Raw genomic sequence first — 143,241 nt, forward strand, 5'->3', positions numbered from 1 at the left:
TCCGGAGGTCGAGCAGGCGGGGCGCGGCAAAGACGGTGTGTTTCCGGAGGTCGAGCTGGAGGGCGGTGACTAAGATACGGTCTCCACGGAGGTCGAGCAGGTGGGCCGCGGCAAAGACGGGTGTTTCCGGAGCTCGAGCTGGAGGGCGGTGGCGAAGATGGGGGCTCTCCGGAGGTCGAGCAGGCGGGCCGCGGCAAAGACGGTGTCTCTCCGGAGGTCGAACCTGAGGACGGAGGCGAAGATGGGGTTTCTCCGGAGGTCGAGCTGGAATATAATCACATTTCACAGGGTATGAATCAGACCAGGACGATACGTCGCAAAAGTTTCAACGAGTAAATGAAGTAGTGAGTAAATGAAAAGGTAGAAAACCCGATTGCTCACATTACATATCTCATTGAATACAACAGGTTTGGGGTAACATCAGTGGCCAACGGACGGCGAAGACGGGGTCTCGCCGGAGGATAGCGTCGCCCGTTTGGAGGGCAAGCAGGAGGGCAACGGCAAAGACGGTGTCTTTCCGGAGGTCGAGCCGGAGGGCGGTGGCGAAGATGGGGTCTCTCCGGAGGTGGAGCTGGAATATAATTACATTTCACAGGGTATGAATCAGACCTGGATGATACGTCGCAAAAGTTGCAACAAAGTGAGTAAATGAAAAGGTAGAACATGTATGAACCCACATGTATTTACATATCTCACTGAATACATCAGGTTTGGGGTAACATCAGGGGCCAACGGACGGCAAAGGTGGGGTCTCTCCGGAGGTCGAGCAGGAGGGCCGCGGCAAAGACGGTGTCTTTCCGGAGTTCGAGTTCGGAGGATCGAGGCTGAGGCTCGGGCTGGAAGTTCTGGGGCTGAAGCTGCTTGGGGAACCGGCGTCTCCGTTCTTCCCAGGAGCTCCCTCCGAGAGGCCGATACCCCGAGAGACAGGGAAGGCTAGCCGGGTTCCCCAAAAAGGAGACGGGTCAGGGTCCTCCAGATACCGGTCAGATATGGGATCAGCCAGCGTGCAAAGAGGCCTGACGATCGACGGGTGTGCTGGCTGAGAGGATTGAGGCAACCTAAAAATTTTTTTTAAAAGCCATGAAACTGGAGTATGCTGCTGGGTCCATATAATGGTCGGTTCGTTCTATCACGGTGCGGGTAAGGCTGGATCAAAACACACGGGGATGAAGTGCAAAAATGTTTATAAACGGAAGAACTTACAAAACTGGTGAACCACAGGGGATCACAGGAACTAGAAGCAGGAGGAAGACAAGGACCTAACGGGTAGGCCTAACTCTTGGGAAAGATAACAGCCGACATGAACAGGCAACATGAACAGACCGAGGACAAACTAGACATGAAAAGACCAACCGACACAGACAAAGGGGAGCACAGAGGCTATAGACACAAGGGAGGCAAGGGTGATTAAACACGGGTGAAACACATTAGGGCGGGGCAGGCAATCACCAAACAGAGAAACAGGACCAAGACAGGAAGTAAAAACATTGAGACACACAAGGAAATCAACTACTACCATAAACTCAAACAAAAAGTGTCTGCCATGGCAAACCATGACAACATCTTATTTTTTTCATCTGTACAAAGAACATTTGTGGTTTTACAGGAAATAACATGTTGGAACTGCTTCTTATAGAAACACCTTTATGGATTTATATAACTACTTTATTGCCTAAAGTAAGAGAAACACATTGAAAAACATATAATAAATATTTTGTTTCTTTTTCTAAATGAATAATATATTTCTGAACCCCCGAATCAGGTGCAACACAAAACCAACAAAATGTCCTTATTATGTTCATATTAGTTAATATATTGTGATCTCCCAGTTGAGGTGGTGCATACTGCTCCTCTCTTGGGCAGATCTCTCTTTTAGATTTTAGAAATTTTAGATTTTAACTTTAACTTTTTACCTGGTTAAATAAAGGATATAATAACAAAATTAATATACTATCTGTAACCAACTGACAACTAGTTTACCTGCAGGGTTATTGTTTATTTTAAGATTAAATTGAAAATTTTTTTAGACCTCTCTTTTCCTTGATGTGAAACATATTCAAGAACAGAGGCACAATTTCATGATTTCATGATGATTTCTTCCTCCAAACCATATGGGAGCTTCAGAGCTTCGTTTGTTGCATAAAATGTTATTTCTATTATGGATAGGACCATTGACCATTGTCCCCTGTGCAGTATCCCTTCTGTTCCCATGACTGACCTCTTCTGTTTTATTCTTGTTATGGGAACACACAAGCTCTGAGAGGGACACCAGTGGCTCTTTCATACAGGAAATAATGAAATGATACCAAATCCTTTTAAATCCAATACTTTTGTGGATTTCCTCTGTTCTAGGTTTATTGCTTGCTAGCATCGCCAGCACTTATCACTTATCATAAAACTTAACTGTTGGATTGATAAAAACAAAACGATTTAAAAAAAAAAAAAAAAAAAAAAAAGAGACAACTTTGGTATTCTAGGTCATATCAGTTGATGTGACATGTTTAAACTAAACAGTTTTATTTAATAAAAATGTGATCTTTGTTAGCTGGGATTGTGTTTATTGCTGTGCTGTTCCAGAATGTTACATATTATTTGTAATCTTTAGCTACAGTAGATGTTGCTCTATAACAGACATTCCCATTTTTAGCATTTACCATAATCACGTAATTGTTGCTTATAGTCGCTGTGGCTACTTTTCAACAAAAGCTACATAGTCTTGCTTTAAAGCATATTTATATTAATGTGTATTGAGCCCACCTTGTTCTACTTCATCCAACAGTGAATCAGTATTTTACATAAACTGCCATCAGCAGGCGTGAAGAGGAGGTAGTGTAATGCTGAAGTGTTTAACAAACATATTCACACCACCACACTTGATCTGCGGTTGTAGATTAAGCGATTACTCAAGGGCACTTTGGTAGATGGTGGAAAAGCAATAACATTTTATTTTGTATGAAAAATCTTAGACTTTCTTTTTGATTAAAGTTTTCCTAGAAAAGATTTATGGATAAATAATATTTTATAGACCTTAAGATCTTTAACTGACTGCTTCAAATTCTTATCCTTGGTCAGATCAGCTGATTCCTCTCAGAGAGATCTCCATTGCAAAAGGAAAATCCTCCTCTTTTTTTTTTTTTTAACACTCATCGCCTGTGGATTTCTTTAAGAATTCATATTCAGTCCCCATCTTGCTTTCATTTTACATGCTCCCAGTGCAATCTGTAAACACAATATCTTCTTTCGATGATACAATAACAGATATGACTGAAACCAAGTCAGCTGCCAAGAATTATCTCAGTGATATACACTGCTCAGTGTGGCAAGTCTGACAAAGCGTGCTGCAGCTAAACTAAATAAATCAGGTTTGAGTTATTTTAGAATGAAATGTGCTCAATGTGAAGCCAGATGACAGAGGTTTTGTTATACAACAAAATCTGTTGGTCTTTTGATGCGCAGTACAATTCTGTGTTCTTAGTTATACAAGAAATGCAAGCAAATGTAATGAGCCTAATCAATATAATGAAATCAACCCATGCCAACAAAATTTGCTTTATATCTTTTATGATTTAAAGAAATACAAATATTAAATATAGCAATACACACAACGTTGACAACAGCAACTAACATGGTAATTTGCTTAGACAAAATAGGACGCAAAGAAGAAAATCTATAACCAATACAAATTCATTTTTATTTGACCCCATGACAAAACAAAAACAGTCCTACTGCATCATATAGTAATAGACATGGGCTGATCGAATACATTACTGGGAGCATTACCAGTTTGTCCCACAACTAGCTTATATAAATATGTACTTTAATATAAATCCAATAATAGAAATATATTTCATTAAGGTTTATCTCAAAATAAATCAATAAATCAATAAAAGTAAAAAGCTATCACAAGCAAATATAACATAACCCGATTGTTTTTGTCAGTAAAAGTAGTCATACCTTGAAAGACCTTTCTTCAGCATTCTTCCAGAATTTAAAAACAATGCGTAACATTTTCAATTCAAGCGGTTTCAGTTTTATTTGGAGATTCATCACATTGCAGGCTTACAGTTGCAGTTTTTGGTATTCGCTCCCCAAGGCCATGCTCCACACACTGTAAAACCTTTCCCCATATCGGTTGTATAATAGGACATTCCCACATTTCGTGGCAGAGGGTACAGCCCCATCTGGTATAATTTAATGGGTCGACTTCAAGCAAAGGATACCTTTCCCTTTCCTCTTTACTTGAATTGATCTTATTGTTTTGTAAATACGCAACCACATTTCAATATCTATCATAATTCATATTATTTTGTCATAGACCTATTATATAGTTCTAAATATGAGCTTTTCTGCTCCTGAGTAGATCTAAATGTCAAGAGGAAGGCTTTTCCCACATATTTTACTAAAGTATAACTTTAGTTGTCTAAATTGCACTGAGAACAAGGCAGTTTGCACCTTAACAAATTCAATTCACATTTTCTCTTTCTTTTTTGTGAATCCCCGGCTGACTGTGATTCTACTGTAATTCTACTGTAATTTATCCTCTCTAACTACTGTATGATGTGATCCTACAGAGGCCATATGTCAACAGAGCTCTAAATGGATCACTTTTTATTGAGAACCTGAGTCTGACGCACTTTGCTAGAATGGATATTCCAGTAAGAGCTCCCGTATCAGAACACAAAATTTGAAGTGTTTTGTTACATGACCAAGCGCATGTTAAATTGGTCCTATTAAATACTGCTCATTGCCAGGGGAAACAAACAGTCTTATGCAAACTTATACGTGTAAAGTTGCAACGTTTGACTTTATCAAGGAAAAGATAGTCAATATCATTTTGGGTTAGCAATCTAAACTGAAATTATCTTTGTTCTTCTTTCCATTCAAGTATATGGACAAGTGCTTTACAACAATCCCCTATTCAATCTCCCTCCATCTCTCTTTGATGAGGCACAGCCTTGAAATGAATTTTCTCAGGAGTATAATCCCATGTCAAGCCAAATTGACCTGGAATAAACAAAGAGACGTGATTTGGAGCTACATTTGTGCTTCAGGGTAGACAGCACAGGAAACTATGATTTACAGTATTTTGTAAAGTATCCAAACATTTGAGAAACGTCTTCATGACCTGATGCTCTCATACACATTTTTTCCATCGGATTTTTGGTAAACGAATCATTGTAGCATAGAACTATTAGCTCACAGACAAGGCACACTTTTACAAAGGCACATCACCAAAAGGTAGCAGTGTGCATGCAAACCCTCTGCTCGCATGCATGTCATTGATTTTCCATTAATAGAGCTCAGCTGCAGATGTTACAGATGCTGCGAGTAGTGTGCTATCGTCTCAGAGTAATGCCAGAGGCTATAGTGCTATACAATACGCTGCTGTCTTATGGATTCTCTGTGGAGTTGGCTTTCATCCATGTTTCTTTAAATTGTGTCCACATGCTGATGTGGTCGTTGAAATTGTTGGCTCTAAAACCAAGTGATTATTATTTTCTCACTTAGCCAAAAATAGTTGAACGCTGTCAAAGATTCAACAGGAAAATTTTTTTTTTAGCTCTAAAGTCACAGAAGTGCAGAGAGAGTTACCTTTTGTTATACTTTGTAGCTCTGCAAAAGCTAAAATGTTATCAGTTTAGCAAGGGCCACACTGGGTCCCAACAGAACTTGTGTCCTTTCTATGGCTCTCATAAGTCACAGTTTCATTGATTCTATTTAAAACAAATGCTACAACGGGAAATTATTCAAGATAATTGTAACAGATAAACCAAACAAACTTCCCTGAAACCACTGCACTTCAAAGAGATACTGAACAAGATGAAACAAGGACATCCTTGGGAATAGTCATTTGGGTTTATTATATTCTGAATAAAGGATTCGTTTTTGAAAAGACAGACAAGACATGCTGAAAATGTGCAAAGTTAAAAGGCATTTTTCTCATTAGATTCTTTTAAATGTCATACCAGTCATTTTCACTGATTGTACCTGATTGATTGAGAGAAAACTCTCGTCTTTGCTTTGTTGCTTCCATTAGGATGGGACAACTTATACCTTTATCAATCTTATTGGAACATGTATCTAACACATCTATTTGGTAAATGTAAGTATACAAGTAAGTAAGTATACAAATACTTAATAAATGGTTTATAACAGACTAGTTATACACAGGTATAAGGACATTTTAAGTTAATTTGATTGTAAGATATTTATACAATGAGTATAACTTCTACTATGAAGACATATTTTATATAATTACAACTGTTTTATATTGTCGAGCATTATCTTGAGGGCTCCACAGGAGGAGTTCGCTGTTGTTAACAAACATGAATAGACACTTATATCTGCTTACCATTACATTATAATGTGTTACAAATAGTTTATTAAGTGTTTATATATTAATTATAAATACTACATTTCATTAGAAATTGAGATACTCCTACTTCTGTGGACTGAACTCTTAGTCTTACTAACAGAAAGGTAAAATCCCAGCATCGGATTTCACACTTGGATTTTGAGTGAATAATGTAAACTACCACAATAAAAAGAATTACTATGTGCATATGGCTGTGTGACAGTTCTTTTTCCATTCATTTCTTGATAACTTAAAAATATACTGCTCGAGATTTTCATCATAGTAGGCCCTAGTTCTTGATCATATTTGTGACAGGAAATTGTTTTAGCAATAGCCATTAAATGTACTCGCACTCAGTTATTGCCCTTCAGGGATTCACAGGAAATGGTGCTTGCACGTACTGGACATGATGCTGATGACAAAACCAGTGCTTGCACAAATTTCATGCGATGATAATACATAATAACACAACATTGTTGACTGCCTTCTTTATTAAAACAACATGACACATTGAATCAACTCAGCCTTTATCCCTAAACAGATACACAAGTTGCTGTTCTCCTGTTGCACTTCTGACAAAGTAGCTGCTCCAGTCAAGTTTGCTGCCTCCAGTGAAAAATGTAGGGGTCATTTTAAATGTAAGTCAGCATCCAATATAATAAAAAAGGCACCAGTAAACACAGGTGTGGTCAAATCTCTCAAGGACTTAAATCTTAATAATTGCAACCTTAAATACTCATTATATTGTGCTTACACCTTTTCTTGTCTCAGATCTTGTGGAAATCAGACAAGAAACTTTTATCAGTTTCAACAAAAGTGTTGTTTTTAATCTAAAATGTGAATATCAAGCACCAGGCGAGAAAAAAGTGGGCACATATTAAACAATCCTCATGTCATGTACACAACAGGCATATTTAAGTGAAAAAAAAAAAAAAAGACTGTCTGATAGAGACAGCGTTTGTTTTGGTTGGCAGTGTGCACACAAACCTTGCTTTAGTCACGCTAACATGTTTTAGTTTTGCATGTGATTTCTGACCCTTCCACCACCACACACATGCTTCAGGTTAGGAACAAGAGAGTGACTGCTGGTTTATACCTGTGTGAGTGCACGGAAACCACAGGGCAGCTGTACCAACACACGGGTTTGTTATCCCTGTATTACAGTGACCCTCATGTGCTCCGACGTTCCCACAGCGGGGAGGCCTCCACGCTTACATCACCGTGTCAAACAACTGTCACAACACGCCGCCTTGATTTTAAAATATAGTGATGAACTGATGATGCACATTGATGCTAAGTGAGCTGGAATCACTGTCACACAGAGTGTATGTGTGGTCAGTATTGCAACACTGGATCCTTTCTCTGTCTATTTACATGCCAGTCTCCATGCTGAAGAGCCTCCATCTGTTTCATGTCAACATATTTGTGTGGAACAAGATATTTTTACCATATATTATCCTGTTCTATATCATACAGTATTTGTACTTGCATACTAATGTAACTAACCTGTGCTGCTACTGATGGAGTTACAGTATGATAGCAATGAGTAAAAACATATGATTTTTTTTTTCAATTTTTCTAATGCAGCTGTGTCAAGTTTCTTGAATACAGAATAAAGAATGTGTACGTCGATATTTGGCTTCTCTGTAGTAGTAAACAACATCCATGCAGGGATTCATGAAATGATTATTCTATAGATTTCTGAGGTGGACTTCTGCTTTCTGATTGGCTTTCAGGTGGGGTCAGAGCCATTTTTTTGTGGTCCGTGTCAGTGTGTACCATGTGTTGCAATCAGGACAGACAGGGAGTGTAGCCTATGCATAGCATTAACCTGCCAAGCTAACAGCCAGTAACAGATTAAATTCAGTGATAATTTACATAAGGGGATGTCCTCAAAAATCCCTAATGGTTTGGTTAAAGGCGTCTTCATTGTGGGAACATTATGACCTTGTCTGATCTCTGATCATAGTTCTGTTCTGGTTCATTAACAATTTAAACTTATGTTCACATGGGAAATATGTTTACTGGCATCATTCATCTGGCCAATATTTTGGTAAAAGCCATAGTTGACCTTGATACCGACTAACAGATAAGATTATAGTCTATAGTATATACTATATTACCATGAAAAGCTAGTGTCATATGCTGATATTTGTGTAGTGTAATTGCCACTAAAAATTTTTTTTGCAGGTGGTCACTGCGTACTGTTTCACATGGACATTCTGCATGCTCAAAGTCCACATATGTGTCTCTTTGAAGAAGAATCAAGTAGAGTTGAACATGCAGTTGGTGACTTGGCTTGGGTCTTTAAATTTGTCACTACAAGTCTTTAGTCTTTGTTTTGGAGAATTTGGCTTCTATTTGAAAAAAAAGAAAAAATCTGTAAAGCTTCATTCTCACTAATTCACTTTCAAGGACAGTTCCATTATTATTCTTTATTTGTCTATATTTTTGCAAAGATGACAGAATTTATAAATATAGTCACTTCAAAACACCTTAACAATTGTCCCTTAATGGGATATTAATTAATTTCACAACAAACCATTGAATAACTGCAGATTGAAATTATTCCTGACAAATCTTCATTATTAGTATTCTCCGGTCTCTGCTATATTTTAAGATGCATTAGCTCCCATATCAAAATAAGTTCTTATTATTATACACTAATATTTACTGACGAGATCGTTATGTAGCGGATTTCTTTCAGAGCCAGTACTCTAGTTAATATCAAACCCTAAAGTAGGAAGAGTCAGTAGCCGAAACAGAGATAGTATGCTATTGTTGAGATTTCAGCTCCTCATAACAACATCTCATCGAGTCTCATGCTATGTGAATATTCATTACTGTTTCATAAAATTCCAAATGTTTTTCAGAAGTTTATGTTGCGGTTTCATAACCAAAACCTTCTTTGCAATAAGTTTACGTAACATCTCATAACCTGTTTATGACCTTATTGTTAAAGCATCTTCCAAATTACCTGTTGGGGAAAACCCCCCATTGCTCACCCAGCTGCTAATACTTACTACAATATGAGAGTGTTGTTGTGTACAGTATGTGTTGTTTGAAAAAGCAGTTAGTCAGGCGAGGTGCTTGGAAATATTCATTAAATGCATGACATAATGTCTGACACCCAATATTGTATGTTTAATCAGATTTATCATTGGTGTAGTTACACGTTTTTCAATGAATGATATAAAAACCAAAAAAAACTCTGTACAGACTTTTGGCTGATACACTCCGAGCGAGCCTGAGGCATAAACAAAAACTAAGTGACTGCATGGGGCCATGCAGTCATTATAGTTTAATATAACCAGCTACAGTCATTCCTCAATGACATAAAATCAGATTTCTTTTTTTTTTTTGCTTTTCCATGTTCCTTGCCTGTCCATGCTTCATACATTATGTGAGGATGTGTGCCTATTCTTTAAAACAGTTGAGATTATTTCACACAAGTGTTTTCTGTATTTGTGTTTTATCTGAGCTCAGTTAGGAAAAGTCAGTGTCACATACTGTACTCATCTGCACTAGTCAAGCTCTGGTAGCATTTGAATCAAAATATGATGGCAGTTGCTTGTTTATATTAACAGAAAACTGTCTATGATCAAATATGATCAAACCACACACACACACACACACACACACACACACACACACAGTCTTGATATGAGGCAAATTAGCTCAGATTTTTTGAGTGTAAACTCTAGATTGAAAAATAATAAGAATGTTATTTTTCCAAACTTAAAACACTCTTAGTCCATCTATTCTTCAGAGTACAACCCCAACATGTTTTATTTCTCATAACATAACTTTATTTATATATCATGTACAGACAACCTGAGGGAACCAATTGAAAGTGCAACATATTTTCTAAAAGAAATTTTTAAAACATTCATTTATTACAGTAATATCTTTTACAGATACCCACAGATTTTCAGTAAAAAAGTTGCAATGAAATTAGTTCACTTGAAAATTGTATTCAGCATTGTATTTTATGTCTTACATGTTTCAGATGTATTTTTGTGAAAAAAATACCACTTTTTGCACCTTGCACCGTTTTATAATAACATTCTTAATAACTATCACTAAAGACTTGTACATTTTTATAAGTGCCTTTGTTATCTTTCTTGTGTTTGGGTTCCTTGCTGCTTTAAACTTAGTAATATTATCAAAATGATAAATGATAAAAATGATAAAATGATAACAGAGAAACTCTCACTTACACCTGAGTTTGTGTCGAATGATCCCAGACAGTGAAAAAGGTGCAAAACAAAGACAGGAATGAATGCATAACCCGGACCCCATACTCCTGGCCATTTAAGAAATGATAAAAAAAAAAAAAAATCCTTAAGACCTTGATTGACACGTTTTAAATGCAACCTTCTCAACTCAATTTTATGAAATGTTGCAGAATGCATTGACCACAAATGTCTATTCTATCAAATGGAACTTGCGTATGACAGGTCTAGCAGTTCACACCCTTTATATTGACTGAGGAAAATAAAGCATGTCATCCATCTGGCATGTGTCCTAGAATATGCTCCCACGTGTCAGAAATTCTGCTTCTGCTCTTCTATTTACTGAAAAGGGGGTGGGGGGGGGGGGGGGTGGCGGGGTTGTGGAGGGGGGGGGGTACGTGTGGCTGCAAAGTCAGTGAAGTATGAGATGCTGTGCCATTACGTACGTTTCATTCTGTTCTCTGCAATTTCACTTGTGACAGTCTTTTCAGGAAGATGTCTGGATCAATGACACTACTGCAGAAGCCCTTTTTGATCTGTTTGATTTGTTTTGATCTCTTTTGTCCCAGACATACTGGGTTACTCAAACACATGGGAGACTTCCTTAACTTATAATCCTATGGGTGCCCAAGCCATCTCAGCTCATTCCTCCTGAAACATCTTGGCTCCAGCTGCAAACAGCAGGTTGCCATGGAAACCTAATTTCTAAATAAACAAATAAATACAATCATCTATAGGGAGCATACACTGATCAGGCACAGCATTAAGACCAGTTACCAGTTTTAATGTTGTGGCTGATCAGTGTATACACACACTTAATCATCATGTGCCACGTAATTGAAAATGGTAATAATTCCCCAGATTTGCATAGAAAGCACTTTTTAGAAATCATGTTTGTGTAACCAATCAAAGCTGATTTAATCAGGTATTAAAATTCGTTCTCCTGGGGAGGAGGTTCGCATGAGAAAAGTTAAACTATAAAAATTGATTCTAATTATTAATGATCATAGTAGTTTAAGTAGATTTATTCAATAACCAGGACTGAAAATATAAATTTGTTTGAGGATCATGTGAGTGTTTCAGATCACCTCTGTAGGTCAACTGTTGTTTGCCAAGAACAAAATCATGTATGTTAGTAGTACTCAGGGGGGAAAGAAGTGACCCATTTACTGTATGTGCCATTATGTGTGCTCAGGTTGTTTTCATTCAACAAGACAGGAGGGCTATTCAGCTGAACAATGGACTAACAACACAGCACCTGCAACAGCTCAACTGAATGTTAAATGAGGTATTTGTATATTTTGCTATTCACTTACTTTGTATTATTATTATTATTATTATTATTATTATTGTTACTGTTTATATAATCTGCCTGTGTGCTGTGCAAATGTAACCAAACCATTTCCCTGTAGGAATCATTAAAGTATTTTTTTTCTGATTTTGACTCTGAATGTGTCAAATGAATCAAAGGAACAAATGTTTTCACACTGAACATGTGATTTTCACAAGTTAATTTTCAGAGCAATAAATCACTCTGCATGAGGTGAAGCAAAACTGGATTTACTCCTCTTTGTGGCTGAAGAACATGATCACTAAAATAACTGATATCAGGTTAATGGATCCTTAAGAGGATCCAATGGATATTCTACCAAGCGATATTGAAAATGATTACTTTATATAGATGAGGTCATTTGAAAAATGTATCCAGTCAAGAAAAGGTTTTGTTTTTCTTTTCTTTTCTTTTTTTTCTTTTAGTGCAAATGAAATGAACAACATGACCAACTTTAAATTGGTTTGGTTCAAAAACAAGATATCTGTGACAGCCCCCCATTCTGACTGCTGCATAAAAATACCGAACATTTTGGATCATGGTTTAAAAATGAATACTTCTGATTATCTTTTGCTGTGACCTGAAAAGGGGAGATTATTTAGAGTTAGTATGTAGAAATCCCTCCTTCATGACTTCCGGGTAGCAATATTGAGAAAGAATATCACCCAAGGGAGTAAGTTATTTTTACAGCTGTTTGGTAAGATATGTTAAAATATTCCGATCACTCACATCAGCCCACTTTTTGTTTGTTTGATGTGAAACTGGATTGAATTGCTCATTGCCCTGTCACTCTTAATTTTCTTTTTTACTTCACCTGCAACCACCTCTGAGCATGAACATGAAGTACCAGTTTGCAGCACATCATCACAGTCTCAGAGGTAATCATATAGAACCAAAGCTCTTCCAGCTCCACATCTTTCTCCCATATTTGGTGGCTTTCTTTGAAACCAAGTGAGAGTCGAACAGAGTGGAGTTTTCTTCTTATTGCTTCAAAAGGATTGTAGGAATCCTTCCTTCATGCGCAATACAAGATAACATCACGTAAATGCTGTTAAGGGACATTTGATTTTTTTTTGAAAAGCGCAGAGCACTCCTCCAAGTCAAAAACTAAAATCAATGTACAGGGACAGAGAGAGAGAGAGAGAGAGAGAGAGAGAGAGAGAGGAAGAGACTGCTCATACGCAACAATTTCCTTCAAAGGAAAATAAGAAGAGGGGAGGGGGTTACTGACATTGGTAGGATACAGAGCTCCAGCAAACCAGACATCAATTTGGACGCAGTGATGAGGACTGCGGTGCGAAGACTCGCTTTAAAGGTAAGCTTCGTTTGGACAAAATGCCTTGATATGGTTATTAACGTTTTTTAAGATGTGTTTCAGATGTCTTTCCAGTCAGTAAAATAAAGCCGTGACCTTTGTTTCTTTACAGACTAGAGCGCCGACTTTCGGATTCTCCCCCTAATTTAGAATAAAAAGCCATTCATAAAACCAACTTTAACGGAGTGAGCTGGGTAAACAGATACAGACGTACATTTGATACACTGTGTCTGTAATGTGACCGCTGGCTGCGCCAAAGTGGCGCTTTTACGCACAATGGAGGAGCTTTTACGCGAGCATGACACTTGGGCGCAGAATGTTTCATGGAGCAACTCAAGTCTCGGAAATGAAAGCCATTTAGGGAACATCACGGTGAATCCTTTGAAACGAAATGAAGAAGTGGCCAAAGTGGAAGTCACCGTCCTGGTCCTGGTGCTGCTGCTCGCTCTGACCGGTAACCTGTGCGTCCTGTGGGCTATCCACACCACCAAGCACAGCCAGTCTCGGATGTATTACTTCATGAAGCACCTGAGTATCGCAGACCTTGTCGTCGCAGTCTTTCAGGTCTTACCGCAACTCATTTGGGATATCACGTTCCGCTTCTACGGGCCGGATTTGCTGTGCAGGTTGGTCAAATACCTCCAGGTCGTGGGTATGTTCGCATCCACCTACATGCTCGTCCTGATGTCCATCGACAGGTGCTTAGCAATCTGCAGACCACTTCGCTCCTTGCACAAGAGGAAGGATCGCGTCTGTGTGATCGCCTCTTGGATGCTCAGCCTGCTATTCAGCACTCCTCAAGCATACATATTTTCTTTGAGGGAGGTCGGGAACGGTGTGTATGACTGCTGGGGGGATTTCGTGCAGCCATGGGGCGCCAAAGCATACATTACATGGATGAGTCTCAGCATTTACATTTTCCCGGTGGCAATTTTAAGCATCTGCTATGGTTTGATATGTTTTAAAATATGGCAGAATTTCAATTTAAAAACCAGGAGGGATCACTTCCTGGCTCTCACTCCAAGGGCCTCCAAAGGCGCTCATCCGCTCTCTCGTGTGAGCAGCGTGAGGCTGATTTCAAAAGCAAAGATCCGCACAGTGAAAATGACATTTGTAGTGGTGCTTGCCTACATTGTATGTTGGACTCCCTTCTTCTTTGTCCAGATGTGGTCTGCGTGGGATCCAGCTGCACCGAGAGAAGGTAAAGACACATCCAGAGTTTTTTTTTCTTTACCACTGCACTATGCAGTTGACTTAGAATCCTAATATGAAGTTCATGTGCATTCACCAGAAACAGGGATTTACCTCATTAAAAGACATTGTTGATTAATAAGAATATGTAATTATTTATGAAGATATTCCCCTTCTTTTATAGGGTGCCACGTGCTCTGCGTCACAATCAGCAGAACATCACTTTTGTATGAGATTTATATTGGTGAATTTTTTGCCCATGATGTAAAACAAGATCGATTCTGTAACAGAAACTCAGCACTAAGTGTCTCATACGCACAAAGGCCATTCTCCCACCATACAATATGTCTGGGAATGCATAAGCAATCCACTTTACTTCCAAGACAACACAATGGTGTTTAACTCCAGACTTCCCCAGAGTGAACGCAGATGAATGGGAGTGTCATTTACAGTGGTTATCAGTTCAGAAAAAGGCCTCGGAGCCACTGGGAGAGTAAATGTACCAGGACATCAAAGAGTTTCTCTCTCTCTCTGCTCCCGGTGGTGGTTTGTGTAATTTCCATTTAAGTGCATAGTTTGTTCAGATTTACCCTTAGTATCTCTTGACATTAAAAGGGACAAGAGCAGCATGGCAAGATATGCTCCATAAACTTTAAAGTGGTGTTATATGGGTAAAATTGCATGAGTGTTCATTCAGAGCATTCAGCTGATAGGCCTATCTTAAAAAGGCCAGACTGAGCCGAGTTAATCATCTTCCTGTTTTGGGCCTCTTCCGAGCAGTTTTGCACAAAATGAGGAAAATAAACACATTAAAGGCAAGAATGCGTGAACACTAAACTACAGACAGTGTGTGTTGTAATAGGGGGCCCCATATAGTTTAGATGGATGGACTCCATCATTGCTATATTTTGTATTCCCATTTAGCAGACTAAACTATGAAATAGTGAACTCCCGATTGCTGTCCTTTAAAAACCAAGTATCTCCAAAATGTTAACTTTTCATGATCTGAAGAAGACCCACTTTCAGAGATAACGCAGTCGGCTTTTACTTGCTTATTCAACTTACGAGGTAGGAGGATTTTATCAACTGAGAAAAGCTCATAAAAGATTTCAGTTTATCTGACAATTTCAAAATCACCACATTTGAAGAGACGTGGTTTCCATTTGACAACAACACTATCAAACAACACAGATCTTTCATCATGTTAAACTATTGCTTTATTACTGACATTACTGACGTTATGAATTTGCACAGTACATTAATCAATGCACATTAAATACAAAATAAGGGGTAGATTGAATAAAAATTTGCTGTTATGGATGCTATCCATGTTAACGACCCCAAAATTTAAAAGAAACCTTTCAGAGAAGCATCTGTCCAAACCAAAAAGTAAAAATGATTCAGATTTCACTGACTCTCTGCTCAGGACTTATTGAATTCTTTTTGTTGTAATACCACAGTGTGAAAACCCTGAACTTCAGTTATATCATCACATTGTCCAACCTGCAGAGGATCCTCTGACAGTGAAGCAGAATGTGAACCAAGCAAAAACCTTGTGCACTTACACAATGTTTGTTTAACCTTTTAGCTTCAGTATTATCTTTGATATAGCGTTTGCTCTCGGCAAAGTAATTGATGGCAGTATTATCAAAGCCCTCCTTCTGATTGTCAACACCGCCTACTTTTCCCTTTTTCCAACCTCAATCTCAAAAGAGCAGCGCTGTACATCATAATATTACAGAGAAGGAGCCAAGCTTAATGTTTTTCTTTAATTTCTGGCAGCACAAAGGAAGTGGTGTGTGTGCACTGCAAGTCAAAGTGAAGTGTAGCAGAGTTAAAAAGAAAAGGTTTGAATGTCGTTACTTTGTGGTATTTCACTTTACGAGGACTGTGTTCCCTATGGACTAGACTCCCTGCACCAAATGATCTGGACGGGGCCGTTTGACTTATCTGTTGAACAGCTCTCATAACTTTGACAGGCCATTTGGTTGACACCTCCCAGAATAAAGCAAAGAACTATAGGGAGTCAGAACAGCATGAACAGACCAGGTCAGCACTCTGACTGGAGGATGGAAGAAGACAACGTGTTCTAAATCTCTCTCTCTCACCCCATTAAAAAAAAAAAAAACTTGGAAGTCTTTCACTTTCCACTGTTGAAATGGCGTGCTTCTTCAGTCTGCTCTGAAGCTGCAACAATTGGAAATTTAATCAGCTGAATTAATGAGAAAATAAGGTGTATTTTTCCACTCAGGACAGCATCTTCTAATTGAGGTCATTTATCATATTTGTGTCAAGCAACTTAAAATCCCATTAGTGTGGCATCCATCAAACTTCCATACATGTATATATATATTTTTTATATAATTCTAAATGTTTCTGGGGTTGTCTGAAATACCTCAGCATGTCAGCTATCCACTCATCCACTCCTTTTCTAAACTGCTTAGTCTATACTGAGTAGCAGGGGGTTGGAGCCTGTCCCAGCACACATTTTTAGAGATCCAGAGGCAGGGGACACCCTTGACAGGCTGCAGGTCACTAATAGCACCTCTTTAAAAGGATAGGGCTGGCTATATTCTATATATACAGTATATACTGTATATAATACTGTATATATTTTATCATTGCTGCAAATCTTCAAAAATGGCTCAAAATGTATAGTTTATTATCATATTTATTTTTATTTTTCAAAAAAGCTTTTAAAGAATTGTTACCCAAACAGGAGACAACTGTGTATTTGTTTGGGACTCTTTCCCTCGGAGAATTTGTTGCTGTAGCGGGTATTTTCAGCAGCAGGACAGCCTCCGTGCGGTCGACTCAAAATAAACTAATGAAAGAAGGAAATTGTCACCCATTGCAATGATATGGCTCACTGGGGTGTTTTAATAGTGTCAGAGAGAGAATGATGAAGATGCAATGTATTAGGATTTGGCTACACAGATAAACTTATTAAACTTTTCATGGGATTTGATAACAATAGAAAATTATAAAATTTTCCCATATATATATATATATATATATATATACACAGTTTCCTTTATTTAACACTGTTAGGATGTAGGTAGTGATATCACACCTATGTTCTTCTCTGTTTCTCTCCCTAGACATGGCCTTCATCATTGCCATGCTGTTGGCCAGCCTCAACAGCTGTTGCAACCCTTGGATCTACATGTTTTTTGCCGGTCACCTGTTCCACGACCTGATGCAGTGCTTCTTCTGCTGCTGTAGACAGTACCTGACACAATCCTCCTGCGGCTGTGATCGACAGTGCAGGCACAAGAGCAACTCGTCCACTTATGTCATCAAGGACACCAGCAGCCAGCGGAGCCTCACACACACATCCAGCACAGGAGGCCCAGGACACTGAAAAGCCAGCTGAAAGCCATCCAAGCTTCCTGTAGTCAAGTAATCTGGCAATCATGCAGTTCCCACTTTCAGCCATTTAATTATCTGCAGCGGCTCCGTGGCGGCCATTTCAACATGTTTGTTTTTAGATGTTTTAAACTGAACTAGACAATATAAACCTCCTTTCCAGACAATACACTGCACCCTGTGATTATGAGAGCAGAACAAAATGTCATTGTGTCAAAAACTGTGATGTAAAGTGAAACTTCTACACCAGTCACATCTGGCATCGGTTTAAATCCCGAAGGATGTGTGCCCTTGGCGTTCCCAAAACATCACTTTCCTTTTGGACCACAGTCCTGCATACACACTATTTCTCTTATATTGTCGTCTTCTCCATAATCAACCATGAGCATCTGGAAAGTTGTTCACATACTTCTCTCCTTCAGTCTTGAATCTTGTCCCAACAACTTGACCTTAAAAAACAAATAAGTATCACAATAATTGCATCAATATTGTTGAAGGACAGTCTTAAATGCTCATTTGCATTTTAAGATGTTGCTGCTCTGCACAAACGAGCACTTATTCAGTTTCTGCAACGATTGTTTGCCCTTTAAAGCAGCATTACTTTGTGTACAAGCATTTTACAATCGTGTTCTTCCAGCATGTGAGTGGTTGAATCAAAATGTTGATATGCATGAATAACATCAAGGTTATTGAAATAATATCCACTCTCAAGGTTTGGCTTAATGCAAATATCCCTGCTGTAACAACACAACAGAAATTCATCAACAAAGCAGATTCCACAAGGATGCATTTCACATCAAGGAGACTGGTTTCAATGTTTTCAGCAGACTTTCTTGTATTATAAATCAAACAGTGTTTGTCCTTATTGATGTAACATGAAATTCACTTTGTAAATAGTTTCCACTGCTCCTCATACGTGTTCACACATCATCATTTTTATCATTTCCATCTCTCTATTTTTTTTTTAGGTTCTTGGTAATCAGCGCACATGGACTTCAGATTTAAGGCACTTTACACCTAGTTGGGATAAAACTAGAATAATGGTTCCCTCTTGTGGCAACAACTGATTATCCCAACAAATAGTCTTATTTTCAGCTCGGTCTCTTTGGCCTTAGGATTCGAGGCGATCTGATAACTGATCGTATAAGGTGCATTCTCATCTTAAATGGTGTTTTCTTGAACTTTATAAAACCTGGTAAGTTGTCAAAGAAAACTTTATGGTTTACAGCCGCAGGGAGCAGCTTTAAGGTGAAGGAGGGGAACTCACATTCACGTCTCAATAAGTGCCACAAAATTGAATTTATCATGTATAATGATGATTTAATCTTTCTGTCATGACATGTGGGAGTGATTAGTATCATCCTAGTGGAATAAAACAATTAATTTTAAACATTATTTATTTAAAGTTTGGCAGACTTCAGCATAGGATTAGAAAAAGAGTGAAATTAATGGTTACACAGTTTTAAGATTGAAACAACAATGACAACTATTAAGTTTGCTTTTTTTTTTTTTGAAGAGAAATGTTCAGTACTTAGTCTTCATGCTGGAATAAAGCACTTATGTCTCCTTGCGAAGAACCACCTTCACGCCGCTGTACATCTTCCCCCATGCCTCAAAGAACGGGCCAATGAAGGTGTGTATGACCAGCGAGTAGATTCGACTCAGACACTGGGACTCGATCACACAGCTCTTAACGCAGGGCACAACAGCCCAGATGTGGCAGAATGACAGACAAGCGAACAGGAGGCCCCAGATCAGTGACAGAGGGATGCCCAAGATGGCCGTCAGGCAGCGATAACAACAGTACTTTGACACTGTGAAGGTGGTGTAGCTGGCTTTCCACACACCGTCCACGCTGTGCACGCCGACAGGCTCCGCGATCACATCTTCAAAGTTCACCTAAGGCACACAGAGACGGTTCATTTATTTACTGTGCTTGGTTTTGTAAGCTTAGAGCGTCACATACACAGACATTACCACAAGGCTTCAAGTAGAAAATGTGAGCACACCTGAATACAAAAGACTTTCTGGAAACAAATATAAATACTAAGGTTTATGAATGTATTTTTTTGTGTGTGTCCTTTACAATTAATGTCTGTTAATTTGTTTGTTTTAATTTATGTCTGTTGTTTAAGTGTGCTGGCAGAAGTGTCAGCAGCAGAGGGAGCAGCAGTCTTAAACCCGCTGCAGATAAAAACAAACCTGTATGTATATGTTGTTCTTTAATTTGGGTGAACTGACCCTTTAAGGGTTAAATGTTAGCTTAAACCTTAACTTTAAACTGACACCTTAAGCCTCAGAGTTAAAATCTCAACCAAGATAAAAATCCACGTGTGAAATACTGTGTAGATCTATAAACCAAAGCACTTGTTAATAATAAAGAAAAACACCTGCCTCTTCGTCTTTTCACGAAGCAAAACATTTAATATGTTGAAATTTTAATTTTAGTTTGTTGTACTTGTTGTATATGGCAGCAGTGTGTTGGGTCAGAATTATTTGGCGCCACTGCTTCAGCTATTGACAAAAAAGAAAACTAACTGTTGAAGCCTTTACTGTAACAATAAATAATCTCCACCCTGCCTCTCCCCAGATATCTCTTACAGAGAGTTAGGAAGCATTGTTTTAGACATACACACACTGTTAAGGCTTGATTAAACCTCAAACTATCTACTACTATGTTTCCATTCATGCATTTCTGTGATGATTAGGGAAAAATGGATCATCTGCACCTTGACCGCATCCTCATTGATTTGCTTGGGGTCCCTGTTGATGAGGTCGACCTCCCAGGTGAGGCTGTGCCTGCTGACATTCTCCTCCTGGCTGAAGTCACTGTTGGTCATGATCCCGTTCCTCTGACAGGCTGAGGCTGAAGCTGAGATAAAAACGCATAGGGGAGCCACGATGAGAGGCCGGATGTGTTGGCTGCAGTCAGAGCCTCGGGGGGCTGGGAGTGGCAGTGTATGAACTGAAACCCCACTCAGTGTTAACCAACCCTGGAATGCCAGCAAGCAGCTGCCAGTGACGACTACCTCAAACTGTCAGGAATATGGAAGGCACTGCCAGCATACCACATCAAGTATAGACACACACACACACACATGTATGCAGACGGGAATCATATACGCAGGGGCTAGACCGCAACAGGAATTATGCGGATTGAGGTGAAGTTGGCGTACACACACACACACACACACACCACACACAGACACACACACACACACACACACACACAACAACACACACACACTAGTGTTGATCATTCTTTTGTGCAATTGTGACAACTCACACAGTGACTTAAAGCATTTCATAAAGAGGGAAGTAAGCAGACTCATGTTGCATTTCACACCGTCCTGAGAAGGAGCCATACGGAAAAATAAAGTCAGTGTCCCATTTGTGAAGACATTTAATGTTTTCATTTTGTGTGTAGGATGACCATACATGTATAAAGCTTTATTTTATTATATTTCATGTTTGTGAGAAGTTTTATTTAAGATGTTTTATTAATTAAAGAAAAAGCAAGACTACAAGTGTTGCCCATATAAAACTATATAAAATACAAATTAAATACACAGCTTGGCAAAAAAATTTTTGTTTAAAGCTTAGAAATGATTGCACATATATATATATATATATATATATGAAGGTAATTATATTGCATAAAGATATTCCCTGTCCTGCTGACCTCCACATTATCAATGCAATAGCCCGTATACTGTAACAGACAATGGTTTAAATATCTCTTTCAGTCACAATAATGAGTTGAAAGAGATACCGAGGTGTCTTTTAATTCATATACATATACATGTCCGTAGGATGCTCTATTATTAAACCCCCGGCCTCCCGCTGGCCCTTCACTTCATTTAACAGAATAATGATGTTTTCTGTTTAGAGCTAATCCTATTTCAAACAGAAAAAAATGTAATTTGTGTCTTGTACCGCCATTTCCTCCCAGGAAAATCTAATATAACTAATATAACTGGATCTTTTCTAAAGAACTAAATATTCTCAGGTTTGGAACCAGTAACTTCTATAATTAGAATTAAATCCTAGTAGTTGTACATTTTTGCTTCTTGAGATAAAACTCTAAACAGCAGTTTAAAAATGTAAAAAAAAAAAAAAGTATAAAACCAAAATCAAACATTATGATATAGAGATTGTACAACATTCAATTTTCAAAACAAATTCTGCTGAAATTCTAAAAATCATCCAGAGCCGTAAACCTACTACAATATTAGTAAAAGTACTTCATGCTTTCATCATTCTCATTTTCTTGAAATCACTTACTGCAACATAAGCTATCGAGACTCTCTTAATCTAATTCTTAATCGCGCTGGTCTCAGTTGTTAAGAACTCTAATCCCCTTTTTTGTCTCACCAAAGTCATTTCACACTCTGAAGATGAAATTTTGAAATAGACTACATCAGCTTGTTTTATTGCAGGTCTAAACGATTTTATGAAAATGTCACATGCCTTGTGAAATCATTAAAAAGAATCAGCAAATACTGTTGAGCTATCTTGGAAAACACATATTAATAAACATCTTATTTTGAATTACATATTAAAGAATCAAAAACCAATGCCCACTTGGGCTCAGTCCACCAGTGCACTTGAGCACCTACAATCCCAGTCCGGATGAATTTCTCATGTGTGAGTCTCATTCTTTGGCCAGGTGAACGCTGAAGCCTCCGCAGCATCTCCCAGCACTCGTGAGGAAGGGGCCCACAATGATGCCCAGCACGACGCTCCATAGGCTCTGTAGCCAGCGGGTGCCCATAAGGATACACTGGACACAGGGAGAAACCATCCTGCCGTAGGAAGAAACACAAACATGAGAAAGATAATCACCACAATTGCACAAAGAAAGGTATATGCTCTGTCACAGTGTGAGCAACGCAGCTAGTTTTAGTCTAATTAAGTCTTTAGGAATCTGTCTTCTGATGCCGACATGAGGGACTTTATACTTTTATTGCTTTACTATTTCTTAACTTTGGGTCAAATGAGAACATTAGCCACTGTTTTTTATTTATAAGTATTTCCCAATTTCCCCCCACATAGTTCCTCTAAATCCACGGCACGGAATACACACGCATTCAACAGACTCTCATTTCAACATACTTCTTAATAGAAAAGAATCAGAATTATCAGAGATTATTATTTTACCATAACATTTTCACCCTTTTTTTTTTTCTATCGTTACCCCTCCTGTCACTGATGTGTCCTTCTGTTGCTATCATGTTTTCCATTAGCCAGATACTGAAAACCATTATTGCACTTCCATGAAGTTGGGGAACTCATAAGAGACGATCTTAAAGAATCATGGTAAGAATCGGTGCAGCTGAGGCCTGAGGCATCCTGACTTAGTCCCTAGTATGGGTCAAGATTTTCCATAATGCAACTGGTTAGCATCAACGTCATTACTGGCTCATTTCATTTCATTTAATGCTGACTAATAAATCCATGGCATTATGAAATAAAAGCACTTTTGAAAAAGGGCATTTGGAAATAGAAATATAAACAATGAGGAAAGGAAAAAGTATTTCGTAATGAGTTTAGTTTTCATAATATTGAAATAAGATTTTATGCAACTAAATTCTAAATATAAACTCTATATTTATCTATCATTTCTTTTTTTATTTTTAGTCATGTGATTATTCACTCACTCAGGTGAGAGTGTCAACATGTGGAAAGCAGCGGGATCTAAACCTACCAGATGTGGAAGCAACTGAGGATGGCAAAGAGGAGACCGGAGATAACTGACATGGGAATGGCCAGGAGCACTGTGACTATCCTGTAGATCCAAACCCGGGACACCTCGAACAGGGCATGGCTCCAGATCCACACTCTGTCCCCGCTGCGCACTGTTACTGGCTCGGCAATCACATCCTCAAACGTCACCTGGAGACACAAGGAGAAAAGTGGTGCTGATGCTACAGACGTGAACCGTTACGTCATGTTCCTGTTCGGATTGATTCACTTTCAACGTATGAGTGATATCCACTGGAGGGCAGTGCAATAAGCCGAGCAGCTTCTTGCTTCTACATGCCAAAGGCTGTGCGTGATTGTTTTTTTATCAGCTTTTTTTAATCAAATGGTCCATAAAACAAAGTCCATTAAAGTTACTGCATAAGAATGCAATACCTGGAGGCAGTCATTGATACCTCGGGGGTCTCTGACATTAATCAGAGGCTTGGTATCGCTGATTTCCACCAGGGTCGAAGTATGAATGTTCTCCTCTTCTTCCAGAGAAGGAGGGGCCCTCCACAGCGTCTGAGGTTCCTCTCCATTATCAAATTCTTCAGGGTCCCCGGAGTCCTCAAAGTCAATCTCTACTTCCTGTAAATCTTCCGCTTTCATCATGGTGTCCACCCAAACATGTGTAGAAAACACAACCCAAAAAGAAAAGAGTGGATGTCTGTCACTCTACTAACAGCTCAGACTGAGGCCGCTGAACGGACCCCCCTCAGCGGGCTGTGTGCAGTGGGGTTATATTGGGAACATTACAGTGCCCTCGATGGTATTTGCAGATGGTCTTTCAAGTGAAGATCATTTTCCTGTGCTGTGGGAGGACAGGAAGGATAGTGCGGGATATAAATACTGTGAGCATGGAGATTACTCTGAATACACTGATACACTCTACTGGGCATGCAATCAAACACATACACACACACACACACACACACACACAGACAACATGAGACAGTTCTGCAAACATGTGAGCAAAGCTAGAGTGAAACAGAGTCCAACTGGAATATTTAGTGACACAGGTATTTTTGGCTTTCATTTATTTCCAAGTCTCAGTCGACTTAAATGAGTCGTACAGCAACTTGTGTTTGTGTCAGAAAAGGGGTTGAGTTGCATGACAACACTGCCTCCCTCTGGCCTGTAATGGAAATTGAGTCTCCATTATAATCATTTATCTTCACTGGTGTAATGAAATGTGCATGACCTAATAATGTTAGTATGCATGTAAGATTTATTTCCTCAGGAACCAGAGGTAATGATTCTCATGCACAACCACGTATTTATCTATTTATTTACTTTTCAAATCTATTTTGGACCTTTCCCCTCTTGGATCCTCACAATTTCTCAAAATAACAGGACACTGTTGAATTGGTACGACTTGCTTTGCCATAAAGTAAAGCCAGAATGTTGTCCAGAGTCTTATGGAGGTTGTATGTAGTGATACTTACTCAAGCTCTACTCCCATATGTCACAAAGATTTATTTCCCACTGTTAGACACTTATTAGATGTTCTCAGAGGGCAGTTTGCAACACATTACAACAGAACTGTACTGTAAACTACTAAAATGCATCTGTATTTTTTGGTTGTTGTTGCTTTGGTCAGTAAAGTGATACATCAGTTGGAGTTGTTACTGAGTAGTTCCTGATTACTTTATAATTATATCACAATAAACTCCTTAAGCAGCGCCCAGGTGTGGGAAACTATGTCAAATAAAGGCTAAATAAATGTATTGTCCTCTGAGCTCTCAGTGTTTCGTGTCACTATGATTTTGCATTCATTTGTCTACTTATAGCCTGTGTTGTCTAATGAAGCTAATGTAGGCCCTCAGTAGCATCTTCTAACCATAGCATCTTTTGTATCTGATATGCCATTGTATTTGATTTCTTGGATTTCTTTCTCTTTTATGTTATAATAAAATCTAACACCATGATTTCTATATTGTCCCTTTGTGAAAGCATTTAATTTTCTGACGTGTAGGGATGAATTACTACTGTTTGCTCTTTACAGTACCAACAGCATCAAACAACGATGGGGAAGCAGCAGGAGATATACCGCATGTTATCACAATATCCTCCTCTATAGGCCCTGGATCCTGTGAGGGGTGTTCTCAGGTCTCTGCACTCTGTTTGGTGTAAAGCATGTTTCGCAACATGCTTTTAAGGAAAACTCTATCACCTCTGTCGACCTTTGGACCCATTAACCTGACGTCCTCACTGCTATTAATAGGTCAGCTACGAATCAACAGACTTAAGCCCTATCAAACCATTCTCAGCAACTCACCAGATCTTCATCACAATTTGCTTTTAATTTGTTTGTGTGCCGAGTGGAGCGAACACAATTAAATTGATTTTAAGAGCTGTGAATCAAATCCAAAGAGAAATGTAAATGCTTTCTGTTCAACTAAATCAGTCTCCATGGTAATGATCATTTCTGCCTGCTGGATGAAGACGGAGAGAGCACACAATATATTGATGACAGAGAGTTTCCTGTGTCAGTGCAGGAGACCGGGGTATGCTAATGGACTGCACAGCGCGGCAGATGGGGTTTGTTTGTGTCCGTGGCTGCACAGGTGAGGTCAGCGGCAGCGGGAGTGAGTGTGTGTGGAACAGAGGGAGCGAAAGACACATGTCCCAGCTAATTGCACCTCGGTGACGTCACATAAGGGTGAGGGTTGCAAGATCATTTATAGGACATTTTCCAGGGATGTCAGTAATCACTGGTGTTATTTCGTGAAATTCTGAATAGATTTCAGCCTCACGGTCTCCGCTTTGGAGAATCATTCTACAGCTATATGTCTGAAAAGACAAACAAGGATTAGGATAATGTTTGTTCTAAAATGTTCAGTTAACACTCTGTAAAAGTTTGTGTATCTTCCCTTTTGTTTGGCAATTCTAGCTCTTATATAGAGATTAGAGATTAATTTTTATATGATAAGCAAAAATCACATTTTGGAAATAAACATTCTCAGGTATAATTTAGTTTTATTCTATTTACTTTATCACTCAAAAACTCAGCTAATCTGCTCCATCAGGACTGTCATCTTATTCTGATTCAAATATGAATAAATCCTGACTGGTGCATGGAAGTATATGAAATCTACTTTTTCCAACTGAGGCCCATCCACTTCAGACTAGCATGAAACTCACGGACAGAAAATCTCTCAGGTGAAACAACTAAAATTACCTCTCATGACCTCAACATGATAATGCATAATGTGAGAATACATATATGTTTTAATTCAACTCCATCCACAGTTCGTCCCCTCTGTTGCCAGCAGCAGCAGCTTAAGTGGGGCATGAGGGATGTCAGACAGTGTTCCTGCTCAGCACCTGTCAGTCCAGCTGTTTTCAGTACAATAGGTCAGACTGAGTATTTGTCATGTAGTAAACAACGCAGTCACTAATCTTCATGGTTCCCATCTAACGCCACAACAGGAAAAAAAAATGGGATACATATATTTATTTTTTTATCAATCCATTGATTGATTTTACAGTTTCCCATGGACATAAAATTAGTATGAATGATATTAATATAAACATCTGAATCAGTTAACTTTACTCACATTGACATGAGATCTACTTGCCTCTGATAAACATTGTACCATCCAATATTTTAACAGGATTTTTTTTTACAATCTTCTCCTCCTGATCAGGATTATCTGACTGAATTTATATAATTTGACCCAAATTTCCCACTAATTTGCACTTAACACTTTTATGGTGAAGCTTTTTTGCTTGCTAATATAATATGATCCCATTTTTAATTGAAATGTTGTAAACAGTACACATTCAATAGAAATAGCGGCAAAAAAATACCCCAGCCAATGAAAATGACTTGAAAAATCTGCCGGTTGAAGATAATCGAGTCTAAAGTTTCATTCCAGCCAATATTTTCTTTTCTTTTGTTTTTATGTTATTGTTAAAAAAAAATATATATATATTCTCTGCAGATGAATGGTAAATGTGGATGCAATAAATTACATTTTGTTACTGTAGGTTTTCAAGTACTTGTAAGTAAGTTTGTTTGCCACACAATGACAAGAAAAAAAAATAGAAAAGCTTTACTTAGGGATGAATATGAGACACCGGCCTTCCACAAGAGAAATTCATATGTGAATGTTAAAAGGAACAGTTTGACATTTTGAGAAATATATTTGTTTGGTTTTGCGCTGAGAGTTAGATTGTCTGATGTCAGTACAGTAAGGCTGGCAGCCAGCTGGCCTGGCTCTGTCCAAAGGTAACAAAATCTCTCCGCGTGCAGCTCTAAAGTTGACCAATTCACAAGTTATATCTTGTTTGTTTAACACATGAAAAAAAAAAAAAAGAGTAAGTGTGAAAACAGAAAGTTGTGCTTTTGTGCTGGATCGTTTCTGAACCAGGAGTCTGTGATTTGCACACTTTTGCCTCATCTTGGCTTTGGGTCCTTGTAGCTCGTAGTGCTGTGTGAACTCTGTGAGGATAGTTGAGCAGCTCTCATGGTATATGTGTACATGCAGTTCTGAGGAAACTCGCACTGCTACTGGTTCGAGGGAGATAATGTGGTTCGCTGTCAGTCATGAAGCCATGAGTCACACCTTCTCTCCCTTTGCTTCTCTCATTATCACTGCGTGTGCAGCAGCGGAGAAGCTCATCAAGTTGAGAGTAAACAGACAGCTCCAGGTAGGGCCCGCTGGAGAACATTAGGTCTTTTCAGTGGAGTTGCCATTAAGTATAGACGAATAACAAAACACCCTCGACTGAGCTGAAGGCGTGAATTCTCATTTTCTTCAGAGAGTGGGCTTGTGTTTGATCTACGATGAATATGCTCTGCAAAAGAGATGGACAGTGACAGTGTGATTGTCTTGATATAATAAAAGCGACCACTGAGGTGGGAGGTTATCCTTTTATCCTTCTTCTTTTTTAAACATCCCAGTTAAACATCCTCTTTATCGTGGTGATGATGATGACATGTATGTGTCTCGTCTATTTGTGCACCACAAACTTCGACTCATTTGCACACTTTGTGCGCATCACTGCTTGTTCTTGGCTGTATTTTATTATGTTGATTTTGATAATACAAGCTGTGCCGTTATCAAAGTTGCAATGATACTCTGCAGCTGGTTCCTGAATGTGTGTATGGCCAGAGACCATAAAATGACACTGTCTTATCATGCTTTTAACATAATCTAGATGTCTATAAATCACTTCAATCGCTCATGTTTTTGGATGTCAGTTTGTGTGTTTGTGTGTGTGTGTGTGTGTAGGATGCCCTTTCTCCTGCCTGTCAGTACATATACATATACTTATACAGTTCTCACTCCTCCCACTGACATCCCAGTGACAAGCAGCGTCAGTAGACTAATAGACAGCAAGGCAGGGGGTTTTTTTATACATTTTCCATCTAATCTGATTATCCGTTTACTGATTTACTTCTCTTGATGGTGTTTACAGGTTTTATGTAAATTTAGCTGAGGATGTGCTCTTTTCATTTGTCACCAGTCATCAGCGAGTCCATCCGACGTTATCCCTTAAATCTAATCTGTGTGGGAGAGCTGCACATTCCCTCAAAATATCAACAGTCAATCATCATCAAACTGTCTCGATTGATTGATCTGTGTAGAATATACATGATTAACTTACTCTAATAAGAACAAACTGCACATACCATCATTTTGATGTCTATGGAATTTAGAAAGTAGGTCATATTCATAGATAAATGCATGGAAATATGAATTCTTTGTGGTTAATCTGTGTACCAGTGTACACATATTATGAGGGTATTACAGACCACCACTTCACCCATTATGAAATGGCATTTTCTCCTTATATAATCATGAGTTAACTGGGTTCAGTCTTAGTCATAGGGTTTTCACAAATGAACACAGGGTCAGGACCCAAAACCTAACAGAGACAAAATGTTAAACATATACAGATGCACATGCAGTTGCCATGTTACTGCTGCATTTGGCTCATTCTAGTGCTTTTTTTTTTAGTGCTCAGAGAGTGACAAGAATTTCACTCTTACATTTCTAAGAATTTGGCACACTTATTCAAAGAGACTTACAGTGATTGAGCTCAGGGATTCTTGGGCTGGACACGTGACAGACTTTTAATTTGGAGGCGGGCTGTTGATCTCATGGTTACAGGACAGCTTGATCACATTGTTGCCCCGTTATTTTCAGAGGCTGACCCTTTCAAATGAATGATTCCATCTGAACACCAATCATTCTCTGCTGTCAGAAAATACTAAATCAATGATATGAATAAAAAAGAAAGAAAAATCTCTGTATGTACTGCGATATGATTTACATAAATGATTAAGGTAACAAGTGTTTATTTGCACAATTCAAGCAATAAGAAATAACAAACTCTAGAACAGACAGTGATGTGTCTCTTCTTTGAGTACAATAAATAAAGTTTACAGAAATTCCTGCAACATGAATACAACATGACAACATTGAATTGTTGAATATTGACTCGTATAAAGAAGATTGCTGCTATATTTGTATATAAAAACAAGTAGTGTCCTGAATTTTTAGATATTGTAATAGTAAATTACTGCTCACTCTCTTCCTCAGTAGATTGTAAATCCCTTTGTCAGTTCTCTTAACTGGATATATTGTCATGACTTACTGTTCAAGTATGATGTGATAACTTTTATTAAAACAGATGTACGGATTGCAGATAAACAGTAACTTTGCTTTAGTAGCCAGTAAAAATCATTATATAACTGCTAGATCGACCACAAAAGCAGTAACAACAATTTAAAAACCTATCTCCATTAGCTTTATGTTCCAGTATTTCTGGAATTTTTAGATAAAGGAAAAGAGTCAAGTTTCAAACATAAAAGCTCAGAATTTCTTTCTTGATGCTGTATCTATCTTTTTCTCCAATAGTTCTGCAGATGATTAATCCCGTGGCACAACAGCGAGGTGTATGACTAACTGAACTCTTCTGGGATCTGCCCCGGTATCCTAAAGCCAGTCTGTCCGGTCTGATCCAGAGTGTTTCTAGGACTGGATGTGGCATAGCTTGCTTGTGTCTCTAATGTGCAGCTGGTCCTGTGGAGGAACTGCAGGAAGTTCTCGTGGCCTGAGCCCTCGTGGCTGGAGACAGCCAGCTCCACTGGCCGGGCCGAGTAGCAGCGCCTCAGCTTACAAAGCTCCTCCCGGATCTGCCGGTTGAGAAGCCCGTAGAAAAATGGGTTAATGGCAAAGGAGGAATATGCCAGCCAGGTGACTGCTTCCTCCAGGTCATCAGGAAGGTTGAGTGTTGCATCTATTGTCAGATGGAGGTGGAAGGCAAAGTAAGGCAGCCAGCAGATCAGAAACTGGCCAACAATGACCACCAGAGTGAGGGCAGCTTTACCACCACCAAAAGGCCGATCACGCATAGTCCTGCGTGGGGCGCTGCGGGTTGTGATGATGGTGGTCTGGCTGTTTATCGAGTCAGAGCGATGCTTCAGTTGACTGTTTGTCCACGAGGGCAGAGGTCCATGCTGGCGGGCGGCCACGCGGGCCACTTTATACACATTGCAGTAGACAGCAAAAATCACAACAGCAGGCAGGCAGAAACAGGTGACACTGAAGAGCACAGAGAAAACTCGCCTGTGATCACTGTGGCTCCAATGCAGCGAGCAGTGTGCAGCACTGATGGTGCTCAGGCTGCCGTAGGACGGCCACCCAAACACAGTGGACAACCCCAGTATGGCAGAGGCCACCCACACCATCACCATGACAGCAGCGGTCAGCTTCAGCGTCATCTTCACCTCGTAGCGCATAGGGTGGACGATGTAGTAGTAACGCTCCACACTGATGGCTGTGATGGTGAAGATAGAGGCAGCTATGAGGATTACATTGAGGAATACATAGACCTGACACTCCAGCACAGTGAACACCACATCAGCAAAGTACGGAGAGCTGGACACAATCCCAAGAGGCATGAGCAACATGGCACACAGCAGGTCCACTGCGCACAGGTGACAAACAAAGGCAAATTTCCTGAGGTGAGGGGCCTTCATGACAACAACCAGAACAGCGGTATTGGCCAGAAGTGCCAGAACATTCAGGGTCACCATGAAAAATATCCCCGCCAGGTCCTTGAAGCGTGTCTGGGGGTTGGGAAGGGTGCCCAGGTGCCTGCTGGGAGCCGAGGGCATCGGCGCCCAAGCGGAGGTGCTGTCATTGAAGTCAGGGGTCAGAAATGAACTGTTTTCCTCCATGATTCATAATAAAGGTTTCAAAGTACACATCTCTATTCCAGACTCTCCCATTGTTCAGTGATGAGGCTGAAGGATCCTACAGACGTCAAATTCACAGCTGTGAAGAGAAAATAAAGTCCATTAAAACAGGATATTTAACATTTATGTTCAATAAACACTTAATGAATTGCATTAACATTTTTTTTAATATATTATTTTACATGATATAAGCTGATATGGTTAACTTGTTTGCAAACAGCTACTTATTTACATATCCAGCAGATACAGAGTAACATTATCGTTAATGTAATGTTAATGTTTCGTTAAAATCGTTATCGTTATCGTTATCGTTATCGTTATCGTTATCGTTATCGTTATCTTCGTATTTGTGTCCACCTGATAGACAAAGGATGAATAAACACATTCCAGTCAGCTCTGTATTTGATCTCCTCAGACCCTTGAGGGATTTGGCTCTTTAGTTGCTAAATGCTCCACTGCGTTCACCAGTTAGTCGCTAACTGTGTCCGTCTGCTGTTTAGTGCCGGGCAGGTAGTGTACGCTCAGTGGAAACAGCTGCCTTCTGCAGAAGAAAACAATGCTGATGGAGAGAGTGGAACCAAAACAATACAAGCTGCAGGCCATGCAACCACAATGATGAGCTGAAAGTCACTGTAAAGCTCAGTGGAGCTGAGAGGAACTGCAGAGGGAGACGGTCGACAAACCTCTGAGGGTTCGTCATATGAGCGAGTCCAAATAGCTGCATGCTCCATTGTTGATATAAAAATCTTGATTATAGCCGCTTTAAAGACACAGTTGAATGTTATACTAATAAAACAGATGATATGACATATGCATGAAGTAACATTTAGCAGTCTTAAAGGTCTATTCTAGCAATTGAGTATTAGACTTCCATAAAGTTGGGGATTCTTTAGAGACAGATTTAACAAATAAATCGAAGCAGCGGTGACTGACATCTTGACTTACAGTTACTGGTAGGGGTCATGCTCAAAGAATCATAGATATCTGCATGGTAAGTATCTACATCTTTTAAACTCCATACGTGTAATTTGTAATGCAGGCTTTCTGTAATAAATGTGTCTATACAGACCTAAGCTGACATAACCCCGATGACATCACAATGACATCAACAGGATTGGCAAAGCTCCACCAGGGCCACAAAAGACGTCCGTGTACAGACGGCTGAATAGTACTAAACATGACAAGTAAACTTTATTCACTTTATTCATCATTTTTCCTCCCACCAATAGTGACTGATGTCAAGTGTCCACATATAAATATGCACAGATCCTCACTGCATTGTCATAACGTTAAAGAGAACACATACTGTACATGTACATGCCTTAAAAGGTAGTGGAAAGTTAATCAATAACTGTTCATATTATTTGTGGGAGTATTTTAGAGGCGATGCTCTCTCTTTCTCTCCCTCTCTCTTTAGTGAGGGAGAGACTTGATCAATAGGAATAATTCATGGAGGGCACCCTGTCTCTCCTCCATCCGTCCCCATCCTTTTGAAATGAAAGATAATGAGTGTGCTTGTTTTAGCCCAGCTGCAGGGAACTGGCTGGATTGATTAGTATGTGTTCAGTGTCACCCTGCACCGCACCATCAAAGAGGAAACCTCTCACCAGGACAGGTCTGACCCCCACGATCATTGTGGGGTTTTTCTCATGAAAAACAACCAGCAAGCACTGACTGAATATATATTATGTGTTTACTGTAGTTAAATTTTCATTGAACGGATTTAATTTGAAACATCCTTATGTTGTGGCCTTGAAATGCAGCTTCCCATGCATTTATCCACTCGTCTTGTGCTCATAAACATAATCGGGTTTTAAATGCATGATGGTGTCCTAAATACATGTGCTTGGTCACTGCCAGTGATCCACTGATGTGCTCCCCTGCTGTAATCTGCTGGTGGACAGCTATTGGCATGCCACGTTTCCACTGAGATTTATCCCCACGAGGGACTAGTACATGTACATTCTCGTGCACATTATGTAAGGGTGTCCTCATTTTCATATCCTTGAAGTCCACATTGTACTTTTGAAGAGGATGATCATTTTCAGCCACCAGTTTATTTAGTTCTTTGAAGCCTTTTGTATTTATTCATTCGATAGAAAAACATCCGGTGCATTTTTCCTCTGCTTTAATTCTGTTACTAAAAAGAGATCAGCATCAGCAAATTATTTTTATACATTATAATGAGGATGATGGGAAGTATGCAGGTCATTTAATCCCTCACAAATCTATGTTACTGTGCATTTTAGCCTACGCTGGGAAACCTGTTAATCCAACCCACTGTGGTGACCTTTTTAATTATACTAATAATTTTATTGCATTTAAGTTGATATATTACAAATATTATAATTACGTTTGATTTTATATCAAATAAAAAATAATGCCAAGCGAGAAATATTTGATGGATCAGTGATCTATTGTGATGAAAAAATATTAATAGAATTTGTTTGAATAGATGTGATCTAAGTTAAACATAAGAAATGTTACAATGTGAATTTCATTAATCCAGGATATAGTCACAGCATCTTTGAGGGAAAAAACAAGAAACACAAGGGATATTGGATGAATTGCAGCATGTTTCGACGGTTGTAAATATTCTGATATTGTAATAATAGGTTTCAGTTAGGAGATAAATCACATACCAATGAAAGACAATTAGCTCGAGCTGTCCACATAAAAGAGGAGTGGTTGCAAAAATCAGCGCCTCACTTCATATGTGATGGGTTGAAGAGTCGTTGTCGTATACATAACTTTTTGTCTGGTTTGTTATCCCTTATGCTGGAAACAGTCACAAATGAAACTCTTAATTATTGATACCATTGGTCAATAACATCAGCTCCCTCTCTTGGATGTTTTAAGGCCCTCGTGCTAACTCTCTGGAATATTTGTCTGCAAGTTCATCACTGGTCACAATTTCACCAGATTTATCCACTGTAGAAAATTAGGTTCATCTATCCACAAACACTGATTTAACTCTGTCCGATCAAGAAAAAACAAGTAGCGCTTACATGAAAATTGGCTGTAGTTCCACCAAAAAGTTTTTCTCAGAGTCTTGTAAAGTTGAGCACTTCAAAAGCTTTGTGATGGCTCATCCCTGAATCCTTGAAAAGCTCAGATGTTGTTTCCAGGTGTGTAGAAGTGCTGATCCACCTTACAGAGCCCTCTCAGGAACTGTGCTGCCATGTTGGAACTTCTGATGAAATATGTATTTTAGTCAAAGAAACAGAAGATCCTTGAAGAAAAAAAACAAACAAAAAAAAAAATTGTTCCCCAGGGAGCACTGATACTGACAGAGAGAGAGGTGATGTGTTGAGTCCAGTGAGACAGCACAGCTGGCTTGAAGGGAAAGGAGGGGGAGGAGCCAGCAGTGGGTGATTGTTCACATCACGTCTTTCAAGAGAAGACGACTCTATCAAACCGCCACCCCCAACCCCACACACACACACACACACACAAACTCACACTGTCTTTCATCAGTCAGTATGTGGCAGTGACTGTCACACACTGTCCACTATGCCTCTGCCTGTCACACATGCTCCTCTATTCTCCTCTCCAGAGATTCAGAGAGAATGAAGACACTGAAGTATTGCTCTCGGATTTGCTTTGTCCATTCACCATTTCACACACAAAAGACTTTCTTCTTCCAATGGACTTAATCCCATTTCTTGATTTTTTAATAGCACCTATCATCTCGCAACAGCTGTGCCCTTTGGGTGAGTGAATCAATGCTTGCAGAGGGGCATGAAATGGAGCTCAGCACTGACATCTGTTGGTTGCTGGCAAAACAAAACCATATTCCCATGAGAGCACAGCACAGCACTTTAATGTGGTGATGCAAGGAACGGATGAGAGTTAAGATAACACGAGGACATCAGCTCAAAAAGTTTATTGGCCCTTACGTAGTGAAGCACAACAAACAGAGATGTGGTGTAACTGATGTTGTGGATGCAGGAAGATTAATTATCTCTTCAGGCTTATTCTAAAATGGCAACAAAAAAAAAAAAAAAATGTTCTAGAAAGACAATATCACGTGATGTAATGCACGATTTGTTGGAACAACAAGGTACAGATGAGCGCTCTGTTATTTTAAACATCTCCTACTTTCAAATACACAAAGGCCAGCTGATTAAAATGCAGTAAGAATGATCAACTTCACAGACCTGTTATTTGGACACATCCACTTACTACCTCAGATTAAAAAAGAACTCTCAGTTCCTAGTTTCACCACTGACGATTATACGTGACATTTTATAGTGTTGCTCAACGGCTTGGTTGGGTCACCAGGTTAAACTTTACAGTTTTCGAACATAAAGTACAATAGACCAAAACAGTCAAGGTTAGAAAAAAGAAAAAAAGAAAAAAAAGAGTTGATTTCAATACTGAATAAACTAGATGTGGATTTTTTTTTTTTTTTTTTAAAAAGGTAACTTCTCACACATTTCTATCAGAAATTAATAACTGGTGATAAACAAATGATGGCAGACTTGAAATCCTATAATTGAGAGTCATTTCTCATTGCTTCATTTTCAGGCAGCAGTGAAGCATCTTGGCAAAAGCTTTGATCAATAATCGCTTTGTTTTCAGCTTTACCCAATCCCAGCCTCTTCTTTAATAGTTTGTCCTCATTATTCAACTTTGTCCGGATTGCAGTTTTTATTTGGCTGCTATCAACGCCGAACTTGGCTGCCACATGATCTGTAAAAAGAAACATCATCATCTTTTAGTTTTCAAGTTTTAATCTCCATTTTGCTTTATCAAATTCATGTATAATGAGCGGGACTGTGTGCTTATAATTCAATGTTACGCAAATGTTCTTTATCTTACCAATTATACTTCTCAAGATGTCAGGTGGGAGTTGAGGCTTGTGACAATCCTCTCCTGTGAAGGTGTTCCTCCGGCCCTGCAGAGAGTGTGTGGCCAACGTCTCTCTGTCAAAAAGTATCATCAGCAGCGCTGAAGTGTACTTCTTGTAGTCTGCAATCTCTGCAATGCGCTCATAAAGATTTTTTGGTACTCGAAGATTTTCAGCGAGAAACAGGAAGTTGAGGTCGTCCTGAGGGCAAAAAAAGAAAAAAATGTTAGTTCCAAGCACTAATGAGTTTAATCTTCACCAAAATTGTAGTTATTAGAAAACAAGGAATATTTGAGGGGCTGACCTCTGGGATATTATGGACCGCTCTCATCTCTGCCTCAGGCTCAGTCAGGAAAGAGAGGGTTTCATCTTGAGAGTTTTGTGGTGCAGCTGTTGCCTCTCCTCCCTGGAGAACGTGATCCAGGGTGACTCGTAGTTCATGTGCCGTGTGCCTCATCTGCATCATGAGAGTGTTCATCTCTGCAAAAAGTGTCAAATCAGGTTCGAAATGCTAACATCAGAGCGGGAATATTCAAGCTGGAGTGCAGGAATTTCACATATAAATGAACGTTGGTTAAATTCAAGCACTTGCTAAATGAGCTCCCAAAAAACTGATTATTGGTAGCAATGTAGCAATGTGCTTTACGTCAGCCAGCAATGATTGGTTTGCCAGAGCTGAAGAGGGGAGCAACTGTAGCAACGGAGACAGAGTAGGCTACAGCAACTAGGAGTATAATACAGCCTATGGCGGAAAAACCTAGGAAGCGTCCAAGAAATTTCTGATGCTCTAAAGAAACTCGCTGCTCAGAGGCGAAGGAGAGGACAAACACGGATTACCATTTATGTGGTGTTTCCTCATTGGAGAGCACTGTTTGTGTAATTACTCTCATTGCCAGAAGGGGGAGACAAAAGTTCCGCACTGCAGGTTGAAGATTACTGTATTGTAAGTGTACAGCCTAGCCTCAGAGCTGTAGTCTGGAGTTTTGGAATAACATCATAAATTCTAATTCCCCCTTCAGAACAACCAAAACTCTGTCAAAGAATATAGTTTCACAATTTGTTTTTCATGCAACTGATCAATTACATTTTTATCTTTACTTACATTATTATCCAAATGTTATTTCTAAGCCTTCTCTACACCTCTTTACTGGTATGTAATTGTGGTGGAGAATAATAAATCCCCTTTCTTTAATTTGGCCAGACATTTAAAGATTTTCAAATTTCCTAGGAAAATTTCTAGAGTGATCAATATAATTCAGTACTGATTATAAGTAAAACAGAAATGTCCCTGGAAGAAAAGCTCAATTTAAAGACATTCATTCATCAATTACTGGAGACTTGATTATCAAAGTATGTCACAGGGAATGCGCCACTGTAGAAAAAATTTCAGCTGACTCTCTGGGTTACACTACTGTTTAATTACAACTATTTAATTGTAAATCTTAAAAATGTCATTATAATTAGCATCAATTAACAAGTGTAATTTCCAGGAACCTTCTTGGAAATTATTCGGAAACTATGGACATGTAAAATACCTTTATTTTATTTTATTTCTTGTGCTTAAACTTTTAAGTTGTTTTAGTCAAAGAAAAAGCATCAACCTTAATGAGTCAGACATGTTTAATCATAGAATGTAACCTCCTATTCATGACATTAAATCCTCACATTTAACAAAAGTAAGAGAGAGAACATGACTTCAGTGTAGAGGGGGGCTATGATCAAAATTAATCACTTACAGTAATTTGACTGTGTGGCCTTGACAGATATATTTTAAGCATATTAATTAAATTAACAAATCATCTTTTTCCACCCACCTTTCAGCTCCCTCAGCTCTCTCTCTGCCAAAATTCTACACCTGCGTTCATACTTGAGTTGTGCCTGCAGTTGCTCTATTTTCATGAGGAGACTGATGGTGTCTGTTCTGATGCCTGGACTTGCAACATTTTCATCGTCAAATTCAATGGTTTCACTCTGTCAAATGAGAAGAAATTATATCAACGCTCCCATGCATGGTAAGGTAAACAGCTATTAGTTTAAAGCACAAATAAATAATCAAATCTCTCACCTCGTTGTTGGGAAAAGGTGAGTAGCTGGGCTCGTCAGCCAGCCTGTACTTATCCTCCACTGGATCACAGCCAAACTCCTGTGACTCTGTGCCGATCTTTATCATCTTCATTGGCGGGTGTGCTGAAGTCGTTCCAGCGTCTCTCTTGGGTGGCATGGGGATATAATAAATAAATAAAAAAAATCTGGAGAGAGCAGAGATGTGGTCAGTTGACTCATCAAGGGCTGCTTTCCTGCACAGGGTGAAGTCAAACTTTGAGTCAAACTTTTTCAGTTGTCTTGTTTATTTACGGTTTCTTTGAAACTCAGTCATGCGACACAATAATGAAAAGTTAGTTCCCATTGCACGCCCCCACCCCCTTCCTCCTCAACCCCACCTACTAGCGTCCGGATTGCCTCCACCTGGAGACAGTGAGTGACACAGCCTGTCTTTCAATACATTATCAGTACATGTGATGTTAAATGTTCAGAGGAGGCTCACCTGGCCGTTCAGCTCGACTTCAAGGATAAACTGTAACGACACTCACTGAGGACAAAGACAGCGCAGTAAATGGAAATACTGCGTAGTAGAGGAAGTAGTAGTACTACTGCAGTAGTACAGTACATAGATCCTCATACAACTACGGTTCATTTTGAACAGCCGCGCAAAACGTTTGCGGTTAAATATGTGTGAAATACTGCCTCTATATTTATCTTTTACTTTATATGGTTCACATATATATAAGATCGTTGTGTTGAGAAAATTATATTTTTACAATTATGTGCGGAACAATTGTGCGAAAACTTATTCCCCGAGGGAAGTATTTTCCCAAGTACAGTTTCCTGCTCATGTAAATTCTTAATTTAACCAATGGGAATTCACAATTTTAACAAAAGGCGGGACAAAGCAAAGCAACCGTTAATATCAACCAATCAGCGTCTGTGTTCAAACCTAACTTGAGTATTCTGTTCGGTTGGCGTGTACCCATGTGGGTTCAGTGTTGACTTGTGGAGTTAACTCGTATACTTTGAAACGCTACGTGTGGTGTTTCACCATGTCGTCGTCTTTTTTTGTAAAGACAAAAGAAAACCCCAAATTATCCAAAAAGGGGAAAAATACACTGGTGACTAAACGAAAGGTAAGTTAGCTGGAACCTTAGCAAGCAAGCTAAACCAGCAGGTTAACTCATGCGACTGACCTGATCTAATCTGCTGTTCAAACGTCTTTTTACACTGTTTCAGGAACGAATGTAACCTTTTTATTTATCGTTACAAACCCTCTGTTTTCTCCTGATGCAGGGTGATGGGGATTCTGCTGCCAAGAGCAAAGTGAGGGCGAACAAGCCCACCTCCAAATACAACGAAGAGATTTCCAGCGACTCTGAGACAGAGGGGTGAGTGTCTGGTGTGCTCACTTGAGGTTGTGCATCGATGACATGGTTTTCTAGTAGCTGTGAAGTTATTATTTTTCTTTGCTCAGTCCCATAGTGCCCAGGAAGAGGCAGTCCAATGAGGATAATGAATATGCGGAAACGCCACAGGAGAAGAAACTTAGGTTAGCCAAACTTTACCTTGAACAGCTAAAGGACGAAGGTAAGCCTGTTTTATCCATGCGGCATGCTGGTTTAAAATTACAGTCAGTGTGTATGTACTGTATTTATTGTGGGATATCTGTTCTCACCAGAGGAAAGAAAAGCAGAGGAAGACGACTTTGAAAGTGACCTGATTGCAGGAAGACTTGAAGAAGAAGTGGTAAGAATGACTTACATTGTGGAATTCATATGTAAGATCATTTACCATACATTGGTCTATGTTATTGATCTTGGTGTGTATGTGGTTCTCCCCAGCTTGAACAGAAAGGAAAACTCCAGCGACTTATTGCCAAAGATGTAAGTGTGGGAATTTTCATTTCTTAAGTTACTTTTACATGGTGGGGGAAAAGTGTTTATAAATAAACTTACTTTTATTTGATGATATGCATTTTAGCTCATACCACCAGATGCTTCAGAGATCCGAGTGTTAAGAGGACACAAACTTCCAATTACCTGTCTGGTCATCACCCCTGATGACAAGTGCATCTTTTCTGCTGCCAAAGACTGCTCCATCATTAAGTGTTAGTATACAGTGAAATACTGAGACGCCTTTATCTTATAGTTGCGAAAGCACATAATTTGATTTTGCAGACTGTGATCAGTTTTGTTTTTCTTACAACTTCAGGGGATGTTGAGAGTGGGAAGAAATTGCATACAATACACGGTGGAAGGAAAGGTACAGAGGATCGCCATGTTGGACATACAGCCCACATCCTGTGCATGGCCGTATCATCAGATGGAAAATACTTGGTGAGTAGTGTTCTCTCAGTATATTCTGCTTTTGTCCGTTTTTTGGGAAACCTGCATAACCTGAGTCAGTCTTGCCAAGAGCCTCATCATATGGTAACAGTGCCCACTTTCTCCACATCTTTTTAGGCCACCGGAGACATGAACAAACTGATTATGATTTGGGAGGCAGCAACGTGTAAACATCTTTATAAATTCACAGGACACAAAGGCCCTGTGTCGGTATGCTTTCCCTCTTTCTCTCTCCATTGCATACATCTATTTTATTTTTATTTTAACAGGTACATAGACTTTACCGTAGTTCTGAGATCTTCCTGTGAATTATATAAATGTCTTTTTCTTCTCAGGGTCTTTCATTCAGGAAGGGAACTCATGATCTCTACAGCGCATCTCATGACCGCTCAATCAAGGTCTGGAATGTGGACGAGAATGCATATGTGGAAACTCTGTGAGTAACTGAGAAGATCATTTGTGTCACTGCCAAACACTTGCATTTGTCTTGAATATGTGAATTTAACTGTGATTGTCAATCTCTGTAGCTTTGGGCATCAGGATTCTATCACAGGACTGGACAGTCTGAGCCGCGAGCGCTGTGTGACCGCGGGAGGACGGGATCGCACCGTGAGGGTGTGGAAGATAGCCGAGGAGTCTCAGCTCGTCTTCCACGGCCATGAGTGAGTCTCTTCCTGTCTGTTGGCCATATTTTTCTAGTAGCAACAGAATGTTCTACTGAAGCCTCCTGCTGCTGGTAGAATATAAAGTAAACTGTAGTGTGGTGTATGGTAATGTACCATAGTATACTGTTGTGAAGTGTAGAGTAGTATAGTACACTATTGTCTAGTGTGGAAGGCTGTAGTCTGGTATAGTTTACTGTAGTATACTATTGTGTAATACAGTATACTTTAGTGTAGAATACTTTAAGTTATTGTTGTATATTGTAATGTAGTGTAGTATACTATAATATCCTGACTGTAAAGGCAAATATCAGTAATTACAGAAACAGTGAAGTTGAGAAACAAGATTGAATTCTGAAGGCTTGTGACTTTTTGATTACTTACCATTATCCCTCTAGAAAGCATCAGTAGCAATAGTTACTGCACTCCAGAGAGCACTTGGAACGTGAAGTGTCTGCCTTTTTCTTCTTCAACTTTGTCCATTTGAAACAACTTAACAAGATATTTTAATTGATTAGATTTAATTAATTAAGTGATTTAAGCTCAATCACATCAAATCTAATGAAGTTCATTAGAGTGAGAGACTACAGTTAATGCACCTCTGCTAAGCTAGAGTAATTAGATTCCAGCAGGTCTAGTTTATCTGGTGTTGCTCCTGTTCTCCATTGTGATTAGCTTTAGCTATTGTTTTGCCATTGTTATTTTTGTGGTATGACAAACTCAGCTACCAAGATAATGGACCTCTGTTTTCTAAATCTTGCTACTTTTACATGCTTTTTTGGACCAAATATGTTGCTACCACATTTTGGTTTTGCAGCGCTGTAGAGTGGAGTGTAATATATTATAGCATAGCGTAGTATAGGTTTCCAGAACAAAAAGAAAAATCTCCTGAATTCTATTTAATTTTCATTGTCCAACATCTATAAAGAATCCCAGAACTTTGTGAAATCAGAATAGTTTTATTTGATTCTGCAGAATTGATTTTGGTAGAGAACAAGTGATTCTATTCCTAATATTCAAGTATATGTCATAACCTCCTATGATGCCTACAGAAAGACTGACATCATCCGCTACTTTATTATTCTGTCCTCCTACAGGGGTTCGATCGACTGTATCCAGCTCATAAACGAGGAGCACATGATAACAGGAGCTGATGATGGGTAAGACATCAGTTGCAGTTTAATTTTCTGGGATCTCATTGTGCTTACAGATCCACTCATGTGTCTCCTCCGTGCCCTCTCTCAATTTTCTGAACGACCTCAGCTCCGTGTCTCTTTGGAGCGTCAACAAGAAGAAGCCTCTCAGCACCGTGAAGAAGGCTCACGGTTGCCATGGTGATGCAGAGCTGCAGCAGCCTCATTGGGTCGCTTCAGTAGCAGCGCTTCACAACTCAGATACCGTCGCCTCAGGTGCCTTTGGCTGTGAGAGTCCTCCTTGCCGTCCTTTTACTAACACACGTTGATATGTGTAGGACGCATTAAATTAACCCTTTTTACTGTTTTGCAAATGTAATCAACATAATTAATGCATTGGTCCTGATCAAGTGTCCTACACACTTACAAATACAACAGTGGGTTCACTTGTATTTACATAAGCTGTACTTATGATGCTCTGCTGTCTATAGTTAACAAAGTAACAGTGGTTCTCCTGTACAGGTTCACACAACTCACAGGTGCAGCTCTGGAAGTGCGGCCAGAATTACCGTGGGCTGGAGCCTCTATTCAGCATCCCAGTGGTAAGCTCTTACCTGCTCCTCTCTTTTGTAAAAAGGTCACATCTGCATAAGATGTGTGTGTATATACATCATTTCCAATACTTTCCTGGCAGCTTCCTCATTTGCCATTTCAAAATATCTTATTTTGTCTCTCCATCTGCTTTCACTCTCAGCCCGGTTTTGTCAACAGTCTTAAGTTTTCGAGCGCCGGTCAGTTCCTGGTGGCAGGAGTTGGACAGGAGCACAGGTAACTGAACTAATGCTCATGTTTCCTGTAGAGTTGCCATTAACTAATTAATGTCTGTAGAGGTTCACTTTCAGTGAATTAAATGTCCACTAGATGGCAGTTTCAATCAATTTATCAGCCTCTGCCAAATGTGATGAAAATGCATTTTACTTATATTGTTTCAGAGTTTTCTGACACAGTGCAAAGACATCAGTTGACTGAATGACACTCAAGAATAGTTATTTACTTTGGGAAATGTATTGCTTGATAATGTATATGTTAGGTCTTTTTCATTTAGCCGAATACAAGAAAATGTCTTTTAAAGATGTTATGTTTTATTATTTACAACATAAAGTGGATAATTAGAAACCTGCCACATACCTGAAAATTAAACAGTAAAAAAACAGTATGTGACAGATTGTAAGGTTATAGATTCTAGCTCACTGGGATAAGATTAACTCTCTTCACTGAGCTCAGTGTAAACAAACATAATTTTCCAACTGTGAGATACAGACTAGATAAAGGTAGCCTGCATATGCCATAGTTGTGAAGTCATGTTGCAGAGCTCACCAGACAAGTAATTATACTATATATAGCCATATTTCATGCTACTCGCCCGGCCAGCTCACCGTTCTCTGAATGCGACATCAGTGGTTGTTAGTGACCTTTTAAAGAGAGTTTCACATCTGATTTGATGAATAAATTGAGACCCATCTGCACAAATCTGACCGTAATCTGATTTAAAACAACTCAAAAATGTGGTTTAAATTTGATTTTCAGATTGAATTCATTACAAGACCTTTTCTGCTGCCTGAAGTTAATAAAAGCACTGATCATAACCTGAAGGATAGTGACTCCAGTCATTTCCAGGAACTTGTGTAATACCCCAACCATCAGTTTCATCAGGTCAAACTGGGAGCTGCATCCAAACTTGACTTAGGTGGTATTTGCTCTGACGTCAGTGTCTGAAGGACATTGATTCACTCTTTTCAAACAGCTGGTATGGAGAAAGGTTTGAGGCGCCGCAGGGAAATGTTTAACCATTAATGTTTATATTCAGACATCTTCATCTTGAAACTTAACTAGAGTCTGAAACTGCAAAGCAGAGTGCATCATAAAACAGGATTTTATCCCTTTTCCTTTCTGTTTCACATTTTGCTTCTGATTCTCTGATCATGATGTGGTCTGTTTAACCTTTTACCTTTGACTCTCCATTTCTGTTTGCATTTCTTCAGGTTGGGCCGATGGTGGAGGCTAAAAGAGGCCAAGAATGGGATCTATGTTATTCCTCTCAAAAGGAAACCTCCTAATCCAGAGGAAGCAAAGATGACTGAGTAGTGGACTGTTAAGTTTCTATTCTTTTGTAAATTAAAGTTTTAAAAACTGCTTATGTATCACTGTTTATCCACCAGCTTATTTTGTATTTTTAAAAAACTCCTTTGTGGAGTGAGTTGTTAATACAGGTGTTGGCTGTGAAACTCAACCCAAGATTTGTGTCTTGTCATCTTGTGATCCATCTATTTTGACTTAATAATATATATATATATATATATATATATATAGCTGACAGTTTCTCTGTCCAAGTGTCTGGGAAAAGTTAACACATTTTTTTTTTTTTCCAACCTGTAGCTGCTTCTCTACAGGTTATTGTCGGCCTGTCTGAGCCAAACGTAAAATTGCCATTAACTGTACAGGAGAATCATTCATCTCTGTTGATAGAGCACCTGCAGGATCATTTAAATCTTACAAAAATTTAACTGACAAAAGAGGTTTAACAAGAATTAAGACATTAAACAGCTGGACTGAAACAGGGCATATCAGATATTGGGTAGCTTATATGATTTGACTGTAGCTATGAATAAATGGAATTTACAGTAGCATAAGTGTACTGAACTCTTTTAATTACATTCAATAGAGTGAACCATCAGGGTAACATACTGGGGAATATTAGCCATTATTGATGACAATGTTATATCAGAGGTGACAATTAATTAATTAATTAATTAATTAAAGCCTGTTTAATTTTGCATTTGCACTTGCTTCAGTTTTCCTGCAGGTGTCCTCTTGGGCTTTGGCAGAAGTGTAACTCCTTTTCACTGGTTCTTTTATTCATCATATATCACGTACATAACATAGATGTTAGGAGGGAAAAACAATATTTCTATTTGTTTACAGTCAAACATTGACAGTGACAGTCCATTGTGAAGTCTGAGTTGACTGCAAGTTCACTATATGTACATTTAACGCACAAAAACAGACCGGACAAACAGTGGGCAGGTTGTTTACAGATGGTTATTACAATTTAATATCAGGAAACTCCAATCAGTATAAAAGATGAAAAAGTCCAACTTGGGTGAATACTTTTTTTTTATAGGCACTGCACATGTATAATTTCACATACTCAACTAGTAGTTACATCAGTAGTTATAGCTTAGAGATCTGAGCACCAAATACAAGTCTTGGTATTAGAGGAGAATCAAAACTCATGCTGCACCTGTTGGAGGAAAAAAAAAAAAAAGTTAACGCAAACTTAACATCTTCAGCTTCACCTTCACTTTTGTTTTTTGTTTTTTTTTAACTCTGGTAAAATTAGAAGAGGCAATCCCATGAACTGATTCAACTAAAACAACAGACATTTTAAAGTAAGTTAATTTGGTTTTGAAGAGGACAAACTCAAACCCTGTGTGCAAAAAGCTCATTACTATTGTCTCTGAATAGCTGCATTTAGTTTGAATAGTGTCAAGAACTGCAAGTGTGGATCCAAACACTGCGATGTTTAATCTTTTAATATTAAAAAAACATTTTATTTACATAAATTACAAGAAAGCACACACTGTTACACCAGTCTACATTAACACATGTCCTTTATATTGTCTAGTTGCCTAGTTTTCATCACGTTCACTATTGTTAGTCACATATTTTGTTTAACAGAAATGGCTAAATTTATTTCATAGCATTTTTTTTTTTTTTTTTTGTCATTGTCTAAAACATTTGGATAGATTCACAGCACTCTAAGGACAAGATAAGAACAGCCTTTTGTTTTGTGTAACACTATTGCTTCACAACCACCCATTTGACAACAAGACTCTTTAGGACAAGGCACGGTGCATGTAATCACATCTATCTGTAAACCAAAGAGATCACAGCATATTAAATCTATACAAAAAGGCTTTACATTTGATACATACTGCTCGCTGTAGGAACGTCATTTAGCTTTCACAGTCAAAGTTACCCTAGCCACTGTCAGTCAGTCTACCCAGACAGAGTTATCTCTCCGCAGCAGCATGTTGGATGGCATAGGGAGGGAAGGGGGAGGGGAAGGGGGAGGGGAGGGGGGGCACTCCATCATACACAGGCCTGTTTGATGAAGGGGTGTCTGAGGGTGGGATGGTCTCTTGTGCTTAGTGAGGAACCTGTTTTCACAAAGAGGACGTTGTAGAGTCCACCACCTCGCGGCCGTTGCAAACTGCTGGCACGTAGTTAGAGGCTGATCCTGGGAGAATAAAAACCAGCGATGTTAGCCAGGCGAGAGTTTGTCACTGTTTGGAAACAGAACTGTGAACCAGAGATAAAGGCTGTCTGCAAAATTATAATAGTCAGTCCTGGCCTCTAAAAGTCTGTGCTGAGTAGAGTGGATCTCATGGTCGTAGACATGTGGCAAAATAACTCAGTAAATTTACTCAAATATACTTAAAGTACAATATGGAGGTACTTCTACCCCACAAAACTGAAGAGAGAGATATTGTACTTCTCACTCTTATACATTCATTTGGAAACTCCATTTTGCCAATTTACTTACAGAAACTAGTTTATAAAATATGACACACAGGGATTAAATCACTCAATAATGCAGTTATAATTAGCTCGAGCTTGACTAGCCATGAACGGTAAAAATCTTCTTACATATGAATAATTACTACATAATTAACAGCCTGTAAATTAAAGGGTGACCTAAGAATCCAGTATAAATATATAACAACAACAACAAGGAAAGTGTCTGCTTAATAATACTTCTGATACTTTAAGTAGCCTATATTTTGATGAAAATATTTCTGTACTTATATTTATGTAAGATTTCAAATACAGGACTTCTACTTGTCATGGAGTAGATTTTACTAATGTAAAAACTCGTGTTCTTTTCAGACAACAGAAATCTCAAGTGCAGGTGATGAGATAACAGGAAAATAAACATTTTTAAGCCTTTTAATGCACAGCTATAGTTTGAGTTCGCCTAGCTTGGAAAAAAAGAAATGGTACACTGAGTGCACTATGTAAACATTGTGTGTGTGTTTATTAATGAAGATTGCGCTGTGAAATATTCGTCAGTTCATTAATAAGCTTTAGATAAGACTTGCTCTTATCCAGTATGAAAAGAAACATAATGGTTGGATTTTAATTGCTTAGCCAGGCTGATGCAAAACCAGAGAAACAAGCAGAAAGAAACTTTCAATATGGTCCAGTTTTCATTCTCAGGTTTCTATGCTAATACTCATGTTTAATTAAGTAACATGAAAAAAAAAAAATCTTTCTATCATACAATCAAAATTCAAGATTAAATTTCCAGTCAGTAACATTCATCATACAGATGGTTTTATGCTGGAGTTTGTTTCTGGATACCTTTAGAGTAGCTGGAGCTGGGAGCGGAGGCAGAAGCAGACACTGTGGCACTGAAACGGTTGGCTGTGACTCTGAGTGTGGCCACGTTCTTCTGGGGCTGGAACAGTATGATGTGGATCTTGGGGGCAAAGAGGCAGCCGAGAACCACCGAACCACTCAGACTGACGGAAATACACATGGTGGTGGTCTGCACCTGTGAGGAGAGAAGAGTGGGTGATGATGAATACATCAAGCTGCACTTAGACTTTTTTTTTTTTTCCTTTTGTCTTCAAAGCACTAATGAAGTTTGTTCAAAGGCCACCTGTACAACACACACACACACACACACACACACACACACACACACACACACACACACACAAACAAATACACCTGTTACTTCTCTGCAGCCTTTGATCAAACCAATTCACTCACAGTTTTATTCTTTGCTGCTCTGGTTACTCCAAAACCTTCCAAAGTTTTTGTTTTTTCTGTGTCAAATATATACATGCACATATATGTACATACAAATACTGTATATAAGAAAATTAATCAGCAACTATTTTGATAACTGATGAATTGCTTAAGTAATGTTTTCCTGCAACAATGCCAAATATGCACTGTTTGCAGCTTCCTAATAGTGAGATTTCTTCTCTTTGATTTATGTGATGGTAAACAAATCTTTGAGTTTTGGACTGTTGTTCAAACAAAATAAGACTTCTCAAGATACCACCCTGGGCCAGTGTGACAACCAGTTGTTCACATTTTTCCAACACTTTATAGACCAAACAATTAATTGTTTAATAAAGAAAATAATCAGCATTTTAAATGGTAATGAAAGCAATTGTTCACTGTGACCCTACTGTATATTCTGTGCCCTACATGTATATGTACTCTTAATCAGATCAGTGTGTTTTAGCACCCTGAAAGCTCCCTCCTCATCCACCCACCTCAGCTTGGGAGTCACAGCTTATCTACAAGTCCACAGTTTGTGTGTGTGTTTAATGATGAACATTAGATGATTATAATGTACTCTGCGTCAGATGGCTTTTAAACTTGCAATGGTTATCTTTTTGGCTGATGGCAGCAGAAACATACTGTAAACACAACACTGACCTATTATCAGTTTATTTATTATTAAAATTAGCTAACGATGCCTTATTCACACTTATTGGAATCTTTATTGTTGCTGCTTTAACTGTATTTATTTTATTCTCAATCACAAAAATACTTCTGGTACAACCTGCAGTCATACCAAAAAATGTCATTTTATGTTTCATAGAGATATTAGTTTTGCATTATTAGCCACATTTCCATTTTTAATTATGTATGCATGTGTGAAGTTTCCAATTATGTATGTTAGCAATTCTAATTGTGTATTTGTATGTGCATGAATATGAGACAAGAAGAAGAATGTGGGATAAGCTCAGCTGGTTGTCCTGGAAAGTCAGGCTCTTGTTAGTCATATTTCAGCAGCTAATGTGACCTGACTGCTGGGGTCATCTTCCTGAGCACCATCTCTTCCCTCCCCACTGGTTACCCCTGCAGTCCAGGAACTTCTATTTGCTCAACCGCAGCATGAAGTGAAATCCCTGCTAAACATACCGCGCTACGACAGCACCGCATAGTAGAAGTCCTCACACATTTTAGTTTCAAAAATAACTGACGAAAACACCACCAGGACTGCAGGTAATATTACTTCAGTTGTCTTTTGTCCTCAGCTCCTTATCTCTCTCTGCCATAACAGTGTCTTTCTAGCAGCTATTTCCATTTAACAGCTTTTGACACAAATAATTATCAAGCAGCAATAGGACATGCTGTGTGCTGTGAGAACCCTACTGTGTTCATACTTTAAAACTGACAGCAAAGAGAATGAGGTTACACTCTTTACTTTATTTAATACTTTATTTAGTGCCTTTTTAAAACTTTCATTACATTTATATTACTGGCTTTATTATTAAATTGAGTTCTTCAACAGATATTTGCATGGCCTTTTATGATTCAGAGTTTTAATTTACTGCAGCTAATCTTTTAAAAATCCACTTAACAGTCGAGGTATGGATGTATTATTAACCAGTGTATACTGCACATGTCGCAGGAACTCACTATATCTGTAATGATAATAGAGTGCTGCAGGAATGAGTCCTAAAATTAGTTAGCCTTTTAACACTTCCGTTATGGGTTTTTGATTTGATGACTGAAATAAGGTCTGTGGTTAACACAAGCACAATTTTCACATTTTATTCCACAACATAAAATACGTCAGTAAATAACCGAGTCGTGATTACTTTAAGCTTCTACATCTCTTTAAAAAAGATGGTTGCTAACAAGTATCTACGTAAATGAGACTACACTGATCTACTCACCAGTCCACCTTCACAGCCTTGTTGTGTTTATACTACCACTTTTGCAAACTATTATTATCCTTGAATGAGGAAAGGCTTTTGTAGAAGAGGTAAACATACTAAGTAAGACTATGAGTTGGAATTTAGGCCCTCATGGTGACTTTGAAGTCATGCGACTGTGGTGGTTTATAGCCTAACGTTAGCTTTTTACCTCTGGTGAGTGTATTTAGGCTTTAAAAATCATAAATGTGGTGTTCATTTGTGAAGATTATCCTGCTAAACAAAATGTCTAAGCATCATAAACTTTTGTTTCAGAGCTTATTATCTGCAGTAATCTAGAAGCCAATGTAAAAATCCCACTGGCCTTTTGTCAAGGGAACCAGGGTGATGCTAACCCCTGGGTTGGCCCACAAAAATATGTAATCCCTGTGGCACTCTATGTTGTCTTTTAATAAAATAAAGACAATGAAGATTTCTGAGCATATCTGTGTCCATCTGTGAAGCCTTGGGTTCATGATGAGTCACTGGGCAACAATGCTAGTCTCTCATTAGAATATTTCAGTGCTATCCAACCCTAATTTTAAATGTGGCAACTGAACCCACAGCCATTATTACTGGTGTCACACAGAACCAAAGCCGCAAGGTCTCTGTTGCGTTGCCAAACCTCTCATTCTTTCAATTACTCTGTGTGCTGCCTCTCCAAGTATGAAGCCTTATATTCTACAATGTTCAGCCGGTCTCATAAATCCCACTGGGGATCTGGAAAGGTAAAGGATCTGATCACTACAGACGTGTAAAGCCTGAGGTACCTCATGATGATACAAAGCTTGTGTGATCCTAGACCTCCCCCCATCTGTTTGCACAATAACGGCCTTGTTGCACACCCATGCTAAATGCTGAGGCAGTAGCCTTGAATTTGCCTAAGGCAAAAGAACTCATAACTTACATGGTCTGTCAGCTTTATGCCCAATATTTTGTCTTATTTGTCTTACTTTACGCTGCATGGTGAAATGGATTAATTCGTCCTTGCAGCTATACATTTTCTACTTGAGCAAAATAAAATGTAAATTAAAATTTTTTGGCCTGCTGCAGCATCACAAACAAGTCCAGTAATAGTTATGCATATTCAACCTATTTATTCGTTGTCACATTGGTGTGATGCAGGTTGCATTTAGCCCTCAGCCATTTGTGTAACAGCTAAAACTTTATCCCCATGTGACAAATCAGCAAACTCTAATATTTCCCCTGGCTATTATGGAAGCAGAGCCAGTAAGCGAGCCAGCACTCAGTGTCCTTGCTTACAATTATTTTTACTACAGGTCATGATACTGCAGGGTTTCAATGCCTTTTTTTAAAACACTTTAGGTTTTTTAAACATTTAGTAATGCTGTGATTCAGTGAATCAGTTTGACAGTCATTAATTATTTCCATCTGTATATTCACGTCTCATCTGCCTCCTGAATCTTTGTTCTTGTCTTGAAAGATTCTTCAAGCCGCATGAAGAGAAAGCTCGGCCTTTCATGAGTCTGGGTGAAGGTGATCAAATGGAATGTGAAAGTGACACCTTCTTCTTTAGGAACAGCAAACACACAAGGGAAAGTCATTTATAGATCTTGTTTACATTTTTTTCCACAAGAGTGGGCTTGAGAAGTTTCTAGAAATATGTATTAGAAATGCTTCATGAAAACAATCTGTCATAGATATAGTTACCCTGTAGTCGCTGGCAGTGACATAGAAGATGGGCTGGAAAGCGAGCCAGATGATGCAGGTGGTGTACATGGTGAACCCAATGAACTTGGCCTCATTGAAGTTTTCAGGGCACTTTCGTGTCTTGAAGGCATAGACAGTGCAGAGGATGATGAGGATACAGTTGTAGGTGAGTGACATGAGCATGCTGGAGTCCCTGCTGTTGCACTTGAGGGTGACCACGTCTCGCCTCTCCGGGCCCACCTCCTTCCGAACCCCTGGCACCTCCACCAGCAGCCAGATAACGGCCACGAGCAGCTGGCAGGAGATAAGAGCGCCACAGATCGCTACCTGGGAGGCTGGGCTGATGAAGCGCGGCCGCTGGGCTCCATCCTTCACCCCGCTGAAGATTCGAGCGATGCGGTTGGTCTTGGTTAGCAAGGCGGAGTAACACACTGCGAATGAGGTGCCTAGGCCTAGTCGACGTAGAGTGCAAACAGCAGTAGAAGGTTTGGCGATGTAGATGAAGGTCATGCTGTAGCACATCAGCACCCCCAGCAAGAGGATGTAGGAGAGTTCACGTCCACTTGCTTTAACCACAGGTGTTTCATTGTTCTTGAAGAACAGGCCCACTACTGACAGAGTACACAGTATACCAAGGCAGGAGATGGTAACAGGCCCAATGGCCCAGGCATCCTCCCACCGGATGTACTCTTCAGGCAGATCATAGCAGCCAGTCAAGTTACCCAGAGGCCACTGACCAAAGCTGCAGTCAGCACAGGTGAACTCATCCTGCAGGTACTGGTAGGGCTGACAGGGGATACAGATCCAGCAGCACACATCCCCAGGCTGCATACTTTTTATTTCATTCTTCTTGCAGGGGTCACTGCACTGGGAGGTGGGTGGTATGAGGCCACGCCAGGACACTATGGTGGTGTTCAGGGTCAGGTTCTGGTCCCAGTAGCCGACCTTCTTGTAGACGAACTTACCCTCCTCTTTGTGGTAGTGAAAGATGTTGTAGCGGCTGATGCTGTCACCAACGGAGTTGAAGCGCACCATGTTCTCTGTGTCTACAGGTCTGAATGGAGCTGATAGGAAGCAGAAATACAGCAACACTAATATTCACAGGTTTTACAGTACTAATACGTATGAGTCATATCATTATCTGATTGAGTTATGTGAATATGTCCTACCATACACCACCATTACACTAGTAGAACTGTATATTCTAGTGTTTTTATTAATGATTAAAAAACATTAATATGGCAACACAAAAAATTGGAAATGCTGGCATATGATGTAGTAGAATACTGTAAATCTCACAGGTTTCCTGCCATTTCAGCTCATAGAAATATGAGTGTTCATTCGTCAACATATTCTCAGAATAGTATGTCCTAGATAGTTTCCTCTCCCACAGATTTCTCCATGCTAATTCCTGGATTACTTTTGCTAATTGAATAATTATAAAGCTTGTTTCAATGCAGAATGCAGAGGAAATCATTTGAAGTCTTAATCCAGTGCCATGCCTATTTGCAACCCACATCTGCTTTACATTAAAACATTCTCTCTCAATTAATCTAATCCCATTCATAGCTATTTAAAAATAATATCACATGAAAAAAAGGTACATATAACAATAGCATTTACTTCTGTTTCCTTTGATTGTTCTTCCTACCTTCAAACTTGGTCTTCAGGATGAACTCCTTGTAGAACCGTTTGCCGTTACCTGGTTTCATTGCATCACAGACTTTGGATGTGTTGGAGCACACAGCTTGCCTCATGTTATGCAGAGCGTAGGCCATGGCATAGACTGCATTTACCACAAACATGATCTTGGACTCTTGTTCAAATGTTCCATCTCGCAGGCTGTGCTCACTGCAGCCATGCTCTTGGAGGCTGCAGCCAAACCGGTGCTCCCAGAACTCTTTAAACCATGGGTTCCTTGTGTTGGTGTACGGGTTAAGCTTGGTGAAGTAATCTTCAAACTCTCTGATTGGGTAGGAGGCCAGTTCAATGGTGAAAGCACCATCTGCTGCTGTCTCGCTGCCCCTCACCACACTCTCCTGCGCTCCCCATCCATCACTGGCCACCCAGATGAAGGAGACGTTCATGCGAGCAGCAGCCACCAGCAGCTCACGAGCGTCTTCGCTGCGGGTGAACAGGATGACCACCCTGGCGTTGGACTTCTGCTGCAGGGAGCGGATCACATTCTCATAGCCCTGGCGGTTCATAGAGCGGCTCACCTTGGCTGATGTGGCGATGCAGATTTGACGAGTGCGGGCTTCCTGCTGGAAGGCATCAATACCAGTCTCACCATAGTCACCCTCTGATGCTACTGTTGAGACGTAGGTCCAGTTGAAGTAACGCAGGATCTCAGCCATGGCCTTGGCCTGATAGAAGTCTGGGGGCACGGTGCGGGCGAAGTAGTCGTAGCGGGTTTTATCACTGAGCTTTGCACTGGTGGAGGCATAGCTGATCTGAGGGATCTGGAACAGTCGCAGAAGGTTGGCAACCTGGAGAACAAGAGGGAAACTTTAGGTTTATTATGGTCATGAAGCCTCATCTCATACTCCCAAAGACTTTATCCATATATTTCTTAAAGATTACTTTACCTTAATTTATTTTGCCCTTGTATTTTGGGACATTTTAGCAGTATATACTGTAGTTTAGTTAATACACATGGGCTACTGTCAGTCGTAGTAGTTGGTTAATGTTGGTGATGATGATATAGTTGGATTGTGAGGATTCTTGCTCTGAGCATTTCAAAGTTCAATTTATAGTTTTTAAAAAATCGTACTACAGATTTTTGGCTGGACCACAACAGAGGGGCCAGCCCTTTAAACGCAAATGCCCATGACTGACTGAGTGATAGGGTTGAGTGATCAAGTTACACCATTGGTCAGCCAGCTGAGTGTTGGTGGTGACCCATTGGCCGATGCTCTTTCAATGTGAATTGGCACAAACAGATATTAGGGGGGCGTTTACAGCCTGCAGTGTTGGCAACTTAGCACAGAGAGGTGTTGTGTGAACTCTGTTCAGTGAGTGGCAGAGAGGCAAAGCAGCAGTCTGTTACCCAGATGGAGGCTGTGTGTGTTACAAAACAAGAAACATATTCTGTCGCTTCTAACTTTCTCTCCGAGCAATCATTTTACAAGTAAATATAGCTGAAATCACAGCACAGTTAGGTGTCACATTGCACATAGTCATTTGATCTGTTGTTATTATTGATCATAGTTGCTTTAACAGATCGAGAGTGATGTAGTTGCAGATGCTTGTGCAGCTTAGAAGCATGAAAATTGCTCTGTATTTCAACATTCTAGTGGTTTAAATGGCACCTATGAGAGTTGGCCAGTTTTCAAGTAAGGTCATATTTTCCCTCATAATGAAGGTCATCATCTGAGAATGTGCTATAATTGTGATAAAAGTCTGTCAGTTGACTTTTTTTTTAACAAAATGCTGCATTTCAAGTTTTTCAAATATTTCTTTTTAAGTCTTTTTGCTTTTTAACTTGTAGATATCCATCTGGTCATAGGTGAAGTGGAGCCATTCAAGCTCAGGGCTGCTGTCTGATGTGCTTGAGCTCGATTGCAGAGAGTGGCAGAGGAAACTCTTTACTCTGTCAGGTATCCACATCAGCAGCGAGTTCCACAAATCCCCTCAAAGATAGTGCCAGATAACAACAGCAACAATGACACAGAGATAAGAATTTCATCAGTGTGTTTTCCTGTTAAAGCCGTTCAGTCAAGTCATTTAAGTCTCCTGACGGATTCTGCCAGAAGTAACGATGCACCTATACAGACAAATATATTGATTTCCTTGCGGAGGTGATAGCTGGTGATACTGAGCTCAACAGGGGTGGATAATCATTTCTGACTGAAAACTCAGCAAGACATCCATGTCGGACACAAACCTACTGAAATGATTCTGTTGGAGTCATAACATAAAATCATGGCAATTATTTTCCCACATGTCATTACGGAGCGAACTCTGACAGAGAGCGGGTGAAAACTTGTCATTTTGCAGGATTCCTCATGAGATGCAGTGGTGATTAGTGAATACCCATGAGCTTCAATATGACTACCTCCTCCCTCAGGCATCATTGTATGCCTGGAGGCTTCCCAAACAATGGCATCCCCATGGATGTAATTGCAAGTCCTATTAAATGTACCAGTCTCTCATACAACTCACTCATTCCAACCCATGAGACCTTAAACAGAGCTATCAATGCTTTCTGAGATATTATAAATTAAACAGTATATGTACTGTGTGCGCACTAGGATAATAATTTTCTGCATGCCCTGAACATGTTACTCAACAATCTTTTTATAGCCATGCTAGCAGCATGGCTATAAAAAAAAATTCCAGGGATGGAAATGATGGTCTGTCGGTTGGTCCAGCACTTTGATTCAGACTGAAATATCTCAAAACCTATTGGAGAGAGAGAGAGTCTCTTTGTGTACTTCAAACAATGGTGACTGAAACTGAGTGGATCATGTTGGAGATGGAGCTAATGTTGAACAACAGTTACTTTTACGGAACACAGAAAAGAGCTTTCTTTCTGTGCTTGTCTGACCATTGAGCATGGAGAGACATGCTAGGAGGAAGTGCAATGCTGCCAGGCAGACCAGTCACAGTTGTTGTGGTCTCTGTCCTCTAAATGTTTTGATTGCATGTCTAGGGACAAGGCTACGGCGTAGGTTCCACAGCTACGCCATGCCTACGGCGTACTTATGTCATCAATTCTACAAAGAAGTATAAATTGCCCATAAGTACAACCTAACAAAGCTGTTGGCATGGTTGTAGACTCTTTGGCTTGTTTACTTTTTACCTCCAATAAGAGTTTTCTTGTATTACTCTCTTCTTATCGCACAATCCTCTTCTCCAGACATTCACCTTTCCATTGTTATGGGGAGTCTTAATATAAAGTGAAGCATTTGTAAACATGCATTACTGGGCTGAGACAAACAGTAAAGACTGCTTGGCATAGGAAATGCAATGTAAACACTTTTGCATCAGATATTACTGGCACTAACCCTGATCTGCGAGCGCCTGTGTGCTTAACCTCCTTTAGTTAAAATACCCTAAAGACAAGAGTAGAACATGCAGGCACACTACAAGCACTTGAGGGGATGAATGGAGTTAATATGATGCATTTAGACAAGCGCACTGCACCCAGCAGTAGTCCTCCCCACTGTTTCTAGTAGAATATAGGGCAGAGGTCTCATCAAATTACCCGCTGAGAGATGTGATTTCTGTTGAAAATGTATGGGGAAGTCTGATTAAAGCCACCGATTCATTTATGTTGCCTTGGATGTATGCAGTGTTTTGTATGCAGCACGGTAACGTATGTGACTGGCAGTCAGTCACACTTGCATGGTAATAAGGTAGTTTCCTCTTCCAGGGTTTACAGGCAGTTGGTCTTCATCAATAGATTCCTGAAGAAGCTTGACAGTGCACCTTTCAGGACGGCACTGGAGTGTGTGACAGTGACCGTCTGTTCGTCCTCATGCGGTATTTTCCCCTCGCTCTCACCATCGACAAGTCAAATAAGAACACCCACAGTCCAGGCTCAGGAGTCTCATATTGTGAATTTGCTTTCAGCGTATGAGACTCCAAACACTCCAAATTTATCAATTAAGTCCTACCTCTGTAGTACTACAGGTGCTTTGCTGATACTTTGGCTGACATTACTTTATTTAAGACTTACACCAGCTTTAATCATAACCAATATATACCTATAACTCTAACCTGAACTGATCCCTTGCAAAGACATAAACCACTTTAGCATGTGTGGATCAGGACTACAGCAAACAAATGAGGCACCAATCAGATGCTCTTCATGGTCGTTTAAAACAGTGAATTTTTTCTATCATGTTTCCTTATAATGTAAAACTTAGGTATGCTTCGTCACCTTCAGCGTTCTTTTAAACCCAAACAGTCCAGTCAAAGTCTCTTTGCAGTATTACAAGCAATAGAGAACATGCTCTACAGTGCAGTCAATGCATAATATTTTATGCAGGGACTAATATTACTCTACAGATACCATATGTCTAAAGAAAGAGCTATCCAGATAAGAATTATTATTATTTTTATTATTATTATTATTATTATTATTATTAGGATTATTGTTGAGCATTTTTTGGCCCAACTATTCAGTTAGATAGGTTGTGACCACAGTGTAAATAAATGGAATATTTAGACCAGTGGTTCCCAACTTGTGGGCCACAAAGGTCTTGCAAGTGGGCGGACAAATAATTTGCAAAACAGTACAATTTCGGTTAAAAAATAAAAATACAAATAATGTTTTAAATGTCTTAAAACGAAATTATCCGTTCAATGTTTTCTTCTTCTTGTATTAAGGCTTATCACTGTGATAAGCCAATGATGGGAAACATGCATTGTATGCTTGTATTATTATGGGGTGTCACCAACATTTTTGAGATTTTCAAATGGGCCATGAGTTGGAAAAGGTTGGGAACTGCTGACTTAGACCATTTAATGTCATTTAAATCATATTACAATATCATAGATTATGTCATATCATTTATATTTCAAACATGAATGTCTATGAGAGTCTCTGTGTACAGAGCTAGGAAAAATAGCTGTTTCCCTGAATATTATTTCTTACCATCTAGTTAAGCCCATGAACGATGCGTAACATGTGTGCTTAATGTTTACAGTATGCTGAGTTTGCAGCTTCAGCTCAGTCCATGCTCCCCTCACACTAGTGAGGAGTCATGCTGTGATTTCTGGACAGAATAATAAACTTTATCATACTTGTTTGCCAGTAGGTTGGGACAAACCAGCATGTGTCAGTAGCTGGTTAGTCAATATCATCATATTCTAATCAACAGAAAAAAAGGTTGGATCTTAAGATCATCAGATCATAGTCTTAAGAGTCTTAAGCTCTGGTCTAGCTTGCAGTTGATGCTTGCTATGATGTGTGTGAGATGCACAGTGAGTAACAGCATTATGGGATTTCAGACCAGCGTTCCTTCAAAAGAAAAGAAGCACGGAGGGAAGACATAAGACAGCTGGAACATGGGCAGCCTCTTACTCATGTGTCGGTCATGATTTCATTCAACGTGGAAAGTCCATTTGTATTTCCCCAAGGTGCCTGTCAAGCTGAGCCCTACAGTAGATACAGTACATGACATGCAGAGTGAAACTTCAGGATGTACAGTGCTATGACCAAGCCACTCACCAAAGGTCCAGAAATGCATGTCATGAATAATATATACAGTGCACATGGCTGCTGGGTTTAATATAATGTGTTTGAACTGGGAAAGTAAAATGTAACTTGAAACTGATAGCAAAATCTTGAGTGCAAAACTAAATATATGAGTTATATACAGTATAATATGGGAAAGCAGATCACACTGACCAAACCTGTGAGGTAACATGTTTATTGATTATATTAATTAATCTGGTTGCCAAAAACAACATTTTCATGGAGTTCAACACATGAAATTATCTCTATGTTATCTAAACATAATGTTCCTTTTCACTGCAGTGCTTTTTCAAAATATCATCTAATTCCTAAAAGATACACAGATCTTGTACAAACAGAAACCCAAATTATCTGTGCCCGGCTTGTGTTAGGTTCAATTTTGTGCAGATGAGAAATTATTCCTGTAGAAGGCAAATCATGCAAAAATGCAGCAAGGAGGGAAATAAATAAACATGTTGATGACACTAAAATAGACAAAAACACGTGAAGTGGCATCGGTTCAGATCAAGATGTTGAATCCAATCATTTGAATGTGAATAATGACATGTGGCATAAATGGTAGCCAAAGTCAATGTCAGTTTTGCATTATTTTTAAATGTATGAATCAGTCTACGCTTTGATCCAAATGTCCATCAGGTGGAAACAGCATCAAGGCTACATCGTGCTGCAGTGGTTTGTGGAGAGGTAGCTGAAACAGAAGAGCACCAGCGTGATTTGACTGATCGTGCGATACCACAAACGAACTATAAACTAAAAGGTGCATTTTGTGTGCTCATCCACACAGCTCAAGCACCAAGTATGAGCTCTGTGTTCTTCAGTATGATTTCTGTGCCTCTCTCCATCCAAGTCTTGTACATCCAAATTGGATGAAATTTGAGAACAGCAACTTTGCAGTGCTGTACATCTCTGATGCATTTGCTCCTTTGCATAGTTTTTTTTTTTCTTCCACCTGATCTCTCAGCTCCATGTTAATCTTGATATTTTCTTGTTTATACCCACAGCTCCATTTTTGATTTGAAGCAGAACTTCCCTAAATTTTAACCAGGCTGATAAAAAAGGTTTGATTTATGAAGATGGGGAGACATATGTTAATGCAATTCATTTTCCAGCCAACCCTGTGTTTTAAATTACAAATTAAATTTTTAAACAACAGAGGTCGAAGGAAGGTTGAAGGAACCTAATTTGCAGATATGCTACAGGATCTGTAAATAGTGACTAGAGTGTGATTTAACTTTTTATGTTTGGGTGCTCACAGTAGTTAGTTAAGGAAGAGAGGGAAAGACTATGAATTTAGGTTTTATACTGAAAATGTCCACAGTTGAAACCACAATCTTATCTTAGCCAAAGTGCTTTTGTTGCCTAAACCTAACAGCAGATGGTACTTGGGATCTGAACCCACGCTTGCCATCCACACCAACCACCTCCCTATGTAGCGCTTCATTCATTAAAAAAAACAAAAAACAGACACAAACACACACACACACACACACACACACACACACACACACACTCGCACACGCACACGCACACACGCACACGCACACGCACACATTGCATAAATGGCAGCAGTTTTGTAAATTCTGGGAGACAGGGTCGACACAGCGGGACAGGCAATATACTGTATTTTGATTTGAAAATAAGGGAAACCTTTCAATGTTTTTTTAGTAGCTTTCAGATTTTGATGCAAACTCATTTGTGGAGGCAAGGCTATAGGTAAGACAAGGTATTAATATATCACATTTCTTTGCAGGCAAAAACAGTGTGCTTTATGAGAACTGCATGTACAGACAGCCACCTACCCAAAGAACCCATATCCTCGCCACAGACCTTAAACACAGACACATACATGCACACACAGACACGCAAACATAGAAACTCATATAGAACAAAGACCTAAACAAATGCTAAGACACTGAAAGCAGTAGATGCACATGTAAACAGTTATGTGTCACACATAAGACCATAATACCACGTGCAGACATGTCTGTGGATCAGAGCTGTTTGTGATCCGGACTTAATATTAGCACTTGCGGAGCTGGGAAAGCAGTAGCAGAAAGAAATGTATGTTGATCTGCTTACATGTGCTATTTTCAGGAAGATGAAGTTCTTAACATTGAACCTGCATCTATTACCTCTGTCCACCAGCAAAACAATGCTCACCACAAGAGTGACCTTTCGAAGAGCTCTAGAGTTCAGGGACACATCTGAGAAAAAATTTTCTCTTTATCGTCTGCTGTGCTTACAGCTTTTAAATATTACTTCTAGCCTGTAGCACTTATGAAATAAGCTTGATAAGTCCAATAAGTTCGACTGTTACTGAGACCAGAGAGCAACGGTTCAACCACACCATTCGGAATAACATCAGCCACAGGTTCTGAGCAGAGACTGATCATTTATTCCTGATGGCGTGTGAAAAAACAGACAGGACAGACAAGATGGAGAGAAGTGCACCTGGAAATCGAAAGGCTAGCATTATTATTGACCGTGTGCGCCCTGACTCTTAACCAACCTTCCAGCCATTATTGTGTTTCCCTTCACTTTGAATGATATTCTGATGTGCTAATTAGGGAGATGAGCTGTGTGTCTCCGAATGTGCTAAAATTTCCAGCTCAAAAATAACAGTTTCAGGGAGAGGAGGGGGGGGGGGGATTCAACTATAATATCACATGATAAACAAGACCCTTTTGAAGTTAACACCAAAGCAGGATTTTTTTTTTTTTTTTTTCGCCCGACGCACTCTGTGAAGATGGAAACACAATAAAGACAAAGCCCTCTCTAGTTCCTCTGCGCGACACACCAGCAGACACAATAAACCACCGCAAACCAAAAATATTAAACACCAATATACAGTGCGGCAGGACAGATATGAACTTATAACCTCTAATTACTGAGGACCTTCCCAGCAGCTGCAGCAGCGGTTTGACTGAGTTTATCTAATGGTCTTGAAGGATTTTAGTGGGTGGCTTTCGGAGTTCAAATTTTAGTTTATTAAATTTTTAGGATCCCACATTCTCAGTCGCTGTCATCTGATGGGGAAAGCGGTTCATATAGTGCCATATTATATGTTTAATTTATAGGAGATATGTTGCTGAACTAGGATTTCATAGTTTTTTATTGCCACAAAAATACTTGATTTTTCTTCTTTCACTTGTGTGTTAAATCATTTAAGGATGTGCAATTGTTTCAGTCTGGATTTGTGCTAGGAAGCTAAAAGAAATAAAAATAAAAAAAATAAAAAAAATCCATACTGAAGACAAAGTTGTGATTATGCCTCTAAGCAAACTTCAGCTTGTTATTGTGTGGCTGTGAAAGCATAGGAACTTGAGGATTTGGAGATACAGATCTTTTATTAATGTTATTTGCACAGAAGTGTGGGACTAGTTCAGAATGATTTCATTGTTCATTTTAAAATTATTTCTCTATAATGCTTAAATTCATAGCTGTTAAATCTGTAGACTGTGAGGAGTGAGTCATCACTCATGGTTAATTCTATAGGTAACATCCCAGATGGCAATTAAGACTATTTTCACGAAATTAAACAGCAAGCAGACAGAGCAAGGACGAAAACACATACAAGGATGAGCAACACGATGATGAAAGCCGCCTAAATGTTGCTGAGCTAATTATGAAAGAATCCCTTTGAGGCTAAGGAGAAACTGGCTCGTCTCCCACCATCTTTCCCACATCTCGTCCTTGGCCCCTGTCACAGGCAGCATCAGCCGCCTCTCCACACGCAGGTGGACACGTCCCTGCCAGCCAATGGAGATGCACCCCACAGATGGGAAAAGCAGCTCCTCTCAAACTTCCCCGGGACCATCGCTGGCACTTCTCCTCCTCAGTTTTTATCACACAAAGTGCTTCTCTGGGATAAAAAAACAAAGGCTGTTTAAACCAGTGACCTCCCCAAAAAAATCCCACCATGGGTTTCTCACTGCTCCCACGGCTCGATTCATTATAGTGCCCTGAATGTGAGAACAAAGAGACTGTTGAGCGCTGTGACAGTAGAGGTATGTATTCAAATATATACAAAAACACTCAAAAGCACTGGGTTTCCTTTTGAATCTTTGCGACTGTGTGGTCGCTGAAGTCTCTTTCACACAGAAAGACACACAGACAGTCCTTTTCACGCTTCTTAAAAACATGCTGTTCTTTTGTCAAAGCATCGTCAACATTACGAGAGAAGACGCTCTGTATTATCAGCCTCTTTCTAAGTGAACAAGCCCTGTGTTTAATGGATGATTCAGATGATTCCAACATGGTAAGGTGGTCATCCTCAGCCTAGTGTGAGTGACTCTCCATTCAGCTTCAACATGCTGACATGAAGCATTCATCGCTGCAGACTCCTGGCAAGAACTTATTCAAGGCTGGACTGTATTCTGGTGTCGTTTTAACAGAGATTAACAGGAATCACAGTCAGAGAGGCAGAAGCACTCAGAAGCACTCGACTTATTCACAAAATAAGTGATTCCCATATAGGCTTTTACTTGCTTTGTGGAGAAATGCGGAATTATGAATGGAATACAAATCCACAAATTCAATACAAATAAATTGGGTGATCAAGAGCCAACCAGCTCACTCTCTTTATCAACTCTTTAACACTGCATGTGTAGATTAAAAACACCACTTGAAAAAGATTCAATGGTTGTTTATAAAGGTCAATACCACTCATATCTGACATTAATATACGATGCTACTGTCAGGGGTTACTTAACTTAGCAAGTCCAAGCATGTAACACACCATAACAGCACATGTTGTTTTTACTCTTTGGTTTGTGCATGGATCAAACAAATTAGATAAAATTTGTGAACTTGGGAGACTGAAACTGAAACTGAGAATGTGTAGCACACCATAAGCCTAAAACTCACTCAGTGTGAACCAGGCATGATCCAACAGAGAATTATCACCTGACTCTTCCTTCAGCACGGAGCTTTATCATGAATTTTAGTGTAGTTTACTGTTTCGACAGTACAGCAGGCAGTTGTTTTGCTCAGCATGCAACAGCAGATAGACACAATTAGAAACTTGCAGGTGTGGAATATTTAGCTGCTAAAGAGCCAGATATTTCCCCCAGGAGTTGGTAGAGACTAAAAACAGAGCTAAGATAGAGGACTTAGACTTGTTTTCATCAGGTGGACACAAGCAAGACCCCAAATGAATGATAATGTGACTTTGTATCTGCTGGATGTGTAAATAAACAACAGTCTCCTAACAAGTTTGCCATATCAAATTAAAAAGGTAATGATATGATACGCTGTATTCACACAAAAAAAATTCAGTTTCAGCAATTGATTATCAATGGTAAAATATTTGAATAATAACATTGTAACCTCTGTTTAATGTGTCTTTTAATGCTTGAGAGGTTTTACGTTTAATAATGTATTGTGCACTAATGTGCATTGATCAGCATCATTATATCTTACTCTCAGCCCAGTTGTTCATGTATACTGTACCAATCTGGACCCGAGTTATTTGAAATGCATTTGTTAACTGAATATTTTTAGCAGCTTTGTACGTGGCTCACATCTTCATACAGTAGCGCGTAGACTGATTAGAATGCATAAACACTGCTCCATATTCATGACGAGTGATTCAACCATCAACATTTTTTTTCCAGGTATAACATTAAATATTCATGTAATGCTTAGTGTATGTCATGTGTGAAAATTGCTAGCATTAGTCATACTGTATGTGTAATTGTTGCAGGCAGAACATGGTTTTAATAGCTTTACCCTTTCCAATAAGCTTTCAATACAGGGATGTGTTTCCAATCACAACATTTAAACAAACAAACAACTTAATACCTCTGTGTTTTGAAAGAGGGCTACTGTGGAAAAGAAGAATTGAATAGTGTTGGGCTGGACTTTGCTGTTTGAGGTGCTATCTAAAAACTGTTAAAGCTGAAATTGAAATTGTATCATTTGAACAAGCCAAACTTAATGACGACCCCTCAGTATGATGTCACAACCGCAGAGAATAAGTTAGGGGGCAGGGCCAATCACATCATCAGCCAATCACAAAAGTAATTTCATTAGAGCTGGGTGTGGAGCACTAAGCCAAATGTAATGGGAAAGAGGAAATACCAAATACCAAAAGTGTGGAAACTATAACAATACTTTGCTTTAGCTATTAAGCTAAATCTTCTTGCAAGAGCTACTACATCAGCATAGTCCTGACATCTTCTCAGTTGAAACATGTGAATGCCCATTAGCTTGAATAGTTAACAACTAGTCAACCAGACAGGCAACAGATGAAAATCCAGTATCATTGGACTTTAAACTATTCTGAGAGCAAATTAAGTCTATGTGAGTAAACCAAGCATTAAGTAGGGCCACACACTTCACTGCAAATAACAATTATCTTTAAATTTGTATACTTTTTTTTTCTTCTTCTTTTTTTTTACCAAGCTGTTTAGTTACAAGCTTTGTCACAAATAAAAAGCTTACATTTGTGTATGTGTGTGTTTGTGTGTGTACATACATAAAATAAAAGTGTTGCTAACTGGAGTTGATGGAAAGTGTAACCAAATTATTCCTACACACTTTGTCTCACTTAAACCCTTTACATCATAATTATGGCATGTGAGGCCAATCAGAATTCATTAATCATGCTCAGATGCACTGCCTCTGGCAACCTTTTCATACGAGTGTAAAAGGTCAGTTTTCTTTGCAAGGCGGAAATGAACTCGCTGACAAAGTGATGGATGTCTCTGTGAATGTTGATGCTTCAAACAGAATCATCCCAGGTGGATTCTTACTCTTACAACCAAAGTAAAATCTCTTCCACTGAAGGCTCTGTCCTCCAGCTCAGTAAAACAAGAGATGCAAGGTATTTATGGTTGTTATCTGTATTTGTGAAAGTGATGAGCATGAGGTGCGAGTAGGTTTGTATGCAGATTAATACAGTTTATCCATCCGTAAGTATCAGAATGCATACTAAATTAATGAATGACCGGACTAATTTAATGAATTCAGTGTAGGTTTCTTCAAATTGCAAAAAAAAAAGCTAAACACTTGAAATGAAAGAAATGCAAAAGTTTTGAAATATATGCAGAAAATGACTGGACTCCAGAAACATAACAACCGCTGTTCAATTTACCAAAGGGACAAAATATACAATTAAGACATAAGGATTTGGCTTGGGCAGGGTTAACAGAAACGTAATGCCTAAAGAGTATCAATCAAAACAAAGAGATCCCAATCCTATCACTGAACAACAGCGTATTGCAGGTCTCACTGATTAGACGGGAATAGTAGTGGCTGAGGAAAATGAATTTCAGGTCTGTGACGCAAGATGAACTTTTCTGCATTAGTACTGGATTTTGGCACTGGACGCAAATTGTCAGGTGTAGAATCATCCAATAAGAATGTAATTCCTAGAGATACTGGGCTGAGAAATCCCAGAATCATTAGCATGACTTTCACTTAATTTCATTGCTGAATTCTGATATTAGTATTTTTCCTTCATTCTAAACTCAGCACCATCAACAGTACATGTACATTACGTTTACCTGAATGGAGACGTCACTGTAAGACCCTCCAATCACCCCAGAGATGGCCAGTGGCACCTCGTTTTGGACGGGTCTGGAGCCGTCTGGGCAGATGAAGCCTGGATCTTGCACCTTGGTGAGGGAGGCCCTTACGAAATCTAAAGACTGCTCCAGAGCGTAGGTGTCCTTCGAGCAAGTGTCCAGGATGTGGGCCCCCAGCTGGAGTCCGGGAAGGATGCGATCGCTGGAGTTAATCTCATCGAGTGCCAGCAGCATGGCCTCCAGTCTCTGGATTCCCCTCTCCTCGTTGATCTTTCCGCAGTCCTCCGTCCCATCGCCTTTGTGGTGCACAGGGAAGAGGCCTCCAATCACCAAATCCCCATCCATGATGATCTCACGTTTGGCCGCAGGGGGTAATCTGGAGATGCTGGGCAGGACTCCTGGTATCAGCAGCTCCAGCAGGAAAATGTGGAGCGGCCAATAATGGGCAAAATTGGCCAACGACCTGGGGCAGAGCACTACACTCAGCATGGCAGGATCAGGTAGCAGGGTTCAGCTGGTCAAAGTAGAGAGGAGCAGAGGCTCACAGAGTCTGGAGGCAGATCACTTTGAAGTCTTCTCTCAGTGGGTGCAGCATGATTGATATTTCCTGAATGAATAAAAGGATACACAAATTACCCAATTTCATATCTATCTATCTATCTATCTATCTATTAATGAGGAGCTGAGTAACAACATGATCATTATGTCTCAAAATGTGCATTATTGCCGCCCACTGACAGCTCATATTTTTCTCCTTTGTCACTGATTTTCATTAGTACCATTACTCTACTTCAGCTTTCCGCCCACAGGGTTATTGAAAGATCTGAGACAGTCACACCAAGGTATAAAACTGTGTAAAGTTTATCTATAAACTTTGTCTCGCAAGGTTCTCTAAAGTTTTCTTATCGATTCTCACTCACCTAACTAGATAAGTTCTGCTCGGTTTCTAGAAACATTACAGACAAATAATCCAATCGCTGGACAGTCCTAAACCTGACACTGTTTTGTCAGGAGGGTGAAATCAGGCTGTGAATCTTAAGAGTTGTTTTCTGAAGTGAAACAGAAGTAGATAATATTCCAACTCGGCTCTCTGTGGCTGCGTGGGGTGAAACATACCCACTGCAGTTTTATCTGAGAGACAAACTCGGGAGTTGCCACTGTCGAGTGACCACAGCAAACATTTATAGATATTTAAGGCACCTCTCGAGTGAAGCGTAATTTCCAAGCTTACAACCGAGATATCACATAGATGGTGGTTCTCTTCAATGGCTGGGGTTGCCATGGAAACATGGTGGGTAAAAAAAAAAAAAAAAAAGGGTTGGACTGCAGGGAAGTGGGCAGTGAGACATGTATGCTAATATAGATTCATATCATGCCGAGGTTACAGGTTTCGAACTCAGCAGGACTCGTGTTGATGTCTGATTGGGGTGGTGGGCTGGTTCAGTCAGGCAGAGAGGGAACCAATCATGTCTCTTTCAACACAGTCATTCATCACATTCATCAAACATACAAACAAGTTCAGCAAGCATATTGATTCGAGCAGATTTACATAGAGACGATGGACCTTTAATGACTCACACTTGCAGTCTTCTCAGGATTATTGTCAACATATTCTTATCCTAACAGATATCAGCAGAATAAGTCACATGTGAAAGTCAGAACAAGCAACGGGGGAGCTAGTTACTGACTTCTATTCAGTCACACAGTGTTGTTGCTAACGTTGTAATATTACATACAAATGTGTCACTTGTAGACACCAAATGTGCCATCAGTTCTATAATTAGTAGATATCTTAACATTCGTCATGTTATTCAACCTGGGTGAGTCCTGTTTTCCGTGCTCACAGAAGCAGAAACCACCACAGTGGGGTTTGCAGGGGTAGGCTACAAAAACACCGGCTTCTGCAGCTACACCCAGATAGGTTCATCTGTTGTATGTGAGAGTGAGTGTGAGTGAGTGAGTGAGTGAGTGAGTGAGTGAGTGAGTGAGTGAGTGAGTGAGTGAGAGGTTATTTTTGCAGGGACATTTGAGGAATATCCCAGGAGTGGGCGTAACATTGAGCAACACAGAGGAAACAAGGAGGAAAAAGTGCAATGAATGCTGAATTTTCCCGTCAGGTAAATATTACATCAGGTTGTGGGTGAGGTAATGAATCTACTACCTTCTATCCAGCAAAGAGGATTACATGTTGTAGCGAAAGTGCGAACTCATAATTTAAAATCTGCTTCAGATCTAGCGGGTGTCCTGGACACTAGGTGCAGCCGTGCAGGTGTTTTGTGTTGCTGCCTGCGACACATTTGCCCTATTATTAGAACCAAGGTGATAAAGTAACTTGAAGAGTTCAACATTAAGAGTCTAATTGCTCTTCGTTGCTGTCTGTTAGAGCAGATGGGAGCTTTCTACCTGCAAAGACTGGGTCAAAGTGTGAATTAATGGTGCAATAAGGAACAGCCAATTAGACAGGCCTATGCAAACTAGGCCAAAGTGAGGTTGGAGGTCCAGAAGAGCCTCTCGAAACCTTTAAGAAGTGCTAATAAACGCTGGAGAGTCTGAAGTGGACACTAAATACAGCCATGAAAACCACATTTCCCACCAATTACTGGAAACGCTTATTACACGGCGGCAAAATTATCAGCTGGCGTGAGCGTTAAATCTCAGCCTCTGCTTAATAGTGAAGTCGCTTCTATCAGGTCTCGATCATGTCATTAAAACTATCTTGATGTAGAAACGGCTGTCATGCTCGCAGGCGGCAACCAAGAGAGTCACTCGCTCCCCAGCTGTCTTCGCACAATATTCCCTCTGAAAGGCAAGTTCAAAAAGAAAAGGCAGCGTGCTTTACTCAGCTTTGAACCGTCAGCTAATGCGTTACTACTCTCGCCCAGAACAGAGAGGGTTTCTCCAACATTAGCATAACGATGCGTTTGAGAACACCATTCCTTATTGTCTTATCCATACATAGATAATGTGTAATGTATGACTCACTGCAGAGTTGCTCTCAGCAGCGGTGGTAAGTGGCACGTACAGTTGTAACATGTAGTCTACATGTGCTTAAGGAGAAAAAACACAATGGTATTCATGTCTGGAGAATGAGCTGAAGAGATGGTTTTAGAGTTCAATGCAGAAACACCTAAAGACTGACCACCTGTTTTTTTTGGGTTTTTTTTGCAGTCGACAAGGTCAGCTATGATCATGTCAAAATAAATCTGATGCGTTATTTTGTATAATGTGGTTACATAAAGTGGTGATCATTTCAGTACCATCACCTTTAGCATTTAGAGACTTTGCCATCAGCTTTGTGAAGCACGTAGCCCGTGTGCACTTTTGTTGAATACTTGAACCTACATGACACGACATTTAATTTAGTGTCTAATCCACTACACATAAATCATTGAGCCTGTTGAGTAATAACAGCCTAAACACAGCACTTGTCCCATGAGATAACACTGATGGCAGAGTATTTTTTTTCCCCTCTCATTATTATGACAAAATCCACAAGATGGATTATGGACAAAGTGTCATCCTTGAGTTTCACTTGTACTCATGTAATAAGACACCACAGAGCAACAGATTTTCATATTATGCTGGAGAATTGAAGCTTCATAAAGGCAGAGCATCAGTTTGCAGTTGCAATGCATATACATTACGACCTTTGATGATCCTCAATCCAAAGTGAACTAGCTGTTCAAAGCAGAAGACTTTTATCTACCACTAATGACAAACTAAAGAAGAAGAAGAAGAAAAAAAACAACAAAAAAAAAAAACTGCAGCCGCCATAACTGCACTAACGATTTCCTTCATCACATCCTCTCCAGTGGGGGGACACACACTTTATCCCTCCACCTGGATTTGTCAGCTGAAGGAATTAGGTTGTCTCTGTGGTGGTCGGCAGCCAGCTGATAGTGAGTTTGAATGCAGATCAAGTGCATCAGTTTGTCAAAAATAGCACAGGGAAATCTGCTTGTCAGTCTGTTTAAGCAGCGGATGATTTCACCGTGCTAATATCCCACCTGGATTTTTATCAATAGTGAAAACATATTGTCTTAATCACATACTGAGACTGAGAGACAAAGTGCAGCTATGTGAGAATGAGACTGGCTACAACAGGTTGTTTTTATTTAGTGACTGTTGGCCATGGTGGCGGCACCATCTAATAACAACATGATATTAACATTCATCTAGACATGGTGGTGGGTCTCCTGTAACTTACAACACCCACTGCTACATCACATCCTATCTGATTAACTGACAACAAATGTGATGCATGCCACGGTGAATCAGTGCCAAATCAGTTGGGTTTTTTAAAAAAAATATTGTGCACTGAATAAATTCTTTCATGAACCTTGCAAACTGCAAACAGTCCAATTAATTGTCATAGCAGGATGCAATTATATTGTTTAGGGCTCGGTTTGAAAACAAAAGCTGGTTGGAAAGACACCAGCACAATATAAGACTGTGAGCGTTCGGAATATTCTGTCTGGTCAAGAGGGAAAAACAACTTTGCATATTTATCCTTAGATATAAACAGTCACACTCAGGTCTTCTAATGATAAAGTGCTGTAAACCATTAGATCAAGTTCAGTTCAGTTTGTGCTGAGACACATTCACCTGTAACTAATGTTTGTCAGAGATACTAGGTGATATTTAAGTGGAATAAAGAGACATGTTGGGGAAATGCTTCTCTGTTAATAAGTGATCAATGAATTTGGTGGTAGGTTGTGGGCTACATCTTATAAGGAGGAGGGTGTTTTTTGCTGCAAATAGTTAAAATGCACAGGCACGTCGGGTGGGAAACATGCAGGGCACAAAAGTCAACAATATTCCCGGATTGCTTTTTTTTTTTTTTTTTTTTTTTTTTAAGCATCGAGTTAAAATCAAAGTTATCATTTCTTACCTGGCTGTAGCACTAGATGTGTCTTGCCGGATGAAAAACGCAAGGTCTCTTTTTCCACCAGCAGCACGACAATACACAGTCAACGTGAAGAGCTTCATGTGACGAGCAGAGTCCAGATGTTGTCCACTTGGAGCATGTTTGCGAGCCAGCGGTTTGGATCTGTCCTTGGTTCTGAAGTGTTACTCAGACTGTGCAAGTCTGACAAACTCTTCCTCCTACGGTGCTCTCCCAACTTGTGCCTGCCAGCCGCCGTGTGTGTGTGCACGAGGCTACAGACCGGAGCAATACAGCCCGCCGCCCAAGCGCTCAATACAGTATGTCCACAAGCATCGGCAGCAATGATGCTCCGAGGATTCTCTCTCTGTGTGTGCGCGTGTCACTGGCAGCAGGAGTGGGAGGTAAGAGAGTCTGAATTCAATTGTAAATTACACTTTTTTTTTACACCACATCTCCTACTCAGAGTCGCGCGTCTGTTGGGAAAGTTAATCAAATCTACTTCAAAACAAGGGCAGTGGAGAAATGCTGCTGTGGCACCCAAACACGCACACACACATACACGCACACAAACACACACGCACGCACACAGTCATACGCATGCAGCCGCTCTCTGCTGCTCCACAGCTATAATGAGTGCAGCGAGTCGACGCTGTGCTCTCGCCCTTCTCAAACCCTGACGGTGCTTCATATGGGGTTTGTTTGCAAGGCAGCGAGGTGAGTTACTGCAGCGAAGTAGAATAATGAAACCTACAAACAGAACAACGTCTGCTGTTTAGTAGGCAGGAGTGAAGCATAAAAAAAAACAAAAAACAACAAGGAAGATGCATGAATTAAAATCGTTGTTCCTAACTTCTCACAGGTCTTTCTGTGTCACTCATCCACTGCATTCACTGTAAAGATATGGGCTTGTATGTTGTCAGTCGAACTTTTAATGATAAACTGGATGGGAAAAAATCATTACAAATAGACTATACAAGGCGCTACCCCTCTCTCTCTCCCTCTCTCTCTCTCTAGCTAAATTTAGGAAGATGATGAAAGAGAAATGAGCGTCAACTTTTTTTTTCTTTTTTGTTTTGTTTTGTGTTGTTGTTTCCCTCTATGAAGGCTGGCCAGCTCCTCATTCACCTCCATCTCATTAAAACTGAATCACACTCCAGTTGAGTGGCATACCACTTCACAGATTCAAGAGGTACGATGCACACTTTGTTTTTTCACTGAAAAGGCGACACACACACACACACGCACGCACACAGAACTCAAAAGAGTTCATATCGTTCAAATCAGCAGTTCAGTCATATCCAGGCTGAGGATGGAGGCCTAAATGAGCTGAAGGTTGAATCAAATGCAGAAATCGTTGCTCTTATGTTGCATTTTTACAGAACAACCATGTATCAACACGACATATAAATCTTGTTTTTGACATTTTCTGGCCAAAAGAAATGGACCTTACTGTATTGATTCAGCCTATTAACTATTTAACAACTGTGCAGCCAGCAGTGGGTGGAACTTCAGAGTCTCACTGGTAATTAAGGTTAACTATACAGCATGCTGTTCTGCAGCAAAGCATTCTGCAGAGACACTATTTCATGCTACAAACCGTGCACTTTTTTTTTTCTCATTCACATCAACATTACATCACCAGCATTCCTGTTGCATAATTAGCGAAGAGTGCAGAAAAGGTCTGCTGCGCCGGTTTGTTTTTTTTGGTCCAACTTTACCCCTGCTGCACAACCAGTCACAATTAAATCTGGAAATAGTCAGGAAGCAACAAACAAGTTCATTCTGTATGAATCATTCAGGTTCGTTGCTCACCCATTTCTGTCACCTTCCCATACTTAAGCACCACCACCACCTCCCTCCTCTCACCCACACGTACAGAACACACCTCACCATTTTCAGATGTTTCATTTCCAGACTAACAATAGCTACTTTGCAGTTAGGGGTTGGGGAAAGAAGAACTTTTCTTGTGTACAGTAGCAATTAAAATGACGAGCGAGTCCTGCTTGTTGCATAATTCCCTCAGCTAACACAAAGGGACCAATTTCCTCCTGAAACAGAATTGTAGTTTACATTACAATAGTTGAGGGCATGTGGGAGGAATGCAGACTTTAGATAGGAACATGCCAATTAATGTCGAAGGAAATTACAGAGGACAGAAACAAAGTGCTGGTAGCCAGTGGTCAGTGCGCATCAATCTGACTGCTGCTTCCTTTGTGGTTTTCTGATTAATTTGACGGTAATGAATGATGACAACACAATCAGTCCAAAATCCAGAATTTACTTTCTCTCTGTGGCATTTCTGTTTTTGTTGATATGTTGAAATGTGTGGTTTTGTTACAAAAAAAATGGAATAACTTCACCTACAGTGTGGACAGTGCAGAGAGGAAGTGGAGAATATCTTCTGATCATGGTGCTTTTGCCTAAGATGAGTCACCGCTTTCAAGTACCTACGAATATTCCTCCACAATACAGTATCCACTGTGTATCAGCAGGGGAATTCAGTGTGAGCGAAATTAGCTATTAAAGGGTTAGTTCGACCAAATCACAAAAAGCTCATTTTCTCTGCAGTCACTTTCTAGTAGCAGCCATACAGATAGTTTTAGTTTAATATCAGTTCTGGGATATCTTTTGACATTTTTGCTGCCATCTCAATGCAGTGGAGGTGGATGAAATTTGCTTTGTGGTTTTCAAGGTACTGAAATGTTGATATGAAAACAGTTTCTCTGGAGAGTGCACAGACCTCACTGTGAACTGTTTTTATTGAAACTATAGAGCTGAATTCATGGGTTGGCAGATTTCCCTGAGCAACTTGTTGGAAAGACATTTAGCTGTTGAGTTTTTCTTTTTTTTTCCAAATTTAATTAACATATTAATTAAATTTGACTGATGTGATTTTTGTCTATTTGTTTTCATCTTGGTGACTAGCCAGAGATCATCATGTAACCGGAAGGTCATAGCTTCAACTTTCCATCTCAAGACTTCATCCTTGCTTAATTCTGTTTTATTACAGCTTGGTCCTTATAGTTTTGGCCATCGTTTCTGGTTATAACATTGTCCTCACTAAAATTAGTAATTGCTGGTAAACCACAATATGACTATAGCGAAGTCCAAGCTTATCCCTCATTGCACAGCAAAACTATGTGCATGCACAACTAGTGCAGGTAGAAAAGGTCAACCAGAAAGTTGTTCTGTAAACTGTGATGGATTTTTACAACTGGAGTTCCCAGATCTCAGCAATTACTTTGGTGAGTGCAATCACCAATGGGAATTGCCATCCTAAACTACAAAAATAAAGGAACAAGTTGTAATTAAGTGGAATTATCCTTTAAATGGCCATCAATACAACGCAATTTCAGGACCAGCTCTAGCTGACAATAAACATCGTAGCCTACAAATAATTAACTAATTAACAGAAGAGCATGGTTTCAATAAGTTACTACCTCATGTGTAAGACAAAGCAGAGAACAGCCACTGCTCCCATAAAGGTTTTATAATTATACACACACAAAGCATCTCAGGGCTTCACTCGTACTCCTAAAGCCCATCCATCTTGTTTAACTTTATCCTCTGGGAACTTAAAGTAATCAGCATTTAGATTAAAAATGTAAAGACCAACTATAGATCATTTTATTTGTGGAGCATTTGTCAGGTCAAAGCTCAGCATTCTGCCAATTAAGTCTGACTCAACTCCACTGTAGAGTAAATTAATGAATAAGTGACACTGTCCGAGCCCTGGTTTGCTTGTTTGCTTTGTTTTTTTTTTTTCACATTTCCATGTTCTCGACAGTAGTTTGACAAGCAAATGTCAACAAAATCACTCTAATGAACAGGTAGGCAGCTCCAGAGCTCTCTGAATGCAATGTTGTTTTCCTTAGGGAGCAGACAGACAGATAATGCTGAAAAATGCAACTCAGACAAAAAAAAAAGAAAGAAAAAGAAACAATCGTGGCTCCATCGAACAACATCCTCCCAAGACCTGATCCAAGAAATAGGTTTACTGGGTTATCTAATTAGCTTTGTAAAATCCGAAATCAGTCAATGTCCAGGATTTGTTCCAGGTTTCCGATAACTCTCAGCGACTTCAAACTGCTTCCTGGTTGGACCAGCAGCCAAGGGCCTCAGTCAGGGAGAGGAGCTGTGGAATTGTTAAGTTGAATGAATGTGCCTACTTTAATTTCTTGATTTTGCATTACCTATTTATGCACTATGATTATGTGTTTATAATGACTGTATTATGATAGTGTAAAGAGCAACTTCACAACAGCTATATTTGGATAAAGTAGGTTTTGACTGCACTGAACACAGTCTGATGGGTCAACGTGTAGCCTTTGCAGGATGGACCCGCACTTAAATTGGCACTTTATCTGACAATCGAATGACACAGTTGTAGTTAAGGAAAGCCTTGCCTGGGTTTTCGTCATATCGAATACACAGCAGTAAAGTGAGAGGCCGTATGACTCATTTCTGTCAGACTAAAAAAAATTGTCTGGAGAATCTTAAATGCACATGCGTGAGACTATGCAAAAGCTGTTTGCTATATGGCTCATCTCTCACTGGACTTCACACATGCACATCCTTTCGTGCTGCCCACACCCTCCAAGCGAGCACGGCTTGCTGTGAGAGGCTCGGTGTGATCTCCTGTTTGTCGGAAGATAAAGGACATGGATATGACTGGACATACATTAGAGGCTGCGGGTCATCAGGTGGTCTTTGAGGCTGCAGCTGCCATATTTATTTCAAAGAGGAAAAAGGGGAGACAGAGCAAAAGGTGAAAAAACAAACAGGAATTAGCCCGTGCGATGAGACAGCAGAGGGGAGAAAGGTTGGGAGAGGAAAATAACAGAATTTGATGTCTAAACAGAAAATGAAGAAGCTGGGAATGAATGTGTGTGTGTGTGTGTGTGTGTGTGTGTGTGTGTGTGGGGGGGGGGGTTTAAGAATGCCAGAGGCTAGATGTAGAGTCACTGTAAATACAAGGTAGAGTGGTTCAGTCATAGTGAGATGAATATTAATGGTAAGCCCACTTGTCTTGACTGCACACTCACCATAATCATGTCTTAAATCTCAGAGGTAGTCAGGAGGACTACAGTAAGAAGGTAATCATATTATATTCATTCACACCTTTATCTTTGGAAATCAACAACAGAGCGATGCCAACACACAACCTGGTAAAAATACAAAAATACACATTTTAAAATTCATAACAAGGTGTTCAAATGCTCAGAAGAAAACAAAAACAAAAACAGTGAAGAACACTTTGTGCTTACTTTCTATGTGCTTATACTAATTTCAATGCCTTGTGTCTGTTATTAATAAATCACATTGAGGTCCTGTGTAAACAATTCACCAAATATACTTGAAATGAAAAGAATTCCCTATATTTATATTTGTGTTACAATCCTCTAACAAATACCTCATTAGAAATGCAGGCTATGGTTAGCTGCAGTCCAGCAAAATAAAGACCTCCTTATTACACAACAGCTTTGATCCTTTCAAATAGAGAGAGAAAATATCAGCGGTTTAAGATATTCAAGTAAAATGCTTTGGCTGACAAACACTCAGTTCAGTCATCTCGTATAATTTTGACAAGCGGCATCCCTTCTGTAAAAATGTCTCAAGAAACTCAGGCTACCTGAATATTATGTTCTGTTTTCTGTTTTCAGAACAGATTGTATCACTTTCGTCTTAAAACTGTGCGATTGAAGGATTCAAGGAGGAGTCTGGTGTTATTCCATATTTTTTTTTTCGTCAAAGAAATCCTCATGAAAAGACCAAAATGAACAATGAATTAACAAAATTGTGTGCATAGCCAAAGCCTGATATTGCTTATTCCTCGGCCATACACCTCCACTGCACAATTGATCCAGCATACACCATCCTGCTGCCGAAACCACTGTAGCAAACCTAATGTGGATTAATCCACATTTGATTTACTCCAGTTTAGTTAATATTTGCTAAAAACTACATCAGTGCCCAGCTGTTTTAGGAAATATCTTATCTTGAAACAAAATCAAATATTCATATGCTGTTTTTAAAAATGAACCTCTTCTGTGGGAGAGAACGGGCTCTCAGGGTAGTGAAGGCAGTGCGTATTGAGAACCTGACTAACACGTTGTTGGTTTTGGTCTTTTCATGGGATATGTAAACAATAAGAGAAATAAAGAGTATCACCCTCCATTCTCTTTATTCTCTCATTCTTAACCAATATGTCTGACTGAATTTCTCACTCCTCCCCTCCAACGACACCCCACCACTCCTGAGTGGGAACCTCCGGGCTCTTCTGGTCAGAGTCTCCATGAGGCCACTCTTCTCTCTCTTCCTGCTGTCCACCATCCTGCTCCCCCCAGTCCAGTTCTTTAAATGAAGTTCCCCCTGAGCTTCTGCCTCTGTAGTCTCTATCCCCTTGATCCTGGGTAAGCACAGAGGAGTGGACAGAGGAGGCCGCCAGGGACGTCTCTCTGCTGTCTGACAGGAGAACCCCACTCCCTGAGCTGTATTCACTGTTTGAGTCTGCACCTAGAGCAGTGACAAAACAAAGGGAGGGGAAGGACAGATGGTGAGAGGGCTTCTATAAACAAACGCCACATGAGAAAAGCCTGGCTGCCCAAAAAAATTCAGGGCTGGGATTCAACCAAAATCTGCATGATGGTATTTGGGCTGCACAGTGATTTTGGTCCAGAACAACAATTTTCTCTTCCATAATTTGTCCTTTATTTTACACCAAAAAGATGAATCATTTGTACATCGTATGCATGGAGCCAAATATCATAATATTCCTCTTGAAAATGCTACTTGAAATTAAACGCTGTCAGTATATCATAGTTCATAGTTCATATAATGAGACCACACGGTATGCTTTAGAAAGATTATTAAAATAGTTCAGGGCCATAAAAAATGTCCAACCTAAAGTGATATCATAACTTGGTAGCAATTTTAAGGCTGTCTCTTCTCAGCTATTTTTGAGGGATTACTGTATATTATATATATATATATATATACACACAGTATATAGTTTATGGTAAATCAAACCATTAAACTCCTTACAATTAATAGGATAATCCTGGCTTACAATGTCCTTTTATGCATCTAGCAGTTTTTTTCTGATGCATTGTTTAATTGTTATATTTTCATAAACCTACAAGTTATGCAGAAATAACTACAGTGCTGTTGCAATTTTGTTTTGTTTTGTTTTTGTTTTTTAGCTTTTTTGGATGACAGAGAACACACACACACACACATTTTCCTGGTTGTTAATGAACTAGGAGAGGAGCAGCAACACCTCGTGCTGTGACTTGAAGTTAATTAGAAACTCCTGGAAGCTAAAGGTCTCATGCTCTTTAATTGGACGGGATCACATAAGCAGCCCGACCACCTCTCCCCTCAGTGTTTCTGAGTTTGTGCTCCGCAGGTTAATAGGATCAGTGTCATACTTGTGTGTTCCAGTCTCTTGACCTTTTGTCTTTTTGCCTGTGAGTGTTTGCACATAACGCTCTTCTCAAGTCAATACATGTCCTTACACCAAGCCAGCCTGTCATTAACTGCAGACATGATGAGGATGATGATGATGATGATGATGATACACACGGATGGCAAGAACTAACCTTTCACATGAAACAGTGGATAGAAGGACGCTAATCATCATGTTGTAGGTGATAAATACTTTGTGACATGGGGCAAGCGATAGCTGAGGTTTGTGCTGTTAACAGAATAGTTAGCCGACAAACTCGAGGGACGTTTTAAGCAACGACTGCATCGTAATGTCACAGGTTGTCAGCGTTCAAAGTCACCGATTATAAATCAGCAAATGTATTTGCTCTGAAAATCCACTTAACATTTCATTGTGGGAATTCAACACTGGCTGTAACCTACACAAAATTAAACATGCACTTCAAGACAGAGGACTGTCAAAGGTGAAGAAAAAAAGACATCAAGTTTAGTGGCAGCAGCTGCTGACATTGCCAAAAAAAAACTCTGTGACAGGCTCTCAAAACAGAAAATTCATTCCTTGTTAAACTTCAAAAAGGTAGAAAACAAAAAGATTCACTTCAGAGGCATGTTGAACATCACGCTCAAGAGTCTCCCCACACTACAATACTAAAATACAGAAAGAGGAAATGGCATACAGTACACAACAGTACACAGCATTAATTACACCGACAATACTTTGTAAATTGTATCAGGAGCGACTCTGCTAGTTTATGAATAGATACTGTTTGTTCATGTGGGCTTACCCTGCTGCTGTGTGTGCTGTGTTGCACTTGATCAAAACATGAAAGTACTATAGGTTCATATTGTGTCACACGTCCCCCAAAAATACGATATTAGAAAAGATGAGGGAGCGAGAGAGAGGTATTGCAGTGGAAATGACCTCATGTTGACAGAGAATATGAGACTGGGGCTGGGATTGAGCACGCACTGGAGTTTGAACGTGAGGTGAACCACGAGAACTAACTGCATGTTTTATCTGCAGGGCTGATGAATGATGAATCATTTATTCCCGACAACAACATTAAAGTGGACTATGATTATTTTTACCTGGTGGAAGAAAAGATGTGTACCAGTTAGCGCTAAATACAATGTACAGTAGACAATGAGCTCCTATTTATCTTCATAAAGATGCACTCAAAATTCAAATCGAAAACAACCAAATTTGAATGTAGCCACAAGCTCTCCCTGATTAATTTACACCCACCTCATGTGCATGTGATTGATGGAGGGAGGAGGAAAATGAAAGAAAACATTAGAAATATGCAGACTGAGCTCTGAAAGAGCAACGGGTTTGGTCTAATGTTGGTTCTTCCTCTGCTGGTTGAATGCCTAAAGCAAGTCACAAAATTTAATCAGTCAATGGGGAAGAAAAATCCCATTTGGATTGGAAGATACATTAGGCATGATATCTTCATTTTTTAAAGGTGAAAATTGTCTCTACGTTTGATTGGAGGGGTTTCGTGGCGCCTTCAGGCATCAGTCTCTACATACAGTCGGAGTGACAGTTGATCCATTATTGGAACATGAGCGTGTCAAGATTTAATGTGCTTACTGCAACTTACTTTACAGAAGGATAATTATTATAATCAGGCTTAAATCCTGTCGGTTCAAAATCAGTGCAGATCAAGGTACTGTGTGTAAAGGGTGGCAGGCAGAAATGTGGACTTGAAACTTGGACTCAAGTCCGATTTTACTCCTCTAAGACTCGACTTGATGTGAGACTAGGAAAGCAAAAAACATTCAGTTGAAAATGTAAAAATCGGTAATTGTTTGTTTTTTAGGCTTTTTAAGATGTGGTCTCAGCTGTGTTAAAGGAAAAAACAAAAACACATTTGCTATATCCTTCAGTCGAAACACGCCATCCACTGCACACAGCAGTTGTGCAGAAGTGAGAAAATAAGCAGGGTTCGTACTTTCCTCTGAAGCTTTTTTTTCTTTCTTGCTTAAATTTTCACACTCTTACTTTTGTTACTTTACGGTAAAAGTCAAGTGCAATGCCTTCGAGGAAGAGCTTATCTGGAAGTGTGCACCATTATCTCTGTTTGAATGACTATCGCATTTTGCCCCTCTCTATGACGGCGAGCTTCTCATCCCACCTTCCAGTGTGGCCGTTCAGAGCAGCTATAAACACTTGATGAGCTTGATTTATACTTCCGCATTAAGTTGTACACATCTATATCAAAGCCACTGTCACTGCTCTCCATCACAGTAAATGATTGGCACTGTAAATATGGCATCTGTCTAGTGTTGTGGTGGTGAAATTTGACTTGCGGTATAACTTGGACTTGCTCTCATGGGCTTGAGTTTCAATTTGACTTGAACTTGCCCCCAAAGACTTAAAAACAGCGAAGCCGCTTGAGTAGCAAAGTGAGCTATACGCTCGAGAATGACAGGGTGATTTTTAGACGGCTCTCTGACGGAGCGAGGAGCCATGTGTGGGGAGGCTGGGGGTTTAATCCGGTCACTAATGAGTATGGGGGGAGGGATTGGAGTAGACGATGGGTGGGTTGGGAATCATTGGACCAGAGAAGCCTCCGGTGTCCCGAATGCTCCACTGACCTGGGTAAGTTGATACCAGTGTGACAGGAGCATGGCTACCTGTCACATTATCATTCACAGTCATGGACCCAAATGCCACTTGTGTTCTGCACCACGCTCGTGACACATGAAGAAGAGCACTGGATTTGTCAGCGTCGCTCAGTTTCACTCTGTTTTGTAGCAGAGATGCAGAGGGGAGCTTCTGAGGTGTCATGGGAGAAAGATGTGACACTAGATGTTAGAGGGTGGCCATGACCAGACAAATAAATTATAAACACGTGCTATAATTCTTAATTGAGTGGCTTTAACCAAAAAAAGCAAGAAAATAAAAGCAATTTGTTAACAATTGAAAATTTTGGAGGTAGATTTTCCAGAATCATTTCAAACATCAGAGTTGAATAACGGGATAAAGCCAGTGGGATAAATCAATCACTGTGCACCCTGCTCCACAGTGCGTACACAACTACACCAAACAGTGGAGGCTCACTTACTTCTGTCTGCTTTATGCATCTTAGACAGTTTTCTTATGCTTTCTGACTACATCTTAGACATTTAAGATTAATCTATTAATCACTTGGTTCATAAAATGACAGGAAATAGTGAAAAAAAAAAAAAAGCCCACCACTAGTTCCCAGAGTGTGATGCCTTTATGACATCTGTTCAAAACAGACAAAAGCAGCAAATTCTCACTTTTGAGAAGCTGGAATCAGAGAATATTTTGCATAAATTCTTGATGAATGAATGAATGTTAAATAAATAATCAATTATTAAAACTGTTGCTGATAAACTTTCTGTCAGTCGACTAATCCAAAAGTTGCTTTGGCGCCAATTCTCTATATTCCTAAAGAACCCATTCAATCTAATGCATGTTCACAATTGAATTTACACTGTAACATGCTGTCTAATGTGTATTTTGTTTTGTTGTTTGTGGTTTTCACATTGATTTGTGTCCTTTATGTTTATATTTGGTTTCACTGCAGCTTTATTGAATTGAACTGAATTGAACAATACGGCCTCTGCCACAAAGCCGTAGCAATTAGGTGCTATGAAGCCGTTATCATCAAATAGGCTTATTTTAACACTCCATTTGAGCTCATCCCTTCATCTCACTTCATCCAACAATGACTCCTCCAAACACTCCTTCACAAGCGTTTATGTCTCGTGACGATAACTCAGTGTCAACTGGAACTGTGTTTAAGATTTCCATATGGTGTCCGTGTAGCTGTGGACAACCCCTTGCTGAGTGTTAACACACTTCCACCAGAGGCTGCTGTGTCCGGCCTTTTCATTTACACCTAAGAAGGTGTCAATCACAGTTTTCTTCTGTGGGGCTGCTCATAAACAAAACAGCAGTAGGAACAAGGTCCAGTTCCCCTGGGTCCCACCCGAGCGGTGACGACCACAGCTGAATGCTGAAGCCAAAATACAGGCACCTAGACATGCAGTTTCTTGATGGCCATCAGAAAGTAGCTGACTGTATAGAACTACATGAGAAAAATTCTAACTTTTTCCCATTTTAAAAGCTGGTCAACATAGCGTAGCATTTAGCAGCTAAAGAGCCAGATTTTCCCTGAGGAGTTGGTGGAGACCAAGAGCAGAGCTGGTGTGAGCACTGAACTGAAAATCTGTCAGTTGGCAGCAACACAGCTGCAAATCAATGATATATATCAGTGTAAAGAAGCAACTGTTGTTCACAATGTCAACTTTATAAGCTGATAATACTGTATGTCACTTCTGTTTTAAAAGGCTCGTTCTGGGGAAGCAAGCAACCAAAAAAAGACCTGAAAAATCAATGAATAGTTAAATCTAATGAAAATATACAGAATGGATCAACACAGTGGCAGGTGTCAGATCCAAATCCAAGCTTCAAAAACTAATGCTAATGAGTGACATCACAGACTCTACATTCATGTTTTATAGTCCCACCAGATATAGTAATAAAGTATATAAGGCAGTTTGTGTAAATATGTCAAAACACAATAGTCATTATTTAATGCTTAATACTTATTGCCCTTCATTGTGTGACCATTTTTCACTTCTGAGGTTATTTGTGGAAGAAATGATGACCAGGATTATGTCCTCAGTGTGACACAAAATTAATAACTTTAAGTGTTGTACTCTAGATATCCTTCTACACATATTTTTTTTTTTACTCTGTAAGAAGATAATCACTTCCACGTGAAACTTGCATTTGTTGGCCTGCTTATGTTCTATATTTGAATGATGGGACGTTACATTACATCCACTTTCAGCAGTAACACCAGGAAGCCTGTGGTCCTGAGTGGCTCGAAGGGCTTTGATTCCCTCTAGGTTTATAAGTACAACAAAAATGTATGCGCTTATGCATTACTACATGAAGAACATGTACCTGAGATTTCCGTGTCACTGTGCAATTCCTCTGAGAGCCGTCTTTCTACCTGCCGGACTTCAGGTACATAGAAATCTCCCTGTCGAGCCAAGGGGGCCATGAACTGGATCTGACCGTCCCGGTAGATCTCCAGGAACGGGTGTGCACACAGCCTCCTTTCCTGCGAGAGATGTAAAAGTTGGCGAGAATAAAAAGCAAGTTCCTGATTTACAGCAAATGCAATGAGATAAATTAACATACACATTTCCTTTAAAGTTTGTGATTAGTAGCAATTTAAGCGCACAATTCCATTTTAATAGATGATAGAAGTGTCACAAACTGTTGATTATCTGGTGTATATCTAAAACTTGTAAGTGCTAATTTAATTCCCAAAGCTAAAATGAGTCCCATCAACACTCATTAACATGTTCGTGTCTACATACATGTACATGTAACGGACAGAGGAAACACCACAGTAGGATACAAGTGCAGACATGCAAATAATACCACAAGTCTGCTTCCAGTCAATCATGAGTGAAAATGATACTTGGTGACCTCACTGCTTCACCGCTGAACTCAGATCTTCACACCCTACATGCGACACATCTTAGATCTGTATAATCTGTCTTTATGAATGTGCAGCCTCCACACTGCCAGCCACGCTGCCTCTGTTAAAGCTGCTGTCCTTCCTCTGTTACTTGCCGCACTCCTCTAGAGGCTAGAAGTCTCACACGACCACTTCACTTCTGCAGGCTCATTAACCTTTCATAGACCATGTTTGGTTATTCTGCTCATGCAACGCCAATGTCTGTTACTTTCACCCTTTCGGCATATGCTAAATGCCAAGCAATATGAGAAACACACTGTGGCTGCAGTGCGGTAACTCCATATTAATGATTTAAAGTCAATTTGTTTTAATTTGCTAAAATTGATGTCAGGCTTCATCCCGATTTGTCCATTTTACTGCTGCCAAAGTGCAACAGATTAGCTGCTGCTTGATCTAATGTAACATTAAATAAAGTAGATGTTGATTATATTCTAGACTAGACTAAACCACAAGCAATATTATTTTGTTATGCTGAAAAGTGCTGTGGATTTGAGTCACAGACTGCAGCATTTAGTGGTTATTGCTTTGATTAAAAGAGTTTGGGGTATGGGTTCAATAAATTGAGAGTAAAAGCACGGTATTATGGTAACGTAGACCTCTGTATTCACACCTTGCACTCTTCCTCCATCTCTGAACCCTGTGTTTCATCACTGACTTGAACTGCATTAGCCCAAGCTTTTTAGACCATAAATCATTTCTTACATAATGGCAAATTCATGACAACTCTCCAAGAGTTGAAACTGTTAAGATTATTATAGTTTCTCAACAGATCCTGCGAGTACAGAGTCCCCATGCCCCTTGCTGACGTTCCACTTTCAAGCAAAGTGGATGTAACTGACAGGTAGTTACTGTTCAGTGGAACAACAGGAACGTCACACATGTAGGATATGATAATCAGGCTTGTAGATTGAACGCATACTTCAGAGGCACTCTTTGTGGGAGACAGCTAACTTCTTTTCAAACTCTGTCCTATCATCTCTGTCACCATCTGTCTCTCGGCCCAATTATGACAGCAGTGACGCTCCTCACGCTGCTGCAGGAACAACGTTGTCAGTTTCAGTGATTTCACCAACATCAATTATTGGTGCACATTTCCTTCAGAAACATCTGTGTATCCTCATTGGTTTGGCTCATCAGCCCGAGCCAGAGACATGGGCTGCTACATATTGCATACCGATGTGCATGTATGCATGATGACATATACACAGTAGTTTAACGTTGCGGTTCAGACCCCATCAATAAATGATCAAATGCGAAAAAATGAAGTATGGCTCAGAAACGCCGTCAATTCAACAGCTACACGGTGGGATTCAGCGTTCATATTTCACCGGCAAATTCTGATTTGTCAGAATTATATTGGCTTTCAGTTACAGATTATAATGGATGCCAAAGGCATTTTTATTTGGCTTGTTGGTGTTACATAACAAAGGACTGGAGAGGAGCTGACAAATACAATATTGCAGAGAAGATGTACTAAATAAGAGTAGACTTAACAGTCCAGTGGCACACTTAAAAAGATCCAAGCATAAAAGCATTACATGCTAAATGAGCGGAGTAAGGGTGGGTTTTAAAAGCACTGCATTTAGCCCTGGGAGAAAATAATAGAAACACCTGACTACAAATGTATATAAATGCACCTAAAATAGAGCGGAGCCACTCTGAACTGCTTCTCTTATTGTTTCACTTCTTTCATACAAATCCTCGACCGTTTGCAGGGAGACAATCGGTTCACTAAGGGATGAAGGAAGTGGACACGTGTTTGCTTCACTGCATCCTGTAAAAGAATTAGACATGTTCAGGTGTGATGATTCAGGAGGCTGCAAAAGATATTCAGTTTCTTACCGGCATTCATCACAGCAATTTCAAATTTGCTGTACGCAGTGTCCTGCCTCAGGTCTAGTGTCATTGAGAAGCTATTATTTGGTGGTGGGAAATGGAAACGTCGTGAGAATACTGTTTACAAGGGAAATTAGGGTACATCACGTCCTGCAAAATGGCCACATAGACCTTAGCAATTATGTGAAGGTGCAGAGCAAAAGCATCAGGATGTAATGGGTTCTGTAAGATGGCAAAAGACACTTCAGTTTAAAAACATGTTTTTGCACTCTCGAAATGTAAACACAACTGGAAGCAGGACAAAACGACCCATCAGGGCCTACACTGCTCAGCCACTGTGCCTTGATTGGCTGCCTTGAAATCTGCTCTTAAATTAAATCATTACTTTCCTTACCACATTATTTATTTTTGATTTTTTTGACTGTTGCATTTATAATTATGACCTAATTGACCTTTTTTTTCTTTAAAATACTTACAGTATATTCTTGCATAAAAACATCGGGCTTCTGCTCAAAGCTGAATGACTCATCTGTGCATCTTTTTTTGTAAGATTTTTCATATTTTCTTCTTTTTTTTTCTTTTTTGCCTACACACTGAACATCTACTAAAAATTAATCCCACTTGAAATGAATTCTCTGAAGGATCCATTAGCACATTAAAGCAGCAAATGATTAATGAAAAATCATTAATTAAAAGTACAAAAAGTATTAAAAAAATACTGTTTGGCAGGAGGCAGAAAGGTGAGCACTTCTGACTTTTTCAGACCAGCACTGATGGCCAGAAAAGTGGGCGGAGAGAGAAAAAAAGAAATGCTAAATGGTGATTCATATTGAATGGATTAATAATCAACAGCTAGATCCACTCTCTCCATGTGTGCTCTCTGTTTTACTGACTGTTGTTATTGCTTCATGCGCTGGAGGTTCTCCAGGAGGTTAATACCACGGGCACTCTTTCAAAATAAGAGACTTTCATTTTGCTTGAAAATATGACTTAAGACATAACCAAGATGTACTTTTCAGCATTCAACAACCTCAACTTGACAGCTTCAGCTGTTGAATACATTTATGACTTCAAAATCATACTACAGCTGTACAGAAAAGCAGATGAAATAGTGTGTATGCAAAAACAACAGAGCACATGGCAGGGCAGGACTTGGACTGTCTAATTAAGTGGTTTTCCAAGCGAAAAGAAAAACAACAAATGTTTTCTGGCACCAGCTTCTCCAATTTGCTGCTTTTGGGCTGTTGATCTGAGAATACAAGCAAGCTGGAGACGTCATGTTGGGCTTTAGGAATCTGTTGTTTAGGAAAAAGCGTACGTGTGTAAAATATTTCTGACATTCATTGACTAAAACGATCAATTGATTAATGGAGAATGTTTTTACTGCACTGACTGGTTAAGAGTGCTGATAAATGCAACACTATTCAGCTAACATTGTTATTCATCTGTGTCTTGACATTACATCAAGCTGAAAAATAACTGTATGTGACTTTATTTAAGACCAGTGAAAACCTCGATTCAAAATGATTTTGTTAAAATTTGTTGTGAGACTTGAGTACACCTTTATTATTTCTACACCCACACATGGAGCCTATACGTGTTACTAGAGTCACTGCTAGGTGCAAACTTAACCCACACCAGGCCGAGCAGGTTGTCAGGTCAGTTTTGCTGTGTCTTATGAACAGAAGACCCGGGACAGAGGGCAGGCCAATAATTAGACAGGCTGTGGAATCGCTGAGACAAACTGTGCTCGGTAGGCTTTTGTAATTGGGTAGGGGATTGTGCCTAGTGTATTTATTGATTTTGTTTGATTTTCTCCATAATCTTCTCCTACAGTATCAGGGCCACAGGGACCCAGGAGAGCACTTAAGGCAGTCCAGAGTATCAAGGTCATCGTAGGGTCATTTTTCCTCCACATCCTCCACAGTGCAGAAATGGCAATACTTTTCGACAGAAAGATATCTGTTATTTTGTTTCTCTGGCATGAAGACACCATTATATTGCAGTATTTTTTTTTTAAGAAAACAGACATGGGAAATTACAGGGGCCAGCAGAACATGACTGCACCTTACTTTGATTAAACTGTTTGAAAATTAAAAAAAAAAGAAAAGGCAGAGGCAGATCTGGATATAGCCATCTTTGCTTCATATTGCTTGTTTTCTTGTGTTGTTGTCACTCCCAGTTCGCCCTTGCCAACCATGATTGGAAATGCAGAGTAAGTCATGAATCATAAATGGGTAAATGCGATCACCCTGGCCATCACCAACACTTTGAAGTAGATGCTCCCCTTCACGAGCCTCACAAGTACATATCAGCGCATGCCAAAGCTGTTCAAAAGGTTCCATGCAAGCTCTGTTAATCGTTAAAGTGAGTTTAATTATTGAGCTAATTCACATGTCACAGTTAAATAAACCTTGTAATTATGGTGCTTTGTTGTACTGAAGCACTGTGAAAGAAAACCTGCATCAACAAAGGATTAAAGATGAATGAAATTAGTTTGAGTGTAGAGAATTGCCAAAAGCATCCTGCTAAAAACGCACACAGGTGTGTGTGACACTTTAATAACCTCTCACACATTCTCTCATGCTAGCTGTGTATTTGTAGCCACTCTGCAGCAGGGCCTGAGAGAATGGGGGAAGGATAGATGGTCTACATAAAGAATGAGGATGTGCTTGTGTCCTCTCTTTCCAGGTTCCTAGCCCGGAGACCAACATCTACATGGGATCCCTGTGCATACACATCACATGTGGCCTTGGTTAAATAAATTAAACTGTATGGGGTATTTTTAGAGCTCTAAAACAAGATTTCCGGTCTTCGCCAGTAAAACACTGCTATACATTCATCCTGCATTCTGGTCTGATGAGTTTCTTTTTCCTGGAATGTCATAAAAGCTCTACATCACTTCATCATATGAAATAGTTCATAAATGTATAATTCTACCAATGACAGATTTATGCCCTTCAAATGTTTACTGCTATATTTTGGTTGTGTACGGGTCACATTATGGGCTGGATATTTACATACACACAAAACAATCTAAGAACTAAGAGCATGGTTATTACACTTATAACACAATGTGTAAATGTTTAACACACTGGAGTACACAGGTAGTCCTGTCCTGTTTGTCCAATTATTATAAACTAAAATCTATATGAATATGTCACACAAAGATGTGAAAACAACCCAATTTTAAAGAACTTCAAACAGTTCCAGTGCAGTCAGACAACCTTAAATGGTACAAAAGTAATTGGTTAACTTGCAGCTTCTGTCTGTAGAAAGGCAGTGGTGGAACACGCTGTGGTGCTACACTCTGTACACACAACGTTGTACTGCAAGTAGTACGACTGTATATTATTATTAGAATGGTGAGAAAAACACAATTAACAAAGGAAGACATACTAGTCGGTCAGGGATCCATCCTACAGCGAGAAAATGACCCGAAACATGAGAAGAAAAGAGCGAGAGAGTGGCTTCACATGATGGAAAGTCAGCACACTCTACAGACTTAAAGCTCATCAACTGAACAGGAGGTGAAAGCAAAGCAAAAGATGTGGGAAGTTCTGCAAGCAAACAGTGTTGGCACAAATTTCCAGAGTGCATTGGGAAAATAACTACGTGAATTTCAGTAACAAGTGGAAAAATGGAGATGCTAAAGTTTTTGATCAGTAGTGTACACGTTTGTATCCAACAGGTTTGGGGACCCCTGGGCTAATTATGTATTTTGTTGGTTTTTTTTTGTGAAAAGAAATAAACAGCCTGTAACCAACAAATAAGAGTCTCTTCAAATGCTACGCCAGATTTCTTTTTTTACATAAAGAGGCAAACATTATTTTCTGTCTAAATATGTCCCATCTCACAATGCTTAGGAAAGTGATAAAGGAAAAAAAACAAAATCATGTTCCACCCTGTTAACTGGATCAGCACCGAAATTTAATGGGTTCTTTCCTGGCCCATGTCCCACCCGAGTTTGGTGTAAATCAATTCAGTACCTTTTGTGTAATCCTGCTGACAAACAAGTAATTGAAGCATAAAAATCCACATCACACTCATCGATTTGTTTGACTGTAGCCCAACCTGCTGCAGCTTACACACTCAGACACCCACTGAAGACAGGAATAACTCTCGAGCAACTGTATAAGCAGCTGACAGTCATTATCAATGACAGCATTTCACCAAAATGTTTCACTATAATCAACTCCTGCCAACACGCTAGCTAGCCAGTGATCAGCCTTATTGCGGGGAATATGATGTTATTCATTATTTATTTCGTAAATAAATTAATTAAATGAATACCATCATCGTGTCTTGTCAAGAAACACCCGCACTACCATTATTTTTGGTATGACAAAAATGTAATATTTGCATCGCTTTGTAGAGCAGCAAATACCCCAAAAATGAGCCAAGGCATGTATTGACCAGAGGTGAAGCTGAGGTGATTCCACTTCTGTATAAATATGCATCCTCTCCCATGATTATTTTTTTCTTTATTTACTTTTTCAGCTTTCTCCTCTCAGGAAATGTTAGGTGTACATATTTTCCTGTTATCTGTTTTGAACAAGAAATAATTATATTCTTTTTAAAATGACATTTTGCTGCAATTTTCCTCCCAAGTATCAATTCAATGATAAACAAAGGAAGAGTAAATTTTTCTCCAGTGTGGAGCTGGAAGTGTTAGTGGAGGAGATGCCCAGAGGCACTCTGGGACAGCATAACAAATACAGAGAATACATTTTACACCAGAGGAGTGATTTCAACGAGGAATAAAAGCACTGGTGCTGGAGAGGAAGAATAACCAAAGTCAAGCCTGACACAAATACAGCCTGTGAACGAGCTACCAGAGGAGCCATTAAGTCCCAACACACAAAGAAATGAGACATGCTTTTCCCAGGTGGCCCTTGATGAATGACATCCACTTTGAATTTTCATGAATCTCTCCCTTCATCTAGCGGCTCGGATTAGGAACACCCACAAATTCACATCAGATTGGTCCTAAATCCAAAGAACGGGGTGACCTTGATGAACCCCAAAATGGTACCTGCACACCTGAGGTTTTTGCAGCAATAGGACGAATCAGCAGATCAGATTCTATGTGTAATAAGGGTGCTGTCATTTTCTTATCAGTCAGGGCTGCAACTAACAGTTATCTTCATTTTAAATGAATCTGTCAATTATTTTAACCGATTAATAGTTTTCTATTTTTTTTTTAATTAATATTTTACTCTATAGAAAGACAGAAAACAAGACTAAAAGAGAGCGAGCAGTGTGCTGAGTGGGTGTGAATGTGAATGTCGACACGTGGCCCAGACCACCTCTGAATGTGGTTTTGAGTGAGCGCACCTCAAATGCGCCCTCAGTGCATCCTGGGTGCGTTCACACTTGAACCGAGAGCATGAACGGTGTAAGTGTCTACAACCATGCTAGTGGTTCTGTACTCAGGAACAGTGGTGCTTTGAGCTAAATGTTTAAATCAGCACGCTAAAATGTTCACAATGACATTAACAATGATTAGAATTCACCACCATAGCTAGCATGCTTTAATTAGCTAATTACTACTAAATTAAATATAACTGTCCTAACCACAATGTACAGCTGAGGCTGGTGGGAATGACATCTCGTACTTGCAGGCATTTGGTTATGAACAAAAGTATAGGGCAAATTAAATTTTTGAGCCGATGATGATGCCAGATGAAAAGTTAGAGCCAGTATCGGCCAACATTGCCTCTCAGAGGCAAAGCTGATGCCTCCAACTTGCTTGTTTTTTTTCAACCAACAGTCTAACACAGAAGATGTACAAGTTACAGTGGTATGAAACAGAGAGAAGCAAAGCTGCCAGAGTACAGATAAGTATCACCTCTCCACTGCAGCAGACCAGCAGTCTGTCAAACAGGAAACAACATTAAACATGCCTGCGTTTCCACCATCGACTCTACGTTTCCACAGAACCTTGCCCTTTTCCAGATAATGGTGATAACACTTCAGCTGCCATGCTAACCAGGCTGGACGCAGTGATGTCATGTAAAATGTAATGAAGAGTAAGTAAAAGTAGCCGCATTGGAATTTTAGTTGAGATAATATCAAACTTATCAATTAATATTCAAATAAATTTTCAGTGTTTTTGTGTCAAATATGTAGCAAGAATTTACCAAAACCCTTATTTTTAGCAATACTCCTAATTAACAATAGTCCTGATTTGTTCTCAGGTGGGGTTTATTTCTACGAGTTATCTGCTACAGAGTCTGTGCATGTGGTGAGAATAATATGTTACAGAGATACTGAAGAAACTATTAACATTTTCCAGTATTTGACTGTGTCTAAAAAAAGCAAAGTTCAGATTGACTCCGTCTCTCAGGGGCCATTTCACCTATTGTACCTTAGAAAGTGTCAGTCTGATGAGACAGTGAAAAATTGATGGAGAAAAGTGAAGACTTCCTCCTCACAGAGGGAGGGAGAAGGGAAAACAGATGGAGGAAAACAGCCAACAAATGATCATTCTGAGGACTGAGACAGACACAGACAGCATGGCCCCTTGTCTCCTGAGAAGAAAGGCAAAAAGAACTGAACACCACTATCAGCAATGAGGAGGACAGCTGAAGGAAGAAAGTGGCAGATAAGTGCTCCCAACCATTGTACCACACTCAGATAATCTGCAAACAGGGCTGTTTTCTAGATATATAAAGTACAATTTACCATTTCCTGGTGAGCAACAAAAATTGCGACACTAAACCCACCACTCAAGCCATTTCTATTCAGCTGTCAGCGTAAAAAAACATGACACAAATACACAAAACACGCCGGTGACACAATTAATCCCCTGCATAAACTGCATAAATTGCAGAACACAAAAAAACCAAAATGACATGAAACAATTAACGGTTAATAATAACAATTAGGATAATCATATGGGAACTGCTGTCCTAAACCAAAGGTAAATTACAAGTTTAAGAACTGAACTTTAACCAACCAACCAATTACGAGAACTCATCGGCAGCCATCTCAGAGAGTCTGGAGGCTACACTGCCTACACGTTCATGTTAGTATTAATCCAGGTTGTATTCATGCATGTGTCCACACCACTAGAGGGTCTGGCATCTGATATTATTGTTGTGGTGATATTGTGCAGTATATAGTTGTTTCTACGAGAATCTAATCTTGTCAAGGCCGCATTTGTGAGAAAAGAATAATTTCATCAATCAGTATTATGCCATGCACAGTATATTATATGGCTTTTGCATTTGGAAAGTGTTACAAAGAAAATAAAACTAAACTATTCTACCAGTCATTTAATGTGTATTGCTGCTGGAGGTTGAGCAACTTTGTTTTACTTAGAGAGGCAGAAAAGGCTCGGTCTCTGAAGATCTACGAGACAAGCAAAAGTAGTCAGAGACAAGTAGACTGTGACAGATTTAGAAGGCTACCAGAATTAAATGCCTAAGTGTTATCCCTTTAGGGTAACTGCACCGTGCCGTCTCTCAAAGGTGATCAGAAAGTTCAAGGCTTTTCTTTCTTATTCAAATGTGATCTCAAAAGATGGGTGGATTTCACAAATGAACAGTATCTATTTGAAATATACAAATACTAAATATAAGTTCAAATATCTTGAGGCTTTCATGAAGAGGACACTGTGTGCTTGTCAAGCTACACATACTGCAAATCCTCTACTATATGCAGGACATTCAGTGATTCTGTGGAACAAGTGTTAATAGAAAAACATGAGGATAGAAATTGACTTTTTTTTTTTTTCACTCCAGTTGTCATTTCAGGGTCATTCTGGTCACATTTGCTGAGGCATGTCTGAGTTCAGATTGCTGTCCACATAAATTCAGTGAATATGAATATGAAGCAGATTTTTCTTGCATGATATTTAGAGCAGAGGAAGCAAACAGAAGAGAAAAATTACATCCATCAGTTGGTATTCCCTCGAGCTTTTCAAAATTTTGAACCAAGACATATTTTGGTGCTAAATGCTGCAGGAACACTATACCAACTTGGGCCGCAGTAAGTTAAAATGACTTCAAAGGTAATATTCACCTGATGGTCGATAATGACAGCAAGCTTCCAGCGGCTGCAGGGCACAGAGACTGTCCCCGTTACAGATAAGATGACCATAGGACGAAGCCTTCTATCTTACTACCACAGGACATCACAGGGTTTTTTTTTTTTACAGAGAGAAAAACAGAAATTTAAAGATTGGATTGAAGCGTAAAACTTTAACTTCAGGTATGAAAAGAGTAGGCCTACCCCAGCTGATTAAAATTGCTGTCTCATAGCACTGGATAGCAATGGATAGCCAAAAAAAAAAAAGGGATCAAAACCAATGGTCAATGTTTTTTTATGTTTTTTTTTTTATTCCACACGTCTTTGTGTTTTGCCTTTAATAAGAGTGAAGGAGTCCTCCATCAAAAAGTTTTAGAAGTCAGAAGAACTGAAAAAGTGACCTTTGGAATGAAAGTGGCATATCATCTGTTCTCTTACAGGTTCCTCTGTTAAACGTGTGTGAAGAAAGAGGCGACTCTATAGCACTCAGCAGCAACACCGAACATGTAATTGAGGGGACAGTGATACTTGACAGCTTCCTGTACAGCGAGTGTGTTAATGACAGTAATCTGTAAGATTATGGAGGATACCACTCCATCCGACCCTCCTCTCCCTACCAACTTACTTACCCGTCATTCTCCTCCTTTTACTTCTCTAAGCATACCCAATGCGTTTCTTCTCTTTACTGTTTCGCTTCGTCAGTATGGTTATTTTGAATGTCAAAACAGCAGTAACAATGTTTCCTCAATAGTTGAACCAGTCCTTCCAGACACTTCTCAGGATCCTGCTCCTTCACACAGAGGAGGGGATGATGGAGCATAGTATCTCTACAGCCCTTTATAATCTACATTTCATTTCAAAGCCCTGAGGAGAAAGAAGGGGTTGAAAGGGACTGAGGGCATAGTGAGTGACAGTAGTCGTTGCCGGTACGAACAATCCAGGTGTCACTCAAGCAACAACACTCTTTACACAGACTTATTCAGCCTTGACAAATGAACAAGGACTGTTTGAAAGTCACTGAGCTGAATAAAGCAGTTAAGTCCTAAGCTTCTCTTTTTTTTTTTTTTTTTTTATCTCTCCCAGTTACTTAACTTCGCTCACTGAGGTCTCAAACCTCTGCACCTTGGTTAGGTGCCCCCATCCTGTGGTCGCACTCATACTTGAATGGTTCAGAATTGCCTGTTGGATTGCTTTTCAGAAAATCCCTCAAGAGGAGATTGGAGTAAATTCATTTAATTTGCATGTCTATCTCAGCAAAAGACATGACCAAATTGTAGGAATATTTTAGCTGACACAAGGGAATGAACGTGTGTGTTCTCTTCTTCTGCATTGCAGAACACACATCACAGATAAACAAACTGACCAGGTGTTCACAAAGAGCTTTAGAAATGAAACATGTATAGTGCTAATAGAACAACAACTTCTACAATTTGTGAAGGACTTTTGGACTTTGCTTGGTAAATCAACCAATCACAAATATGTCAGCAGCAGTTTCAACACTACAGGCTGATTTCAAAGTATTTCCAGGTTGTTTGTGATTGCAAGAACTACATTTCTATTTTTTTATTCCAACCAGTTTTCCATATATTTCTAAAAATATACATTTCACTTGTTCTTTTCCTGAGGGATTTAGGTTATAATAATAATAATAATAATAATAATAATAATAATAATAAGACAGCACAACATGTGCAGGATTTTCACTAAGTCATCATACCGTAGCTCTTTCTTTGATATATTTTCACTATATCAACATTGTAAAGAAGCACAAGCCAGGGCGCAAATACAACAATACACAATCACTGACTAATAACATCAAAGCAGACAGCGCACATCTTGTGAGCATTTGCTCAGTGTTCACATCCTAAGTGATTGATAAGATGGCCACTGGCACAAAACAGTTTGTCCCATATCTAAAAATAACTATCCTTCTTAAATAGTAATCACACCCTATTGCCTGATCTTGATTCAGAGCGACAGTGCAACAGAGAATAAAGTTTGAATCAGATCAATCATATGTAGAAGTGACATTTAACACCAACAGTAGATTCCCAGCTGCTGGAGGATGAAAGTCATGTTTGAACATTTGACAGACAAACTCCACAGAGCTTTCTGCGGGGAGACTTAGCTTGCAGGGTCATGATGCAACATCCTTGATAAGAGGCAAAGTGATTTTGTACATTAATATAATTAACTGGTTAAAAATTAAATCACATACAAGAGAAACTGATTTGATTAAATTGCATTACATTGAACTGCATCTTCTCATCATCAGAAGAAATTACTGCTAATAGAAGTTATGATGTCTTCAGCTGAGCATAAATACCAAAAAGTGCATTGCATAAAGAGTAATTAAGCATTTGATTTCATTTTTAAGACCCCACTTGTCTTACTTGATTTGCATAATTTTTACCCCAAACGGTGCTCATCGTTTGTGATTATAAGACATCAGGAAAGAATTAGAAACAAGGTGGGGTAAAAACCTAGACTGTCTATGGTCAATGTGAAGAATTGAGAACGTAGTTGAAAACTGTTGTGGAACATCATAAATCACTGCTTCAGAATCTGATTCAAACGTTTAAAAACACATGGAACACTGCACACCTCTGTGGGTTTTTCATACTGTTGAATTGTGGTGTGCTAGTTAGAGTTTGTCAACCTTCAACTGCCACCATTCATTTTTCTCTGACCTGTCCACAAGCACTACAATTGTAAATGATAAAATATTGCCTTCTTATGTCTCTGTATTTGTTAAAGCACTGCCACTGTCCCTCCCATGTTTCTATGCTCTGCATTGTTCCCAGTTTAAACACTTTAAGCACCAGTCCCTCTCCTCAAGCACCAGTAATTCTACAGAACACTTCATACATTGTTCATTATACTGAACAAAGCCTCCTAAGCTTTACTGAAGTAGCAGTAATACGATTTTCACTATAGCCATGTGCAAGTGTGTGTGTGTGTGTGTGTGTGTGTGTGTGTGTGTGTGTGTGTGTGTGTGTGTGTTCATATCCTGGTGGGGACTTCAACCTGAATACAGACTAACCCCTGACCCTCAACAAAAAATGTATAAATTGAGTAAATTCTACTACTAAGTGTGATGTCTTCACATTCCATTCAATATTCTATAACTCATTTTTATATAGCAACTAAGTGTTTCTTAGAGCAAGCAGAATTTACAAGGAGAGCTGCATAATGTTCATAATTACATAGATCTATGAAATGTATGATTGTAGTCATTATCTTAATGTATGGCTTATTTTAATGTTTAGATATGGATTCTGTATTTGAAGTAGCCTGCATTTTAATGTAAACCATTGTGCATGTGCAGGTTATTGGAAAGGTTGGGTTTTTATTGGTTCAAATAAAAAAAACAAAGTGTGCAACACAACAGTGTTTGACAGTCAATAAGGAAGACATACACAGGCCAGACACTTTAAGAGTTCCTGTCAGAGAGCAGCTGATAAACATAGTAAATTTGTAAATAGAAGAAATGTGAGACTTAAAAAAGACAGACAGTTTTCTAATAAATCATACTGACAGCATGGCCTGATCTCTGCAGCTCATTAGTGTCATGAGTAACAACTGAAACAGACAAAAGAATTACATACAACTTCTGAATATTGGAATGCAACTCAAAAGGTTTTGCATGAATCTGTACCCTAAGAGGTTTTGAATTTAATCTCAGTTTTGCCCCTATATGAAACCTAACAGTTATAATTAAACCAGGCTTCCCTTCTAAGTCTTCCAGCATATGACACTGCCTCCATGACTTTGTCCAGTGTATAAACCCCACGACCTTTTCTGACCTTTCTGATTGTACATCACAGTTAGTTAAATGTCTGCGTTTTTAACAGGCCCTGCGGACTAGCATCTGTGCTCTGTTTTGCATCACTCTCGCCTATGCAGACGACACTAACAGAATTGGGAGAGGCAGCACCTTCTGTCCCAAAAATGAAGCTTCGTTTTCCACCGTGCTGAGGAAGACTTCATGATCGCTACCCGTGCGTGTCAGTTGCTAAAAAAAGGCCATTTCCCAGGAACAAAGGAAAACTTGCTTTATATTCAGCCCAGAACCTCTGCGCTGGCAAGAAATTTCGGTGCCCTCAAGCAAACAAATGTTCCATCGTCTGCCTTTCACAAACCTTTAGATCTCGGTGAATGTCAGCAATATTATCCTCCTACCCCAGTCCCCTAACCAGTCTGAAGGCCTGGCCACCGTGCTCGAATCAAATCTCAAGATGCCAAGGTGTCTGTGATGTAGCCCAGCACTAAAAAGCCAAGGCACAGAAGAAAAACACTGGGGCCGATCGATGGTCTGACTAGGCAAATATCAAGCCCGGCCATGGGGCAGCGACTCAAAGTGTCTGACAGACAGAAATCATTGTGCCATGACAAGCCAGGCATGCTAAATGCTGATGAGCTTGTTTGAAAAGGTCTCACCACTTGGGATATTTCAAGTGTCAGCCATCAACAGCATGCTTTATTCACAAAAAGAAAGCCATCGAGAACCGGCTGTGCTGTTAGGCTGCTTCTGTTAAATGTGAGCCACATTTCACTTTGAATATTGTTGTTGAATTATATATATACTAATAAACTATTCATAATGAAGTCAAATGCTGTTGTGTTTCATCATTTGATTTCAATGCATTAGCTTTCACATAGATTTGTGGTTAAAATCCTTTAAAGGTCCTTCTCTGCAACTGGTGCTTCAACCCCTGTCAGCATTTTGTTTTAAATGACTCTTCAGCTGCTTCCATCTCAAACATTTCAGCAGTTTCAGAAACACTTCACACTCCACTGAAACCCGAACTGCTTTAAGGGTTCCAAAGACTCAATGTGATATGACATTCCAATTGTTTTCAGCTGTACATGTAAACCATCTTCAGAAAGAGCAAGAATTTTGCATTTTCTTTTTAATCAAAGATGTGTTGGTCTGTTTTCAGTGTGTGCTCGTTACAAAAGATATAAGGGAGCATGAAATGTGGACAATTGCCTGTGTTTCACATAATAAATGTGGGTGTTTTATATGCTCTAACAATTTCAAAATGGAGAGTTGGTTTAGTCAGTTTGATGGCTGACATTTGCTTGACAGTATATTTTCGTCGTCACTCTTTGACAGTTCCTGTGTAAATGTATCCAGTTATATTATTAGGATTCGATTCTCTGCCTTATAAAGCAATGCTGCTTCTCAAAGAACACCAGGTAAATTTACCATTCTGGGTGAATTCTGTGATGCCACAGAATCAGTCTCCAGGAGGAAACGAGGCATTGGATGTTGCAAGAAGCAAGAACTGAATTTCAACAAACTCAAGTGTTGTACAGTGTGGTTTGAGACCACAGGGAGACAACAACATCCCTGTTAAACTGATAATACTTGACAACACACAGCTGTATTTAAATAACTAGATGGCTCCTCTTTTAATAACAAAATACCGCAGTGCAATACCACTGGACTTTATAAATGTACCAAAGAGTCAGAAGAGAAACAGCTGCAAACTGCACTTGCACTGTCCAACCTTCAAGCTACATCCAAAGATGTAATCCGTGCGACTTGAATTTAAAATCAAATGCATTTTTTCTAAATATTACCAAACAGTTTGGAATCAAACTTCCCTCTGTGGATTTCATGACTGTAGCTAAATTGTGTTGTGTGTTGTAAACCCCAGATCAAAACTCCAACCAATTTTCTTTCTATCCACTTAATTTTGTGGAGATCAGTTTAAGTTTTTGCAGTTTATTACAGACACACAGACAGAGAACTTGCATTCTGCCTGTCTTGCCTTTTAAGCCTGTCTTCCTCCAGAACACGTCAATATGAACACAATAGTTTGTGTGTAGGATTTTCTTTCCTGTAGTTGCATATCAATAATAGCTGGAGGGGAAATAATGGATGAGGATAGAAAGCAACCCACACAAGACATTATAACTAAGCACTATTGGTTAGACTGTCTGTCATGCTGTTGAATTGTATCACATTGTTATGGGAGGTATCTCCAATATTTTGTCCACCCCAACTCTATCGGTGGGGGTTGTAGTTTCTGAATATTAGAAACTACAGCCTCTCAAATAAACATAAAGTTGAATCAACAGTTCTCTAAAACAGTTTAACCAAATCATGAACATCAAGATTTTCATTAAAGGCTTTATTTCAGAGCTATTACCACACTAGACTGCATAGTAATGTGTACCTAATAAACTGGCAACTGAGTCGATGAGAAAATCTTATATACTTTAAAATTCAAATGTATGTATCAAAAGTCGAGACCATCAAACTGTAGTAGCTATTATTCTTTTGTCTGATTCAACAAGTATCTGTATTTATATTACAGATCGTAATAGATGGTTTATTAATTCTGTAATTCAATATGTAATGCAATATTGTTTCTCATGCAACAACCACAACCACAACTATAGCCACAAGTGTTGAGACTTCAAAACGGGATAGCAAATCATAAGTAGCAAGTGTAGAAACAAAGATCAAAGGAAGATTTAATATTGTTGGTGAAGGAGACTGATGCCCAGTTTGATGACTGTGTGAGCTGACCTTTCAAACAGGCTAAGTGCCACTGGAGCGGAGCCAGGTTTAACAGCATCCAAGCAGATGGTAGAGCCGGCCAGACAGGACACACAAACACATTCCTCCAGCAGAGGCAGAGTGATTGAGACAACCTGTGGTGTTGCCACCTGTTTTAGCACACTCCATAATTAAACCATATCTTCAAAACTCTCTGCCCATCACAATGACTCACTTTCCCAGCATCCCTCGAGCAGCACTCAGTGAGATCATTCATCATAAAGTGCTAAAAGAAGCTCAAAATGTTCTCCTCCTCTCTTCTCCTTTGTCTTCAAGTTCACTCCATGTCTCCATCTCCTCTCCAACCATCAATCTCTTCCTGCTGTTCGGACCCAACACACACCTACCTACCCTCCAGGGGATGCCGCAAAGGCTGGCGTAAAGAAAAGATTTGACATGTTCTGCTTTTCGCAAATCATATCTTAACTCTGTGAAGCCTGAAAACACACAGTATGACTCAGACGTGCATGTGACGATCACAAGGTTAGATATTGATAATTTACTTGCAAGTGTTTGACGTAGTCCCACCTCAGACTCAGCAATGATTCATTCTATCACACACACACAAACATAAATTCGCACATTTCCTTTCCAGTTTTCCTAACACTAAAATAAGCATACAGGCGGTGGCTCACAATAGTTATTTATTCCACCTGATCTATTTCCAAGATGGAATATCATTCAGAAATAATGTTTGAAAAATATAAAATATTTTGCAAATGGTCAGTACCGGAGTCCAAATAGAAAAAGTGGAAGCCCACAGAAAGCGATTTAATGGTGCTTTGTGTGCTGACTCAGTGCGCAGCCAAGACACTGTGTGGGAACGCTGAGGGCCCATGGGACATGTATGTGATGGGCTTAAGATGCTAGCTGTGTGAATATAATGTTTGCTTCACTGTGATACATAGTGATTAATGCTGTTTTCCTTTACCCTTACATTTAGTTTACACAGGGATTAAGTCACTTTTCACACACCTGGGCTTGCACAAACATCTGTCCATACAAGGGTTATAGTTCTGTGTAGTGCGCACATGCATGTACATTGTCTCTAACCCGCTGCCAAATCTATGATATGTATACACTGTATATACAGTAAATTAGTTATTAGTTACATTGATTTTTTTGGGTTATCATTAGTCTTAAAAGAACTTTACATTTCACAAATTGTATGTATTGACTGTGATATGAAAATAAGTCAAGTGACTGAGAGAGGTTCTGCAGAAAATAATCATAATACCTTGATGTAGAGCTCCAGCCGTGGGTAGACTCTCCTCACACTCAGGAGAATAGAGAAAAACGTCCTGTGGGGGAATGAGGTAGTGACCACATGTGTGACTTCGGGAAAGGAGAAGACATTAAAGCCAGATGTCTCATAGCGCTTTAGAAGCTCCTCATCGGCCTTGTTTTCGCCTTCGCTCAGAATACTGCCGACAGCATAGCGACACTGTGGTCCAGGCACCTAGGAGCAAAAGTTAGGATGAAAAGAACTGTTAAATAATGATAGATAAAATGGGATATATGAACAAGATAGACTGATAGTTTAGATAGATTGATCGAATAGAAGAGATACCCACACATACCTTTTCCTCTTTTACTCATTACCGTGATTACAGGGCCTCTAATAAGACAGCATCACTACTGACAGATTAATGCTCTCAAGCAAAAAATATTATCTGTCCATTTTCCAAAAAATCCTTAATGTTTGATTGCGTTCCAGTGCAGGAACTGATTGTACAAAATCATCTTTACTCAATAAATCACTCAATCACTCTGAAAAACAAGGGAAAACTGTCTGAAATGCCGTCTGCCATCAACATTTCTAAATACCGGTCTCTAAGGACTGATGAGCCATAAACATAAGGGTGTGGGTATATTTCATAATCAGTGGATAGCACACATTAAAATAAAACAATGGGACGTTAGGAGGAAAAAAAATAATATCTTCTGTGATGTCAGCTAGGTTCCAAAGTTAAAGAGAAGATATGCTCATTAATAGGAGCTCTAATTGGAGCATTTGGCAGTGCAGCAATTATTGCTCCTTCTTCAATTCTGAGCACCCTGGTGCCCATTAAAAAATAAGAAAAGGGAGACACTTTTTACAAATGAATACTCCTGGGACATCCAAGAATTTCTCCCTACTGTGCTGAGCTGAGCACCACTGAAGGCTCATGGAATAAATAAGCTGGACTGGTCCAATTTGTTCATAAACCTATCAATGCTACGCTTCAAGCACAGCCAGTGTGTCTAAGAATGCCCATTTTCTCCTCTGTTCCTCAACACGCAAAGCCAGTGATGGGTACAAGTGTGGTGCTCACTGAGCTCTGCAGACTAAGCAGATTTTTTTCCAACACACACACACACACACACACTGCAAGAAGTGTTATATCTGCATAAATGTATGACCTAAGCTTTGTTTGGTATCAGCAGAAGAACAACAGATGATCCTATTCTGAGTATTATTATGAATATAGTGCACCAGTCTACTTAAATCTGGGCTGGTACACTGTTGAATGTGAATCACTGATTATCAGAATCAGTTTTTCAGATTTTACAGAGCAATCACTATCTTTACCTGACCATGTGACCATTTCACAGATTCATCCTCAGGGTAGAGCGATAACAGTAACTCTAATACTCAACTCATTGATCGACAGGAGATTAATCAGCATCTCATTTGTTCACTGATAAATAGTTTGAGCCATTTCGTAAGCAATGAATGCCAACAATTATCTGGCAGCGGCTTCTCCAATGTGAGGATTTGCAATTTTTCCTTTGTTTCACTTCACTGTAAACTCAATATCCTTTTTTTGAACTGTTGGTTGGACAAAATGAGACAACAAGTACATCCATTTCTCCCTCCCGTATGTTGCCACTGTTGAAACAAACAAAAAAGTGAAAAATCTGCTATTTATGCACAGGATATTTAGATGATGAGAGTTGCAACTAGTCTCTAGTTAGCATGGTACCAAAATACTTTAGGTGCTCAGTGCACATTATCAAGGGTAGATTCAATAAGGTCTCAGAGAAAGAGAGATGATCTCCCATCATCAAAAGTCCTCTATCCCCGAAATAAACATCTACTCACCACTCCAAATCAATAATGGTGTTTGTCACTAGAGTCAAAAGAAGAGTGAGGACTCAAGATATCTAGTTAATGGGCTTGACTGATCTTATTTTAAGTACTACAAGTAAATTCGGGAAACTTTACACATGAGGATATTTTCAACACTTTGGATGTTTTTGGGGCTCACAGTGGGAAGTCTGAGCCAAGTGGATTTATTAATCATCACAGGACTCCAAGCAGGGAGTCCAGAACAAAGAGCAAGCACCAAAAGCACAAGCCTCTGTCCACAATTTTTGTTCTGCCTCTCTGCACTCATCAATACACAAGTGTGCTGTCTTTTTTATGTTTCTTCAATACGCTGACAGCTCATCTGAAGCAAAAAAGTTCAGAAATTTAACTCGAGGAATCCCTTCTTCTTGTCTTTGTAGCAAATCATCTGAACTAGCTTTGGTAAAGCATCAAGAAAGGCAAACTACCTTCAACAGCATATGAAGTATTTTATAGCCACACACAGATCCAGCAAGGCTCGCATTTTAAATGTTTTTCTACGACTTTCTGAAAGGACAAGTATTAGCGAATTTTTCAACTATTTCATCATTCACTGTGTGAGATTCAGAGTGATCGTATTTCCTGACTGGTACCTCCCCTAGCTGCTATGCCCTCTGCTTTCATCATATCGTGACCCAAACATGGGTCCCTGAAGACAATCAGACACATTTGTCATTTCAACACAATTCGACTTGTCATCTGGGTTTTTATTTAGACAATCCTTGTCTCCAGGGCCACAAACCCTGACCCCGATCGCTTACTTCGAATATCAAGTTTGACAGAAAACCACATGATCTACCCACCTTACCTCCCTCTGACGTTTGTTGGACGCAGAGGGCCAGCGGAGAAGAAGAGAGCTGCATGGTAGAGGTGAAGTGGGCACACCAGGTCAGAAAACCCCCCTGGCTTTGAAACTGTGAAGAGGCTGGTGGAGGGCTTAGTGAGTGGAGCTCAGAAATTTGTGTTGGCCGTTTGAAGGAACAGACAGAGCTGCTCCTGCCATGTATCCATGGCAACCATCTCAGGACCAACTCGAGCCCTTGTTGAGGTCTTTTGTTTCTCCAGAGGAAGTGATTAAAGGAGGTAAAAGTGAGAAAACCAAGAACAGAGGATGAGTCTAGCCATGCTGACACTTATCCTCTGTCAGCTGCACTTCTGAAAATCCTTCTCACTGCAAATATCAATGGACAGTGTCCCACAATTTATCCACAAAATACCAGTCCTCCTATCTGAGAGCACTCTGGGGCTCCTGATGCGGGGACTGAATGGCATCCTGAGGCTCGGACGCTAATGAGCTGAGATCATTACGCCAATTATTTTAACTTAGATCAGGACTTGGCTGTGACTGTGCAGAGGAACTAGGACCCACAGTTAGACTAATTGCCGGCTTGGGAAAAAGAGGATGAGCATAACAAAAGGATTCTAATGCGAAGCTGGGACGAGTCTGTCGCTGAACTCTGGTTACACTCCATCAGGTTGTTGTGGATCAGGCTATGGCAGGTTCAAGCAGTGCCACTTAAGTCAATACTATTGAAAACCAGTTCTTCTGAGACAGAGGTATTATCACAGTATAGGTGACTCAATACTGATAAATTCTGACTATTGGGAGTTCCAAATGCAACATAATAATATAAGGGTATATACTGTAACATGGGAAGAAAGAATCATTAATAATACCCAACCAAGATGCTGACTGATCATTTACTCCTCCATTAAAAGCTACGAATTCAAAACTGTATTCTATATACTGTAGACATGCACTGCAGATATTGATCGATTATGCTACTGATTTGATTTGATTATTCGTTTAGTCTATAAAATGACTATAAATTGTAAAAAAAAAGGTCTAACACATGTTCCCAATCACACCTTCAGAAAACATGTCTCCCGATCAACAATCCAAAACTGAAGAATATTCAGTCTACAATGAAATAAAACAGAGAAAAGCATAGATTAATGAAATATCAACATTGTTGTATATTGATTTTCTTTTGATGGATTAATTGAGTGCTCAATTAATTTCTTTTTAATTCCTCCATACTTAGTCAATTACTTAGTATAGTGAGCATATATGACACAAAAACTTTCTTCAGACTCAGTAAAGTTTTATCTTACATTATTGCCATGATATTACAATAATTACATGGTATCTAATTTTATATATGCCCAAACTCTACATTGTGTAGTGCATGAAAGTGTTTACGTTCCGTGTAGCTTGAGGTAATCAGTTTGCTATGACAGCAGGATACATACAGTGATCAACAGTCACTATCAGCTTATGCTATAGCAGATGCATGTTTCTTAAGGCCACATCTGTCAGGCCTCTGTTTTCCCCTCTAGTTACCTGAACCTCCAAACTGCTTAATCATTTCAAGGTGCTACTCCTCATTCCATTCCTTCTTGGTATGTTTATCCAGAGCCTATTGAAAAAAGGACTCACGCTAGACTCACTTTAAAATGTGAGAACCAACACCACATGATTTTGGAAACCCCACTGAGTGAGCAGGATTAGGTATCAGGAAAACAGATCCGGCAGATATTATTTCCTGCTGCTTATAGACACTAAGGTTTGGGGATGGATGAGTTCAAACAGGGTACAGTCAGTAGTGTGGGAAAACATCTCACGGATATATCCAACTAACTAATTGTGTTTTTAGCAACATTGGTGTGGCAGTAAAGGAGACCACAAAAGACGCAGTCAAATTCAAAGAGGTGCTGGAAGCTTCCACATTCTGACTGTTGATCTTTAAGGAACTCCAACAACATGATAACATATGTTTCATCATAACTTCCACTACTGGAGTTGATTTTTATTTCATAATCAGCATTCCTCATTTCATTTCATTCTGGCATTTTTCCCAGTGACACTTATAGCTCCGCTCCTAAGAGCAACAACAATCCCAAGGTAATTCAGAGTTTCACATACCAGGATACTGCTGTAAAAACCCTGAGCTAAAAAGACAAGCTGATCAGCTTAGTGTCAGAGGGTGAATCCAACATTACCAGCCTGGAAAGCTTGATTCATTGATCAATGATTCAAAATACACCATAACTAAACACACATACAAACCACAAATCTGACTGAGACTCTCTGAGGCAAAATTAATTAGCATACAAAAACTTGGTGGTTTAACAACAGAATTCAGAGTCTGATTTCAAACTGTGAAATCAAATTGGGATCACTTCAATAATGTACTGCTAAATTAAGATCACTGTCATGGAATTCAAATTTATACTACTTTTTAACAATTTGTTGATTTATTATGATCAGTGCCATTAGTGGGTAACCATACTTTACTGGTTTGATTCAACTTGCTTCGTATTTCTTGAAATATATATCTTTATTCATGAAAAAGTCCAATATACCTGAATTTATGCTCTGGTTTGGAACTACATCTCAGGACCAAAATAAACAAGTCCGAAATGCACTTAGATCATTTTTTATGATATCTGAATCCACAAAATACCCTGTCCAGATGTGTTGTGATAATGCTTAGGGGAAAACACAAACATCTGCCAGTGCCAAAAGTATAAAGGCTGTGTAAAACAGAAAAAAAGACAGAATGTAAAGTCCTCATGAACTAAACTGATCATCAAGTTCGGACTACCTGCTGTGAATTGGGATCCATATTTCGATTTGTTTTTTGAGAATGGCATTGTCGCCATCTAGTGGTCTACTGGTTTATGTTAAAAAAAGTCTGTCCGATTTTTAAGTTAAATAATTGAGAAAAGTGCGGGGAAACATGGTAAAAATAAACTGCTGTTCTATAAAGAGTGCTGTGTAATAGATGTTTACCTTTTTAGGGTCATCATAATACACTCCGATGCATGAAAGCTTTGGTCCAATACTGTGAGACTCCTTAAAAAGTTGTCCACAGTTTTTGTACGGTCCCTCTTTAAATTTGTAGGCGAAAGTAATCTTCTTCATGGGAGGAGAGCCGGTTAGCACAATAATGTCTGAGAGGAGTCCCGAGTACAAGATGTAAGCAGCTACTGTTAAAAGACTTAACAACAGGCTGATGAGCGCACACAGACTGACCCAGTCTGGCATGATAGCTGCTAACAGGCGGAGCTGGTACCGTTATTCAACTGCTTCTGAACACACAACGCAGTTTAACATTTTTAAAAGACTGTTATGTTGTTTTCAGCCAGCACTGGCTGTGTAGTCGAACTGAGTTTAGATTTATTTCACTAAACGATAAAGCACTGAAGATTACACGCCGCTCAGGACTTCCTGGAAGGTACCATTTTCGCCGACCAACGGGGTGAATTTCACTAGGACTAAGTATATCAAATTCGTAGAAACAAAGCATGTCCATGTGAAACACATTGTTTTAATTCAGTCCATAACACTTCCGGGGTAGTATATGAGTGTAAAGTTATACATGGATAGGTCATTTGATAAGTTCGTGCCAACTTTGGCATTTCGAGTAACCTACATTATTGACACAAATGTTTGTAACTTATTCTGAATGACAGTTAAAATCTGTGAACGTAACAACAGGTCAGACAGTTCAATGTGCAAAGTCATGAGAAACACGTCTTGCGTGAGACACTAATTTACCATATTTGGCTAATAATTAATATTCATCACACAACCGTGCAGTGCATATGTGTAAGAATGTTACTTCCTAAATGTGAAATTGCTTTTTGTGAGTTAGTGTTCAAGAATTGCAATAGTGACCTCTGAAAAAAAATTTGTGACTGAATCTTATGGATATTACAAAAAGTAATAAATACAACGAACTATTGAAATAGTAGGGCCATATTTAGGTTTTGTGGGTTGTGTTACATTCGTGTCCCGCCCCGTGAGTAAGGTGAAGGCTGGACTTGTTGACATTGGACCGCCTGAATAAAAATTAACTGACGCGTGAGGTCTAACGTCTTTGTTCAATTCATCCGGAATTCAGGAGTATGGCTGCGAATGTGAAAAGGTTTTATGATCTAACAGCTAAACTGCTGTCTGGAGAAGTCTTCAGCTTTGCTGCACTGAAGGGGAAAGTTGTACTCATTGAGAATGTGGCGTCTCTTTGAGGAACAACAACCAGGGATTACACTCAAATGAACGACCTCCACTCTCGTTATTCCGCTGAGGGACTCGTAATTCTGGGTGTACCCTGCAATCAATTTGGTCATCAGGTAAACCATGTGTAATTCCAGAAATGGCTGACATACTGTGAGCATTTTACTTATATATTTACAATATGATCAGATAAGCTATAGGACTCCAAATCAGCTCAAATGTTGACTATTTGTGCTTCTTAATCGTCAGACTATAGAGCAAAAACCAATAGCCACTATTAAGGTCATATATTTTTGTAACTACTCTCAAGAATTTTGGATTTGAACACTATAACTAAAATTAACTAAAATTCAGCTAATAAACAGCAGAGTGGCAAACCATATTACATTACATTACATCATCACTAATGTATTGATTTTAAAGACGCATTTTACTGTTGTATTTACTATGGCTGGAGCAAGTGTTAAACGTTTTATTTAGTACTATTTAGTACTATTTGGTAGTGTATGCTATAACCTCTATAGCCTCACATTTTATAACTGAAAGGTTTTGCATCTTAAAATCTGAATGAACAAAACATAGTAACTGCAGGGTCAGACAGGGAGAAATTTTCATCTCAAATGTAGTAAAGTATGCAGTAACATTAAATGAAAATATATTTTAATATATTTAAATGAAAACCTGCAGTAGCTTTTAATAATCTTGATGGCAGAGTGTTCATCTGCTCTACAATGTATTTAATGTTTCTGTCTTTATTTGTTTTTGTATAACAGGAGAACTGCAAGAATGATGAAATCCTAAGATCTCTGAAGTATGTCCGTCCAGGGAATGGTTTTGAACCAAAGTTCCAGCTCCTTGAGAAGGTGGATGTGAATGGAAAGGATGCACACCCCTTGTTTGTCTATTTGAAGGAAAAGCTGCCATTTCCCAGTGATGATACCATGGCTCTCATAACTGATCCAAAGTTCATCATTTGGAGTCCAGTGTGTAGGAATGATGTCTCCTGGAACTTTGAGAAGTTCCTGGTTAGTCCTGATGGAGAGCCCTTCAAGCGCTACAGCAGAAGTTTCCTCACCAAAGATATTGAGGCAGACATTCAAGAGCTACTCAAGAGAGTCAAGTAAAGTGTGCTACGACACACCCTGGGTGGCTGTAAAGAATATCAGTTATGTACAGCCTGGCTAAAAAGAGTAATCAGTGACACACATCTGTTTTGGGTTTTATCGAGTTTTCCACTTTCACAGTTCAAATTAGCTAGAGCACTACTAAGTAGGCGTTGTGATATTGAAGTACACTATGGTTGTTCAGCCTGTTTACTGAATGAAGACATTCCTTAAAGCCTTTTTGTGAGGGGAGTTTCTGATGAACATGTAAAAGACTTACTCAGCCACTGTGTATGACTCATATCACAAGAGAAGAATTAAACATTTTATGTCAAAGAAAGTGCAGTGATTTCTGTTCAATGCATACAAAAACATCCCTTAAAACAGTCTATCTGGAAATCTGTTTGGCTTTTATTTGACATATGCAAAGTGTTTGCGTGTGTTTGTGAACAAAATCTAAAACTTCAAACATCTTTGCTAACTTGGAGCGTTGCTAGGGCCGTCGTTGAGAGAAATGATTTGACCTGTTTGATTTTAGAAATTTATACTAGATGTAGTGAGTGTTTAACGTAAATGCAGAGATGCAAAATAATAATTTAATCGTCGGCGTTATGTATAGTGTGGACCAAAAAACTGACACCACTTGTGAAATTGTACTTTTGGACCCTACTGTATGTGACTGACTAAGTTACTACCAATTTAAAGCTCTTATGTTAAAATTAAATTAAATTTTGCTGGCTGCCCATGATGATTTTGTTTGTCTTAGTTTACCTTAAATTGATATTTAACGCAAACTAACGTCATACATGTAACATTACTTAAACGTTATATTGCATGGAATAGTAGTTAGTAGTCGTAATACATTTAATGTATTCTTACTTAAAAATAGTTTGTAATTTGTCTCAACTATTACCGATGGCTAACTATAGATAAAACAGGAACATTTGCTCAATGTACGCCATACTTCCTGGATGAACGCAGAGAGCTATCCTTGATTTAACGCTACGCCAGACTGCGACTCGTCCAACATGGCTGGCCAGGAAGATCCAGTGCAAAGAGAGATCCACCAAGATTGGGCAAATCGAGAGTATATAGAAGTAATTACGAGCAGTATCAAAAAAATCGCCGACTTTCTTAACTCATTCGGTAAGCTTTGAAAAAACAAATTTACTGATAAGATCACCACTAATGTGGATGTTTTGTATAAATGGCTAGCTACTTGAGCTAGCTATCCTGCTGTTGCTAGCACTGGTGTTGATGTTTTCAGTGGCCACTCCCAGTTAGCAATTAGCTCTATCGTTAGCTGCGGTCTTGTTATTGTTTCCTCGTACAACTACCTTGACAGTTTGGTGTATGGTTGGCGCACATTTTTGTTTTGCTCGTAAACTGATGTTAGCCGTATAACAAATGTCAAAACATGTAATCAAAACACTGATAGATTCGAGTATTGAAACAGCTAATGCCAGTGTCTTAGCCACTGCTAACGCTAGTCTGTACTGCTGTCATTCATGTAACACCAGCAGCTGCATCACCACTGACATGTTTTCATGTTCTTCAGCATGGACAAATTGCACCATATAGACTAAAATGTCATAACTGTTGCTACATGCAACTTATTACCAACAGACATGTCGTGTCGATCCCGGTTGGCCACTCTCAATGAGAAGCTGACAGCGTTGGAGAGGAGGATTGAATATATTGAGGCGAGAGTAAGTATGCTGCATTGTAATTAAACAAACCGATTGCTTCTTTATTTGTATATTTCAAAGTAATATAACCATCATATAAATTCGTATCTCATTACAGGTGACAAAAGGAGAGACCTTGACCTAGAATTCATCATTGAAATTCACAGAATCCTAGAGCTACTTGCCCATCCCCCCACCCTGAATCCTTGGAATAAGTGTGATGGATTGCACCCTACTTTTTTGGGGCCATGTGGACCATTTTTATATTAAATGGCTAAGTTTTGTGTTATTTTATCTCATGATGCATTTGTATAGAAGATATGGCTCTGTTATGGGCATCAGTGATTCAAGCATCATCAATTTGACAAAATAAAAATGAGCTCCATAAGTATTGGTTTCAAAAATGTGTTGGAGCTAAATTATGGATCAGGTATCAGCACAATTTATTGACCATCTGTGTTGTATACAGTATCATTACCACATCAGAGATTTATGAAAGGGGAACATTCTTGTGTGCCATGTTGAACAATTGTGTAGTCATCTTTATTAAGGACCTGCTTGTACAGTGAACTGTTTGGTGATGTTTCCGGATTTAAATACTGTAATAAATAATAAACAATGACTTTGTTTCATGTTGTAGTTTAACTTAATTGACAAGAAATGTTGACACACACAAGGAAACTGGGTCTAGTTTTCAGTGGCTCTTAATACACTCAACAAAGCAGAAGCTTAGGAAGATACAGCTATAGACACACAGTTAACCAATGATAAGTGAACAGTAACATGTTTAGTACCTTATTATATACAAGCAAGAGATCAGATGTTCAGATCAGATGTCTACATGTTCTTGCACTTTATCTTACACTGTAATACCGTATTTATTACAGTATGAATAATACGGTAGAAGTAAGGGAATTATATTTGTATTGTGGAATCTTCACAATCCTTTAGTCCATGTGAATATGCGCCCATCTTGCACCACGGACACGATAAGCAGACACTTGTGTTACAAAGACACTAGGCTTAAATCCTTATGTTTCATTTTTCTTGGACTGCAAATTATTTAAAAGACTCCGCTGAGTCAGACCTCCAGATCAATCAGTGTATTAAAGTATTCCATTCATATGAACTTGAATGGCAGTCTAATGCACAAGTCAGGGTAATATACTGTTAAACTTCTATAATAATTTTATAATTTTATTTTGTAAAAATCAGCATAACTATAAGTCAGTATCAGTCTGGCAACAAACAGCAACCTATTTAAATGTGTCGAATGAACAATTTATTACCAATTATTTCTGGATTAGTATCAAAATATTGCAATGATTGCAAACGACTTCCATATACTGCAAGAATGGCAAGCTAAAAAAAAAGCGATACCCAGTAAAATGGCGGAAATATAATATGTTATTACTTTTGCCCTCTGTATGGGCTTTCAGGCAGCATTTCAACCACTACACCATGTTCTACACGTCTGTGTATGTTCGGTTAGTACGGGTTCGTCTCAAGCATTGGCAGACAGACAGCTGTAACAATTTGTGCTTTATCTATATGTAATGTCAACATAATAATAACCGATTGTCAGACCAAACAAAGCCCAGGACTCGGTTCTGCCTGTGAGGCAAATTCGGGGTGAAATTTTGTTATAACCCAGAATGCACCGGGTTATACACCAATGCATCTTGGGACAAAGAAGGCACTGTCGTAGTGTTGTGGAAAGTCCTTGAACGTGAGATGAATTTTCCTGCTCACAATTCTACAAATATAATTTTGAAAAACTAATAGTGCGCAACAACATTGTTAACAAACGACACTGGTGAGTTACTGCATATTCAGATTGGAAACCGAAACATCTAATAGCTTCTCATTTGCGTCATTGTTTTTGGCATAAGTCATGTCTGTTTGCTAACGTTAGACCGGCTCCATATTATACGTTACAAACATTTTGCTCACTGTAATCTGTATAATGCGACTAAAAGGTGAACTGCTCTCTGTTTGGGATTGTTAATAACTACAATTACGACAGAATGATTGCATAACTTGAAATTCTCGACATTTTTGCTTTGTAGAGGTCGTGTGAGTGCGAAGACAGTGAAAAATGGGAGCTGATAAAAGGTGAGTTACAGCGTTCAGCGCTAGCGAAGTTCGCCATGGTAGGTGTGGCTAAGCATAGTGACAGTGTTATTTTGGTCCTAGTTTAAGTTATTGTCATATCCTCAAAAGGAGTAATAGATTATTGCATTCAAAACATTTGAAACTTAAACAAAACCTTCATTTCAGGTCCAGATAACCTGTGTATTTCTGAAGCCAGCCTCACTTAAATCAACAATTGGATATGTGAAAAATGCCCACTATGCAAAATACTATAGGAAAGGGATTTTTACAGACAACAAACTTAGCCTTAATGATGGCACTTTTACGTAAAGTAAACTGTCTCAACTGAGAAAAAAAGATTTTAATCCATCAGCCTGAAATAAATGTTACTAATTTAATCTCAGAAGTACTGTATCTTGTTAAGGAGAGCTAGGCATAACACTCTCCACTTTGAGAGAAGGTTGCATGTCAGAGGTCTTTTATGTACCTAACTCCTGAAATTAGACCATAAGCGCTGGCCAATTTAGTGACTACTGCCCACACCGCATTGATTGAGAAATTAAGGCTGACTGGAAAAGCCTTGATTCCTGATCTTATCTATGGAGGTGTTCTTTTTCTGGAAATATTTTGTAAGTAGTGCACTACTTAAGACATCTTTAAGTGTTAAACTTATACAGATGTAAATGATCAGAATGCCCTTGTAATCTGCATATACCTCTACAACAGGAGGAAGATATCAGGCTAATTTTTGTTATATTGTTAATCAAGAAATTTTGTAATTCAACTTGCTGCTTCAATAGTATTTGCTTGCATCATACTATAAGGAATAGTCATGTTATGCCGATGTTTTACCTTTCCTTTCAATGTGTTCCTAAATAGGATTAGTCGGACAGAACGGAGTGGTAGATATGGCTCTGAACAGTCCCGCGATGAATCAGAATGGCGCGACAGAAGAGACAGGGATCAAGAGCGAGATCACAACATGCGTCGCTGGGGGGAAGATAGACGTAGTGATCGCTATGAAGGAGGAGATCGCCGAGGATCCAGAGACAGTCCAGAGGTAGTTGTTTTGATATTCATTGACTTTCAATGGTATTATGATGTCTTAGTAAAATGCTTTCTTGTTTGTTGACATTGATACTTAACTGATGTGTTGATATATTTGTTTTAAAGTACAGAGAAAGGAAACGACGCAACAGTGATCGATCAGAAGATGGTTATCACTCTGATGGTGACTACCCAGAGCAGGATTATAGAAGGGAGCCTGGGGAGGAGAAGAAGAGTAAGACCATCATGCTCTGGGGTCTGTCTCCTCATGTCACTGAGGATGATGTAAGTCTTTAGTTTTCTCCTTAAGATATGATTTTTTTTTTTTTGTTGCCTAGTTTGGTTTTTATGTGTGTGTGACCAACAGACTCTGTAAGATGAAATGCCTTTTAAAATGGGGGAGGTTTAGAATAATAACGTCAAAGTATCGTCTCTATGTTGTTATTTAGATTCGTTTTGCCATAGACCAACTGGAGGGACCCCAGCCAGTGGATGTCAGGCTGATGAAAAAGAAAACAGGTGAGAACCAGCTATAAGGCGGACCCCAACCTTTCCCCCAGTGTTTGACCATAGGGCCAATCTGCTTCCATTCAGACCCATTTTCCCATAGCAGCTAGAAGAGAATTGTTACTAGGGAGGGGTTTGAAATGTTGATTTAAGACTTCTCATTTCAGTTCATTAAGGATCTTTTTAAGGTAAGTAACAGCAGCAATATTAGTCTTTTAAGAAAGTCAATTGGCAGACACACACTTTGTTGTTGAGTGTGGTTCAAACAGTGATATTCAGCAGGATTTCTTGCTATGGTAAAACCCCTAAGGAGTGTGGCCCATTTTGTACCAAAAAGGGCCTGGGTCGTGAAGCAGTTTGTGGAAGAGTTTGAATAATATGCCCATGGACTCTTAACTAACACGCCTCCCGTCTATATTTGAATGCTGTCTCTAGGTATAAGCCGTGGTTTCGCCTTCGTGGACTTTTATCACTTGCAAGATGCTACCCGATGGATGGAGACCAATCAGGTTGCTTCACAATCGCCAAGTCTAGTTTTAATCTTGGGGATCTGGAAAAATAACCCAAAAGGCAACCAAAGTGCATTGAATAAGTAGTGTGTAAACTGTACAGATCTTGAAAAAAAACCATGGATTGTTTATTACAGAGCAAAACGATTCCTTATAGATTAATAGATATGATTATATTCATGGTTTATGTGTTAACAAGTATTTTGTTTAATTTACTGTTAAAGTAGTACCTTTTAAAGCTGCAGGTTTGAGACATATTTTGAGTCAATTGTCAGCTCCTTAATGAATCTGCATTTAAGATAATGAACACATTATCATTGCCTTACTGATAGAGTGATAGAGGCATTATCAATGATATTTGAGAGTTGAGTGTAACCTCAGACTATTCTTTTTCTAAGCCCACCCCTGATTAGAAGAAGATTTTTTTTTTTTTTTTAGAAAGTCACCCTTCTCTTAACATTTTTGTTGGAAGCCAATACATGTCTTTAAAACAGTCAAAAATGTCTGTTAGGGTCACATTGTACACTCTGCTCCAGCTCAGTCTGGGCACGCGGGTCCCAAACACCTAAAGAACCCTCTATACATCATGCTCACATATACATCATGTGCCTGTCTTTAACACAAAGGCTATCTGTTGGGGGGTCCCTCTTCCCCTTCTCTCCCTTCCAACACTGCTTGCTCTGTTGATGAGATAAATGCTCACCATGAACACTTGAGTGATCTTTATCCTCCTCTTTCAGAAACGTCTGACCATCCAAGGCAAAAGCGTGGACATGCACTACAGTCATCCCAGAAACAAGTATGAAGACTGGCTCTGCAACACTGTAAGTTAATGATCTGTCTTGGGTTTCACAGTCACATTATGCAAACAATGCTACTGCAGATCATTGCACACACACACACACACACATACACACACACACACAAGTTAGGTCTTTAAATTATAATTGTTGCAGTCCTGTCAGCTAATTTTTTGGTACACCTACATTTGGATAAGAGGTAAAGGTTAGATTGTGTCTCGGGTAAGTATGGTATGCTGCACCAATATAGACTGCCTGTTCTCTGAGGCAGCACTGTTAAGGGCTTTAGTAGGTGTATAATAAAAATGATGTGAACGGTTACTTGCAGTGTGGCCTGTACAATTTCCGGAGGAGGCTGAAGTGCTTCAGGTGTGGAGCAGCCAAAGCTGGTAAGTAGTTAAATCAACAAAAGGCCACTGACAGCAGACATCCGGGCTGCCTGAGGCAGCAGTCCTGGGATGCAACGCAAAGTTTGTGTTTTCGGAGTTGTAGAGGCCGAGTAAAACAAATGATAGTAATTGTTGTCACTCTGTCAGATGTAAGCAAAGTGCATAGATGGAGAAACAGCATGCATTTTTCCCTTCCCACCTGACAATAACACAAAATGGAGACAAAACACAATACACAATAGAGTTTATGAGAGAGCCTATCTGATGTTGTAAACATACTAATTTTTAGTGCAGGTTTTTGACACTTATCACTTTATACCTTCCAGTTCTCTGATTACACTGTTCTGAAGGTTATGTTAATGCACCTCTTACTTCTGTCATTCTCTCAACAGAAAGTGAAACCAACAGTAATACTGGAGTCTCTGAAACTCAACCCAGTGGAGACTTCTATGGCGACAGTAAGGACTTCTATCTTACAGCTATAATATTACATTTTGGAATGAGAAATATCCAATCCATGATAGGCTGCTCTAAAATATAGATTTTTGTTCTGAACAGCAATCATTCTGAGAAATATTGCTCCCCTGACCACCGTTGAAGCCATCATGACAGCCCTGGCTCCATACGCTAATCTTTCATCGAACAACATTCGCCTCATCAAGGACAAGCAGACAGGCCAGAACAGAGGCTTTGCCTTTGTACAGCTGTCCTCTCCTCTGGTAAAGTATTCTTTAATATCTACATTTAAATATTGTCACAATATACTGTTAAGAAGCATCATAATTTACTGCTGGAACAACCAACCACTTATCAGTGGATTCCATTTGGCTTTTCTACTAATATCATTCCTTAGTCTCTAAAATGGGTGAATTCACCATCTCACTGATGTCTGCATTTCACTTATAATTTAATATCAATTCTTTTCACAGGAGGCCTCTCAGCTGCTAACCATCTTACAGGGACTACAGCCTCCTCTAAAACTGGATGGAAAAACAATTGGGGTGGATTATGCTAAGAGTGCTAGAAAGTGAGTATAACAACAACATAGTGTAATGTGTGCCCTGGTTTTTTGTGATAGATGAAAAGCCACCAACTGTATTCTTTCATTTTAAGTTTCTTAAGCACATCTTGAGTTCTTCCTCCAAGTTGCCTCTGGTTTTCCTCAACAAAGATAGGGGGGATTCAGCCATACACAAATTAGACTTTTCGACATTTGCCTGTTTTAGGGACCTTTTACTACCAGACGGGAATCGTGTCAGTGCCTTCTCTGTGGCCAGCACAGCCATCGCTGCAGCTCAGTGGTCTTCAAGTCAGGTAGGCCCACGTACTCTCAACATGACATAATTTATCATCTCCCAATGATATGTCAATGTCGCATAATCATAATTCACACTTTTTTTTTGCCACAACAGAGCTCAGAGGGAATGTCGGAGTACAGCTACTTGCAAGAAGGCTATACTCCAATGTCACAGGTTAGTAGAAGAAAAAAAAAATTGTACCATTATTATTAATAATATAAATTGTAATAAAATATGGCCATTATATCACTGATGACGACACCTAAAAGATGAGACATGAGGTTGTACGTGTATTTCATAGAAATCTTTAGAAAATCGAGCAACAATTATCTGCATCTCCATTATGTACGAATTTAAATGAGGTTGTTTCACACTTCTGTAGCTCAAAAATTAATCTTTGCATTTCAATTAATTACTTTTTCAATAGGAGTACCAGACTTACTACCAGCAAGGAGCAGGAGCCAGCACCTCGCAGGGAAATGGAATTCTAGGAGGTAAGAGATGCTTTCACACTTTACAGATGTTGGCACAGTTATTGACCATTTCATATTAGTATTGGAATATTGATATTGGAAAAATAAAATTTTTTTTTTTTTCAACACATAAAGATCTCCCACTGTATTAATTTGATTCTGTTTGCACACTGCTGTTGAGCATTGGAAAAAATGCTCACAAAGCTTTGCATTTTCAATTTTAGCTGCCCCAGGTGTAAAGATTGTTCCATCTGCAGCTGGAGTAGTAATCTCACAGAGTGCACAAGTCTACCAACCCCATATAATTGCTCAGCCTGCTGTTCAGGTAACACACGTTTTCTTTAACTCTGTAATTACACTATAGTACCATTGTTAAAATGCATTGTGTAACAGTCTCAAAATAACAATTACGTTGATTCTAGGCATTGCCACTTGCTCAGCAACTGGAGGCAAAACCCCAGACAGGACATCTCCCTGGCATTGAGGCTTCGTCTGTGCCTGTTGCCCCTGTAGTTGCTGCCACTGTTACCGCTGCCAGTACATTAATAGCCTCTGGACAGACAGCTGACAACAGCAATGGTATGAGCACACAGGATCCCTTAAAACCTTTTTCTGTTGTAGTGTGATGTGCATAATCCTCCCGAGGTCATTGTCATGTACATTGTACTGAAGTGTTTCCCTGGGTACAGCTTCAAACAGCGAGTTTTAACAGTTTGGTTCTGTAATTTAAGAGTGATATGCTGTTAAACACTAAATTTACAAATAAGTCAGTCTGTACTAGTCCTTTAATACTTTAATTACTGCTGAAGGTGAGCTGCTTAAAGCTCATGAGGGCAAAAGGTGCCTGCTTGTAAACTGGTGTCAGAGGGGAAGCTTAGTTGAGATTAAGGCTGGGAACCCTCACTTATTTATGAATAATGCAATGATATCAATAACTAATTGGTATTTTTAGTTAAAACTATATTTTATAATCCACCAAAGAAGTTTTCTACGGCCTTTGATAATGATGTAATGCTTTACTATTGACAGCTGTTCCTGATACATCCACCTATCAGTATGATGAGTCCTCTGGCTACTATTATGATCCTCAAACTGGCCTCTACTATGACCCAAACACACATGTGAGTAGTGCACAGCCACCTGGCTTCCTGTCATGTTGATGACAGTCACAGGAGTTTATATTGTTTTGATTATGAACATTGTTGTTTATGTCCTTTCAGTATTACTACAACTCTCAGACCCAGCAGTATCTGTACTGGGACAGTGAGAAGCAGACATATGTACCTGCCTCAACTGACGCAAATGCTGGACAAAATGATAACGCAGGCAAAGAACCAAAAGAAGGCAAGGAGAAAAAGGAAAAGCCCAAAAGCAAGACTGCTCAGCAGGTATTATCATAAAACCTATTTCAGCACTTATTGTCTGTTATGCACATTCTACTTCTGCTTTCATGTAGCCTTTTTGAAAATGTTTCATATTTGAGTTTTATTTTTAGGTTTTAAGTTCATGTTCAAATATATTTGATACTTTCAGATTGCTAAAGACATGGAACGGTGGGCTAAAAGTCTCAACAAGCAGAAAGAGAACTTTAAGAGTAGCTTTCAGCCTATTAGTCAAGAAGAGAGGAAGGAGGCAGCAGCTGCTGATGCTGGCTTCACACTGTTTGAAAAGAAGGTAATCCAGTGGGATTTAATATCTGAAAAAGTTCAGATACTACATGTATATACCTTAGATCTAAATGTGCTAAATGGATGGATTGATGTATTTTTTTTATTATTTATTTATTCTAGCAGGCAGGAGCTCTAGACAGACTAATGCCAGAGATGCCAAGGGCCCCTGAGGAGGAGCCACCAACCAGCTCTGTCAACACTTCAAAGGTGAGTGTTTTTTGGATGCTGAACTATATCTTGGAGGGTTATAACAATTATTGTCAATGTTATTTTAGGTAAATTGGAAATATATGTGCTCAGTTATATTCAGGTGGTATTTATGGTAACAATATTTACACTTGCCTTTGTTTATCCACGGTGTGGTTAGTGTGGCCTTGTGGCAGCCTACAGTGGAGACAGTGACCCTGAGGAGGGGCTAGCAGAGGTTGATGGAAGTGACGGAGGCCAGGACAAGCTGACAGACTGGAAAAAGTTGGCCTGCTTGTTGTGTAGGAGACAGTTTCCCAATAAAGAGAGTCTTATTCGACATCAGCAACTCTCTGACCTCCACAAGGTAACATCACACATATATTGTCTTCAGACCTAAATAAGGGAAGTCCAAAGTATCAGCAGGAAAAGTGTGAGCCCCCATTCATTGAGGTATTCATCTATTCACTGATCCTTCCTAGAAAAACCTGGAGGTTCTACGCAGATCCCAAATGACGGAAGCAGAGCTGGAAGAGTTGGAGAGGAAAGAGACTGAGGTTGGGCTCAATACAGAATCACCCAGCTGTTAGTGTGTCATGTTGTTCCTCTTTCAGAGTGACTGCATTTGAAAATTCAAAATGTTTTGATTCTTCTGGTGAATAGATGAAATATAGAGACAGAGCAGCTGAGAGGAGAGAAAAATATGGCATCCCTGAACCCCCAGCGCCCAAAAAGAAGAAATTTAGCCAACCAGCACCAGTCATGTAAGCGACTTTGTTTTACTTAAGGTACTGTGGAACATGCTGTTTTCCAGTCCTTGTAGGGCAGGGGTGTGTAAATATTTCCCTTTTTCCTTTGCAGTAACTATGAGCAGCCCACTAAGGACGGCCTTAACAGTGACAATATTGGGAACAAAATGCTGCAGGCCATGGGCTGGAAGGAGGGGAAAGGACTTGGTCGCAACCAACAGGGCATCACCACACCCATTGAGGTATCCACAGTAATTATCTCGTGGTGTCAGTGTGTATCCAGTATCCATCAGCATCAATAACTGTATACCTCTTTTAAAAAGATCTGAAGTTTGTGGTTCTTCTCCTCAGGCACAGATGAGAACAAAAGGAGCTGGACTTGGCACTAAAGGCACCAACTACACCCTCTCTGCTTCAGACACGTACAAAGACGCAGTCCGCAAAGCCATGTTTGCTCGTTTCACTGAATTGGAATGAGACATTAGTCTCAAGCTCAAATGATTGATCATCATGGCCTGCAGATGATTTGCTCCAAGGTTTCTGCGTAAATAAGGATGGAAGAATTGGCATGGAAGCAAAAGATAGGTCTTTCTTCAATGATTTCACTCCATATATGATCTATGCCTCTTGCCATAAACCAGACCATAGAAATAATTTGTAATGGAGGCATATCAAGAGAGTGAATGACATAATTTATGAGTTGTACATATGCACAGTAAATTTACTTCCCTAGGTTACAGATTTCTTTTGTATTTCTTCTGTCGTAATGCCTTTTTTTGTCACAGCATGTTAAAAAGATTGTACAGTTTATACAAATTCTTTTGTTTGTACATGAAATAAATTACATAAGAGATTACTGATGGTGTTCGATTAATCACAAAAGGCGGGAGTGTGTGTTTTTGTTTTTTTTGGCTTCCTAAAGGGTTCTTACCCCTAGAACCCTATTGTTTTTGCTTCAGTTTTATTATTTATACATATTATTTATAATATGTTGCTTACTTTGTCTCCTCCTCTATCTGACTCATCGTCAGCCGTCATATATTCACAGCTGAAACCTTCTGCATTTTAGGAACATACTATACATTATATGAAGAAAGCCTAACTCACTGTGGTCAGCATGCAGTTTTTAGGACCTTTCATCATGGAAAAGGTGCATGTCTGCATGCATGTCTTCTGTACAACTTATTTAGTGGTAGTTTTAGGGTGTTGTAGTGAGATTGTCCATCCACTAGAGGACCCAGAGTAAAAGCCATGTGCTGACTGGCATCCACCCTGCTGAGGTGTCCTTCAACAAGACACCAAATGATTCCCAGCTCCAGTTCGGTTGTTGACTTTGCAGCCTTATCTTTCTGAGAAGGTGACACCAAAAATATGTTTCGTCAGTGAGACAAGTCATTATATATAAATGGAGTGAGAGTGTCCGCAGGTTTTACCACATACGATTTAGATCCAGCTGTTCATGACCCATCTTGTATTTGGCCTGGCCTGTTCCAGTCTCTTTCCTACCTGATGGGCTTTCCTCTTGTTGGAGCTTTCACTGTTTCAAAGAAAGACATGGTGCCATGTAATACGCCTGAGGTGGGTTTTCTTAGCAGTGTAGTGGACTGTAACCAGAATTTAAAAAAAATAACTGTCCTGTCTTAATACATAGTGAGAGTGTGAGATAAGGTGTGGAGGTCTGTTTCAGAGGCACAGGAAATGCCGTATGTGTCTTACTGCATTGTTTTATTTAACAATGACAGGCAGTGGTATTCTGTGATATGCCAGGGAAAATGTCTAATTTTCAAGTTCCTTTATTTAAAATACTATTATACTAACATTTGAAACATTAAGCATTAAATTGAATTTTGAATATCAATTTGTATTTCTTTATGTTAAAAATATTGACAGGATATGACATATTGATAGGTCTATTTCAAATAAATATGCAATACATCACTCCAGCACTGTGACCAGACCTGGTATAGGCTGAATAGAGCATCATATTAGTCACAGACCATGCAATGCTCAGGATGGTTTCTCTTGTGGCTGTTCCTTTCAGGCGCCTTTCTACAATAATATAAACACTCCACTGGAGACTTTCTGCTTATTTACACACGTGACCGGGGTAAGTATCATATGTACTAATATGGATGTGCGCATGAATAAATTCTGTGTTGTCACAATGGGGCGTTTCTCTGGCTCAGATAAAACACCACACCAAAGAACTAGTTGACACGCAGAAAGGAGCATGTCTCTTTAACCTGTCTTTCCTGTCATTTTCAATCCATATTTCCCTGTAACTGATGTTTAATACAATGTGATTATTCAATTTTTTAGTTTGAACCCAGATGATTAAGAGACAATCTTTAAACACAGTGTAAATGCGAATGTAAAAAATAACCTGTTTGTTTTGCTCCTGTGTATCTTTTGTTTGAAGAGCTCGTCAGCTCAAACTCTCTGTTTGTTAGCAGAGACAGATATTTAGTAGATACTGTATGTTTCCGTTGTCAGACTAAGAAGTGTAGTAAATTATGTTATAAATGATATTGTTCCTTCATTCAAAGAGGTGGTCAGTCTGCCTGTCTCTGTGCTGGCCCCTTATATAAACAGTGTGTTACACAATGGAAACATAATACAGTACATCCCTTGGGTTTGTTTCATGGACCTCATGGAGTCCTGTCCTTTTGATATTTCCACCTCTCAGGGAGAAATGTTCTGAACCTCACATCCACCTCTGTTACATAAATATATTGCAGCAATACATCTTGACTCCTGTGGTCTTAGAAGGAATCTCTGCTGTTACATTCCCATCCTGCTTTCTTGGAAAAATCACAAAAGCCAAACATCCATCTGCAGCACCAGAAAGATGAGCAGTGCCCCTCTCTCTATGAATGGGCTTACGTAATTCTTTTCAATAAATAAACTGTAAATTGATCAAGTTCTGCTCATTGCTTAAGCAGATTTTAGCCAAGGTGCCTTTAGCATCATTGAGTAAGCTTGCGGCAGGCAGAATTAAGTTCAGGGCAACATGTTCTTCATTTTTGTTTAGTAGAGTTTGATTCCACTAAATGTAATTTAGATTATTGTTAAATATCACTCCTGATTCCAGCAGACAGCACCAGGAAAATTTGTTTTTCTTAAGGATCCTAAACCCAACGGCAGAGTAGAGTTTGGTTACATGTCTTTCTTTTGTTCTGTGAACACTCTGTATCTGTTCTTTGTAGTTACACGCTGCCAAACACCACACCTAAAAACCCAGCTGGGCAGTAGAACAAGAAACAGTGACTGGTATGTTAGTCCAAGTTTGCGGCTCTCATGAACTGCCATTGTGTTCCATGTTGCTATTTCTCCTCATAGAGTTAGCATTGATTCCTTAAATAACTCAGTCATGACAGTAAAGGGTCAGAGTCACGTGGAGGTGACACTTCTCCCACTAATCCATAGAATCAGCGGATGTGTTGGTTTAATTAATAGGCCAATATGTAAAAAGGCAGTACTTAGTTTCTATTTAGAATTTACTTTTTGCTATCACATTTTCAGTTTTTAATAAATTGTTTAAAAAGATCTATTTAGAGCTTATTAATTTATTCTTGTGCAGCAATAGTCAAAAACTGTACTTTAGATAAATAACATAAATATAAAATAAAACATACATTTTACAGTATAATGTTTGTTTATACTCTTTCATAATGTCTATTTTCAATCATGTAATGCACCATGTAAAAATGTTAATATCCCTGTTTATCTAGTTGCACTGGTCTTATAAATAACCACTATTTAGCAACGCTGCTATCAGAAATGCTATATCACACATTAACCACAGGATTAAGTGTGTTTATTTGTTGATGTTGGTGTTTTTAAATTGATTGATTCTGCCTTTAGAGTGAAGAGTGAAGTGAACTTTTGGTTTTGAGTTGCAACAACTAGAAGCAATAAGCTCCTTCTGAACTATTGAACTATTCTGAGCATGGTCAAACTTCATTATGTCAGCGGCCTCTAGAGGCCGCTAGGCTGCAATACACTAATGAATTTAAACAATCCTCTGGTACTATGATCTTTAAGGTACAACTCTATTGTAAACCTGAATGTGTCTGTTCTCAGCGCAGATTTGAACGGATCTTCAGTATGATGTGGGTTTAAATATCATACTGATCTGTTCTGAGTTGCAAACCTCCACAGTGTTTTATTTTAGATTTTAATGTTTTACAGTTTAATTGTATTTATATTATGTAGTGTATTTGTATGTTTGATGAGCTAAAGACAACTTTCCACACTACTATAATGACAAAGAAATCTGCTCTATTCTATTCTGATGTCAACATGACTATAGACATTTCCTACTAGTAATATCTCAGTCTCAGTCAATGTATACATTTTTTTCAACAGAAAGAAAGAAAGAAAGAAAATGTTTCAGCTTGCTGTACAGCTATAAAGTTAAAATCAATAAGTACATTTATTTATTGTACAGTATTTGTCTCTGTATTATTTGTATATGTATGTGTACAAATAATATTACGTATGTATATGGAATGTCTATATTTGATATCCTTAAATGTCAATTGAAATGCCCACAACCGAGTCCAGAAAAGTGTGACCCCCATGATAATGTTAATGACAGCTGTTTGATTTGCGGCGTACATTCTGTCAGAGTCGTGCGTTGCCAGACTGACTGTGTGGTGCCATTTATGCGCAGTTCGTTCGTACCAAAGACTAGAGCAGTGTGACGATCACTATCTCTGCTTTTCCCACACCTACTACGAGACCAAGTGCTGAGAACCAGCAGCACAGCTTATTGGAGGGGATGTTAGGGGGGGGGGGGTGGGGGTGGGGGTAAAAGAGGCGGACCCAGTGCGACCCCCACAGTTGAGCTCAGGAGTCTTTTACAATGCCGACCATTTCTCAAAGCGCGTGTTTGTAGGTGCTGACTTGGGGAGAGCGACGGTCCGTAATGTGCGTAAATAGCAACAAATGCAGATAGACACTGTATCGACCACTGAGAAAAAGAAAACAGGAAAGGAGAGAGAGACACTGATCACCAAATTATCCCCACTCACCAGAGGAATTAACCTGAAAGCTTCGTGACGAGAGCCTTTGGTAAGACTGAACAAATCTGGTCTATTTCTCCATTCAGGATAAATACACATGCTTTGCTTACAGATATGACGCAGCTTTGTTTGACGTGATATTTGTAGGCTATTTAACTGATTTAATTGAAAGGTTGAGGCTTGTAAAATAATAATTTATAACAATGGAACTAGTATGATTTCTTTTAAACCACACATGGAGCCCAGGGGAAAAAAGAATGAAAACACATATTATGGATATTTATATGCTATATGATCCCATGGCACACTATAGTGAGGCATATGGCTTTGTTTCCTATTGGGGAGTGATCAATACAGAAAGAATGGCATGTTCGCTGCCCCTGCAGTGAGCGCCAAGTCCAGATGTCACGACCATGTGCCTCAAGGAGTCAGTGACAGATTGTTGGTCATCTATTGTGCGTCTAACTCATGTTGCGTTTTCGATCTCTCTCAATACGCGTTGGATGAGGCTGGACGTTAAAGTGAAAGTCGCCTTGCAACAGGTAAAACCAACATCTGGATGAATGGCGACATGTCTATATGTGACCAGCGTGTGTTTTTTTTTTCTTTTCAAAAGCAGTTGTTGGCGCTTAATCAAACTGAATAATCGATATGAAGCTTGTGCCATTTAAATTGTGACTGTGAGACATTCTCCTGTAGTTTTTCTCAGCCTACACCGTCATGTGTTCAAGCCAAATGACACAGTAGAGACTGGTTCCTTTTTCCTCCTGCATTCAGAACCATGTCCGACTAAAAGTTTTCCTCTGAATAACAGCGACCACTCTGCGATAACAAATTCACCCTGCGTTGAGATGCGAACAATGTAAACAGCAGTAGCTTTAATAACCATCAGCAGCCTTTTAAAGCACTCTGCCTTTGTTATTGTGGGCTAAATATACGCATGTGGAAGAAGAGCGCCCTGTGTGGGAAATTTAAAGCTGCACATTATCACCCTTTACGCACTGAGCCTGGTAGATGTGATATTGTGTTATTATTGTCTGTCTGAAAACAGTGGCTTTTGGTAACAAGAGGTTTTTTCCTTCTACATTTGAGTGACAGTTTTTTTTCTCTCCCTTTACTTATCTAAATGTTTTGTGGTTTTTCACTTTTTCTTTGAGCGGTGAATTTGGGTTTTGTGGTCTTCCCTGCTGTTGTGGTGTATCATGTTAAATGTCACTTATTCTGTCAGTAGACCAGCGGCCAGCTTTACTTTTCAAGCAAAGGTATCATCATTTGGTGGTTCCAGCTTCTTTACTGTGAGGATTCGTTGCTTCTTTTGTCTTATATGACAGAAAACTGAACATATTTTTGGACTATTGATCAGACAAAACAAGCAATTTACTTCACTTGGGTCTTGAGGAAATTATGACAAAGATTATCAATTTATCGACATTTTTACAGACCAAATGATAAAATGATCAATCAAGAAGATAACCTGCAGATTAATCAATAGTGAAAAATAATCATTAGTTGGAGAACCTCTTTATTTTTATGTTTCATGTGTGTGCTTGACTGTTGCTTTACGATAAAATATTCTGCAGTTTATAATCATAATCATACTTCAACTTCAACTTTCAACTTTTTTATTGTGTTTAACTTGTGACGTTTCAGACATTTTTGAGGAAGAGGGTACGTAACACCGAAGTTTTTTCAAACCAGCATCATGGCCCTAAAGGTCGAAAAAGTTTCCATGCATGTAGCAGGTTGCTAGTTTCAATCTTTGACTGTCTTGGAAAGAAGTGGTTGTGCTAATGTGAGCGCTCCTGTGCCTCAACTGGTCAGATGGCGTGAAGAAAAGCACTTAACTCCCAGTCGCTTGAATGAAGATGGTGCCAGGTCATCAACTGTAGAAAACTATGGCTGCATTGGTGAAAACTGTGGAACTACCTGATGTGAAATATTGTATAAAAAGATTTTTTAAGTACCAAACACACTAAGGCTGAAAACCTTTAACCAATTCTGGGATACAGACAGACTGTCCAGAGAACTGAGGGGGCACATTTTTGACTTTGGCCCCTATCTAAACACCAACACCCTACATGGGTTTTCATGCTGGGTTCATCACAGAGGAGAATGAGCAGATAAGCCTGACCATGGTCACTGACCTCAGCATGTGCTGGGAGCTGGAGCAGGAGCTGGACAGGTGCGCCGTGTGTGTGTGTGTGTTTGTGTGTGTGTGGGGTTAGGGTTGGGGTGGGGGCGATGTTTTATCCATGTGGGAAGCAGCCAGTTGTGCTCTTCCGTCACTCTGAAGAGACCTGTGAATATCTGCGTTTGAGTCAGCCCCAAGTGTTAAGTATCGGCCACTCCAGAGGTTATTATTATCGTTGTCATGGGGCTCATAATCTGTGGAGCTGAACCTGACCCTATCATGTGCTGTTGTCTATTTATATTGAAGTCACTGGAAAGTCATTGTCTTTTGTTGATATTGTGTATTCAAATGGATTCATTTGTTTAGGTATAAATTTATGGATGTGAGTGAACTGATCTAATCCTCTGAGAGGAGTTTGAAGATAAAATGTTCTCCATGCCGGCCCTTTCATCTTAAAGATTTCTTTAATGGCACCAACACTCCCACGAGTTTGTTCCCTCTGGAGCAACCAGTGCCAAAACATAGGATCTCAAGCTAATATATGCAGCCTTTAAAATTCCAGAGAGAGCCACATGTCATTGTATTTGAACAGTCACAAGAAATAAATCACCATATACTTGGCAAGCGAGGAAACTTTAGCATATATTGGACGTCAGCAGTGAAGTTATATAAGCTGATATATCGGTCGGGCTCTCCTAAAGACTTGTCTTGACTTTGGATTTGAAAATAAAGACATTCAAGTCTCAAGTTTTGACCTGGAACAATACAAAATATGTAAAGCTGCAACAGGCAGATATCTACTCACCTTGTTATTCCATATTGTTGTGTAATAACAATATGGAATAAAAATGTGAAAACAATGTGACAACGTGAGATGGACGTTCCTGTTTATCTTACAGGATAATTATCACCTGAATCTGTAGCTCCCCTTGGTTTTACGGAGCTTTATGTCAAAGTTTCTCCTCATTGTTCAGTTCACTGTTACGGTTCACTCTCATCAGTTATTGCAGGTTTAATATTTAATAAAGCAGTTTCAACGAACACAGCTTCTCCAGCCAAACAAAGCAATAAGGGCAGTGAAGGGGAACCAAAACAGTAGCGGACCAGAAAGTAAAAAATGTTTTTTTGGTTTTTTTTTTCAACTTCATTATCATGACCATTGTTCCCATCAGTTTTACACTTAGTCTTCATTGTAGAGTAGAGTCTGCAGACAACAGGAATCTGGACATAATGTTATTATCAATAGTGCCATTGCAAACAAAGGCAGAGTTTATAGCAGAGTGTTTCCTCCACATTGTACAGGTATTCCTGTGTTGGTGTCTCCCTGCTGTATTCTAACCAGAAACGTTGCGGGCTGAAGACATGCTCATGCTCAGTTCAACAGACTCAATTTGATCCTGAGTCATTACTTTCTATATGTTCGGGAACTTCATGTTTGGTCATACCCCCGTGGATCAAAGGAAAACAGAAGTGGTGCACTTGCCTCTGTAGCTGGCAGATTTCAGCGGTCCAGCGAACACCTCACCTGCCACCATGGTGCAGCAGGGGAGGATTGTGGGGCAGTTCGCTGTTGCTCTGCAAATCATCTTTTAAAGAGCTGAGCTTAATATTCTTAGTTAAATCCTTGTGTAAACACAGATTTAGCTTTGGCCACTTGTAAAACAGCATGTTAAATTATATCTTGGCTCCCTTTGTGCGATGTAGAAGTGCTGCTTCCTTTTACCATCCCTTCAACGATTCATTCAGTCAGTCTGTGTGAGAGAAGGAGTCAGAAGGAGACAGCCTGCGTATAAATTCTGTGAGGTACTTAATGGGCTGATGATGAGATGATGGTTTATTAAACATTCTCAAACACTTTTATTAAATTGGATATCGCCTGTTTGTGATCATCACTGACCATGTGTGTCTCTGAATGTCGCTTAAATGCTGATTTTTTTTTTCTTTTTTTTTTCTTAAATTCCTTTTAAATCTGGCTCAACCACACAGAGAAGTCAAAGCTGCTGTATAATGCACATCAATATAGAGTTGTAGCTAATGCTCTTGCAAATGAGTCACCAAACATGCAGATTTTTATATTTTTATATGTTGTTTACTGTACAGTATAATGGAGGACTTTGGTTTCTGATGAATGTTTGTGTTCAACAGTCAGGGGAAACTTCTTCACCTGACCTCCACACAAAGATCTGTGCTAAAGTAAATTCAATAGGCTACAAACTTTTCCTGAACAATGTATAGATGAAAGACTTTTGCAGTTGCATTTTTTTGGTCTTATTCCTAAATGTTATTTTTACATCTACATTTACATCTTTGTTTGTCTTGTAGATTGCAGCAGACATTTTTTTTTTTACACTTGTACATAGTGGACACAGGGTTCACTTACATTTACCATGTACCCCAATTTGCCAACATTTACAACCTACAGCTTTAATATGTAGAATTCATTAACAGCATTTAAACAGACTGATGAAGCATGTGCTGTAGATTAAACTGAATTGTGTTGTGAAACTAATTCCTTTGGTGAAAATGCTGGTTTTGCCTCTGGCTCAGGGGCTGACTCGTGATTCAGTTAAATCATTAGTGTGTGTGTTCTGTCATGCATCACACTGCTTGGAAACAGGCAGGTGATGCAGGGAGCTACTGTCCATTTTAGCATGAATGTCACAGCTCATATCTTTTGTTGTGTATATTTGAACATTTGCATTAGTGGATGAAGGTGAAATGATCGTGCTGACCAAAGGGTATAGGAATGTATCTAATTGTATCTATATGTATACATATATATTTATTTTTTTTAACAATGAATTCAGGTTCAAACATTTAGAAACTTTTTTTTGTTGTTGTTTAACCTACTACTGGTATAATATGTTTAATATATGTACCATAGAGAATGTGTGTTGATTATCTAGTCAAAATGGCTGAAACTATTTGCTGAGTGTTATAACTATTTAAGCATATTGATATACAGGGGGGCAGAGGGTAAAACATGGCTCAATGGTTCAATTAATTGTTGTCAGATGTTACTTTTTACTGTACTTGAAAACACCAAAATGAATCTAACTCAGTAGCATATAATGGGAGGGATAGTAATTAACTAGTTTATGCACTGAGTGAATTACTTTTCTCTCACAATAACATTTTGTAATCAGTTGCATGTAAGGATCATATTTATGGCGTTACTCAAAAAAATGCTCCAACATTTTGTTCATTTCAACATTTAGAAGTTATTTAGAGCATTTACAAGGGATGTAATCCATGAGAAATTCACCATAATAAAAGCCCGCGTTGCCATGGAGCGGAATACTTGATTCAGGTGGTGGCCGATATCGCAGGGCACGAGCATGTGTTCCTCTGTCCCCAGCAGAGCACGTGGCCGAAGGATGAGCTGGTGCTGCCAGGCGCTCTTGGCTGAACCTCGTGCCTGTTCCTGATACACCACCACATGGGCATCTCCTCATCTACATGTGCTCGCCCACCGCCCCCCACACTTGTTCCGTGCCTCTGCCTGTTTTATGCCCAGCTGGCACAAGAAGAGATGGGAAATAATTGTCGAGAATACAGCAGCTACAGCTCTTTTGAAAGTAAAATGATTTATAAATAGCTGCTCTCTCACTTTAACGGAAAAAATAACAAACTCAAACAACTAATTGTAATTCACCCGCCCACCTGTTCAAACATTTCAAATGTCACATAAGTCCTCAGAATGGGACTTTTCATTTTCATGCCTCTTCATGGCCGATTTGTTACGTAACAGAACTCACTTGGGGCTCCAGTAGAGTGTAAAAGTGTAAGGTGACCCCCTCTGGTGCTCAGTAGAATACCATATGCTCATAGGGCATTTTCTCAGATAGACAGAGATCAGTATTAATTAACAGTAAATAAGCAGTAAATTATTTTAGAATTTATTTCATGACGTAGAAACAGTGCGTTCCTTACCAAAACAGGTAGTAAATAAATGATCTCCATCTGTTTAGGATGTGTGGAGATACTTAGAAATAGAACGTTTTCATGGCTTGGACACAGAGACGTGGATGAGAAGGAGCAATATCAAGTTTTATTTTCATTTTTGCATCTCTTGCCAAAAACAATAAATTAATGCCCCTTCCTTTGCACCAGAGTTTGCACAAATTTGGTGTTAAAGATTCATGGATATTTTACATACATAATCCATCTCTACTAAAACAACTGGTATCATAAGTCACACTTTGAGCAGCAAACCAATTCCCAGTCTTCATCAAGCTAATCTTTTTTTTTTTCATTTGGATTTATTAATAAAAACAATTAGATTATACAACTAAAGTGCCAGGACTCTAAAGGTTAGTAGTAAATATGTGTTTCAATAATATAGAATGAGGAAATAGCAGCGGCACAACAATCACTTCATAAACCACATACTATGTCAAGTCTCTAACAAGCTGCCCTGGCTCATCTTGACGGACATGTTTATAGATGCACATATGGTTGAACTGTCTAGCCTGCCATTCACCCATTGCCAGATAAAATTACACAGCAGAAATAGTAGCAGCAACCGTGTGTGTTTACAGAACTGATTTTGCATACAGCTACCTGATCTCAGACTTGTTCTGTCCTTGGTCGGTCCACGTTAGATGCTGCTCCACGGTGCCTCAGCTCAGTCAGTTCAGTATCAATGCTGCTGATTGACTGCATGCGTCCACCAGAATGGGTGGAAGTGGAAAGCCACACTAGATCACGAACCCAAACACACCATGTTTTTGAGTTCAATTTTGGTAAGGCCCATGTGGTATAGTTGGCTTGGATTTAACACAGAACGGCAACAGATGGAAGTGATCACACGGGTCTTTACAGAGACTTCCTGAAAGCCAAACACCTGGTAATTTATTTTGATGTATCTTATGAGTCTGTAATTTCTCTAATAGTTTCCAATGGAAGTTTCCACGAAAGAACATTATTATTTGGTAATTATATTAAGGAAATTAGGGATATTTAGGGATATACTTTACTCTCTCCAAATCCTTTATATTGAATTGTATTATTACTTTGGTCTCTAGCACAGATTCTCAAGCACAGTGGTTCTCAAAGTGGGTCTGGGGACCACCAGCGGCCCTTGAGGGGGGGCCCTCAAAAAGAGGATTAATTCATTTTCAACAGAATTCCATCCATAACATAATATATGACTATTTTGGTCATGGATTCCAAACACTTTGTAATAAAACATCTAAAAGCAAAACTCTTATCAGATGGGATTCAGTGAAGTTTGTGTCAGTTTAGGGACCTTTGATGTGAAAAAGTTTGAGAACTACTGCTCTAGAAGATTAATTGGAAATAATTCACACTGTCACTGTTTTCCATATAATGAGAACCAAGGTACGTATTTTTTCCCCCCAAGAAGCTTCTTTGAATTTATTTGAAAATGAAAGACCTCAGACCTTGGTGTGACCAGTGGTTGCATTTATTCTTACGCAAAATCATCAGAGCTGCCTGTTGCAATCAATATTTTTATTTGAAATATTATAAACTATTCTAAACTGCTTAGAGGCAAGTGCTTTCATGTTCTGTTTTTTTTAGAGCCAAGATAAGATTTGGGGTTTTTTTTCTGTTATTTCCTGTGATAAATATACGTGTAGAAAAATTTGGATTTTATCTTATTGAAAGTGTAAACGATACCTTCTGATAACTTAAGATTAATTTATACCAAGCACTGAAAAAAAGACTCGAATTTCACCTACACCTCTTCACAAATGTCACTAATGAACGTAGTTTTCAAATGTCATGTGAGGCACAGTGTGTTTGCAAACATACGCCACCATTGACATAAATGAAGTATAAAACACTTACTTACATGGGTATATTGCCAGGTTACAGATGTACAGTACAACAAAACAGTGATCATATGGGTGGAAAAATGTCAACATTGTTATTAATGAGCCTCCTGCTGTATTTACTGTAAATGCAGTGGCCCCAGGGGGTTGCTGTTGGTGAGAATAAGTCCTGATCCTCTTTTTTTTTATTGCTGCTAATGACCAAAAACAGTGATAGAACTGACCTGGGCTCCAGTGGCACAGTATGCATCCTCTTAAAAAGTCCTCGCTATTTGTAATTTATAAGGTGAAGTCCTGCTCCGACTTCTGCGGAAATGATCATTATCAAAGTTATGCAACAGGAAGCACTGACATCAGGGGCTTTTACATAGTGACATTAAGGGACGTGTTACCTCAGGGTAGATGAAGCAATGTAAAGTTTCACTGACGTTAGCTGTTCATAGGTTTTTAATAAGATACAGATTTAGAGCTTTTTTTCTTCTTTTTTTTACCGGGGTCAATCATTCATTCCTTTATAGGCTACTATACCTGATTATTGTGTCGAGTATCATGCATTGTGACTTCGTTTTACTCCTCTCATGTTCCTTTTGTAGCCACAGTGGCGTGGTGTCAATGACCCTCTTCAGCTGTACAGTATGAATAGCAGTAACAGTGATCTTCTGGCAGAGAAGACACCGTGAACACAATTGAGCTGCTGTACACTGGACACAGCGGAAGCGGCGAACAACACGCTATTGTCTCTCTGGGTGAAATAGTGAAGAGGATTCATTGGGGTTGTGGCGGGCTATGACAACTTATTATTAGTTTTTAATCAGTGACAATAGTTTCTCAGTTAACAAATGTAGCTATACCACCTCTGTCTTCAAACCACAGCTGCAGAAAACCACAGACTCGTTAAGGCAAAACACTGTTAAAATATATAATTATAATATTACAGTAATAACTGTTTTGCAAACTGCTTTCTCAGTAATTTAAGGGACCCTTTTTGTGAGTGATTTGGTATTTTGTTTATCACCTTGTGCTTATATTTGTCATAATGACCGCTTTGTCATTGTGTGGGACCTCACCAGTAACAGTGATAATCTACAGGCTTGTGACTCTTAACTACACAAAAGACAAGAGCAAACAAAAATGTAAAAAAACTCAAATAGACCTTGACCTTTGACCTTGTGCTTTGGACTTGTTTGCCTTGCTCATTGCTGAAGTTCTGGAAAAGCACAAAAAAATTTTGTCATCGTTTCCAGCATTTTATCTCATCCTGTGATCACTTACAGCTACAGCATGTCGCTGCGTGCCGTTCATGTGCCGGTGTATGTGCAGCAGAAGTTTCAGTGAATGAATTGAATGAGTTACTGAATGAGGTCAGGTCTTGGTTGTTGGAAGTCACTGTGTCAACAGCAGAAGTGAGTCATCGCTGCACAGTTGCTGGACAGACAAATATTGAATAGAAGGATCCGTGACGTCTGTCATTGATCGCAGAATTTCAGAAACCGGACATATCAATAGATTAACACAAGAGCTAACATGCTCTGCAACACTGCATGACACTATATGAACTCCATTAATAATTACAGTTAGAAAAAGAGATATATAAAGGTAAATATAGCCAGCAAAACTGTACAGTTGGAAAGCAAGGCACTAAAGCGATGTAGCCTAAAGTTACTTTCTTTGGCCTCAAAGTCACAGAGAACAAAAATTATTATATCCTTGCCCTACTAATGTGAAACAGCTATATTTGATCATAATATTGATTATTAAATAACATGGTTTCAAAAACGCATTTCTCTAAAATATTCAATATTCAATAAATGCACACAATTTTAAAGTTAAAAACATTGTTTTGTATTATTTGTTAAGAGTTTCTGACTCAGACTGTGTGAGTGTTATTTGATCAGATTTGATTGATTTGAGTATGGTGTGGAAACAATGTCACAGATTATTGCTAGATCCTGATTAGTTCATGGAAATCCTTTTACATCAGCTTTTTCCAACCCAGTGGCAGCAAACCAGCGAGAAGACAAAACAAAAAAATGCAGAAATCTTTCATGTGAAAAAAATAGGAAGGTGACTTAGAAAATATGTGTTCAGGGTTAAACATTAAAACATTAAACATTCAAAGTGTGCTTCACATTTTCAATGAAAGGCATCTTAAACAAAGAAACATCAAACAAACAAACCCACACATCTGTTTGTTTGTGATTCATGACTTTTCTGCCTCTGTCCTAGGTTTTCGAGACACCAAGTGACTTTAAAGGATCACCTTTGTTGAACACATACAAGCCAAAAAAAAAAAAATCTGAAGTTGGATCATGGAACCTGCTCAGTCAGAGATGAACATCCTATCCAATGGGAAAAGTCACGACCTCGGAGACGACATGGGTGTGCCAATGAAGACGCTGCTCGAGGAGGATCAGTGAGTATTGTCTCACACAAATGAATGGCTGCTCTTTCTTGCTTATATACTGGTAATGGCATTTAACACAGCATGTGTTAAAGTCCTTTTGACGTTCTCTATTAGTTATACTTGTGTGGAAACCACATCCTGGATTATTTCAAGTAAAACAACTGACTTCTAAGTTAATTTTCAAAAAGTTAAAAACTGAGATTTTGACTGATTTACTTATATCTACCTTTGTCCCTGTGATAAGAGTTTCCCATTAATTTGACCAGGAGTCGGATGTGGTGAGCATCATACAGAATGACTTACTTCCTGCATAATCTTTGCTTTTTTAAATGCATGTTTACCTTGTTTTTGTGCTTGCCTCAACGGGTGGATCCTTATACAGAAATGGCACTCAAACAGTCAGGTATGTTTGTGAAGATTTGTATGGGGGCTTTTTTCCTCTGCATATTTTTTTTCATGCATATCATAATGCAAAAAAACAAACAAACTTAAGAGCGTGATTTTGACTACTGTCTGCAGCAGATATGTGTACAGTTTTTGATATAGATCGACAATCAATTAACAGGCATGAATTTCCCCCCTAGATTTGATGATCCTGATGGAGGACTGGAGAATGAGGAATTTTTGCCCAGTGCAGATGGAAAGAAACCTATACGCTTCACAGATGTGAGTATAAAAGCCCAAGTTTACAGACATGAAACAACAGAAAGAGCATTATGTTGAGAGATTTTGTATTTTGTATGGTCTTGTTCATTTTTTCCAACAGTTTGAAGGGAAGACCTCTTTGGGCATGTCTGTCTTCAACCTGGGTAATGCTATTATGGGCAGTGGAATCCTGGGATTGGCCTATGCCATGGCCAACACTGGCATACTCCTCTTCTTGTGAGTTTGTGATGTTTCATTTCCAGAACATCAGCTAGAATCTACGCACTTATCAAACAGAGACAAAGTCACTTATGTTAATGGGTGCAGTGCTGACTTGTTATCAGTTTTTTTTTTTTTTTTGACGTATCATCTTTACATGGACCTTTGGCTATAGTGGTGCTAATTTAGTGAAGGGTGGAGTCTGGTAAATGGTTGAATACACTCAAAAAAAGTAGTAAAAAAAGAAACTAAACAGTTGTCAAAAGCATGACGAGGTCCTGAGTATCTCCAATGTACTCTTTAGGAGTGGGCTGCACTTGTGGTGCGATCAAGTGCAAGGGTAGTGCTAGTTACTTACAGGAGTGATTTAGTATCTGTCATGACATCTGGTAACATGTCATGTCCCATGATATGCTCACCTCTATTCATGCCGTTTTGCTCAGGCTCTCGCCCCCTCCCTCGTTGCTACATATAGAGACCCCAGAAAGGCCACAGCCCAGAATAACCGAACTTCCAGACCCTGTGTGAGGCATCTGGATTGCTCATTTAGTTCCTTCTGCTCCGTGCAGACGGCTGCTGTCAGACCATGACCCTGGTAGTCTTGATCATGTAGTCTGTGTAGCTTCACAGAGCAAGTAGCAGGACTGAAATCGAGAATGGCCTCAGCATTAGCTTCAACCGTGGAAAAGGGAAGTCAGATCGATGCTAGAACTTTCGAAGAATAGCTCCTCTTATGAAATTTCTCACCGCGGTGCTCAGATTGGATCACATATGTTAAACTGTAGCAAAGGTTCAAGACTGCTAAAAGCTTATTGGAAAGTTTTGTTTAATATAAATGTTTTTTTCATACCTAACTGTTTCAGCAACTTTAAGATATAGTATCTCTTTTTATCTATTTGACATACACAATAGGACAAATCAGTATTAAAACAAACCTATTTTCATCGTACTGTATCTCACTGTAAACCTTTCTTTGTGTTTGGTCTATAGCACGAAACAACGCCTTTCATAAACCCTTGCATAAAATGCAATCTGCTTTTTTTTCTTCTTTTTTAAAAATCTGTTTAATCCCTGATTTCTATGGAATTAAAAGCATGTGACTCTTGTAAAAAGGAACAGGCTGGAGGAATTTAAAATGCTTAATTCCTAGAAAGAAAAAACAAAAGAGTGTGTATTTCAAGAGAAACAATATTGTGGGCTTTATATCGCTGTATAATAACCTTTACGCAAGAAAACATTGATGCAAGCTTCCTAGTGAACTGCATAGTTATTTGAACACATTTTTCAGAGCACATCTATTAAAAATATGTGCAGTATTTATGTTTTTTACATTTTCAGACATTTATATTTGTATATAGGCTTGCTTTGATGTTTGTTCTTTGTTGCCTCAGAGACATCATGATCCACTAACCGCGATACAAATAGAGATTCTCAGACCTCATCAGCATATTTCCGTTGCGATACAGAAATAGAGCAGTTATGAAAAGCCAAGCGCCTTGCTGAATATTTCACCAGGGTGTCAGGATCCAGAGAGGGATACTTCTTCATTTAGACAAGGCATCAAATGTGGTTATTACCAACAGACACAAATAAACACTATTTTGTGAGTTGAGGGAGCTCAGACAGTTTACACGGCCTTTGTGACAGCACTAGTTACTGTTCAGTGGAATCTCAGGGCTTGATCTCCACCCCTAAAGATTCCCACTTCAGTTGTGGCTACAAGAAATACAAAAGTGTACGGAAATGCTGGGAAAAGGTCTGAGAAAGGTGATGGATTTGAGATCAGCCTCTGACTCTTCAGGAATGTTGACCTGAGAGCCCTTGCCCGTGGCTCTGTGCCTCTGTAGGAGGACCACTACAACTCACCAGACAAAGGGGTTATGGGAAATAACATTTTCATCCTTGTGTAAGACTGTTGACCTTCATCAATGGAGTACATTTCTATTCTTTTATTTAAAAAGACTTACTGTTTCAAGAATGCCTCCTATTGTTTGTGTCAGCTGTTAATATTGTGTTACAGTAATACAATAAGCATTTTGAAGCAGTGAGCAGCATCGGCTCCAAAATCCCATGCTAAGGCAGGACATGGATGTAGAGAACCTATTGCAAATGAAGGAATGCCAGGCTTGTAATCCAAGGAATGCAAAAAACTGGATAAATATAAAGTTGACATGTAACAATGGCATATGACCTTTTGTATTGTGTCACAGGTTTCTTCTGACTGCAGTGGCAGCCCTGTCATCTTACTCCATTCATCTGCTGCTCAAATCCTCTGGCATTGTGGGTAAGCCTTGTGCCATGTCCAGGCCTTTTGCAGTGAAACAGTACAACCACTGTACATGTTATAAAGTTACACTACCAAAATGACAAAAAAAACAAAACATTAATTTAAAAAGGGGCAAGGATCAACAGTTTTTATAGTTCACTGGTTTAAGCACACTCACTATAGCAGTAATCTAGGCAGTTATAATTAAATTATTGTTTAGGTTTCCAGTCCACTTAGTTTCTCTAATCTAATTTAGACTGTTAATAAGAAGGGAAATTAAATTGAGTTTGATTATTCTATAATCTGGTGTAAAGTTTATAGTGTGTAGACAAATATTACTTCACAAATATTAAAACCAACATAATTCTTGGTCATTTTTTTGTGTTTTATTTCTTGTTTTTTATCGTGTTGCTCAAAGAGATGTCTCAGCAGACGTGAAAATGATTGTTTATAAAGTATTATCTACTTACAGGAATTCGAGCTTATGAACAGCTGGGGTACAGAGCCTTTGGCACTCCTGGAAAAATGGCTGCTGGTATAGCAATTACCCTGCAGAATATTGGAGGTGAGGAGCCACAGTGACTGTGCGGTTAATGCGTTCGCCTGTTTGTAAACTCCCTGTAGCAGAAAACAGGAATTACACACCATCAAATGGATTAGAGTTTATATCCCACATTACCCAACCATCACACATCCATATTCACTGAAAGCACTAGCAATACTTTGGCTTTTGTTCTGGGCTGCACATCTATTTAAGTATGGAATATAGGTTTGTATTAAGAGCAAAGACCAGTAGACCTGTTGGTAAACAGCTGTGTTCACTGAGGTTTTGCCATTAATAAAAGTTGCTCCCACTCACTGAACAGCATCTGTGATCAGATGTGTCTGCCCAAAGTTGGTCAGACACATTAGACTGTCATTAAGCAAAAAAGGTTAAATTCATAGAGCTCAGAGACTGAATGCAACACTTTTCATTTTGCTTTTTCAGCCTGAAAGTAAGTCCAACAGTTAAGAATGAATTACTGTTGAGATACTTGGTATTTCACAGTTCCCTAAAGACCAAGAGGATGTCATTAAATTGCTTGTTTTGCTCAACCAACAATGCAGAAGTCAAAGACAGCTGATTTACTATCACATAAAACAGAGAAAAGCAGCAAATCCTCACAGTGGAGAAGCTAGAACTTGATCATGCTTGGCATTTTTGCTAGAAAAATTACAGAAAAAATTGATTTAAGTGTAATCTCTGGATGATATATTGCCATTTTTTTAAAATTTTGTTAAATTGTAAAAAGTAACCTTCCCCTGGTTACTGAAATACCCCAAATTCCCAGAAAAAACATGACATGGCATGACCTCAGTGTCCTCAGTACTAGCTTCTGCTTCGTCACTTACACAAACACAGTATGATAAGTGTTCTTGTGACATGGCTTTGACGATGTTTGTTTGTCCAGTTTGCCAGCGTACTAGTCACTCGGCTGCTCATTTTCACATTTCCTTTGTCTTGTTTTATTACAGCGATGTCCAGCTACCTCTACATTGTTAAATCTGAGTTACCGCTGGTCATCCAGGCTTTCCTGAAGGCAGATCCCAACTCTGAGTGAGTATTATCATCGCTGCGCTTCCCATCAACAACATCCCTGCGCTGCTTGTTGAAGGCACATGATTCCTGCCTGCTGTTGGCCCAGAGCTCAGACACTGTGCGCAGGGTCAAGAGGCCTGGCAGACTTTGTGGCCAGTGAATATGTCAGTTTGCACCATTCATTGATTCAGTCAGTGAGGGGGGGAGGGGGGGGGTGTGATGAGAATGGCAGTTTGTAATTGGCTGAGCAACAGACGGGGGTGGGGGTGGGGGGGCTACAGTTGGGTATCTGTCAGTTATGTATACACACAACATAAACCCTCAGTACTTTCAGCTTGTGGAGGCAAGCACTGTTCACGTCAGAGTCATGCCACAGACACTCTGCATAAGGCCATGGAGGACTGAAGTGGATTCCAGCTGCCTGTTGAAATCTAAAAACAAACCTTGTGCTCAGAAGGGATTGCAGCGACTGCAGCCACTTCCCTTTAAAAACATCTCAGGCCTGGAACATAAACTTTTCAGAAATGTCAGCAACCTTGTGTTTTACATATTGGGGCTAAACATCCAGACAGCCCTCTTAGAGACCTGACATTAAATTCAATACACAATAAACAGCATCTATACAAGATATCCAACTATGGTTGTGGCCTGACCTGTCTCTCCATCATGCTGCTGCTCTCGTCTTTCCAATTTTTTGACCATACCCTTAAGATACCTCTCAAATGTGGGCCTGCGCCTCCTGAAGGGCATGTCATTACCCTTTATCACTGATCAGATAAACTCATATACTTATATCTGTCTTTGTGTGTATTAATGTCGGGGTCAGAAGCTTAGATACAATCAAAATCATATTAAGTATTATGTCTCTCTCTCTCTCTCTCTCTCACTCTCTCTCTGTCTCACACACACACAGACACACACAAGCACTAATGACAGCAGCAGGTGGTATAACATGGGTGCCAAATTCCGAGGTCGTGCATAAGGACAGGTCAGCTCAGGGCCAGCTCTCAACAACCGAGACACACACTGTTCATTTCCACTTGATGCACCTCTTGCTGTTCAAATCTGTGGCGTCAGGAGGGCACAGTGGAATGAGGGGTGGCGGGTGGTGGGGCTGTGGCTTTATTTATGACCTGTGGCTATCTAAATATAGATGGCCATGATGTGTAGCAGACGGACGGACAAGTACCTTTCACTTTTCACTAAGATTGCCTAGGGGAAG

The 143,241-nt window shown here is 39.3% G+C and overlaps 11 protein-coding genes, 2 long non-coding RNA genes and 1 pseudogene across 16 annotated transcripts in view; 6 read left to right on the forward strand and 8 right to left on the reverse strand.

Moving 5' to 3' along the window:
- The first annotated feature begins 13,170 nt into the window (after positions 1-13,170).
- On the forward strand, positions 13,171-19,306 carry LOC111222815 (annotated as a pseudogene).
- On the reverse strand, positions 19,295-20,757 carry LOC111222817 (caveolin-3-like). The gene is made up of 2 exons (XM_022746668.1): positions 20,525-20,757; positions 19,295-19,694 (listed from the first exon to the last, which is right to left on the reverse strand). Exons 1-2 carry the CDS (start codon positions 20,633-20,635, stop codon positions 19,353-19,355), a joined length of 453 nt encoding a protein of 150 aa, XP_022602389.1. The 5' UTR covers positions 20,636-20,757; the 3' UTR covers positions 19,295-19,352.
- Positions 20,758-21,186: 429 nt separating this feature from the next.
- On the reverse strand, positions 21,187-24,271 carry LOC111222816 (caveolin-2-like). The gene is made up of 3 exons (XM_022746667.1): positions 23,934-24,271; positions 23,503-23,690; positions 21,187-22,600 (listed from the first exon to the last, which is right to left on the reverse strand). Exons 1-3 carry the CDS (start codon positions 24,150-24,152, stop codon positions 22,450-22,452), a joined length of 558 nt encoding a protein of 185 aa, XP_022602388.1. The 5' UTR covers positions 24,153-24,271; the 3' UTR covers positions 21,187-22,449.
- Positions 24,272-29,982: 5,711 nt separating this feature from the next.
- On the reverse strand, positions 29,983-34,860 carry LOC111222927 (probable G-protein coupled receptor). Its single transcript, XM_022746846.1, has 2 exons — positions 34,764-34,860; positions 29,983-31,834 (listed from the first exon to the last, which is right to left on the reverse strand). The coding sequence occupies exon 2, from the start codon at positions 31,735-31,737 to the stop codon at positions 30,457-30,459; it is 1,281 nt and encodes a 426-aa protein (XP_022602567.1). The 5' UTR covers positions 31,738-31,834; positions 34,764-34,860; the 3' UTR covers positions 29,983-30,456.
- Positions 34,861-35,444: 584 nt separating this feature from the next.
- LOC111222810 lies at positions 35,445-39,285 on the reverse strand. The gene is made up of 6 exons (XM_022746663.1): positions 39,153-39,285; positions 38,673-38,856; positions 38,422-38,578; positions 36,912-37,087; positions 36,580-36,808; positions 35,445-36,450 (listed from the first exon to the last, which is right to left on the reverse strand). Exons 2-6 carry the CDS (start codon positions 38,826-38,828, stop codon positions 36,248-36,250), a joined length of 921 nt encoding a protein of 306 aa, XP_022602384.1. The 5' UTR covers positions 38,829-38,856; positions 39,153-39,285; the 3' UTR covers positions 35,445-36,247.
- Positions 39,286-39,624: 339 nt separating this feature from the next.
- On the forward strand, positions 39,625-45,113 carry rrp9 (ribosomal RNA processing 9, U3 small nucleolar RNA binding protein). 2 transcript variants are annotated; one of them, XM_022746665.1, is made up of 15 exons: positions 39,625-39,789; positions 39,950-40,044; positions 40,131-40,243; positions 40,335-40,402; positions 40,498-40,539; positions 40,637-40,763; positions 40,868-40,992; positions 41,119-41,211; positions 41,337-41,437; positions 41,529-41,663; positions 42,761-42,823; positions 42,927-43,084; positions 43,319-43,398; positions 43,551-43,624; positions 44,839-45,113. In XM_022746665.1, the coding sequence occupies exons 1-15, from the start codon at positions 39,706-39,708 to the stop codon at positions 44,939-44,941; spliced, it is 1,461 nt and encodes a 486-aa protein (XP_022602386.1). In that variant the 5' UTR covers positions 39,625-39,705; the 3' UTR covers positions 44,942-45,113. The 2 variants fall into 2 exon arrangements, with proteins under 2 accessions (XP_022602386.1, XP_022602387.1); XM_022746666.1 differs by having other exon boundaries at positions 42,927-43,072.
- A 94-nt stretch (positions 45,114-45,207) lies between these two features.
- LOC111222813 lies at positions 45,208-46,918 on the reverse strand. Its single transcript, XR_002665150.1, has 2 exons — positions 46,792-46,918; positions 45,208-46,097 (listed from the first exon to the last, which is right to left on the reverse strand). It is a non-coding gene; the product is annotated as an uncharacterized LOC111222813 (long non-coding RNA).
- Position 46,919: 1 nt separating this feature from the next.
- LOC111222811 (metabotropic glutamate receptor 2-like) lies at positions 46,920-72,438 on the reverse strand. Its single transcript, XM_022746664.1, has 6 exons — positions 71,882-72,438; positions 66,970-67,597; positions 53,906-54,743; positions 52,255-53,318; positions 48,221-48,413; positions 46,920-47,096 (listed from the first exon to the last, which is right to left on the reverse strand). The coding sequence occupies exons 2-6, from the start codon at positions 67,477-67,479 to the stop codon at positions 47,023-47,025; spliced, it is 2,679 nt and encodes an 892-aa protein (XP_022602385.1). The 5' UTR covers positions 67,480-67,597; positions 71,882-72,438; the 3' UTR covers positions 46,920-47,022.
- Positions 72,439-76,790: 4,352 nt separating this feature from the next.
- LOC111222799 (testis-expressed protein 264-like) lies at positions 76,791-109,160 on the reverse strand. The gene is made up of 4 exons (XM_022746653.1): positions 108,211-109,160; positions 102,540-102,761; positions 84,273-84,432; positions 76,791-78,394 (listed from the first exon to the last, which is right to left on the reverse strand). The coding sequence occupies exons 1-4, from the start codon at positions 108,463-108,465 to the stop codon at positions 78,102-78,104; spliced, it is 930 nt and encodes a 309-aa protein (XP_022602374.1). The 5' UTR covers positions 108,466-109,160; the 3' UTR covers positions 76,791-78,101.
- Positions 109,161-109,250: 90 nt separating this feature from the next.
- Positions 109,251-111,288, forward strand: LOC111222800 (glutathione peroxidase 1-like). The gene is made up of 2 exons (XM_022746654.1): positions 109,251-109,553; positions 110,211-111,288. Exons 1-2 carry the CDS (start codon positions 109,329-109,331, stop codon positions 110,559-110,561), a joined length of 576 nt encoding a protein of 191 aa, XP_022602375.1. The 5' UTR covers positions 109,251-109,328; the 3' UTR covers positions 110,562-111,288.
- Positions 111,289-111,518: 230 nt separating this feature from the next.
- On the forward strand, positions 111,519-112,860 carry brk1 (BRICK1, SCAR/WAVE actin nucleating complex subunit). The gene is made up of 3 exons (XM_022746655.1): positions 111,519-111,686; positions 112,167-112,249; positions 112,347-112,860. The coding sequence occupies exons 1-3, from the start codon at positions 111,569-111,571 to the stop codon at positions 112,371-112,373; spliced, it is 228 nt and encodes a 75-aa protein (XP_022602376.1). The 5' UTR covers positions 111,519-111,568; the 3' UTR covers positions 112,374-112,860.
- Positions 112,861-113,925: 1,065 nt separating this feature from the next.
- LOC111222869 (RNA-binding protein 5-like) lies at positions 113,926-122,796 on the forward strand. Its single transcript, XM_022746759.1, has 25 exons — positions 113,926-114,044; positions 114,298-114,343; positions 115,202-115,382; positions 115,496-115,654; positions 115,819-115,888; positions 116,312-116,385; positions 117,126-117,209; positions 117,514-117,574; positions 117,967-118,032; positions 118,133-118,293; positions 118,504-118,601; positions 118,801-118,888; positions 118,987-119,046; positions 119,300-119,366; positions 119,570-119,670; positions 119,768-119,924; positions 120,375-120,466; positions 120,566-120,733; positions 120,879-121,019; positions 121,136-121,222; positions 121,383-121,568; positions 121,684-121,758; positions 121,865-121,965; positions 122,063-122,192; positions 122,302-122,796. The coding sequence occupies exons 2-25, from the start codon at positions 114,327-114,329 to the stop codon at positions 122,425-122,427; spliced, it is 2,550 nt and encodes an 849-aa protein (XP_022602480.1). The 5' UTR covers positions 113,926-114,044; positions 114,298-114,326; the 3' UTR covers positions 122,428-122,796.
- A 4,019-nt stretch (positions 122,797-126,815) lies between these two features.
- The window catches only part of LOC111222854 (sodium-coupled neutral amino acid transporter 3-like), a 25,571-nt gene continuing 9,145 nt past the window's right edge, over positions 126,816-143,241 (forward strand). The window contains exons 1-8 of one of the 3 annotated variants that reach the window (XM_022746734.1): positions 126,816-127,026; positions 137,133-137,319; positions 137,693-137,713; positions 137,895-137,976; positions 138,077-138,192; positions 140,385-140,458; positions 140,913-141,005; positions 141,956-142,037. In XM_022746734.1, coding sequence (XP_022602455.1) covers positions 137,216-137,319; positions 137,693-137,713; positions 137,895-137,976; positions 138,077-138,192; positions 140,385-140,458; positions 140,913-141,005; positions 141,956-142,037 — 572 coding nt within the window. In that variant the 5' untranslated portion in view covers positions 126,816-127,026; positions 137,133-137,215. Of the gene's footprint in view, positions 127,027-127,212; positions 127,520-137,132; positions 137,320-137,692; positions 137,714-137,894; positions 137,977-138,076; positions 138,193-140,384; positions 140,459-140,912; positions 141,006-141,955; positions 142,038-143,241 lie in introns of those variants that run through there. The other 2 variants (XM_022746735.1, XM_022746736.1) reach the window with 2 other exon arrangements.
- LOC111222855 lies at positions 132,113-133,797 on the reverse strand. Its single transcript, XR_002665152.1, has 2 exons — positions 133,672-133,797; positions 132,113-132,625 (listed from the first exon to the last, which is right to left on the reverse strand). It is a non-coding gene; the product is annotated as an uncharacterized LOC111222855 (long non-coding RNA).

The sequence above is a fragment of the Seriola dumerili genome, unplaced genomic scaffold, assembly GCF_002260705.1.
Source record: "Seriola dumerili isolate Sdu_G_001 unplaced genomic scaffold, Sdu_1.0 BDQW01000109.1, whole genome shotgun sequence".
Lineage (NCBI taxonomy): Eukaryota > Metazoa > Chordata > Actinopteri > Carangiformes > Carangidae > Seriola > Seriola dumerili.

Coding starts and splice junctions, on each gene's coding strand:
- LOC111222817 (XM_022746668.1), bottom strand. CDS start 20,635: ATGACCAACAGTGACTTCAGCCAGGAGGAGAATGTCAGCAGGCACAGC. Junction 19,695..20,524: donor TCAATGAGGATGCGGTCAAG/GTGCAGATGATC, acceptor TGTGTGCCTTAG/GTGAACTTTGAAGATGTGAT.
- LOC111222816 (XM_022746667.1), bottom strand. CDS start 24,152: ATGATGAAAGCGGAAGATTTACAGGAAGTAGAGATTGACTTTGAGGAC. Junction 23,691..23,933: donor GTATCAATGACTGCCTCCAG/GTATTGCATTCT, acceptor TTGTGTCTCCAG/GTGACGTTTGAGGATGTGAT. Junction 22,601..23,502: donor CTCAGTTGCTTCCACATCTG/GTAGGTTTAGAT, acceptor TTCCTACGGCAG/GATGGTTTCTCCCTGTGTCC.
- LOC111222927 (XM_022746846.1), bottom strand. CDS start 31,737: ATGGAGGAAAACAGTTCATTTCTGACCCCTGACTTCAATGACAGCACC.
- LOC111222810 (XM_022746663.1), bottom strand. CDS start 38,828: ATGCCACCCAAGAGAGACGCTGGAACGACTTCAGCACACCCGCCAATG. Junction 38,579..38,672: donor CACCTTTTCCCAACAACGAG/GTGAGAGATTTG, acceptor CTCATTTGACAG/AGTGAAACCATTGAATTTGA. Junction 36,451..36,579: donor CATCTTGAGAAGTATAATTG/GTAAGATAAAGA, acceptor TTCTTTTTACAG/ATCATGTGGCAGCCAAGTTC.
- rrp9 (XM_022746665.1), top strand. CDS start 39,706: ATGTCGTCGTCTTTTTTTGTAAAGACAAAAGAAAACCCCAAATTATCC. Junction 40,764..40,867: donor AGACTGCTCCATCATTAAGT/GTTAGTATACAG, acceptor TTACAACTTCAG/GGGATGTTGAGAGTGGGAAG. Junction 43,625..44,838: donor GGAGTTGGACAGGAGCACAG/GTAACTGAACTA, acceptor GCATTTCTTCAG/GTTGGGCCGATGGTGGAGGC.
- LOC111222811 (XM_022746664.1), bottom strand. CDS start 67,479: ATGCTGAGTGTAGTGCTCTGCCCCAGGTCGTTGGCCAATTTTGCCCAT. Junction 54,744..66,969: donor ACAGTGACGTCTCCATTCAG/GTAAACGTAATG, acceptor CTTGTTCTCCAG/GTTGCCAACCTTCTGCGACT. Junction 48,414..52,254: donor TCACTGCCAGCGACTACAGG/GTAACTATATCT, acceptor CTCTCCTCACAG/GTGCAGACCACCACCATGTG.
- LOC111222799 (XM_022746653.1), bottom strand. CDS start 108,465: ATGCCAGACTGGGTCAGTCTGTGTGCGCTCATCAGCCTGTTGTTAAGT. Junction 84,433..102,539: donor GGCTGGAGCTCTACATCAAG/GTATTATGATTA, acceptor CATCTCTCGCAG/GAAAGGAGGCTGTGTGCACA. Junction 78,395..84,272: donor CAGTGACACGGAAATCTCAG/GTACATGTTCTT, acceptor TCACTGCTCTAG/GTGCAGACTCAAACAGTGAA.
- brk1 (XM_022746655.1), top strand. CDS start 111,569: ATGGCTGGCCAGGAAGATCCAGTGCAAAGAGAGATCCACCAAGATTGG. Junction 111,687..112,166: donor CGACTTTCTTAACTCATTCG/GTAAGCTTTGAA, acceptor TATTACCAACAG/ACATGTCGTGTCGATCCCGG. Junction 112,250..112,346: donor TTGAATATATTGAGGCGAGA/GTAAGTATGCTG, acceptor ATCTCATTACAG/GTGACAAAAGGAGAGACCTT.
- LOC111222869 (XM_022746759.1), top strand. Junction 115,889..116,311: donor GCTGATGAAAAAGAAAACAG/GTGAGAACCAGC, acceptor TGCTGTCTCTAG/GTATAAGCCGTGGTTTCGCC. Junction 118,033..118,132: donor TGGAGACTTCTATGGCGACA/GTAAGGACTTCT, acceptor TGTTCTGAACAG/CAATCATTCTGAGAAATATT.